Genomic DNA, 144,179 nt, shown 5'->3' with positions numbered 1-144,179 from the left:
ACATAGATTGGGCAGCGGATGCGTTGAAAAACTACAGCTGCTGCCCACGTTGTGCACAATTTTCACAACGTGCGTCGGTATGTCGCCGTTAATTAACGGCGCTGTGGTTTAAGTACCCTTAGCGGCCGCCGTTAAAAGGCGTATCGGCGGTCGCTAAGGGGTTAATGTACCATTGCAATGGTCTGAATATGGGGCACAGATTGTGATTTTCACCTTTTGTTTAGTCCTTTCAGAGCTCACGTCTATGATTCGGCTGTCCATATTGTACAGTCTTCCTTTAAATGTCCCTGTTTCTTACATATGAAGCATGTTCTTGTCTCTGTACTGTAGGGGCTTCTATTTATGACCTTTTACTGTCATTCTCTGAAGAGTCTGGCACAAGTTCCTTTCTTCTCTGATATTCATCTATTAGTCTGTTGTTTCCAAACTCTAGTGTCAGGTCTACCTCAGGTCTTGTCTCCATTGCATTAATTAGGGCAGTGTATGAATCTAGTAAATTACATAACATCATGGCTGCTACATGTCTGTGTTTCATTTCTTCACCCACTGACCTCAGCTTTGCACTCACTTCCAGCATTGCATTTATATGCTCTTGCATGTCCGTATTTTTGCTAAGTCTCATTTTATACAATTTCCTTAGCAGAAGTAGTGTGCTGTTTGAGCTGGATCTTTCCTGCAGCCTTTTCATCACCTCCCACATCCCTTTCACTATGCTTTCATATCTTCTGTGGCTTCGCTGGTCATCCCCCACCAGTAGGCTGATAATAGCCCTTGTCTGTAGTAATCACCTCCCACAAGTCATCTTCAGATAGTAACATCTCCATTTTAAACTTGTTATCATTATTCAGTTTGGCCACGGTAAATTTCAATTCTGAACTGCCAGCCATTTTCCCTTATGTATCTTATTTGGTTTTTGAAGAGATGAACCTTTCTGAAAGATTCCTTCACCAAGTCCTGCTGTCTTCTACGCCCCGGCCCATAACCTGTTATAGATTTGTTCGATTTCAGCAGAAGTAGCAGCAATCAGACATTTGTGGGAGAAACTAGAGTTTACTTGTAATATACATGAACTGTACAAATCATCAACAGAGAGGAAAAACGAGACTCATCCTAAGATGGCCGCTATACTAGAGAGTGACAGTTTAAACAAAAGAAATCGTTAGATTCACTACGTATTATTAAGCATCAACAGACACAACAGCGCCGCCTGCTGGCACTGCAATGTAACTCCTCCAATGTATGGTACGTCTGTAGCTTGCTGCATGTATTTAAACAAAATCAAGCTAATTATTCTAAAGTCGTGGTGGCTTCAATATCTTTTCTGCTGGATACGGAGGACTTATCTGGACTAGTTGTGATTAAGGCTATGTGCACGCGTTCAGGATTTTTCTCGTTTTTTCGGTCATTTTTCTGTGGAAAAAAACGCTAAAAAAGCTTACATTAAGTATCTCATCTTTTCAATGCATTACGCAATTTTTGTGCACATGCTGCCTTTTTTCCACGAAAAAAACGCATCACGGTAAAAAAACGTAGCATGTTCATTAATTTTGTGGATTTTTTGCGTTTTTGCCACTATATTATTGCATTGGGAAGCTGTGGAAAAAAACGCAAAAAATCCGCAAAAAACGTGGAAAAAAACACATGCGGTTTTCCAGCAGAAAAAGTCCGGTTTTGTTCAGAAAAATTTTGCAGACATTCCTGAACGTGTGCACATGGCCTAAATGAGAGTTCATCCAGGTTGTATATCACCACTCAGTTCACAAGGACTCAATACCTTAAACTACTGCTGTTGCGCCATCGGCTCCTCAACGCCTGCCATTATCACCCTCTTGCCTGGGACATTCTACTCTGGCATCTTCTTCAAATGTGCTTATTCCGGCTTGCTTTGATGGAGGTCCTTTTGAAATTTGTCCACAATTCTTTCTGACTGGTTGAGTAATAGCCAAAACATCTACTGAATTTTCACTCCATTTAAGAGCAGGATCCAGATTTCAGATTCTGCTAACCTCTATAATGATATCATTAAGTGGCCAATGAAAGAAAGATCCACTGCAAATGAGCAGTTAATTATATAAAGTTCTATATTTTGAAGATATTTTTTCATAATAAGTGTCAAGACCACTGATGTGAAATTTGCTGGTATACACCCTCAGCCATTAGCCTAGTCCATAGAGCACACATTCTGCACCTTCACCTGTTCTGTGGCTTCTGAGACATTATCCCAGGCTTACTATATGATCTTCCATTCTTTGAAGACCTTGTGTAATATTCGCAATTGCTTCCAAAAAGATATTACATCCTCCACATCTTACATTGTGGATTTCCAGAAGACTAAACAAGAGCTGGTAACATGACTGTTCAAGCTGTACAACCACACCACGTTTGAGAAGATGGTAAAATATAATCCCCCGAGTTATACTTCCTCATCTCTATTCTGCCATCTATAATTCTTCATGGACGCTTTCATAGAAATAAATCATCAATAACCTTTACTATCCCTCTGTGCAACTGCAGAGTTATAAAGGTGCAAGGTCACAGACACCCCCGGACCCTAAGGGAGTCTTTAGGACCAGTGACCACAAGTTGTACATCCTTTTTTAGGGTCCTCGAAGGGACTGCATCTTCTCTGTGTTTCATGAAACGACAGGTTTAATTAATTTTGATTCTTCATTCCTCATCTTTAGGTTCCCAGTTCCATACAAATAAATTGAAGTAAAAGACTGAGGGCAACATGTAGGCGTTGTATCCATATCTGTCAGGAAGAGGGTTGATATTCCAGGACTGAGATGTCTGAAAAATTATGTGACTCCGCAGAAATAGCAAATTATTATTATTGATATATTACATTTTCATAGAAGTAACAGGTTGTTAAGGTCTGATTGAAGTTACTGCAACTTTCACAGCTTCCAAACAAGAGAAACATACACATGCATGCCTAGACAAAATCGTTAAAAAGTCTTCAAAAATTCCTTTTTCATAATTGTTGGGGATCTGATTAACTACATATAAATAGTGACTTCCAGGGGTATAACTAGAAATTACTTGTTCGATGAATACAAAGAGTCAGCCTGGGTGATGGAGATACTTTAGGTCCTACAGTTGGTGAAATCTCCACAGCTCCAGAGGAAATGTCTCTTGAGCCTTGACAATAATACGTCCAAGCAGGTTGACACTTGTGTGATGTAAAGTGTCTTTACTTTTTATAGTAATTGTATCTTTTTTTATCTTTAGAGTGCATTAGTGCGCAAAATGGGTCTTGCCGCATGCTGGCATATTGATGGAGTGCACAATGATGGACATGGTCCACTGTGTTTTATAACACATGCTTGAAAAAGACCCTTGAGGTTGAAACGTTGCACTTTTGGCACAATAAAGGAAATATTTGCTTTCACCTGGATTGGATGCTGTCCTTCACTTCAACCTATGGTCCACTGTGTTTGTCCTATACTCAAAAGGTTGAAACCTGAATAGATGGATCTGTCCAAAAAAAAAAAAGAAAAGTCACCACTCTCTTCCAATTCGCAGCAAAAAACACAAATGGGGCTGATCACACTCCTATAAATAAACTGTAGAAGTAATGTAGAGTCTTGCACAGACTACAGACTTAGCTGAAGAGATTTGGATTCGGCAATAGTTCACTTCCAAGGTGTTACTAGATTCTCAAAACAGGTTATATTATCCTCTATTGTATAATCCTACACCCTTCCTCTAATAAATGATATCCCTACCTTTCCCTGTCTGCTAATCTCTGTTCTTTCTGTCTCCATAGATTTGGATGTTTAGAAAATCCTGATGAAGAGAGAGCATGTTGCCAAAAATGTTGGCAGTGTGCTCAAACCTAACACCACCTAAGACGAGGACCGTCCATCTCATAGTCATCACACGTCATCCTCACAGACATTAAGGCAGAACTGCAGAACAGATATCAGATAGTAGACCAGAATCTGAGATAATCCATGAAAACCTGCAGAAGCTCAATCCTGGCAATCCAATTAAACCAACGCAATGCTATTGCTTCTATTACCAAATGTCCATTTGTATTTGTGGTATCATAACAGTATATACAACATTTATAGAATCGTCAGCGTATAGGTCATGTCAGGAACTCTTCTAAACGCAGACAAAAAGGATGTTACATCAGGACAATCTTAGTCCTACAGCACTAGAGCACCTCCAACATTGGTTTAGAGTGGAAGAGAAGAGTTTATGTAAAAGGTCTCATATGGTACCAGTACATCAGTATTTTGTATTTAGAATTTGGTTTATTGGGATCAAATAATTTTGCAAAATGTGAAACAAGTTCTCTGCCTATATGACTCATATTTGGTCATGAAGGCCGGTTTTACAAAGCTATCAGGTGAAGGAAAGGAGCGGCATTGATGTTAGACCCTTTAACAAGCCTTGTCACATAACTTAGGATAAAAGCCAAACCAGAATCTCTATTTGCAGACATATGCTTCGAGTGTCCTTACCCCCAATTTTGGGCCTTTCATACTGCCAAATCAGATCTCTGAGTTTGTTAGTTAGTAGTTATGAGGTGTAACTCCCTAAGGGCAGTCTCACACGTTCAGATATTTCCGGTTCCGGAAAAGTCGGTACCGGAATTATCCGTATCCGTGTGCCGGTGCGTTTCTGTGGCACATCAGTGTGGCACACGTGCGGCACACGTGTGCCGCCCGTGTGCCCACTAGGTACCACATGCACTGTGCCAGAGACAGCGCTAAAGTATAGCGCTGTCCCCGGCATCGTGCTGAAGCCCCATTCATATCTTCCCTGCAGCAGCATTTGCTGTAGAGAAGATATGAATATTTGTGTGTAAAATCAATATCCAGGTCCCCACCCCCTCCCACCCCCTGTGCGCCCCCACCGCTGTGATTAAAATACTCACCTAGCTTCCGGATCCCTCGCAGCGCCCTGTCCTGGCCACACCTTGTACTGTATGAGCGGTCACGTGAGGCCGCTCATTTACAGTAATGAATATGCGGCTCCACCCCTTTGGGAGGTGGAGCCGCATATTCATGATTGTAATCGGCGGACCCACGTGACCGCATACAGGAGAAGATGCGACCAGGAGAGGAAGCAGCGCCGGCGAGGGAGCGAGCCGGGTGAGTATTTTCAGAACAGCCGGGGGGCGCACAGATTGGGCACATAGATATTTATTTTAAACACACTTATTCATATCTTCTCTACAGCAAACGCTGCTGCAGGGAAGATATGAATCGCGGCTTCAGCACCAGTGGGGGGGACAGCGCTTAATGTAGCGCTGTCTCCTGCACGGCACACGCGGTACGTGCTTTACACGGACCCATTGACTTTAATGGGTCCGTGTAATCCGTGCGCTCCCACGAACACTGACATGTCTCTGTGTTTGGCACACAGAGACACGGTCCGCAAAAAATCAATGACATCTGAACAGATGCATTGATTTTTATGTGTCTACGTGTGTCAGTGTCTCCGGTACGTGAAGAAACTGTCACCTCACGTACCAGAGCCACTGACATGTGAAACCGGCCTAAAACACATATCTGCAAATAGAGATTTTGGTTGGACTTTTCTACGTCATGTGGCAAGGCTCGTTAAAGAGTCAGTATTGACTTTTAGGATTGCTACTTGCAATAGGTGGTGTTAGAGTTCAAGTCTAGAAGTGTGGGTATTACCAATTTTAATTTCCATTTGCAAGCCCAAAGCAATTCTACATAAAGGGCTATTCGATCATATAGGCTTATATCAAGATTAACATGATGAGATCTAGCCTTTCTCATTGTTTTCTCATTATATTTGCGAGATTTCTAGTCTCACTAATCATGGAAAATTGTATTTGCGGCTTGCCTCTATTGCCCGGCTTACACTGCATGTTGAGTTCCATTATCTCACGTTTTGTGCATAGGTCTGGAAATAATTCCTAGAGCCGAGATCAAGAGGCAGGAATAATACAGCTGCATCTTAAAACACCAAGCATTTTAGCGGGTCTCATACAACAGAATTTAGTGGTTATAAATTTTACCTTCAGCTGCCGTCTACCCTTTTATGATATGAGGTTAAGGAAAAATTACACATTTTATGTATATATTTTTTAAAGAAATAGATCACCCAAGTTTCTATTTGTATGCTATTTTGCTTTTGTGTTTTCTTCACCTACTATGCACTAAAAAAAATAAAAAAGTTATTTGAACTAAAACACATTTTGTAGACGAATTCCACAGTATTCCAAAGTTCAATGTTTACAAATATGCTGATGTGTCCAAGAGTCTAAAACCCAATTGTATCTGTAAAGGGGTTTATCCCACAATATTAGTAGAAAGTCTTTGGCGTTCCGCACATCAGTGCAAAAAATGCAGCTCCAATGTCATTTTCACACCTTTCAGCCTCTTTACTTCTTCTGCAATTTTGGTCTCTTCCTTCTTCCTGTGGGCAGGCAGTGGGTCTCTCATGCCAACAGTTATCAACAGAATCTCCCAGGATTGCATCCAGTCAGCTTTCCCTAACTTCTAATCTCCTGTCTTCTGCCCCTGCAATAAGTAGCTAATTTCCCATCTATCTATCTATCTATCTATCTATCTATCTATTATCTATCTATCTATTATCTATCTATTTATCTATTATATATCTATTATCTATCATCTATCTATTATATATCTATTATCTATCTATCTACCTATTATATATCTACTATTATCTATTGATCTATCATCTATCTATTATATATCTACTATTATCTATTATTTTTCTATTATCTATCTATCTATCTATTACCTATCTATCTATTATCTATCTACAGTATCTATCTATTATCTATTATATATCTACTATTATCTATCATTTATCTATATATCCACTATCCATATTTATCTATTACCTATCTACTATCTATCACCTATCTATCTACTATCTAGCTATCCTCTATTATCTATCTATCTATCTATCTATCTATCTATCTATCTATCTATCTATCTATCTATCTATCTACTATCATTTATCTATCTACTATCTATCTACTATCTATCATCTATCTATACACTTTTTTCTCATCCTGCATTGAATTTCAGACAATACTTTTCATGAGACAACTTCTATTAAGGAATTATGCTTCCCATAGATCCCATAAATCTATCGTCGGCGTGAGACCGACAGAATGGTGGTCCCTTGTGTGAAAGGAACATGTATCTGTTGATCCTATAGACCCATAAAAGTAAATGGAGCTAATATTTTATTCACACAGAGGGCAATCATTTGGATAATAGATCGGAATTTAAGCAGTGAGACCTCCTATCATTTACTTATAACCTATCCTGTAGATGTGGGCAGTGTAGGTGACGCTGTTGTAGGACAATTGTGGTTGATGCTGTGTTTGGGGCACCATAGCTGGTTCTTTTATGGAGCACCTTGGCATTTCACAAGCTTTTTGTTACCTTACAATGAGGCAGTGCGGTTATTTGTCATTGTGACCACTGTGGTAGGTACTGTTATGGAGGCTGGTGCTGTAAATATTGGCATCAACGCTGGCGCTGTTATGAGGGCATTGAGGCTGGTGCTGTTATTGGGCATGGAGGATAGTGCGGTAATGAGGCATCAAGGATAGTGCGATGATAGGGCATCGAGGATGGTGCGGTTATGGGGCATCAAGGATGGTGCGGTTATGGGGCATCAAGGATGGTGCGGTAATGAGGCATCAAGGATGGTGCGGCAATGGGGCATCGAGGATGGTGCGGTTATGGGGCATCGAGGATGGTGCGGTTATGGGGCATCGAGGATGATGCGGTTATGGGGCATCGAGGATGGTGCGGTTATGGGGCATCAAGGATGGTGCGGTAATGAGGCATCGAGGATGGTGCGGTTATGGGGCATCGAGGATGGTGCGGTAATGAGGCATCAAGGATGGTGCGGTTATGGGGCATCGAGGATGATGCAGTTATGGGGCATCAAGGATGGTGCGGTAATGGGGCATCGAGGATGGTGCGGTTATGGGGCATCGAGGATGATGCAGTTATGGGGCATTGAGGATGGTGCGGTAATAGGGGCATGAAGGCTGGTGGAGATATTGGGGCCTGGAGGCTGGTGTTGTTATGTGTTTATTGAGGCCGCTGCTGTTATGGGGGTTTGCGTTGTTATGGGGGCACTGTGGTTGGTATTATAATAATGAGATAATTATAGGAAGTGAATTTGATAAAGGGGCATAAAGCAATGTACCCCTTTTACATATGCCCTTCCCTCCACCTTATCCCCCACCTTGGATGATATAGAAGACTTTAGAAGAACAGATGCCTCCGCACTAGATATCCATTTCCTCCATAAATGTATTTCAGCGCTTCCTGTACTATTGCAGGTCGTTCAGCCTTGAATGATTTCTTGTTTTTACACGATTTCACATCTATCCTGAGATGAAACTGAACACTGGTTAACACCCATATCTCCCGTTAATGAAGGAAATAATACGCTGCTTATAAAAGAGTCTCACGCCCACTCACTTATGCAAGCGCCAGGCTAATTTCTATGTAACAAAGCCTGGTTATTACCACATTGTTCATGCCAATCACTTATTGTTTGCTTGATAAAGTGCCTGTTCTTACGTTGATAGCTTTTTTTTTCACTAACCATCTAACATACACTTGATAAGGCGAGAGTGTGAATACTAAATACGACGGGAGCATTCCCCAGGCACATCGGTCTCCAAGCAAAATTAAGCTGACAAGAAAGTATGTACTTCAGATTCCAATTTACCCTGCATCGGTTTGTCAGGCGCCTCTTACTGTATCAGCGCGACTGGTAAAAAAAAAAGAAAAATGTTCCTCTTCTTTTAGGACTGGTCACGTGAAAGTACAGAAGCTTTGTGCATCTGTCTGAATAATGAAAAGCAGAATATGTTCTATTATTGAGCAGCGAATATGGAGATGTTACGTAACTCAACAGATATCCTGACATCGAGAAAAAATGGTGATTAAGGAAAGTGATATGTATGGTAAGAAAATCACCATTCATTTTACAAATTGTCCTCATCACATGGTAGAAGCAGATGTGTTCTGGCCACCGATGATGTCATATGTGATGTGATGTCATCAAGAAATGAACAGTCACAAGTTACATACACGTATTATAGCTAATGGCCAAGGGCACATTCTACCCTTGTCTATGTCTCCCAACTACCACTTACATACGAGCACTACCACTTACATTCGCTATGTTGCTTACCCCATGTGGAGGGCACTGCAGCTTAGATATCCATGGTTATGGCCACTGATATAGTGACAGCTGTTAGTGGTCATAACCATGGATACCTAAGCTACTGCAATGCCCTGCACATGGGGTAAGCAACATAGAGAATCAGAACAACTATACTAGAACAAGAATCCCATGTATATAATGTGAGAAAACGGATTCCTGGTGAAAATAACACCAAGAAAATCCGAACTCACTCTATCTGCTCAAAACAAATTATGTATGCCCGGAGGAAAAACTGAGCATCGATGAACAATAAATCAACTTTATTCAAAAGCTACACATAACATATAATAACATTTCAAATATATTCAGGTAATATGAACAAAGATGACTGTGAATGATAAGCTGAAAACATAACCCCATACCCTTATTCCCTCTCCCTATGATATAAACCCGGATGGGTGTATATCCTACCCCTGCCCACCCTCCCCCAATAGACTAAGGGAGGGAAAAGAGAGGAAAGTAACACACTGAACACGAATAAGACTCACAATGAAGCCACACGTGTGTCCACCCGAATAAACATGGACCCCCATGTGCCATGTAAAACAGTATCTAGGGAACCCATAGAGCACCAAAAATCATAAGGCTGACATGGGGATAATACCAAAATTATACCGGTCTAGGGGCAAATGGAGAAGGTTTCAGTGTCACTAACCTCACCGGTAAGCACCGATGTGCACACAGGTGCCATAGCTGCTGGCAGTACAACACACAAGTAAAAAGATCATAAATCGCCAGCGAAATAACAGGGGCTTACCATATACTAGGGCAGGGTGGAGGGGCAGTCGGGAGGTGGTCCCCTAAGTGGTCATAACCATGGATACCTAAGCTACTGCAATGCCCTGCACATGGGGTAAGCAACATAGAGAATCAGAACAACTATACTAGATTTCTAAATGGACGTATTTGCCTATATTATTATTATTACACCTATTACATATTGAGATAGGATCTTGGAGATAGGATTACCCCTTTAAGAGTGGGGCATTAAAATTAAAATCGACCTATCCTCAACTCCTGAGATCATCTTTCAGAGGAGAGGCCGGAGGTTGGCCTACACTGACCTAATCCTACTGATGTGGCAGGTTTAGTCTGATGTGTATGGGAGGACTAAAAGCAGTAAAATCACAGTATTCTTAAACTTTCCATTTTTAGACAGTAGGACGTTTACCATTCATATTACATCACTGAATATAACAAGGAATTATCACTGTAAATTTACCTTTTTTTATTTTAGAAAGCACGCTTTTACAATTTTCTACTTCTGAAATATGGGTGGGAAAGTGAACATTGTTAGATTATGTGAAAAGAGTTTTTCGAGGCATTTTTGGAGCAGAAACTGGTTGGAAACTCTGCGAATTTTCCTCCAAATCTCAAAATTCCTCAGAAACCTTAAGTTTCAGCTCTGAAAATTTTGCAAAAAGACTCTGTGTGCGCATAGCCTTAGGCAAATTTATGAATTGTGACTTTAAAAAAAAAAGTCATAACAAAGTTGTAATTCTTATTTCCAGTAGGAAGGTTACACAAAAGTTAGCAGGCAGTCACAACTAAGTGCTATATTTAAAGGTCTGTCAAATTTATTAAACATAGTGTGTGACATTTTGACAAATAAGATGTAAAAAACAGTTTTTGGGAAAACTGATTTTGAAAAAAATTGCAGACTTGATAACTCTTTCCCGAACATGGCCATATGGAGGCACAGGTCTGCGTGACACATCACAAGCTGGTGTTATGGCATACTGGAAGACTTGCCAACAGTCTTGATTTTGCCAGGATAGTCCTAGTCACAAATGGGGCAAGTCTTAGTAAAACAACAACCAAAAGTGGGCTTTTGCTGATCATTTTGGGGGTGTTCCCAGGTGGTGTGGTTGACAGAGCCTAATTCTCTAAAATCTTCTGTTGGTAAGTATATCCAGTTCTGGGCACCACATTTTAAAAAAGACATAGAAAAACTGGAGTAAGTTTAGAGAAAAGCTACAAGGATGGTGAGCAGACTGCAAAGTATGTCCTATGAGAAACGGTTAAAGGACCTGGGTATGTTTAGCTTGCAAAACAGAAACATGAGAGGAGACTTAATAGCTGTCTGGATGTCATAGTGTAGAGGGATCATCATTATTCTCATTTACACATGGAAACACGAGAAGCAATGGAATGAGTGGAACAGGCTGCCACAAAAAAAGGTGGTGAGTTCTCTTTCAATGGAAGTCTTCAAACAGAGGAGGGTCAGACATCTCTCTGAGATGGTTTAGTGACTCCTCTTCAGTTCCCTACAGCAAATTACTCCAGGTCCCTAATGAAGGTGTCTGTGGCCTGCACAGAGCAATGTTTCCAAGTTGACTTTTATTTTTAACATACTTTCTTCTTCTTCCGAACTTTTCCACTTGTTAAAATAAAGTTCTGCATTAGAAATAAATATATATATATATCTAATTGACTAAAAATATCTGGAGGTAGAGAAAAGTATAATGATTCTGGTAAGTTACATGTACAAGAACATTGGAAGATCTGGGCTGATATTTCCTTAAGCTAAACAGTGACAAGCTTCGTTGGTTCTCACTGGTCTTTGATTGCTGTCCTGCAATGATGATATCACATACATCCATTTGACCAATGCAGCCAATCACTGGCCTCAGAGATCTTGTACATCAAAGTGATCACTACAAGTTGCCAGGGAATCACAGGAGGACCACTGGAGCAGCAGGAATGGGGCGTTCACCGGGTTACTAATTGGTGTTTAAAGGGAACCTGTCACGTTCAGAAACGCTATTAATCTGCCGCTAAATAGCACTTAAATCCTGTTTAGCCGGCCTAATGGAGCAGGGGCTACAGGAAGAAAATAGTTTTATTCTCCCTGCACCTGCTTGCTTCCTGTCAGTCACTATGCTGTGAGTCCAAGTATGTAGAAAGCAGAGGTGGTGCTCGCCAGTCTAGAAAATCCATGCTTTATTGAAGAAAACAAATGGTTAAAACATCTTCAACGGTAGAATGGGAGATGGAGTATGCGACATGACCTGTAGAAGCGCAACTGCGCGAAACGGCCATCGTCACTCGCATACTCCATCTCCCGTTGAAGACGTTTTAACCGTTTGTGTTTCTTCAATAAAGCATGGATTTTCTAGACTGGTGATTGCCATCTCTGCTTTCGACATACTTGGACTTATATACTGTGTTTTCTCTTGGTGAGCACCCAACGTCTTAGGTTACATGCCTGCAGCAGTATCAAACACCGAGCTGGCAAACTAGGCTATTGTGGTTCTAGCGGTGTGGATCACGTTTTTTCTTTCATTGTGGGGGACTATATTGTGCGGGCGCTTAGATTGACAGTCTGCTCTGCAGCGTGTGTGTACAGAGCAGGCTGCCAATTAATGTTTCGGGGAGAGAGAACAGCGCACTCATTGCGTATTGAGCAGTGACTAACTACTCCGTGCGCAGCCCCAATCACTGGAACAAAAGTAAAACTTAATGGGGTTATTCGGTCTTAGGGTATAAGTCTGCAGTCTATGTGACTGCAGACTTATGAATCCTCCTGACCAGACATGTCTTGTTGGAATATGGCTGGAAGTATGCATATCCCATACTTGCGTTAACATGTTTGACCTATCCTGGAGAATCCTCAGAGCGTGCAGAGAGTAACTGCAAACTTGTAGCCTAAGGCCGCACAACCCTTTTAATGTTCTCCTTGTAGCCACTGCTCCAGTTAGCTGGCTAAACATGATTTACACACGATATATCTACAGATTAGCACTATATTTGCAGGTATTTAACATTTCTGCACATGACTGTTCCCTTTAATTATGATTTAAAGATATATTGAACAAGATATAAGTATATTACATCCCAGCTCTCAGCACAAGGTCCAGCCTCCAGGTGCACATGAGCTAAGCATGTCAAAGAGTTTGGCCCTGATTCATCAAGACCAATCATATTCATGCTGGAGATGATGAGGGAGCGTAGTTATTATTATTACTAGATGGTGGCCCGATTCTAACGTATCGGGTATTCTAGAATATGTAGGTAGTATATAGCACAGGCTACGTACTATATTGCACAGTGATGTAGTATGTAACACAACCGACGTAGTATATAACATAGCTATGTAGTATGTAACAGAGCTACGTAGTATGTAACACAGCGTACGTAGTATATAGCAAAGCTACGTAGTATATAACACAGCTACGTAGTATATAACATAGCCACGTAGTGTATTGCACAGGTATGTAGTATCTTGGTCAGCCACGTAGTATATAGCAGAGCCACGTAGTATATAACATAGCCACGCAGTATGTAACACAGCCCACATAGTATATAGCAATGTGGGCACTATATGCGTGGTTAAAAGACTTAAAATAAAAAATAAACATATACTCACCTTCCGAAGGCCCATTGAAGTCCTGGCGCCTGTGTGGGGTGCACGCGGCAGCTTCCGGTCCCAGGGTTGTTATGAGGGCAGGACCTGTGATGACGTCGCGGTCACATGATCGTAACGTCATGGCAGATCCTTCTCGCATAGCATCCTTGGCACCGGAACCTGCCGCTTGCCCTGCTGAGGACAGCGCGCGACGTCTGAAGGTGAGAATAACCTTTTTTTATTATTATTTGTAACATTAGATCTTTTGAACTATTGATGCTGCATATGCAGCATCAATAGTAAAAAGTTGGTCACACAGGGTTAATAGCTGCGTGAACGGAGTGCGTTACACCATGGCATAACGCGGTCCATTAACGCTGGCATTAACCCTGTGTGAGCGCTCAGCGCTGACTGCAGGGCAGTAAAGCAGCGGCCATTTCGCTGCCAGACTATGGCCGTCGCTGATTGGTCGTGACAATGGTCATGGGCCTTTTGCCACGACCAATCAGCGACTTGGATCTCCATGACAGACAGAGGCCGCGACTAGGGTTGAGCGACTTTTACTTTTTTAGGGTCGAGTCGGGTTTCGCGAAACCCGACTATCTCAAAAGTCGAGTCCAGTGAAATCGGCCGATTATAGCGAAAAGTCGGGGATCGACCGAAACACGAAACCCAATGCAAAGTCAATGGGAATTTTTTTTTTCTTCTCTCTCTCTCTCTCTCTATTTCTCTCTCTCTCTCTCTCCCCTCCGTCCCTGAACAGAAAAGCTGGTGTTACACATTGCAAATCGCTACAGCGCACAAGCGACAAGATGGCGATAGGCTTCCACGCCCCTAAGACCTATGTCATCACTCTGCCCACGCTCCTTCATTGGCTGAAAAAATGGCGCCAAGCGCGTCATACGAAACGCGACTTTGGCGCGAAAGTCGCGTACCGAATGGTCGACCCCACACAGGGATCGGGTCGGGTTTCATGAAACCCGACTTTGCCAAAAGTCGGCGACTTTTGAAAATGAACGATCCGTTTCGCTCAACCCTAGCCGCGACTAGGGTTGAGCGAAACGGATCATTCACGAAACCCGACTCGACCCTAAAAAAGTAAAAGTCGCTCAACCCTAGCCGCGACCAATGAATATCCATGACAGACAGACGGAAGTGACCCTTAGACAATTATATAGTAGATTATTATTATTAATTATTATAGCGCCATTTATTCCATGGCACTTTACATGTGAGGAGGGGTATACATAATTAAAACAGGTACAATAATCTTGAACAATACAAGTCACAACTGGTACAGGAGGAGAGAGGACCCTGCCCTCGAGGGCTCACAATCTACAAGGGATGGGTGAGGATACAGTAGGTGAGGGTAGAGCTGGTCATGCAGCGGTTTGGTCGATCGGTGGTTACTGCAGGTTGTAGGCTTGTCGGAAGAGGTGGGTCTTCAGGTTCTTTTTGAAGGTTTCGATGGTAGGTGAGAGTCTGATATGTTGTGGTAGAGAGTTCCAGAGTAGGGGTGATGCGCGATAGAAATCTTGTATGCGATTGTGGGAAGAGGAGATAAGAGGGGAGTAGAGAAGGAGATCTTGTGAAGATCGGAGGTTGCGTGCAGGAAAGTACCGGGAGACGAGGTCACAGATGTATGGAGGAGACAGGTTGTGGATGGCTTTGTATGTCATGGTTAGGGTTTCGTACTGGAGTCTCTGGGTAATGGGGAGTCAGTGAAGGGATTGACAAAGAGGAGAGGCCGGGGAATAGCGGGGGGACAGGTGGATTAGTCAGGCAGCTGAGTTTAGAATAGATTGGAGGGGTGCGAGAGTGTTCGAGGGGAGGCCACAGAGCAGGAGGTTACAGTAGAAGAGGCGGGGGATGATGAGGGCATGGACTAGGGTTTTTGCAGATTCTTGGTTTAGGAATGTACGGATCCGTTAAATATTTTTGAGTTGAAGGCAGCAGGAAGTGGAAAGGGCTTGGATATGTGGTTTGAAGGAGAGATCAGTGTCAAGGATTACCCCGAGACAGCGAGTAATGGATAGGTTTGTTGAGGGGGTCGCGTGAGATGGGGGAAAGACAATGAATTCTGTTTTGTCCATGTTAAGTTTTAGAAATCTAGCAGAGAAGAAGGATGAAAGCGGATAGACATTGAGGGATTCTGGTTAGTAGGGTTGATAGTTGGTAGTTAGTAGGATTGGTAGTAGTAGTTGAATCAGAAGCTCCCGATTCATTAAGAGGTGTACGCTTCTTAATGAATCAGGAGTTTATGACAAGTGGGTGCACCCCTCTATCTTACTCCAATCAGGGACTGGAGTAAGATTTCCGGCATAAGGAAAGCCACAGCTCAGCATGAATTAGACTAGCTTTAGCTTTCTGCTTTAGCTCAGCCAAAAACGGCATGAAAACAGCAAACGTAGTAATATTTTTGCTCAACCAGGTACTACAAGAAAAAATTTTGAGATTTTTCGGAAGTGATTTACAGCAGAATCACTTAGAGATAAAAGGCCCAATATATCAGTCTAACCACTGTAGACAGAAATCAGCTGATCACTGCAGATCTGGCTTTAGAAACTTCCAGGAAAATGAACTTGCGGCCCACCATAAATTACAGAAGTACATGCCGCTCCTTCCAAAAACTGCAACCCTTCAAATACATTAAAAAATTCTGCTCCTTGACGTCCCTATGTCCTACTGATAAAGAGACTCCTCTTTAAAGTCTGGTGGAATAATTACACAAATATTAAAAGTACTAAAACATCATTGGACAAACACCTCAGAAAGTTACTCTACCCAATCAATAACTCATCTGTGTCATTGTTATCATTAATAATGCTGGAACACCCCGGCCCTGCTAATTCAGCTACTTCAATAGGTCGTTGATACGTTCTTTCGTTCTTTGGTCGGCAAAATAAAATATTACATCTTGATTCCAACCATGACACTTTACAATGTATTTTTCTCCTGCTTCCTGTACAGTTAACGACAAATTGTTATAGTAAATCAGTAAATTAAAATAGACGTTGCCCTCCGGGAATGAAGATTTGCACATGATGCGATCTCTTCCGTAAGAATGGGCACAATTTTTAATTTCTACTATTTTGTCACACCGTGGACTGTAAGTGAAATTTTGATGGTTTTGTTTCATTTGACTTCAGCCCAGAGGTTAGAAGCACCTGCGAGGTGCAGAATCGGTGCATTCGTTGGTTTTATCTACCTGTCACAATACGGCTCTTCTCCGCTAATGAGTCACACCTGCTGTTACTAATTGCTTCAAGAACAGGAAAGGACATTTTTAGCATTTCAGTAAAATTAGCGGAAGGCAATGATTCTAGGTTGCCGCACACAGTGATGCACAAAACTCGGATACGATAGATGGATTCACAAACAACAGGTTGCTTATAATGAAGGTAAAAGTAGCATCATTACGTAGATTCCTAATAGTAACATGGTAGGAAACAAGCGGTTACAGGATCTTACAAGGTTATTATTTTTAGCTTCTTCCATTAGAAGGTAAAAGCATTCGAGATTCATAATGAGATCAGGCTGCTAATGTTTTCCCATCTGTGACACTGGCAGTGAATGCTAGAGAGATATACGGTACTCCCGGTAAAGAGGTGCCCAGGTAGGGTTCCAACCCGGAATTGAAGCAAAGGAAGAACTAGGCACTCAAAGGTTGTAGTGAATGGAACAATATTTATTGGCAATCCTATAGTTGTTTGTTAACGGTCCTAAGATCAGACATTCAGCAGAGAATGCAGTCAGATAATTTGCGGAAGGCCGGTGTCACACTTGCGAGTGCAATGCGAGAAACTTGCGCGAGTCCCTCGCCTCAATACCCGGCACTGCCGCCGGCACTCGGGACCAGAGCGTTCAGCTGCATAGAAATACATGCAGCGGCACACACCGGTCCCAAATGTCAGCGGCAGTGCCGGGTATTGAGGTGAGAGACTCGCGCAAGTTTCTCGCATTGCACTCGCAAGTGTGAGACCAGCCTAAGGGCTCGTGAAGACGGCCGTATTATTGGTCCGAGTGCCATTCAACAAAACATTGGATCACACTTGGACCAATGTTAGTCTATGGGGGAGGGGGCAGAGTCGGTCCGAGGAAAAAAAAAATGCAGAATGACCGAGTTTGATCCGATTCAAGTCAATTTGCCCGTGACTGCACTCGGATGACATCGGAGTGGAGTCCGATTTCCTTGCATTCAGAGAATGGACAAGATTGAGAATTTTTTATTTCTCCATCTTTTCCTCACGCAAGAAAATCGGATCACACTCTGTTAATTGCATAATTGGCCCAGTTCTCTCAGAAGAGAAAATCTACGGCCGTCTGCACCTGCCCTAATATCAGAGCTTATGTTGGGTGCTATGGAGGTGTACGATACGATGAAAGAGACGATTCACAGGTGCAAAAAATGAATCCGGACAGACATAATTATGGTATCGTTATAAATATCATATTCTCTGCTTTTTCTATAAGAAGCAAGAATGTTTTGCAGCAGTAGAAATTGACAGTGACATTATGCTGATCATGTTCTTCCATCTGTGACACTGGCAGAGAATGCTATATATGATATTAAAAAGGGGTTGTTCCACCATTATATTTAATTATGAAGAAAATTTTATTTTTCCCCCACTATGTACTAATACATAGGTTCACATCCGGAGCAGAAACCTGTTGTGCGCTTTAATCACATTTCTAATGTCAATAAAACAAAGACCTAAACAGAAAGATCTTGTCCAATCATTTGTGTTATTTTTATACAATATCTAATCCCAATGCAGCATTGCCTGTAAATGCCAAATTATTTTTTGCATTTAAGTTTTTTTTTTATAAGGCAGTGTTTTTTATTCCAGCTAGTAAATTTTGATATAGAAAATGTTTGATGGCAATTGGCAAGTTAATGATGCTTTCTTGGTCAAGATAAAGGTTCCCAAAACACCATAATTTTTCCAAAAAGGTTATGCATATTCTCAACAGTCATGTAACAAGTAAACATGTGTGATGGTCCGTAAATATCTGTGTCTAGCGAGGTGTACAGCACCAACCACAACCTGAGACAATATAACTGCAGTATACACCAATTTGCCACACCATTAATGTAACATTGATTATCGCATTACAGCAGTGCCTGTCACGGGTTGGGATTAGCAATTAGCATTGTTACTTGGGTCTCCCTGAGCACGCTCGGGTGATCTCCGAGTATTTGCTAGTGCTCGGAGATTTAGTTTTTATCGCCTCAGCTGCATGATTTACAACTTCTGGACAGCCACAAAACATGTGGGAATTCCCTAACAAACAGGCTTTCCTCACATGTATTCAGCCTGTCTAGCAGTCATAAATCATTCAGCTGAGGCGAGGAAAACGAATTCTCCGAGCACTAACAAATACTCGGAGATACACCGAGCGTGCTCGGGGAGACCCGCGCAACGAGTATACTCGCTCATCATTAGTTGAGGTCTATAAGCCAGCACTTCTTGGGGATGATTTGATAGAGACAGGAAAAATGGGCAAATATAAAGATCTATAAGGTATTTGGCAGAGGTCAAATTGTGATGTCTGAACGGCTAGGTCAGATTATCACCAAAACAGGTTTGTGGGGTTTTCTTGGTATTTGTTGGTTATTACTAGTGATGAGCGAGTATACTCTTTGCTCGGGTCTTCCCGAGCACGCTCGGGGGTCCTCCGAGTATTTGTAAGTGCTCGGAGATTTAGTTTTTGTTGACGCAGCTGCATGATTTACGGCTGCTAGCCAGCCTGAGTACATGTGGGGGTTGCCTGGTTGCTAGGGAATGACCACATGTGTTCAAGCTGTGTAGCAGATGTAAATCATGCAGCTAAGGCGACGAAAACTAAATCTCCAAGCACTTACAAATATTCGGAGATCACTCAAGCGTGCTTGGGAAAACCAAAGCCACGAGTACACTCGCTCATCCCTAGTTATTACTAGAGTTGAGTGAATTTTTAAAAATTCGGTTCCAATTATGATCGGTGGCGAATATTGTTTTTGCAATTCGTCGAACAAAGCCAAACGTGATTGGAGTCAAAGGGAGTATAAACGAACGAATATGTTCGGAATTGATTATCAAACATAAATTCGGCACGAATAGGGTAGCAATATGGCACGAATATGTCAAATTCATATTAAGCGAACGAATCGCAACATATTAGCTCAACTCTAACTATTACCCAACAAAAGTCCAAGGCAGAACTACAAGCAGGGTAATGGGCACCCAAGAGTTAAAGTGGACTTGTCATGTCCTAAAACACAGATGCATTGGTGAGCCGGCTTTCAGTTAGTGCTTCTCACTAACGATATGTACTAAGCGGGGACTGAAGCCGCGTCGGCAGCGCCTCTATGACTGAAAGCCCAAAGCTGCCAGGAGGAATAAAGTTCATAAAGTAGCCTGGCATTCAGTGCAGCAGCCACAAAGATTTAGAACTCTATTAACCTGCAGATTAACCCTATGTCTGTGGGCTTATAGCATTTTTTTTACATGACAAGTTCCCTTTAATACATATGGGAAGCAAAGGCTAGCTTGTCTGGTTCGTTCACACAGAATCAACAATAGAAAAATGTCAGAATATTGCAGCTTGCCTTAGGCTTTGTAGCTACAGACCAGTCAGAGAGCCCATGAAGACTCAGAGCCTCAAGCTAAAAGCATTTACCTAAGGGCACCTGAACATCAGAACTGGACCATAGGGCATCAGAAGGAGGTGGCCTTCTTTTACTTTATGTGGACCATCGAGTTCTTCACTTAAAGTAGAAAAGAGAGTGCACTATAAAAATAAGAGAAACCAGCAGATGCAGAATGAGGTTTGGGCAAAAGTTTTGAAACCTTAATGGAACTCATGTGGATGTTAATTTCACATATTATATATAGAAATGAAAGAAACACTGGCGCTCCACATAATTCCCATAAAGGGAGGGGGAAGGGGGGGCAAGAAGAAGAAATTAGTTAATGCGTGAGTTTCACCTGCGCTATCTACACAAAAAGGACAATGCAAAAGGGCCATAGCAATTGGTATGAGAGAAAAGTAATATATAGGTTCAAGGCACTTACTGGTTTTTTTTTTGCCATAGATGGTTACGTGTAGAACCTGTTTTGAGGTTGTAGTGGGATCTTAAAGAGATGAAAAAGCAAAAAAAAAAAAAAAAAAGCATAAATTTGCTTTTTCATCTCTTTAACCCTGCTGTTGTCTTCGGTCAAAAACGACCGACCTTGAACTTCAATATTCTTTAAAATATTCAAGATGTGGCTCTGAAACCCGTGGCCGACCGACCCATCCTCATTTAAGTCAATCAACCACAAGTTTCAGAACCGCATCTTGAACACCCCAAAAAATACCAAAGTTCAAAATAGGTCTCCCCAGACCGAAGACAACAGCAGGGTTAAGATCCCACTACAACCTCAAAACAGGTTCTACACGTAACCATCTATGGCAAAAAAAACAGTAAGTGCCTTGAACCTATATATTTCTTTTCTCTCATACCAATTGCTATAGCCCTTTTGCATTGTCCCTTTTGTGTAGATAGCGCAGGTATAACTCACGCATTAACTAATTTCACATATTACCTATCTAAACATTGTTGCGGGCCGTTTACAGTGCCTTGAAAAAGTATTCTTACCCTGTGAACTTTCCACATTTTTTTACTTTACACTCACAAGATTAAATGTATTTTATGTGACATTCCAACACAAAGTAGCAAGCATTGGTGAAGTGTTAAGGAAATGATACATGGTTACCCCTGTAATGCCTAAATACAATCCAGAGTGACCAATTGCCTCAAGAAGTCACATAATTAGTGAATCGAATCCATCGGTGTGTAATTTATTCTCAATGCAACTACAGCTGTTCTGTGAAGGCCTCAGAAGTTTGTTTGAAAGCATTAGGGATAAAGTAGCATCATGAAAACCAAGGAACACACCAGACAGGTCAGAGATAAAGTTGTGGAGAAAAGTAATGCAAGGTTAGGTTATAAATAAAATAGACCAAGCTCTGAACATCTCATGGAGCACTGATCAATCCATCATCCCAGAATGGAAAGAGTATGGCACAACTGCAAACCTACTTAGACATGGCGGTCCACCTAAACTGACATCCCAAGCAAGTGAGCACTAATTAGAAAAGCAGCGAAGAGGCCCATGGTCACTCTGGAGGAGCTGCAGAGATCAACAGCTTAGTTGGGAGAATCTGTTCACAGGACAACTATTATTCTTATACCCCCCCATATCCGACCTTTATGGGATAGGGGCAAGAAGAAAGATATTTTTGAAAGCAAGCCCTAATAAAATCCATTTCTAATTTGCAAAAAGCCATTTAGGGGGCACAGTGAGCAAGTGGAAGAAGGTGCTTTAGTCAGATGAGACTAAAGTAGAACTTTTTGGGCTAAATGTAAAACACTGTGTGGTGGAAAACTAACACTGCATATAACCCTGAAAACACCATCTCCACCGTCAAACATGGTGGTGGCAGCATCATACTATGGGGAGGCTTTTCTTCAGCAGAGACAGGGAAGCTGGTCAGAATTTATAGAAAGATGGATGGAGGTAAATACAGAGCAATCCCGGAGGAAAACCTGATAAAGGCTGCAAAAGAGTTGAGACTGGGACCTAGGTGTTACTTCCAGCAGGACATTGATCCTAAACATACTGCCGGAGCTACAATGGATGGATCAAAGCACATTCATATGTGTGGATAGCCCAGTTACAGTCCGGACCTAAATTCCATTGAGAATCTGTAGCAAGGCTTCAAAATTGCTCTTCATAAAGGTCTCCATCCAATCTCACTAAGCTAGAGCTAGTTTACAAAGAAGAAGGGGCAAAATGTCACCCCTAGCTGGTCAAAGCTAGTAGAGACATTTCTCAAAAGAATTTCTCCAGTAATTGCAGCAAAAGGTGGTCCTACATTGACTCAAGGGGTCTGAATACAAACGCTTATCACATTTTCAGATTTATATTTTTAAAATAATTAGAAAACCATGTATCATTTCCTTTTCAAGTCACCAAGAGTCGCTATTTTGTGTTAGTATATCACATAAAAGCCCAATAAAAAGCATTTAAGTTTGCAGGTGTAACGTGAAAAAATGTGGAAAAGTACAAGGGGTGTGATTCTCAGGGCACAGTATCCTCTGTCAGCAAGAAGTGCAGAATCTGATCCTGGCAATTTACAGGATCTGCTGCCAACGTTTTGGTGCCAGACGCCACGGGACGCTTTCAGAAGTCTGGTGGAGTCCATGCCTTGTTGGATCACAGGTGTTTTATAATGTTATGGCAGGTTGACGTGTGGAAGCTCAGACATTGTCAGGGCATTAGTTATGCCAGGTGAGCCGGTCTTTATTGGAAGCGACAATATCTCCATCTAGTGATTGCCTTCTTTCCATGTCTGTGTTTTGTCCTCTCCACTGTAAAGATGGAGTGATGACCCTGCACCTTCACTGGGTGCTGGCGCTGACCCATGAGTGGTGACGCTGTACAGAGGATGCGAGGCTTCTCCTCATTCGTCTCTTTTAGTAAATATTAATTATCCCCATGAAAATAAACTTACTAGAGAATCTATTCTTGCGCTATTTCTCAATTGTATCTCCTGGAAATGTACGAATAAAGTCAGAATTGGGACCTTAATAAATCCATTATCAATAGAGAGGCCTCCATCACACGTCCATGACTCCAGTACGTGTAGTTTCAGTTTTTCTCTCGGATATCACACGTACTCATTATAACCTACGGTGCTATACACAAATCCATGTTTTTATATGGACCGTGTGTCACTGTGAACCACACGGAGACATGTCCGTTTTTTTTCTGGCAGCACATATAACAAGGGCCGATACAAGTCTATGGCTATGTTCACATTAGGCGTTTTTTCAGCGTTTTTTGCTTCTGCAGCAAAATCTGATCTCTTAGCAGTAAAGAAGCTGCAGCAAAAATGCAGGTTTTGCTGTATTCTTGGTGCTGTTTTTGTGTGGTTTTTTTCCTGCGATTTTGTCTCTTGTGCGTGCTGATAATATGTACAAAGAAAGAAAATCACATTCTATTTAATCAGGATTTGGCACAAAAAAACACTGCAAAACCTAATGCCTACGTTTTTTGTTGGGGATTTTCAGCGTTTTTTCTCCACCCATTTCCTTCAACGGTTGAGAAACGCTGAAGAAATGCAAAGAAAACGCTGAAAAAAGTGACATGATTTACTGTGCAAAAAAGCATGCAAAGCACAAAATACTGATGACAACAAAAACAAGCTGTGTGCACGAGATTTCGGAAATCTCATAGGCTTTGCTGGTGCTGCAAAATGCAGCGGAAAATTTGCCTTAAAAAAATGAATGAAAAAACTGCTGAAAAACTGGCTAACGCGAGCATAGCCTAACGGTTCGTGAATAACACGTGCAGCTCATGGATGGTTTACAGTCCGTCTGCGGTCAGTGTTTAACATTGCAAGTATAGGAGAAGCTTTGTCATTTCATTCTGTCTTTATCCAGTCTGGAAAAATACGGATGACCACGAAAATCGTACACATTGATGACACACCGCTCCAAAACAGTAATGACGGCTTTTCACGTACGTGTTTTAGACACACGTGCGAAGAGGGCTAAGGTCGGGTGCAGACGGACGTTTTTGAGCACGCTGAAGTGACTTGGTTTGCACACAAACACGGTGGATAACACCATATCCGAGCATGTTCGCTCACCGCTAAGGGTACTTTCACACTAGCGTTTTTTGTAAATCCGTCACAATGCGTCGTTTTGCAGAAAAAACGCATCCTGCAAAAGTGCTTGCAGGATGCGTTTTTCTCCCATAGACTTCTATTGACGACGCATTTGCGATGGATTGGCACACTTCGCATCCGTCTTGCGATGAATGCGTCGTGCTTTGGCGGACCGTCGGGAAAAAAAACCCTACATGTAACGTTTTTTTCTCCCGACGGACCGCTTTTTCCGACCGCGCATGCGCGGCCGGAACTCCGCCCCCACCTCCCCGCACCTTATAATGGGGCAGCGGATGCGCCGGAAAAATGCCTCCGCTGCACCCATTGTGCAAAGCGTTAAACGCTAGCGTCGGAATCTCTCCCCGACGCATTGCGACGGGGAGATTCCGACGCTAGTGTGAAAGAAGCCTAATGGCGCTTTTAGCAGCACATTTTGCCGCAGCACATGGTGGGCAACCTAATTGTAGGGGGTCTTAGCGATGCACAGATACCCCCATTACTATAGCATACAGCGTGCAGACTCCCCAGGATCGGGAGCTCCATGTCACATTTAAGACAAATCTGCCTGTAACTAAATAGAGAGAAGAAGAGACAAAATATTTTTTGTTTATTTTTTGTTATTTCTTTGTTTTTTTATAGTTTTATTTTTTTTTTCATTCTTCGTTTTTTCAGTTTTATTGCCAAAAGAGAAGATTAAGCAAATAAATCACTTAAAACAATTACATTAAGCTGCTGCTTACTTGTGTTATCTGTAAATGTAAATCATATTAACAGTGTACTTTAGGTATATTAATATGAAATCATGGAATTATTCAGTAACAAAGAACAGTATACACCTACTATAGTCCCTTACATCTGCACTTGTAAGACAGCCATGGTGAATGTATATACAGCTTCGGCAGGCCGGGCGTGCTGGGAGATATAGTCCAGCACATGGAGCACCTTAGCTTCTGAATTACCGCTTATATTTCCACACAGATTTCTCGGTTCTGTTCGAGAACGGTTTTTTTTTACTGCGTTCTGCACTCTCTGGTCTTGTCCATGTCTTCTCCATCAGTGGGGATACGTTTTCTATCAATCTCTACCTGTGTGAACAAGAAAGTAAATGTAGTGCAAGTTCTGTATGATGGTGGCATTCTATCATGTGGCCCAATATAGACCTACACAACAAATATCATAGATCAACACAATTCCCCCATAGTCGGCCCAGTGCCCCGGGCGCCATTGCTGCTGGTTTGAGTCTATAACTAGTTATATTGAATCTGCAGAACAATCCCACAAACCAAGAAAAGGACTGGAAATATAACAAAATCTATCTACTTATCCATCTATCCAACTCACATACTGCATATCTCTATATTATCTATCTACTATATGTATCCATCTAATATCTATATATATCTCATATTTATATATTATATTAATTTATCTATCTCATATCTATTATCTATCAATTATCTATCTACTGTATCTATCTATCTATTATCTATCTATTATCTATATATCTATTATCTATCTATCTCATATCTATTATCTATCTATCATGTAATATCTATCTATTATCTATTATCTATCATCTATCTATCTATCATCTATCTCAGGATCATCCTGAAACTTGCAGTTCTGCGCTGTTACACCCTGTACCTCTAATATTGTATACCTCACAGTATGAGTTCCATACTTTGTGTGTGTACAATACTTTACATTGCTTTTTCTAGTCAATTATCCGTATTTTTGCAGAATCAGCATTTATAAAGAAATCTGCACTATGATACTGCTTACAGTAAGAAGAAAAAAAACAGTTGTATCTGTGGAGTTACGGTACTGCTTTCTTTCTTTCTGTCAGGTAAGTTACCGAAGGGTTAAGCATTAACATTTCATCACATTTTAGGTCGTCATTAAGCAACTTGAGCTGAATACTCCTAACACCAGCAGTTTTGCAGAATGATATCATCTCCCAAAAACTGATGACTCCATGAGTTTCCTGTGTTTCATTAGGGGGGCCGTGTTATCCTTATGCTCCCACTGTTACATTCTGTCTGACTGGTCATTCTCTACGTTGCTACCAGTCACGGGAGCGGCTATTAATAAAGCTATACCTTTACCTTACATGACTCTTGCCTACCTCGTATGAGTCTTCTCTTTAGAGTAATCTTTACTATATGATATCTATATCTTAAAGGTGCATTTACCCTGCAAGATTACAGTGAATGAGCGCTCCTGGGAACACTCGTTTCACGATAATCGTGCTGTCTAAACAGTATATCAATCACCCAGAGAATGCTCGTCGGGCAAAATGATCTTTTGTGCTGCACATGAGCACTGAACCATCTATTAAAGATCGTTCTGTGTGCACCATTATATGCAGTCTGCATGTGATAACGAGCTATTAAATGACCGCGGCTCGAATCGTGTAAACGAACCTTAAGCAACAAGTACAAGAACCACAGGGGAGAATAATGAGTATTCATTGAATATCATTACTCTGGTTTTACAGAAAATAGGGCCATTGGGCAAGTTAAGCATGGCATCTCCAATCAACACTTTAGATAGTCATACATTCCATCTCTGCCTCTTGTTCTGGAGTGGCCATCTCAGATCTCAAGCGCACAGTTCATGCTAGACAGCCCAGGAATTTACAGGAACTGGAGGCTGTTTGCCAAGAAGGGTGGGCAGCTTTACCTTCTGAGAAAATAAAGAACCTCCTCCACAACTACCACAAAAGACTTCAAGCCGTCATTGATGTTACAGGGAGCAATACACGGTTTTAAGAAATGGGATATGTAAACTTTTGATCAGGGTCATCTGGATGTTTTGGGTTGTCATTATGATTTAAAAAGAGAAAACACAGTAGTTTCACAATAAATGGCTTCATCCAACCACTATCCATGAGTGGAGAAAAAGGTTTGGTGTTATCATTCATATTCTCTGAAAAATGGACAAGAAAGCAAAAATTCTGCCGGGCTATGTAAACTTTTGAGCACAACTGGTGACCTACACAATTGTTCTAATTTGTTATATTATTGTAGATAGGTATTGTGTGTCAGACAAAGAATGTCTTGATCACTACATTGATTTAATATTTTAATATTTTATTTTGAATAAATTTGGAATCTATATGGAGCTGGAACGTCTTCACTTTTTCCACGGTGATAAAACGATGGATGCATGTTTGTAATATTGACTGTCCCAATTGATATTACACAATGTATTCATGTCTGAATAACCGTCTGCAGAGCGGCGGTTCGAGTTTTCCTGCATACATTAAAATTATAAGCACATTATGGATGACAGCTTTGTGAGGTTTGTACACATTTGCTGAACTGTATGTTTTCCTCTTGTTTTGAGCACAAAACCAGCTGACTTAGCCATTCCGTGTGGATGATAAAATGCGGATATTTATGCACGACATAAAGTAGATGGCTCATGCTTGCGACGCTATAGAGCAATGTCTGCTCCAGATAGACAAGTTTAGATATTGCTGTCACCGGATTCCAGATTGATAGGGAAAAACCTACAAGCAATAAAGTCCTGCCTGTCCCAATCTAATCAGAGTGTATATTGTTCCATCAGGTCATCTTATGTTCTCCAATAACAATCTATATGTAATGTAAACCATTCAAAGCAAATGTGGAAATCAATAATACCTGGATGTTGTAGCAAGTCTTCTGGGTGACGTTTTTATGGGGCTGGAGATCATTCTCGACTCCCATTGATTTTACCTCTGCCCCAGAGACACATGTAAACGGCATAATAAACTGCATGTTTGCCATCGGATTCCAGCTGCGAGGTATCTCCTGGTCGGAGCCCAGCTCAAGCTTACAGGATAAACTGTGTGGCTGATCAGGACCTTAAAAAAAGAGCAGTGGAGAACGTATTAGGCCAGCGGTTTAATAGCCTACGATGAGGATCTAAGCTGTGCCGTTGGCACATGGAATATACCAAAGTTGGGGCTAGTTCTGCATGGTGGACCATGGTCATTTAAAGGGTTGTCCAGCCTTAGGCTACAAGTCTGCAGACACTCTATATGGCTGCAGATTCATGAATCCTCACATCGCGAGCAGGACTAAGAACGGTTATGATCGAAATGCGTAGACCCATGTCCTTTTATTCTCTTTGTATGTTTTGATTTTTAGTTTTTTTCCCTTTTTTAACTATGTTGCTAATAAAATTATATTTCAATATACTTACCTCATTTCCTACAGATATTGGATTTTTCCATTTTGCTGCTATATCTACACCCAGAAGTCAATCTGGAGTCTCTGTACGCCGCACCTCAATTCAAGGCATTTTTCAACAGTTGGTGAGCCGATATACAACTTTTCTTTTTTTAGCTACAGTACAGCCCAAAAGTTTGGACACCTTCACATTTAAAGATTTTTCTGTATTTTCATGACTATGAAAATTGTACATTCACACTGAAAGCATCAAAACTATGAATTCATACATGTGGAATTATATACTTAACAAAAAAGTGTGAAACAACTGAAAATATGTCTTTTATTCTAGGTTCTTCAAAGTAGCCACCTTTTGCTTTGATGACTGCTTTGCACGCTCTTGGCATTCTCTTGATGAGCTTCAAGAGGTAGTCACCGGGAATGGTTTTCAATTCACAGGTTTGCCCTGTCAGGTTTAATAAGTGGGATTTATTGCCTTATAAATGGGGTAGGGACCATCAGTTGTGTTGTGCAGAAGTCTGGTGGATACACAGTTGATAGTCCTACTGAATAGACTGTTAGAATTTGTATTAGGGCAAGAAAAAGCAGCTAAGTAAAGAAAAACGAGTGTCCATCATTACTTTACGAAATTAAGGTCAGTCAGTCCGAAAAATTGGGAAAACTGTGAAAGTGTCCCCAAGTGCAGTTGCAAAAACCAACAAGCGCTACAAAGAAACTGGCTCGCATGAGGACCGCCCCAAGAAAGGAAGACCAAGAGTCACCTCTGCTTCTGAGGTAAGTTTATCCGAGTCAACAGCCTCAGAAATAGCAGGTTAACAACAGCTCAAATTAGAGACCAGGTCAATGCCACACAGAGTTCTAGCAGCAGACACATCTCTGCAACAACTGTTAAGAGGAGACTTTGTGCAGCAGGCCTTCATGGTAAAATAGCTGCTAGGAAACCACTGCTAAGGACAGACAACAAGCAGAAGAAACTTGTTTGGGCTAAAGAACACAATGAATGGACATTAGACCAGTGGAAATCTGTGCTTTGGTCTGATGAGTCCAAATTTGAGATCTTTGGTTCCAACCACCGTGTCTTTGTGCGACACAGAAAAGGTGAACGGATGGACTCTACATGCCTGGTTTCCACCGTGAAGCATGGAGGAGGAGGTGTGATGATGTGGGGGTGCTTTGCTGGTGACACTGTTGGGGATTTATTCAAAATTGAAGGCATACTGAACCAGCATGGCTACCACAGCATCTTGCAGGGGCATGCAATTCCATCCGGTTTGCGTTTAGTTGGACCATCATTTATTTTTCAACAGGACAATGACCCCAAATACACCTCCAGGCTGTGTAAGGGCTACTTGACCAAGAAGGAGAGTGATGGGATGCTACGCCAGATGACCTGGCCTCCACAGTAAAGAGCCCTGAATCCAATCGAGATGGTTTGGGGTGAGCTGGACCGCAGAGTGAGGGCAAAAAGGCCAACAAGTGCTAAGCATCTCTGGGAACTCCTTCAAGATTGTTGGAAGACGATTCCCTGTGACTACCTCTTGAAGCTCATCAAGAGAATGACAAGAGTGCGCAAAGCAGTCATCAAAGCAAAAGGTGGCTACTTTGAAGAACCTAGTATATAAGACATAATTTCAGTTGTTTCACACTATTTTGTTAAGTACATAATTCCACATGTGTTAATTCATAGTTTTGATGCCATCAGTGTGAATGTACAATTCTCTTAGTCATGAAAATACAGAAAAATCTTTAGATGAGAAGGTGTGTCCAAACTTTTGGTCTGTACTGTATGTGATTTGCATACATGTGGTCACATGCCGACTAGACATATGTAAATTACAAGTCTAGTCAGAATGTGGCTGGAAGTATGCAAATTGCATACTTGCAGTCACATGACTGCCCGCTCTCGACACCGCCACAGGGAAAACCTCACATAGCGCAGTGCACAGAGTGACTGAAGTCTGGTAGCCTAAAACCGGAAAACACCTTTAAAACTTCTTTATCATTTGCACTTTATTCTTTTCCTTTTCACTCTTTAAAGTCTGTTTTGTATCTGTTCACCTGTTTATTGTTTTATGTTAGTCATTATAGGCAGGATTTGGGGTTGCCAAATATTTTCAGCCGATTCACCTAAGACTTTTTGAAAAGACACAATTTTTTTTTTGTACAAATCTATTCAAATTCAATTTGGGAGTGGTTTATGACCCTCTGAAATTTTTTATGCAAATTTAGCAACTTTGTAACTGAACACGTGACTTTTTTCACTAAGAAAGGTTAAAGACAAAAATAAACAGCATTTTTAATTCAAGAATTAAGTGTAGTATTTTGAGAAATTTGTGCAAAAAAATTCAAGGAATACCACAAGACAAAAAAAGAGAAAAGTGGTTAAATTAAAAGGATAAATTGGGCCAGAAGTGCTGCACATAAAATACGATCTTGCATCTAATGTATCTAATCTACAGTTAGGTCCATATATATTTGGACTGAGACATTTTTCTAATTTTGGTTATAGACATTACCACAATGAATTATAAACAAAACAATTCAGATGCAATTGAAGTTCAGACTTTCAGCTTTCATTTGAGGGTATCCATATTAAAATTGGATGAAGGGTTTAGGAGTTTCAGCTCCTTAACATGTGCCACCTTGTTTTTAAAGGGACCAAAAGTAATTGGCCAGGTTCAATAATTTTAAATAAAATTTTCATTTTTAGTACTTGGTTGAAAACCCTTTGTTGGCAATGACTGCCTGAAGTCTTGAACTCATGGACCTCACCAGACGCTGTGTTTCCTCCTTTTTGATGCTCTGCCAGGCGTTCACTGCGGTGGTTTACAGTTTCTGTTTGTTTGTGGGTCTCTCTGTCTGAAGTTTAGTCTTTAACAAGTGAAATGCTGCTCAATTGGGTTGAGATCAGGTGACTGACTTGGCCATTCAAGAATACTCCGCTACTTTGCTTTAATAAACTCCTGGGTTGCTTTGGCTTTATGTTTTGGGTCATTGTCCATCTGTAGTATGAAACGACAACCAATCAGTTTGGCTGCATTTGGCTGGATCTGAGCACACAGTATCTCTCTGAATACCTCAGAATTCATTCGGCTGCTTCTGTCCTGTGTCATCAATAAACACAAGTGACCCAGTGCCACTGGCAGCCATGCATGCCCAAGCCATCACACTGCCTCCGCCGTGTTTTACAGATGATGTGGTATGCTTTGGATCATGAGCTGTACCACGCCTTCGCCATACTTTTCTCTTTCCATCATTCTGGTAGAGGCTGATCTTGGTTTCATCTGTCCAAAGAATGTTTTTCCAGAACTGTGCTGGCTTTTTTAGATGTTTTTTTTAGCAAAGTCCAGTCTAGCCTTTTTCTTCTTGATGCTTATGAGTGGCTTGCACCGTGCAGTGAACCCTCTGTAGTTACTTTCATGCAGTCTTCTATTTATGGTAGATTTGGATATTGATACGCCGACCTACTGGAGAGTGTTGTTCACTTGATTGGCTGTTGTGAAGTGGTTTCTGCGATTATTCTGCGATCATCCACCACTGTTGTCTTCCGTGGGCGCCCAGGTCTTTTTGCATTGATGAGTTCACCAGTGCTTTCTTTCTTTCTCAGGATGTACCAAACTGTAGATTTTGCCACTCCTAATATTGTAGCAATTTCTCGGATGTTTTTTTTCTGTTTTCGCAGCTTAAGGATGGCTTGTTTCACCTGCATGGAGAGCTCCTTTGACCGCATGTTTACTTCACAGCAAAACCTTCCAAATGCAAGCACCGCACCTCAAATCAACTCCAGGCCTTTTATCTGCTTAATTGAGAATGACATAACGAAGGGATTGCCCACACCTGTCCATGAAATAGCCTTGGAGTCAATTGTCCAATTACTTTTGGTCCCTTTAAAAACAGGGTGGCACATGTTAAGGAACTGAAACTCCTAAACCCTTCATCCAATTTTAATGTGGATACCCTCAAATGAAAGCTGAAAGTCTGAACTTCAACTGCATCTGAATTGTTTTGTTTAAAATTAATTGTGGTAATGTCTATAACCAAAATTAGAAAAATATTGTCTCTGTTCAAATATATATGGACCTAACTGTATGTACATCACAAATGCATACAAATATCGGGGCAGATTTTTTAAAAGAATCTAATTCTAAGACGGTGCAAACTCAAATAAAACAGTGATAAAATGCACCAAGTTTCTCAAAAAGTCTCATGCTGTTTGAAATATGCCTAATTTTAAGACTGTCTAACCAGAAATGCACAGTACAGTTTTGGTGCATTTTTTGGGTGCATATTAAGCCATACCCCTTTGCTTTTTATAGCCACTCCCCCTTTCAATGAGGCCGGGACCTAAGTCAAACAAAAAACAAACAAGAAACAAAAAGTGTCTTAAAAGACCATAACTATGGTGTAAGTAATAAAAGACTGTTTTTGGTGCAAAACATGCCAGAATGACATGTCCTAGAATATCCTTGCTGTTCTGCTAATCTTAGTTAGCTGGTCCCCCACACAGGTCCATTACTGGCCATCTACTTCGAGGACTGAGGACGCATAACACAGGACCTCAACAATGAAGAAAGAGCATATGCTTGTGGTTTACATGTTCCATAGTCTGTTGTACCACCTCTGTATATTAACAGTTTCCCATTTACTTCGGGAAACCATAATGGAGTGCAACACTGTACATTTACTATAATTTGATAATACTTATTATAACTGAGCTCTTTCGCACTCTTGATTTTCAGACATTGCTAAATGCTCAGATGGTCAGCCTCACCTTGCTAACTGAAGAGTTTCAATTGAAAGCATTTGCAATTAAAAATTAAAGTGGCAGTAGATGGCAATAGAGTTCTAGTCCTCTTCTTCTCTGAAGAGGCAATTGGCATATTTAATTTCGGAGAAAAGCATTGCATGGCCTATAGGTCTCCTTACACTGGCATGTCACGCCCCAGTAGGAGAGACTTTACCTGTTAGACTCCACAGACAAGTTAGGAATAACAACTTAAACTGTCATGGTGCCTCTCTGTTGTCCACGGAGGAGATTGGTCAACAACAAAAACCTGTTCACCTATGCCCATATAGAGAAGTATTATTTTGCTCCCTGAGGAGGATAAACTTGCATGAGACCTATTGTAAGATGACTAGTCATGCGGGTTACCACTCTTCCTCTTCTCAACTAACCCAACTCTAGTCCAATAGTGGTTCTTAACAAATAAAGCATAATATCAGCAATAGAATGAAATGGAAAATGTATATTTACTAGAATTTTTATCAGGGAGTCGATCAATCTTCCATACAACAGCTTTGTATGCGTTCTCATATTTTGCAGTCCCGATTGTAACTTGTATCACCGGCTCTGATTCTATTTCATATCCAGTACTAAGACAGGCTCTTCTATTCATCTTTGTCTTCAAGGACCTCTGTCTCTGTAGACTAACAGTCCAAAGTGCTTTTACCCATTGAGCAGGAACCGGGAAGTGGATAGTAATATTTTCGCAGTATTTTACCTGTGAAGGACCCACCATACTACTGGACATGTTTAAGAAAGCTTGGAGTTCCACATAGGCTCCTTGTACCAAAGCCAAGCTCTTAAGTGAAAATGGAAGCTCATTGACATCACAAGGAACCTTAAAGCGCATGAGTTCAAACCGGCAGGCATCTATCGGTGTGAATTTAATTATCCGAGACTTTTCAAATTCTTGTTGCTTGACACATTTGTGGAAATGATATTCCGAAATATGGATCAAGTTTTTCTCACTGTTCTTATCAAAATAGTTCCGCTTTTGTAGTTTAGCATCGTTTAATGTTAAAAAACACTCCATGCCACTATTAATAAAACTAAGACAATATAATTTGCAGACCACCGACTTGTCTCTTAGCTTCCCTTCCTTTGAAATTTGTCCCCAAAAATTGTCCACTATCTCTACTGACATTTCAGGCTCTTCGTAAGTCTTTTTCTGTTTCAAGACTGGAGAAAGCAGCAAGAGTTCTTCTTCCATTGTTAAAATAAAGTCCAAAAAATCAGAATACTCAGTGGTTCCTAATTTTAACATTTCCTCGATTTCTGCCTCGTGAACCACTTCTGGTTTTGGGTGGTATTTCCTTTTTTCCACGTAAGATATATTTTCTATCTTAACAGTATGTATTTTATCTGAAACTCCTAAGTTTTCGAGTTTTGGTTCTGAAAGTCTGCAGAATTGATGAAGCTGAAATTCTTTGAACGGTTTTTCAAGACCCTTTTCATAATACATTTGCAGAATACCACCAGCTACAACTTTCAGGTAAATAGGTCCCCACTGCCTGGAAGACATCATGTTCTTTTTTTCTGGTATCCTCAACATGAAAGGCCACCCATCTTTCCCTTGACTTCTAAAGAGACTTTGTGGAATAAATGATGGGCTTTCACTTTCAACGCAGCCTGGATGATGTTTCGACTTGTCAGGCGGGTCAATCTTTAAATGCTGAAGCCTTTCGCACACGTAACTGAAGGAACATTGGTTTAGACTTTTCTGGTTATTGCTAAATGTTTCTTTTTCTGAAATGTTATATTCTTGTTTGGCAGGTTTTTTTTCTTTCACGCAAGATTCGCTTGAAATGGATAGATCCTGTGAAAAACTTGTGGCATCATTGTTCCAAAATGGGCTTGAGAAGGCACAATCATTTTGAGAGAGATCTAAATGAAAAACTGAAAAATGTCCTACACTGTTATTACTTTTGCACGGTGACGCATTCTGATTTGGGTCATTCGTATCTGTAGGAGATGACACAGTTGACCTTTGATTTGTTGATTCTTCAAACAACATATAATGGTGGTTCTGGGGCTTCTCAGCTAAAGGGTACAAGTTAAAAGACCCTTGTTTAGGAGTGCACGGCATGGATGGGCTGTCCTTAATTGGAGTACAAAGAGGAGAATTGCTTGGAGGACCAGGACTCATGAAAAAGTCAATTACTGGAGATGTGTGAGGGGTGGTGGAGTTGGAAGAAGAAAGACTTGTCATCCGCTCATGAGATAGATTTAGTTTAAGTTCACTTGGTTTAGGACTGTGTGCATTGTCATGGGTAAATATTAGGGCTTTCCGAGGAGACTGGAACAGATTTTCATCATCAAAAGTTACCCAGTTATCAGGATTTGCTGCACACATTTTTCTCAAATATGAATGGTCTGAAAATAGAAAAAAGAAAATATAATTAGCAATCCTCATACCTTAATAATGTTCAATCATTCTGTGTATTTTCAGGCAATAACTTTTAGAGAGGACCTGTTACCTCTTACGACATGTTAATTTCACTAATAAAATCACATTCTTTATAAAAAATAATAATTTTGTAAATAAAAATTGTGCACCCTAAACAATTCTGAATAAACTGACAGCTGGGTGCTATAAATTAGGACTTTTAACAGGATTTTTTAAATTTAGCTGCTGTTCTCCTGATTCTGGAACACTTTTCTTTCTATGTCCATCTGTTCTGAAGTTAATAAAAATGCAACTCTTCCCTTCAACCAACTAGGCTTCTACCTTAGAACTTCTCTTTGGGAGTTTACTTTTTCGCCTCTATGACAGAACTTCTCTGGTACACACCCAGTTGGAATAAAGAGGACCTTTACCACATTTTTCACATTGAACTGGACCCAAGATGTAATAGTGACTGCAGAGCAGAATAAAAGTTGTTGTTTTTTTATTTCATGTTTCCATTGCAGAGATATTTGCTATCAAAATATTTGGCATCTAATAAGGTAACCTTTGTTTAATACAAGTGGGCGTTATCAGATATTTTTCACTGGGGGAGTGTGCTTCTTCTATCTGCAAGAGTTGCCCAATCATCAGCAGGCAGCAACACAGCAGAAAAAGAACACGCCCCACTACAGCTTAGAACAGACTTCTCAGTATATGAGATATAAGGATACAGCTCTGGTGTTCTGTTCTAACCTCATGCACGATTAAAAGTGCTGGGAAATTAGAGATGACTCACACCTTTTACATAAGGTCCCTGTGGGGGTAGGGACAACACACAAGAGTTTACCTGTGTCACATTACAAACCCTTCTATCACATCCCCCTTTCATAGCACTATCAGCTCTGCTGTACTGACCCTATTCCCATACTTAGATCTGGAGTTATGTCAGTAATCACACTATTCTCTGTTGTGTTCAAAAGTTGCTTTGAGCACAATAGACATAAGTGTGGCTCATCTCCAGACAGGCAGTGTGGGGGGAAGGGCAGTACATCAGAGCTGACAGTGCTATAAGAGGAGGAAAGCTGAAATAAGGGTTTGTAATGTAATACAGCTAAACTCAGGTGTGCTGCCTCTGTAGTCACCTAACTTTCCAAGACATAATAAAAAACAGCCAAAAAATTATTTTAAAAGCTTAGAGTCATGTTACAGGTGAATAACTCCTTTATGATGTTGAGCATAATAGTACAACTGCTAGTTAAATGCTGCTGTCAATCTCTGACAGCGGCATTTAACTCGGCATGTCACTAATCTTCCCCATCGGTGACCCTGTCACTTGATCGTGGGTTACCGATGGGTTGGCATGACATCCAGAAGGCTACAGCAGACCTCTATGGTTGTTATAGCCAGAATGCTATAAGCGCCGCACAGTGGTCGGCTCCCATAGCAAGTGAGTATTTCTGCTACACACAGGCAATCTGATCATCGCCTGAGTGTAGTGGAATTGATAAAAGTACTACAGCTTCTAGTCTCCCATTAAGACTATTGAAGCATGCAAAATGTAAAAAAAATGTTTTACAAATATAAAAAATAATATAAAAGTTCAAATCACCCCTCTTTCCACCCCATTCAAAATAAAATAAAAAATCAAATATACACATATTTGGTATCGCCGAATTCAGAATAATCTGATCTATAAAAAAATATAAAAAAAGAATTAACTAGATTGCTAAACGGCATAACGAGAAAAAAAGTCAAAACATCAGAATTACGTTTTTTGGTCACCACTACATTTAAATAAAATGCAATAACGGGTGATCAAAAGATTTTATCTACATCAAACTGGTATCAATAAAAAACGTCAGCTCGGCACGCAAAAATTAAGCCCTCACCCAACCAGAGATCACGAAAAATGGAGATGCTACAGGTCTCGGAACGTGGTGCCTTTTTTTTTTTTTAAAACAAATTTTGCATTTTTTTTCCACCACTCAGATAAAAAAGAACCTATACATGTTTGGAGTCCTTGAACTCGTAATGACGTGGAAAATCATAATGGCAGGTCAGTTTTAGCATTTAGTGAACATGGTTAAAAAAAAAAAACAACTGTAGAATCGCAATTTTTTTTGCAATTTCACTACATCTAGAATTTTTTCCCCGTTTTCCAGTACATGATGACTATATTGACTGAAAAATAAAAAAGTTATGGCTCTGGGAAAAAAGGGGAGCAAAAAACAGAAATTCAAAAACTTAAATATCCCTGGTCGTTAAGGGGTTAAAAATGAGAGAATGCACCGAACTTTGTTTAGGGCAGATTCGTTTGAATCGGACAGTGGATCCAATTTGGTCTGAATGGAATCTGCACCGATTGCCACTTATCACACCAGGTTAAAAATTAATAAAAAATTATACTCACCTGTCCTAGACCCACCCCTCCTGATCTAACACTTGCTTCAGGTCTTTGGTCTTCTCATCTTCGGTCTTCCACTGTTCTTCTCTTTTGGTCTTATATCCGGAATTTCCCAGTGATGACAAAGCTACACGATGTGGTCATGTAAGGCACAACACATGTCATATCGTGTGTGGAACCCCATATGACAAGGTTGTGATGCCTAGCTAGCATTGAAAGATCCCGGACAGAAGACCAATGAGACAGGAAGACCGAAGTTGAGAAGATTGAAGACCCATAGTGAGCAGAGCAACAGAAAGGGAGCTGCTGAAGCAGGACAGGTGACGAAGGTCAAAGGAAAGGTGAGCATAACTTTTTAATTTTAAACTCCTTTCTGATCCCATAAAGAATCCAGCAAAATAGGTTTTAGAACGCTCAAAATTTGAAATTTTTGGGGGAGATTTGTAATAAATACAAAAATATTAGTGATATATTTATTTTTGGGAGTTATGCTTCAACATTGCATTTTGTAAAAATCTTATATTACCATCAGCCCTGATTTCTCCTGCCTCGGGCCCCTACTTCAATCTTCCTTATTACAAGGTTTGCTGCTATGGCAAAATGACTATAGCTGCTAATTTCATGCTATACAATCTAGGGGAAAGTACTTTTGATTTTATTGTTAATGAGCAATACAATTTCCAGAAAGCCAACACAAATTCTGCGAACCGAGTTGTGTATAGAGAAAATTTCCTTCCCCAAAGATTTTCTGCATTCATTTATGAGCTCACATATAATTCTCATGTAATTATACGTTGTGCCTATAGTATTTAAAGGAATATTATATTTTCGCACTGTGATTGCTATAGAAAAAAAAAAACAGAATATATTTCAGCTGCTGAAATTCAAGGGAATAATTTCTAGCTCTGCTGGAGTGATGGTTTATGTGTAAACGGGGAAAAAAAAGGGGGAGATTCCATTTACAACAACCTGTTTATCAGTTTTTTTTTTGTGATGGAAAAGGAACAGACACGATATTGAAATGCGCCAGACGTGCCAATATCAGAAAGAGCCTATGCATAAATATTAACGCAGCTAATGCCTTTCCATTAATGGCCTGAAAGCTGATTTTCCTCGGAGTCATAATACAGAAAACCAAAGGGTGTCATTACTTTCACATACATAAAGTCATGATGCATGAACAGAAAAGCCTGACTTACTGATAGATAGGATTTTTTCACTACTGCAAAGCACATCTTTCTTCCTATCATTCCTGCATTTACTTTTATACATCACAATTCTCTACTGTGAATTATTTAGATGCAAGTTTCTTATAAATTAAACAGTAACAGAAAAAAGTGAAGGCGCCGGGTCCTGAGGTTCAGTAAACTAGTTCTTTTAAGATTATGTTCACACAGTGCATTTTTTACAATGTTTTTTTTCCTTCTACATCGAAAACACAGAGCGTTGTCAGGAAAATTGCTGTATACATGTTATGCTTTTTATGCATTTAATTGGCAAAAACATTAAAAAAAAAACAAAAAAAATACTTTGGGAGAGAGAGAGAGATCCATGCCAGAATCAAAGACAAAGCTTCTGGGCATGCTCAGTGTGTTAAAAACGGATTTGGTCGCCGGAAATGTCCTTTCACACATCAGTTCCATGTGTTTATTGCCGGAAACGTCCCTTCAGGCTTTTTCGACGGACACAAAAAACGTTGCAGGAGACGTTTTTTGTGTCCGGCAAAAAAGCCTGAAGGGACGGATCCGGCACAAAACGGATGAAACGCATGTCCTTCAGGCACAATCTGGCAGTAATACAACTCTATGGGGAAAAAACGGATCAGGCGTAAGAAAAAAACTGATCCAGATTGTGCCTGAAACTGCCGGATTGTGCCTGAAACCAAAAACCTGATGTGTGAAAGCAGCCTAAGATGTGAAAGGGAATGTTTCCTAATTAGAGGATTCAGAAATAGAAACAGTAGTTCTGATAGGACAGAGACAGACTGCCGTATTTCTCGCGCGAGAATCGCCACGCACTGGCCTGGCACCTCTCTTGACCTGAGAAAGACAGTATGATGGAATACTATGCAGCTGTCAAGCTCAGGTCAGGAGAGCCGACAGCCAGTACGAGGTTTACGATGCGATTCTCGCACGAGAAATACGGCAGTCTGTCTGTAGAGGAAGAAAGTGAGTCGCTTATTGGGGTGTGTGTAACAGGAAGATTACAGAGATAGCAAGCTGAAAAGTGACTGGAGAAGAAGTGTCAGATATAGCCAGACACAACCAGAAGATCCCCGACACTGACAAGTGAGCCTGACAGAAGGAAGCCAGATGTAGTGAGTGCGGCCTAAAACCAGAGGTAGAGGTGGAGGTTGAGGGGCCCTGGAAAGCTAGAGAGAAATGGGCTGAACAAGGCAACGTGTATGCCGGTCCTGGACGCATAGGAAAGAAGATTAGGCTACCAATTTGGTGCACGGGTTCTATTGCAGAAGTGGGCTTTAGATAGACAGAAGATGATATGGAGATGGAAAGTTTAAATCATATGTGTTGTGTATTTGAAGCCTGTTGTACAAGCTGTACAACGCCACTTGTAGCTCTTGCCTCTGTTATTTGCTGAAGATGTACCTAATGTATTGAATACCTGCTACCATGTCGACATAGTTTCCAACAAATTCACAAGTGAAGAATGTTTTATTTTCATAAAGTAGACTGAAATCTTTTTTGTGTACCGCATAGATCTGAGGTTTTTATTCCATCATATAGAATGCAACCTGAGTGGGAAACTTCTGAAAAAAATAGCATCACACTCAGAGAAACCCATGTCACTGGTGTCAACGGTCGCAGCACAACACCTTGGCCTATGAGATCCTCACCGGTTCATCTACTAAAGACAATGGTTGACATGTATCATAGTTAGAGAAATTTACTCTAGGAGTGAGCAGCGTGAAGCTGCTGAGGAACAAACTGGTGGACTGAAAGAATCAACCAGCAGTAAAAGCCCAGAGTAGAGGTAAATGCTAGACTTGTCTTCCGTGGATCCAGAGGGACTGTAAAAGTGCCCACTAACGTCTCGCGGAGAAGTTACAGGGATTATGGACAGATAGACTGTTGTGTATAAGAGTCAAGTGGCAAGTTATGTCATAAATGTCATATCAGCCTGATAATTGCGGTCTGCGTGTACTGAGGGCCGATTGCCCAGTGGATTATTAGGTTCCACAGTGTTAGACAACCCTCGTTTAACAGCCTGTTTATGCAGTCGATCTCTGTTTCAGATGCGCACTGAGTAATGTACACTAGATTGTTCCGTGAACAGAGGCTGACAACATCATCATCCTCGCTGCTGAGAAAAATCATCTTTTGGCAGCACAAAAGATAAATTTATCCAATGATTGGGCGTTTTGCTGTTTCGTCAGGAGATCGACAGCCTTTTTAGACTGCACGGTTATCAGAAACAGGAATACTGGTTCATAACCATAATGCAGGGCAAATGGGCCGTCAGGTGTGTTGATAATTATCCAAATTACCTCTTCAGGAAAACAAGGACTAGGACTCTAGTGCCACCTATAGGAAGTAGCAATCCTAGAAGTCAATGTTGACCCTTTAACGAGCCTTGTCACATGACTTAGGATAAAGCCAAAACCAGAATCTCAATTAGCAGACACTGTGTTTTGGGGTACTGCCCCTCATCAGTGGAAAGTGTGAGATCTGGTTTGGATGTGTGAGAGACGTCTGACCAGGATCCAAGGGGTAAAGTTTCTCCTTGCGGAGAGTGACATGTCAAGGATACCGAAATGAGGAGACTTTCAAGCCACAATGATCCACTGGGAAATATCTGAGAATTATCCAGACATTTTAGGCCAGCTAAACCATAAACCAAGTATTTGCCTTTGTTCTGCAAAAAGCGTATATGTGTTAACTACCCGGGGCATGGTGGCTACTATCAAACATAACCCGCACACATTATTACCACCTGTATGTAAAAGCGTGAAACGGGGATATACCCCCATCAGCCCATGGCACACACGTTGCCCTGCAGTCACACAAGACGGGGTCTATCTGATGACAGCAGTGTCAACTCCAGTCCACAAATCCTCCGTCATGTGATCAGGATATCATTAAAACATAGGAAGCAATATTATCAGCGCTTATCTCTGTAGGATATCAAGAACACTAAGGGGAATTATTACAAAGCAGTCAGCGGGACTTTAACCCCTTAACCCACAGAGTTTTTTCAGTTTTGCGTTTTCGTTTTCCGCTCCCCTCCTTCCCACGGCCATAACTTATTAATTTTTCCATCAATATGGCAATGTGAGGGCTCATTTTTTTGCGGGACGAGTTGTTCTTTTGAATGTTACCATTGGTTTTTGTACTAGAAAACGGGAAAAAAATTCCAAGTGCGGTGAAATTGCAAAAAAAAGTGCAATGCCACACTTGTTTTTTATTTGGCTTTTTTGCTAGGTTCACTAAATGCTAAAACTGACCTGCCATTATGATTCTCCAGGTCATTATGAGTTCATAGACACCAATCATTTCTAGTTTTTTTTTTATCAAAGTGGTGAAAAAAAATTCCAAACTTTGCTAAAAGAAAAAAAAATTGCGCAATTTTTCCGATACCCCATTTTTCTTGATCTGAGGTTGGGTGAGGGATTATTTTTGCGTGCCGAGCTGACGCTTTTAATGATACCACTTTTGTGCAGATACGTTCTTTTGTTTGCCCGTTATTGCATTTTAATTCAATGTCGCAGCAACCAAAATAAAACGTAATTCTGGCGTTTTGACTTTTAGTGATTAGGTTAATCCTTTTTTTTTATTGATAGATCGGGCGATTCTGAAAGCAGCGATATCAAATATGTGTAGGTTTGATTTTTTTTTTAATTGTTTTATTTTGAATGGGGCGAAAGGGGGGTGATTTAAACTTTTATATATATTTTTTTTTTTTTCATATTTTTAAGAACATTTTTTTTTACTTTTGACATGCTTCAGTAGCCTCCATGGGAGGCTAGAAGCAGGCACAACTTGATCGGCTCTGCTACGTAGAGGCGATGCTCAGATGTAGCAGAATTACTGCATTGCTATGAGCGCCGACCACCCAGTGGCACCCATAGCAATCCGGCGTCAACAACCATAGAGGTCTCAAGGACCTCTGGTTGTCATGCCGACGCACCGATGACCTCCGATCATGTGACGGGGTCACCGATGCACGCATTTCCAGCCGGTTGTCCGTAAGCGCTTGTTAAATGCCTCTGTCAGAGTTTGACAGCGGCATTTAACTAGTTAATAGGCATGGGTGGATCGTAATTCCACCAGCGCCTATTGCGGGCACGTCAGCTGTACAAAACAGCTGACATGTCCCGGCTTTGGTGCGGGCTCAACGCCGGAGCCCACATCAAAGCTGGGGTACTGCCATCGGACGTACTATTCCATCCGATGGCAGAAAGGGGTTAAAATACAATTTTTGCAGGGGGGTCTGAATGGAGGAAATTTTAGTGGGTGGGGCCCTTAAGGAACACTATTAGGCCGGCGTCACACTAACGAGTTTTACGGACGTATGAGAGGCGCAGAAAATACGGATTGCACACGGTACAATGACTCTCTATGGCCCAGCTCCTATCAGCCGTATTTTACTGATCCGTATTATACGGCTTTCTACGGCTGTAGAAAATCGCAGCATGCTGCGTTTGTCACCGTGTTGCGCAAAAAATACGCCAATGAAAGTCTATGGGGGCGAGAAAAATACGGATTATACACGGACCAGCAGTGTGACTTGCGAGAAATACGCCAGACATCTCCAGACATCGCCAGGTGCAAGGAATTGTGGCAAACCCTCAATCAGGAAGCTCAGACATGCTAATTAGCTCAAAAAGCCACACAGATATCCCGGAAGTCTGGTGCTCGCCTCCACGGAGTTCAAAACAGCATGGCAAGCATCATAAACGTTGAAATGCTCCTCATCCAGATGCAACAACTACAAAATGGCCATGTGGGAGGGTGCCACCTGTTGTAGAGGCCATAAATAGGGTTGCTGATGGTGATTTAAAGCAATTGCAGCCTCAAAAACCGTTACATGTCCATTTTGTCAGGTTGCGTGAAAAAAACGCATTATGGTTGGCATACGGATTACATACGCACCATTACATGCGCAAAATACGCGACCACACCTTGCCTACGGATTACATACGGATCACCATTTTTGGAATTTTGTGGCGTATTACGGCCGTAAAAAACGGACCGTATTTTCATACGCTGAGTGTGAAGCCGGCCTTAGGCCGGGATCACACACAGCGAGATACGGCCGAGTCTCGCAGGTTAAAACCAAGCTCTGGCACCGGCACTCCAGAGCGGAGCGTGCGGCCGCATAGCAATACATGGAGCCGCATGCTCCGCTCTGTAGTCCCGGTGCCAGAGCTTGTTTTTAACCTGCGAGACTCGGCCGTATCTCGCTGTGTGTGACTCCGGCCTCACTGTGTGAAGCATTAATAAGGAACTATTGCTATGTGGGGCATAATTACTGTCTGGGTCATTATTACTGATTATCATTGCTGAAAGAAGTAATTACAGCAGTCTGGGCCAGAGAAGGAAAACGGGAGCTACCAACGCCAATCAGAGAAGACCACATTAGAGAGCAAATCTTTTATATTAATGTATCTAAGTTCTGATGTGAACAAAATTTGTCATCCATGTAGTAGATCAGATTGTCATCCATTTTTTGGTCCATGTGTCCATTTTTCCATCAGTGTGGCATCTGTGTTTCTCATAGGCGATAAAAAAAGAAAACATTTCCAAGCTTCTTCTACTACTACTACTAATAATAAACGGTAAAAACAAAGAGCACTAGTATGACACACGGATGGCACCTGTTTGTTGTCTGTTTTTTTTACACAGACCTATTGATTTGAATGGGCGAGTTTGATCCACGTCAGATGAAAATTGGACATGTCTTTGTTTTGGCATTTTTTGAACACTCAATCCACAAGGAAAGAACAATGAGGTGTGAACAGCCCAATAGACTAAAATGGATACATGATCTATCTGTGAAATAAAACAATGGATAGAACACATGTGAATAGGAGACATCTGAATGGGGCCTAAGCCTGATATTCAAGACATAGTTGAATTTTTGCTGCATTTTTTACAAAACAGCTGAGCGGCTAGGACTTGTGTTTCCAACTTTGTTATTACATGACTTTTAAGACAATTAGAAGGGTTTATACCAAAAAGAAGTTATATCCTATCCATGGTATAGGGCAGTGATGGCAGACCTTTTAGAGACAAAGTGCCAAAACGGCAACCCAAAAACCCATTTATTTATCAGAAAGTGCCAATACGGCAATTTAACATCACATCACAGAAGACCTGCAAAATACTCCCCCTTAGGCCGGGATCACACATACGCGAGATACGGCCGAGTCTCACAGGTGAAATCCCTCCTCTGGCGCCGGCACTTGGGAGCGGAGCGTGCGGCTCCATGTGTTGCTGTGCGGCTGCATGCTCCGCTCCGGAGTGCCGGCGCCAGAGGAGAGATTTCACCTGCGAGACTCGGCCGTATCTCGCGTATGTGTGATCCCAGCCTTACACACACACTACCCCTCTGCAATATATTTATATATACACACACACACTCTGTCCCTTTGTAAAATATACTGTATACACATACACACACTACCACTCAGCAAAATACACACACACACACACACACACAGCCCTCTGCAAAATAAACACACACACAGCCCCTTTGCAAAATACACAGCCCCTCTGCAAAATATATACAAACACACACACACACACACACTATCTGAATAAAGCAGCCCCCCATCCCCACCTCTCTCAAAACTAAACTTAATACATTAAGGCTGTGTGCATACGTTGCGTTTTTTTCGCTATAAAAACGCATACATATGCATCCTATCATTTAGAATGCATTCTGCAATTTTTGTGCACATGATGCAATTTTTTCTGCGAAAAAAACATTGCGGTAAAAAACACAGCATGTTCATTAATTTTGCGTTTTTTTTCGTCGAGTTTTTCCTGCTATATAATGCATTGGGAAAGCTCCAGAAAAAAACGCATGCGGATTTCTTGCAGAAAATCTCCGGTTTTCTTCAGGAATTTTCTTCAAGAAATTCTTACGTGTGCACATACCCTTAATGTCCAGCTCCTGCTGCAGCTCTTACCAGTGCACGCCCGCACTGTCTTTACTCCTCTTCAGCCCCGGCAGCAAAGCTGCACGTTGGACCTGGGGCTGACAGCATCACTGGGGAGGCACATAGATCACCGGGGGGACATAGATCACTGGGGGGGTGGCACGAAGATCACTGGGGGGCAATAGCTGGAGGGGAAAGGGATCATAGGGGGCACAGAAATCACAAATATCACAGAGGGGTACATAGCAGAGGGCACAGGGATCACATAGATCACAGGGGTGCACAAAGCTGGGAGCCACAGAGATCACAGAGGGGCATATAGCTGTGGGGGCAGAGAGATCACAGGGGGGACAGAGATCACAGGGGGCACATAGCTGGGGCCAAAGATCACATGGGGATACATAGATCACAGAGGGGCATATAGCTGGGGGTGCAGAGAAATCACAGGGGGGCACAGAGATCACAGGGGGGCATATAGTTGGGGGGCACAGAGATTATATTGGGGCACATAGCTGGGGGGCACAGAGGTCACAGGGGGTCCATAGCTGAGGGGCACAGATCACCAGCGGAAAGGCACAGAGCTGCGGGCACAGAAACCACAGCACACAGGCACAGAGCTACCGGCATAGAGATCGCTTTGGACTCACTGGCAGCAGCTCCTCTTTTGGGAAAGGAGGACGGGAGCGCATTGGGTGCTAACCCCGTCCACCCCGATGATGTCATCATTCATGTGAATGCAGCATTCTGTAATGAACGCTGCGTACCAGGCACTTGGGGGTTAAAGGGCCGGCAGCTGGCAGGATACGGCTGCCACCCGAGCATTGTGGACTCCAGGGACCTGCCCGCGGACCGCATGAAAAGTTACCGCGGGTCGCATGCCACCCCACCCTGGTTTAAATGTATTAGCATCTAAAAGAAGGGAATCCAACCACTGCTCTCACTGAGTTACAAATTCCCCATCAGACTATGACTGACAGATCCTCAGTTAACTCATTCTGTAGCCAGCAATGGACCAGTGCTTCATTCAGAGGAGATAGTAAATAAATAGTCCAACATTTTTAATTAAGCCCAATTGCAAAAATGATGTTTAGCCCCAATTACTTGCATGAAAGAAAAATGAAAATGGTCCCCCAAGATGCTAAAACCCATTAATGACAACATATTATAATATTATAATGTATAACATCCTGGGCCCTTATATCTGATTTCTACATCACCCATGTGCTGAAACACACCAGTGCCAATCACACATCATTAACACTGAATACAGCTTCATCCGTCAAGATATAGATAAAGGTGAGGCATATAATTCAATTTGATGTCATCATCATGACAATGGGGGACAGGAGACGGGGTGCAGATGATGGATGACAATGCCTTGAATGAATAATGCCGTATTGTGCTGTACACCGCTATTACAAGTCTCTATGAATATACGCGTCATCTTCATTTGAAGCATAGACTGTTCAAAGGAAATAACATGTTGCCATGACAACAGACATATGAAATACAGATACTCAAGCCACCCAGCAATCATATAGCAATACACGAAGAGTACGGACGGTTACGGTATATACAAAATACGGTCATATATTTTATTAATGATCATAATGTCAATTCGATACATACATATTGTGTGACCAAACCATGTAAGACCCAAACCTTCACTTCTTCTCTGTGACTCTTGATGGAAAGGAAAAGCTGGATACTAGAAACAGCTTTACGGAAAAGAAGAGTGCTGCGTCAAGTTCTTCAGTGATAGACCACTGACTGGTGGGGCTTTTCTGTCTTAGCAATGTTAGGCGAGACTTAAGGGACAGAGTGACCATTTGTCTATTAATTCCACCATTAATGCTCGCACGCCATCTGGGAGGACCCCCAAATCAATCAATGCCACCCATTTTAGGTCAAGGTTTACATAAACTCCTTTTCGACTCAAGAAAGACAAAAATTTGGTTAGTTTGCCCAAAATCAGGACAATTCTGGTAAATTCAATACTAATGGTATGCAAAAGGGCTGAGAATGACTGTTCTGCTAACAATTTTACAAGACGGTCTAAACCTTTGATTTATGAGCTTTTAGCTCCTCCACTTGGAAGCGTGGATTTATACTCACTGCATTGGTTTATGTTTTAAGTGTCTCTGAAGAGTTTTGAGTCATGGTGTCTCTACATTTAAGGACTGGCTTCCCTCCATTCTGGGTCAGTTGCAGAGGGCGGGTACTCAGTAGGAGCTTGCCCTCTGCAACTGACACTATAGACTTGTAAAGTTGAAAAGGGCAAGTTGTGTAGCGCCCCAGGTTATGGAGGAGAGACTGCCTCTCTATGACTTTCCTAGGTGGATGATACTTGTCTTCTTACATAAGGAAAGGATGAAGTGACCACCAAAGAGTGAGGATGAGGAGTTTAGTGTGCTGTCTGAAGAAAAGACTGCTATGCCATTTCACCTGAGAGGCCTGTGAGTACTTGGACAGTGAGGAGTTACTACCCGCATTACGAGGCCTGTTGTATGATTGCATTAGTAACTCTACTGAAATTACGTGGGTCAGAAGTTTGGCCAGAAGTGGTTCTCAGAGAAAGGGCTCGTGCACCTAACCGATTATATCGGGGGGACACTATGCGTGGTTTTCAAGTATAGCATTTGTACATATGACATTCTATGGGGCTGTGCACATGTCTAATTTTTTCCTCGCTGAATGGTCCAAAGAAAAAAAATTGTTGACATGTCTGATTTTGATCCGAGGGTCAAATCAAAATTGGGACCGAGGAAAACACTGGACTACACTCGAATGACATGCGAGTGCAGTGCGATTTTCACAGACTTGCATAATGGAGAAGGTGGAGAAACTTCTTTTTTTTTTTCTCTCCACCTCTGAGAAAAACTGAACCCACTCTGATGAAAGTCTCATCAGAATCTGATCCAAAAAATAGAACCGTTTTTCTTGGATGGAGAGAAAACGATCATGTGAACTTATCGATAGAGTGATAGGATGACCATAAAGTGGTCAAACAAATGTTCAGCTTTTATTTGACTAAGGGCCTGAGCTTTGGAGGAGAACAGCAGAAACTCTAATTTGGTAACTACTGATTTAACATTTAGGCTAAGTATCTAATCTGAGTACAGTTCTTTATTACTGCTGTTAAAATAGATTTTGTCAGGTTAATGCTTTTGCCCCAACCCCAAGAGCGGAATGCCCACACTGGGCCTTCATGTACGCCATTCTGAGGTTGCGGCCTCCCATGAAAGTTTGGTGCACTTACATGCAACTATACATATGCAGCAAATGGAAAAAAAAGATGAGCGCCTTAGGCTACTTTCACACTTCCGTTTTTCTGAATCCGTCACAATGCGTCGGTGCGACGTATCAACGGATGCATAAAAAAATAGTGAAAAACGGATGCAACGCATCCAGTAATTCGACGGATCCGCTACACGGTTCCGTCGAAAAACTGGATCCGTTGCATCCGTTTTGTCCGTTTTTACCATCCGTTTCATCCGTTTTTACCATCCTTTTTTTGACAGATCCGTTTTCCATGCCTAAAAATGGGAGTCTCCCAAATGTGATTGGCTACTGGAAAAAAGGGAAACCAATATATTGACTGGCTGGCTGTCTTCAGGCTGGCAGGAGTCTTGCTGGCACATTTGGGGGTGACGCCCCAGGCCAGGTTTATATAGATTTGGGACCTGTCTGGCCAATTGGCTACAAATTCCTGATTCTGAGCATGCTCAGTGTAAAAAAATGGATTCCAGCGCTGGATTCCGTCATACGACGTGTCACGACGGATCCTGCGTCCATAGGCTTCCATTCTAGTCAACGACGTATGCCGCAGGATCCGTCGCGACACGTTTTACCGACGTAGACAAAAAATGTTACATTGAACTTTTTTTTTACAGACGACGGTCCGCCAAAACACGACGGATGCGACGTGTGGCCATCCGTCGCGATCCGTCACTAATATAAGTCTATGGGAAAAAAAACGGATCCTGCGGGCACATTTGCAGGATCCGTTTTTTTCCCCAAAACAACGCATTGCAACGGATCTGAAAAGACGGAAGTGTGAAAGAGGCCTTAGCTCCTTCTGTGACACAATTCGGCCAGTATGAGCATTTCCTGTGAAGTAAACAGTGACACGTGATGGCTGCAGCCGATCAGGGCACTGCTGAGGTCAGTGATTGACTGCAGTGATGACGAGAATAATTCAGTTCTGCCTATTGGTTCACCCTCAATAACAGTCCCAGATTCTCATGTGGCCCATTGGGAATATTAATTGCCCACTTCTGACCTAGCAGTACACTCTATGTTTTACGCGGGATCCCTCTTTATAGAATGGGGTAGAGTGAAAATATTACATTTTCAGGGTCTGGTTTTAGTAATGAGGATATAAAAAAAGTAATTCAAATGAAAAAGGAGTAAAAACTCTTATTTTGCTCATCATCCTTGTTGGATGAATGTAGCTCCTACATGATGTGGGTTCCAGTTAGTTTGGCTATAAAATGGGACCCCTGTGCAGTAAGAAATGTTTTGGGTTGTTCCAAAGGTTTATGAAAGCGTTAATCAGTATATATTTTATCCTCGCTATCTGTACAGAGTGATCTGTTTTCTCCCTCTCGAACGCCCTTCAGAAAGTTGCCCTTTTCGTCCACAGCATCTTATTGTTTATGCGGTAAGATGTTCTGAGTGAATGAACTCTGCTATAACAAATAGCGGCGCTTTCTCACAAAGCGCATTAGTATGCGCGATCTGCCGCGCTTTAATTGTAAGCCATCAGTGCAGTATAAGAATAAAGTAATAATAAGAAGAATAATTAAATCTAAATATAAAGACCTAAATGCACAGCAGATGTTGTGACTTTGAAAACTTTGCGAACAGCAACTAAAATTACAGCTCAATGATCTTAAAGCAACAATGCACTGAAAGGCCCGTGCCGGAAATCACACACAATTCTAAACAGAATTTTACACTAAGGGCAGCAAGGGTTAATACCCCGAGGGGCATGTCAGTAAAGGATGCATCGGTGTTTCCAATCCAGGAGGAACTTCAGGCCCCAGGGCCATTCACGGCCCTCGATGACCTTTTATCAGGCCCCCCGAGCAGATTCTCAGGGACCGCATTCTTGGGCAGGGAGATGTATTTTGATTACAACCAGCTCATTAATTTCATCTTGCTCTGTTGCACACACACACAGTGTTCACTACTGAACACTGAAGGGCATGCAATGAAAGATTACGTCCTGATACCAGTGCCAGAGTCAGGATGCACTTTGTGGGCGGAGTTTGTACGGCCTCCGAAGGATGGTATAAATATCCAAATGGCCAATGGCAGAAAAAACAGATTCCCAACCCTTGATCTAGATGGAGAAGCACAGAAGAGATACGCTCCGTGTTCTGTGCTTGGAACTGAAATAGATGCTGCCGCCTCTTCTTTCGAATCAACCATGGGTTTTTTAGGATCAAATTTGAATAATTTCTTAAATTCTTAATTCTGTAAATGTATTTTTCTAATACGGAGCATCTTTCTATCTGAGATTTCCAAATCTCCTCCAGCCACCACTAGAAGGAGCTTGCTGTATATTGTATTATCACTCTTATATTTCTATTTGTTCAATGCATTACCAGTATACAGTAAGCTCCCCCTAGTAGTGGCTAAGAGCAGAATTGTATCATTTAAAGGGAACCTGTCAACCCCCCCCCCCCCCCCTTCCAGGCGTTTGTAACTAAAAGAGCCACCTTGTGCTGCACTAATGTTGCATTCTGACAAGGTGGCTCTTTTAGTTCTTGCTCCTGGCACCGCTGCAACAATCGTTTTTGAAATTTGTCCCTCATACCTCGAAATCGCCACAGGGGCAGGTCTTTCCCCCCTAATCCAGACCCACCACAGCCGTCACTCATGGCCTCTGTGCGCCGGGCGCCGCCTTCTCTTCCTTCATTAGCGTCACCGGCGCCTGCGTTGTAAGTTCGAAGGGCAGCGCAACTGCGCATGCCCCCCCCAAAAAATAACAGCGCAGGCGACAGGGACGCTGATGAAGGAAGAGGAGGCGGTGCCCGGTGCGCAGAGGCCATGAGTAACGGCTGTGGTGGGTCTGGATTAGGGGGAAAAGACCTGCCCCTGTGGCGATTTCGAGGTATGAGGGACAAATTTCAAAAACGATTATTGCAGCAGGAACAAGAACTAAAAGAGCCACCTCATCAGAATGCAATATTAGTGCTGCACAAGATGGCTCTTTTAGTTAACAAACGCCTGGGGGGGGGGGGGGGTGACAGGTTCCCTTTAAAGGGATTGTCCTCTACTTATATATAAATGAGCTATCCATAGGACAGGTCATCAATAACAGATAGGTGAGTGTCTCCACAACATAGCACTACTGATCATCTGTTATTAGCTTCGACGGCAGACAGAAGGTAAACTGACTGTGTCCCGAGCAGTTTACACTGTGTATTTGCCATTTTGGGTAATACACCTCAACTCCTATTCACTTCAATGAGAGCTGAGTTGCAGTTCTGAAGAATGACCACTATGGGGCTGTGATACTGCACACTTTTTACATCCAGTTGCAGCAGGATAGGACCCCCACTGATCTGACAACATAGAATACATCATTAATATCACAGGATCAGGATCTTTGCTGGGGATTTGATGCTCATTAAAAATAATATAACATTTGGAAATAACCTTTAGATTTATTTAGATAAAAAAAATGTACAACATAAATGTATATAAAAGATATAACCTATGACTTTGTACCTGGCTACTGGTAAATATCTAGAGATGCAAATGCATCTAAAGAACTTAGTAGCCCAAGGGTGCAAGTGCTTTACAATTTATTTGTGTGCTATTTTCTTCTATTTCTCCAGCTTTCGCCAATTTGTTATTATTTAAAGGGAACCTGGAACCTCAGAAAATGCTATTTACCTGCAGATATAGGGATGCTCTGCATTTGAACGGCATTACAATGCTGCCCGGGCGCTTTATTAAAAATGCAGCTACTAGGAGAAAATTGACTTATTTACTCCAGGTAGCCGCCAACTTTCAGTCATGGCGGTGTGAACGGAGCTTCTAGTCACCGCTGACAGCGCCTCCCATTATGGTGTAAGTACTTTGATTGACAGCCAGCTGTTCAGAGTGAGCTGTCAATCAAAGTGATGGGGCGTGCTTACAGCCTCTGCTCATAGTATGGCGAGGGCAGTTACTGTGTACCACCATAGGTAAGGATTTCCAAACCGTGAAGTGGTTAAAAGACGTGACATTAGACAGAACATTTGCACAGCTGTGCCATTTTGACATTGCTGTGCATTATGTCCATTTTTTCTCTTTTCCTTAAATGATTAAAAAAGTATTTAAAGCGTTTTTTTTTTCAAAAGTTTTTTTCCCTTCAATGTTATTTGCAGCCTTTTGATTTGACAGTGTCTTGTTTGGAGCATTTTCCATCCAGAGATACTTTGAAGAAGTGGCATGCACTCTCTTTTTTCCCACTAGGCGCATTTCAAAAACTGTGCGATTTCTAGGGAGAACCCGCATTAAAAGACACCTCAAAAACTCTGTGTGCACATACCCTAAATGTGGCCCTATTATAATATTCAAATTATACTTGTGACCTAAAAGAAAAAAAATGTTTTTCTACTTCTGTAGAAGTTTCCGTTTTCCTTTGCTTCTTTTCTGTAGAATGCTTTTATCCCGGTGAATTATACACAGCACTCTACTGCCAGCTAGTGGCTGCAAAAGGAGCAAGAGTGCAGATTATTGCTTTATTCGTGGTGATGATGATGGAGTGGCTGCACATGTCATTGCACATTAGAAAGTCTTTGATGCAAGATGTGGCCAGCGATAGGGGAATAAGACCCCGCAGGTATACACCAGACTCATTGTTAGGACTCGCATCATGACCACAGATAAATGCAAAGGCAGAAAAAAAAGCCACCATGACTCTGCGCTACACTGAGGTGGGGAAACAACCCCGAAACAGGTCGTTTGTAGAGGAGCTCTAACTTTGCATTTATCCCTGGTCATCTTGCAAAGCTTCTTAAAGGGATAAACATTGACTTATAAAAATACACTGCTGAAAAAAAAAATTAATTGCAACAGAATGCAATTCCAAGTCAATTACACTTCTGTGACATCAACCTGTCCAGTTATGAAGCAACACTGATTGTGAATCAATTTCTCCTGCTGTTGTGCAAATGGAACAGACAACAGGTAGAAATAATAGGCAATTAGCAAGACAACCCCTATAAAGGAGTGGTTCTGCATCGGGTGACCACAGACCATTTCTCTGTTCTCATCCTTTTTGGCTGCTGTTTTGGTCACTTTTGCATTCTGTCATTGCTCTAACCCCAAGAGGTACTGTACAGTAGCATGAGGCATTGTGTACAACACATAGATGTTGCTCAGGTAGTGCAGCTCATCCAGGTTGGCACCTCAATGCAAGCTGTGGCAAGAAGGTTTGCTGTGTCTGTCAGCACAGTATCCAGAGCATGGAGCAGATACCAGGAGACAGGCCAGTACAGCAGGAGATGTGGGTGGGGCTGTAGGAGGGCAACAACTTGGCAGCAGGACCGCTAACTCCTCCTTTGTGCAAAGAGGAACAGGAAGAGTAGTGCCTGAGTCCTGCAAAGTAACCTCCAACAAGCCACTAACATCCATATGTTTGCTCAAACTGTCAGAAACAGACTTCATGAGGGTGATATGAGGGCCCAAAGTGGGTATTGTCCTTACAACACCGTGCAGGGCAATTGGCATTTGCCAGAGAAGACTGGCAGATTTTACATTGACGCTGTTTGCTCTTGACGGATGAGAGTAGGTTCATACTGAGCACATATGACACCCGTGACAGAGTCTGGAGATGCCATGCAGAAAGTTCTGCCTGCAACATCTTCCAGCATGACTGGTTTGGCAGTGGGTCAGTAATGGTGTGGGTATTTCTTTGGAAGGTTGCAAAGCCCTCCATATGCTCGCCAGAGGTACCCCGCCAGGTACCAGGATAACATCCTCAGACCTATTGTGAGACCATATGCAGGTGCATTGGACCCTGGCTTCCTTCTGATGCATGACAATGCCAGACCTCATGTGGCTGAAGTGTGTCAGCAGTTCCTACATGATAAAGGCATTGATGCTATGAACTGACCTGTCTGTTCCCCAGACCTAAATCCAATCGAACACATCTGTGACATCATGTCTCATTCCATCCTCCAACGTCACGTTGCACCACAGACTGTCCAGGAGTTGACTGATGCTTTAATCCAGGTGTGAGGTGAGATCCCTTAGGAGAACATCCGCTACCTCATCAGGAGCATGTCCAGGCCCAGGCATTGTAGGGAGGTCATAGAGGCACGAGGAGGCCACACACACTACTGAGCATCATTTCCTTGTCTTGCAGCATTTCCACTGAAGTTGGATCAGCCTCTAATTTGATTTTCCACTTTGACTTTGAATATCATTGCAAATCCAGACCTCCATGGGATATTAATTTTGATTTACATTGATCATTTTTATGTTTTATTGTTCTCAACGCATTCCACTATGTAATGAATTAAAATTTGCAACTGGAATATTTAATTCAGTGATATCTAGGATGTGGGATTTTAGTATTTTTTTGAGCAGTGCAGATGCCTCTCCTACTTGAGCAAACCAACAATTTACATTATACTTCTGCACAGCGTCGGACCGGGTTATATGGTAGCTATCACACGCCATAGGGCTCAGCATGAAAATGGCTTTGACCTCTGCAAAACAGTTAAAAAAATGTGAAACAGATGGCACAGGGGGCAGAACTAGAATTCAACACACCTCAAAAGCCAAAGCTGGAATACACATACACCCCAGACAGTACTAAAAGCCGAGGGTAGCAATGTTTTTGGAAATAACAGACATGTTTTTGTAACCTCACACAATCCCTTTAACTAATAAACTGCAGCTGTGTTTTCTGGCACAGGGGCATAACTACAGCAGAGAAGACCAACTTCTAAAAGGCCAAGCTGCATTGTTTAGTCTTGTTTAGTCCATTGACAAATCAAAATATTAACGGTCATAGCAAAAGGCATGTTTGACCAGATCTGGCGCTAATTTATGGGAATGCAGAAAATTTAATGATTGCAATAGTGCCCATAATTTATATTGAAAGCTATTTTGCATTGGTTAAAATTGAGGGCAATGTGGAACTGGGGCGCATTAGCGGGCGCAGCCGTCCTGTATAATGAGGAATGGGGTGGAGCGGCCACTTTATTCTGCTGATCAGTGGTTTCAGGATCTAACCCCTACTGAATCTATTGTTCACAGGGGTTGTCTGGAGAAAACAAGTTATCACCTATACCTAAGATAGGTAATGCATCCCTTGTAGATGGGGTCTGACCACTTGGAACTGCACTGATTGGCAGAACGGGGCACTTTTATCTCCGTTACAATGACCGACCGCTTCTGCATCCTCTTAACGACGTTGTTGGAAAAAGCCGAGTGTAGCGCTTTGCAGCCCCATAGGGAACTAAAGGAATGGTGATCGGGCGTGTGCACTGCTGCTCAAGTCTAACAGGGCTAAACTAAAAGTGCCCTGTCCTAATGATCGCCTGTAAAAGGACTATCCACTGCTCAGACTTCTTCAGAATCCCGTGCTGGGTATTGAGGCGAGCGACTTGCACTAGTTTCTGGCATTGCAGTTGCAAGTGTGACACCAGCCTAAAACTGATTATCCACATGGATCCCGTGACATAACAATGTCATGCAATCCACGGGATAGCCAGTTCTAACACTGCTGCAACGGCATCGGAGGTGAGTATAAGTGTTATTATTTTACAAAGGGGAGACACAGGGATATAGAAGAGGTTGTTTAAGTAGTAAAACCTTTTTAAGTACCACAAATTCTCTTCAATCCCTTTCAAACTGCAGAACAGAAATAATTGTTGGGATGGCAGGACGCATGTAGGAGGGACCAACGACGCGCGTTTAACGGATGCATCCGTTAAAGACATCGGGTCATCGGTCAATGAGCCTGTATGTATATACTCTTCTGATTATTATTATTATTATTATTATACATTTTTATGGGATTTGGATGTTTCGCCCCCAGCAGTTCACCCCTGGGTACATTTCGCCCCCAGCAGTTCGCCCTCGTTTGTCCTTGTGGTTCATGAATTCCCGTCCATCATCAATCCAAATGTCACAAAAGTACTGTACAAAGTGTTGCACTTTTGTATCATGTTAAATCATCTGTTTCCATCTGACGTCACAGGGAACTCCTAGACTGCGCTCCATGACCCAAGGAGCTGCAGCTGTGACAGGTAAGTATCAACCTGGGGGCCAAATGCTGGGGACGAAATGTGCGGGGGCGAAATGTACCCGGGGCGAACTGCTGGGGGCAAACTGCTGGGAGTGAACTGCTGGGGGCGAACTGCTGGGGGCGAAACATCCTATAACCCATTTTTATAGCGCCATTTATTCCATTGCGCTTTACACATGAAAAGGGGCAAAAATAGACAAGTACAATACTGTAGACATGAGCAAAACAAGGGACACACAAGTACAGAAGGAGAGAGGACCCTGCCCGTGAGGGCTCACAGTCGTACAGGGGATGGGTAAGGATACACTAGGAGAGGGTGGAGCTGGTTGTGCGGCGGTTCAGCAGACTAAGGATCACTGCAGGTTGTAGGCTTGTCGGAAGAGGTGGGTCTTCAGGTTATTTTTAAAGGTTCCCGTGGTATGCGAAAGTCTGATATGTTGGGGTAGAGAGTTCCAGAGTATGGGGGAAGCACGGGAGAAGTCTTGTATGCAGTTGTGGGAAGAAGAAATAAGAGGGGAGTAGAGAAAGAAATCTTGAGAGGATCGAAGGTTGCGTGTGGGTAAGTACCAGGAGACCATGTCACAGATGTATGGAGGAGTTAGGTTGTGGATGGCTTTGTATGTCATAGTTAGGGTTTTGAACTGGTGCCTCTGGACAATAGGAAGCCAGTGAAGGGCTTGGCAGAGAGGAGATGCCAGGAAAAAACAGGGAGACAGGTGGATTAGTCAGGCAGCAGAGTGTAGAATGGATTGAAGTGGTAACAGAGTGCTAGAGGGGAGGCCAGAAAGTAGGAGGTTGCAGTAGTCGAGGTGGGAGATAAGGGCGTGCACTAGCGTTTTTGTGGTTTCATGGTCAAGGAATGCATGGATCCGGGAAATATTTTTGAGTTTGAGCCGGCAGGAGGCAAGGGCTTGGATATGTGGCTTGAAAGAGAGGGCAGAGTCGAGGATCACCCCGAGGCACCGAGCGTGTGGGACTGGGGAAAGTGAGCAGCCATTGACATTGATGGATAGGTCTCGTGGCAGGGTAGAGAGAGATGGGGGATAGATGATGAATTCTGTTTTGTCCATGTTCAGTTTTAGAAAGCGAGCAGAAAAGAAAGATGAAATAGCAGACAGACATTGTGGGATTTTGGTCAGTAAGGAGGTGAGGTCGGGTCCAGATAGGTAGAACTGCGTGTCTTCGGACTAGAGACGATACTGTAAACTGTGGGATTCTATGAGCTGTCCCAGGCCCAGGTGTAGATGGAGAAAAACAGGGGCCCTAGAACTGATCCTTGGGGAACACCGACAGACAGGGGGCGAGGTGGTGTGGGAGAGGGAGACACTGAATGTTTGGTCTTTTAGATATGACGAGATCCAGGATAGGGCTAAGTCTGTGATGCAAAGAGATGAGAGAATCTGTAGCAGGAGGGAATGGTTGACAGGGTCGAAGGCAGAAGACAGGTCCAGGAGAAGGACAGAGTAGTGTTGCTTGCTCTTGGCGGTTAGTAGGTCGTTGGTGACTTTAGTTAGGGCAGTTTCAGTTGAGTGGTGCGGTCGGAAACCAGATTATAACTGGTCAAAGAGGGAGCAGGAGGAGAGGTAGGAGGACCGTTCAAGATGGACATGCTGTTTCAGTAGTTTTAAGGCATAAGGAAGAAGAGATATTGGGTGATAGCTAGACAGAGGATGGGTCAAGGAACGACTTTTTGCGGATGGGTTTGATCGAGGCATGTTTGAAGGATGAGGGGAAGACACCATTTGTAAATGAGAGGTTGAAAAGGTGTGTTGGGGATGGGATGAAGACTGTGGCGAGGTTGAGGATTAGGTGGGACCGGAACAGGTCAAATGTGCAAGTGGTGAGATGTGATTATATGTCTTGTCATTTCTATGCACTTGTGTGCTATATGTATATGTATTACATTGTTTCCAATGGGACTACTTGTAAAAGTGTTGGAATGGTTATCCAGACACATACTTACAGAATTTTGCATATGCACTTCGGTACAGAATTCTATATTTTGGGGTAATTATGACATTTCTTTCCCCCTTTTTGGGCTCACCCACCTTTCTTATCTGTATTTTGCCATGTTGGATATTTATTTTCCTATTCTTTGCTAGCTTTTAACTATATACCTCTTAAAGATTTATATAATTTGCACTTACCATACATTTCGTCCAAGCACTTTTCCCTGCTTTGTAGGTATAGAGTGAATACTGCATTTTTTTAAGCTGCACTTTTTGGCTATCTGCACACGTTCAGGATTTCTTGCAGAAAATTCCTGAGAAAAACCTGAAATTTTCTGCAAGAAGTCTGCATGCGTTTTTTGCGCATTTTTGGTGCGTTTTTACCGCGTTTTTGGTGCTTTTTTGATGCGTTTTTTCTGGACATTTCCCAATGCATTTTATAGTGGGAAATCCGCGGAAAAAAAACGCAAAATTAATGAACATGCTGCGTTTTTATGTAAAAAATATGCTGCTTTAAGGGCTCATTCAGGAGTCAATGTTTCATGTAGGAGTTCTATACATGTTTTTTAAGGTAGCAATTGATTGTATGATAGTTTATGGGGATGTTCACATGTCCGTGATTTATTTTGTGAACCGAGTGGTTTAGTGCAAAATTGCAAAAATACGTCTAATATCCGATGTGACTGTCGGATCAAAAATCGACAATGCAAGCTTATGAGTCTGTGAATATTGGACAGCACTCAGATGCCATCTGGCTGCTCTCTGTTTTTCTCAAACTTTAAGTTACAAGAAGGTAGAGAAACTTTTTTCACATACAAAAAAAAAACTACGGAAAATCAGAACAAACTCAAATGCCAATCTGAAGAAAATCACTGATGAAACTCGGTCCATCTCGTATGTCAAAAAACTGACGTCTGAATGAGCCTTAAACTGTCCAAGCAAAATGGATGTGATTTCAAAAAACTCCTGCCCAACTGTGTGTCTAAAGACGCTGTTGAGCTGCGCATATTTTGATCCTTTTTTGCCCTACATGCTTCTATGGAGAGACTGAAAAAAAAAATCGCAGTTACACTTTTAAGAGCAGAATCAAAGCTTTTCTATAATAAAAAAATTGTTTCTTTTTTTTAAATCTCCAAAAACACATTAAATTACGATGAAAAAGCATAACAAACCCTCCATATAGCAATAATCAGAGAAAAAATTTATTGTGTATCTTTTGCTGGTTCCTTCTCCTCTCACCTTCCCTTTACTGTTGGGGTTCCTCAAGGTTCAGTCCTAGGCCCCCTCCTCTTCTCGTTGTATACTGCCCCTATTGGACAATCAGTAGATTTGGTTTCCAGTACCATCTCTATGCTGATAACACCCAATTATACACTTCTGCTCCTGTTATCACGCCTGCCTTTTTAGAAAACACCAGGGATTGTCTTACCACTGTCTCTAACATCATGTCCTCCCTCTATCTGAAACTGAACCTGTCTAAAACTGAACTCATGTTTTCTCCCTCTACTAACCTACCTTTGCAAGACATTGCCATCTCTGTGTGCGGTTCCACCATTACTCCAAAGCAACATGCCCGCTGCCTTGGGGTCCTACTTGATTCTGACCTTTCATTCACCCCCTACATCCGATCACTGGCTCGCTCTTCTTATCTGCATCTCAAAAACATTTCTAGAATTCGCCCTTTTCTTACTTTCGACTCTGCAAAAACTCTTACTGTTTCACTTATTCATTCTCATCTGGACTATTGTAACTCTCTACTAATCGGCCTCGCTCTTACCAAACTCTCCCCGCTCCAATCTGTGCTGAACGCTGCAGCCAGGATCATATTCCTCACCAACCGTTACACCGATGCCTCTACCTTGTGCCAGTCATTACACTGGTCACCCATCCACTCAAGAATCCAGTACAAAACTATTACCCTCATCCACAAAGCACTCCATGGCTCAGCACCACCCTACATCTCCTCCCTGGTCTCAGTCTACCACCCTACCCGTGCCCTTCGCTCCGCTAATGACCTCAGGTTAGCATCCTCAATAATCAGAACCTCCCGCTCCCGTCCTCAAGACTTTACACATGCTGCGCCGATTCTTTGGAATGCACTACCCAGGTTAATATGATTAATCCCCAATCCCCACAGTTTTAAGCGTGCCCTAAAAACACATTTATTCAGACTGGCCTACCGCCTCAACGCATTAACCTAACTATCCCTGTGTGGCCCATTCAAAAAACTTCAACCATAATCAGGTTCCTCGCATTATGTTCTCATACACTTTATACAGTTAATAGCCCTCTGTGTCTGTACTGCTACATACTTAGGCTGATAACTGGTTCATGCAGCTTTACATGAACACCCGAGCCTTACACTATGGCCGGTCCCAACAACGAAAGCAATTGTTACCATCCACCTCTCGTGTCTCCCCTTTTCCTCATAGTTTGTAAGCTTGCGAGCAGCAGGGCCCTCATTCCTCGTGGTGTCTGTTTTGCTCTGTGTTTACTGCTATGCTGTAATGTCTATTGTCTGTACAAGTCCCCTCTATAATGTAAAGCGCTGCGGAATATGTTGGCACTATATAAATAAAATTATTATTATTGTGCATTATGGTGCGGACAACATGCAAGGAAGCGTTTATGCTACGTGTGAACACGACCTTACCCGGCTTTAGTCCACAATTAGGACAAATTAGGAAACAAAACATATTGAAACCCCTGGTTCCTAACCACATCCCAACCAGTCCGGATCACTACGATCCTGCAGATCCATACCCACGGTGTAACTCGTCAACTTTTCATCCATCTTTACTTTTTTTTTACCCGTTATATTTTTTTTGACATGCAGACTGCAGTACATCCAATTACCGAGGAGTAAGATTTCGCTCTGCCCTTGTTAACGCCACTGTGTTATAAAAACTGAGGATTTCAATTAAGACTTTCTCTACAGATTGGTAAACTTCATGTGACCCATTGCCGGAGCTGTAATTTTTATTATACATATTCATTAGTCCTTATGATTAATTTCCTCTGTTTGCACGGCTTCTAGATATATTCAGATCAGTTTAATAATTGAAATATTTCTGAATCGCCTTTATTTCCAGGTACCGTAATTGCATAAAAAAAAGATTTAAAAAAAGAGAGAAAAAAAAAGAGGTCTGATGTATATAGTTCATTAAAGGTACATTTCTGGTAGATTTACATCTGACGGTCCTGTCCTTCATCCGAAATCTTCTCCATGTTCCTGTTTCCCCATTTAATCACAAACATGTGTGATATTTGGTTTAGAAATGTGGCAGGAAATACCATTTACACAGCTTGAAAAAAATGAAAGACAAGATCTTGGCCAGAAAAGAATGTTTTCCCAGAATATATCCAGCTCCTATTTATAGGAATATAAACATGTGGGAAATGGGGAGTTTTAGGACCTTTTGACTTTTTTATTTGGTATTCACAGCTTCCTATTTATTTATTTTTTTAAGATCTGTTTGCAGTCGGAAAATGGGATTTATTTATTTATTTTTTACATAGAACCAACATAAAACCTTTTATTATAATGTTGTGCAGCACCATTGTTCTATGCTTATAAATGTGGGCAGCACAGTGGCTCAGTGGTTAAGGCTGGTTTCACATTTGCGTTTTTTGCCGCTGCGTTTTAGCGCAAAAAATAATGCATGCTTTTTTTTTCTATACTTAACATTAAAAACGCATGCTTTTTTTTTGCATGCGTTTTGCCTCGTTTTGACGACGCATGCGTCGTTTCTATGCCTTCGTTTTGTTGCGGAAATGCAACATGAAGTAATTTCTAGAGGCTTTTTTTGCTGCAAAAAAACGCATGCTTTTTTTGCGGCAAAAAAGTATTGCTGTCTATGTAAACGCATGCATTTTTAAGCACATGCGTTTGCTTGCGTTTTTAAACGCATGCGTTTCAATAGAAAAACACAAGAATACACACTGATAAGCCAACCCCCAATCCTAACCCTAAAGGGATCCTAACCCTAACCCTAAAGGGATCCTAACCCTAAAGGGATCCTAACCCTAAAGGGATCCTAACCCTAACGATCCTAACCCTAGGGATCCTAACCCTAACCCTAGGGATCCTAACCCTAACCCTAGGGATCCTAACCCTAACCCTAGGGATCCTAACCCTAACCCTAGCTATTTCTGTTTATAGTCGGTTTTCTAGTTGATTTTGATGATTGGCAGCTGTCACACACTTCTCATCATGCGTTTCAAAAACGCAAACGCAGGAAAAAACGCATGTAAACGCGTCAAAACGCCGCATTTTTTTACCACATGCAAAAACACATGCGTCTAAAAAACGCAGCGTTTGCACGCGTTTTTTTCACCACCTGCGTTTGCGTTTAAAACGCTGCGTTTTTAAACACAAATGTGAAACCAGCCTTACACTGCAGCGTTGGGGTCCTGGGTTCAAATCCCCCCAAGGACAACATCTGCAAGGAGTTTACGTGTTTGCGTGGGTTTGCTGCCAATGTACTGATAGGGAATCTAGATTGTGAGTCCCAATGGGGACAGTGCCGATAATGTCTGTAAAGCGCTGCGGAATAAATGGCGTTATATAAATGAGTAAAATAAAAAATATATAAACAAGTCACAGTTCTGGTTTTCTTACATAGAGCCCCAAAAAACATTGTGCAGTCATAGAAGTGAATGATAAATGTATAACTAGCCTCGAAGTTTACCGCATACTATAAATTATTATGGATATGGATGTATGAAAAAGAAAAGGTACAGCTCACCCCAAAGAGAAAAAAGCCTCACACAGCTCTATCGATGGAAAAGTAAAAAAAAAAAGTTATGGCTATCAGAATATCACAAAAACATATTTAATGTTTTTTTTACAGTACTAAAAACATAAAAAAACTATAGAAATGGATTATCACCATGATCATACTGACCTGAAGAATAAAGGTAAACGCACGGTGATCGCTCTAAAAACAAAACCCTAAATGCAATGATGGAATTGCTGTTCTTTTTCTCAATTCCAATTCTATTTCATTTTTCTTTAACATGGTAAATTAATTGATGCCACTAAAAACTGCAATTTGTCCAGAAAATAAACGAGCCCTAATATAAACTGTTATCCAAAAAATAAAAGTGTTATGGCTCTTGGAAAATAGGCATAAAAAATGAAAGCAACAAAAAAATACTGGCTGTGATTGGAAATGGTTAAAAAGGTCAAATGATAAAAATGTAACTGCTGCAAGCAACAGTTTGTTGGGCATTTATGTAGTAGACTATACACTACTTTGCATACTGTTTAAAGGGAACCTGTCACCTGAATTTGGCAGGACCGGTTTTCGGTCATATGGGCGGAGTTTTCGGGTGCTTGAGTCACCCTTTCTTTACCCGCTGGCTGCATGCTGGCCGCAATATTGGATTGAATTTCATTCTATGTCCTCTTGCCTTGCGCAGGCGTGTACTACGGAGGACATAGAATGAATCAAACACCCGAAAACTCCGCCCATATGACCGAAAACCCTTTAAATGAATAAGTTTTTGCTGTGTAATCTAAGAGCAGTATGATGAATGAATGGGCTGAGACCATTATTCCAGCGATGTGTCACTTACTAGGCTATGTATTGCTATTTTAATAAAATCAGTGTTTCATCAGCAGTAGATTATCACTATAGGACTAGGTGCTTTCTGCCTTTGCCCAGTCCACACACAGTGGTGTGGACGTGGTTACACAGGGCTCAGCGAGCAGAGAACTGGTAGATCTGCAAGAGAGAAAACAGAGATTGAATCAAAATTTCACAGGGCAGACCGGCAAATGACACACTGCTGGAATCAGGGTTTCTGTCTCTACATCATGCTGCTCTCAGATTAACAACCTGGTGAAAGGTTACCTTCAAGCCTCGTGCGTTCAGACATTTGTGAAACACTTGTGACAGTGATGTACACTATGGCAGCGGGTCACCCAACCCGAACTCAATAGCTTCATTTATGCTTATGTAAAGAGACTGAGGGCGGTTCCAATGTGCTGTCAGTTGTGGGGTGTATCACACTCAATTGTAGGCCGCTGTCTCCAGGCCTCCATCTTCCGGAGTTGCTGCACGTAACTCAGGAGACACCCAGTTTGATTCAACGAACAAAAGTTTACTAGACAGTTCAAGTTCAGACTGTAACACGCAATATTGGACTCAACACTTCTTATTCCTAGTTTTCTTAATACAGCACATTTTTAGCATTACTATCCATGCCATCAAGACTATTCCTACGTTTACTGTTTCCATCAGCCCCAGGGATTTCATGTCCAGTTCTGCAGTACACCGGGGATCCGCTATCTTCCCTTCATGCAGTTCCACATCCATCTTCCTCTGTATGCCAGAGGATAAGGCACTATTCGTAGTACCTCTACTGAGCCTTTTGCTCAAGATATTGCACGAATGTCCACAAAGGATTCCAGTAAGGCCTACCACTGCCCTGCACTATAGATTCTTGCTAACACTAGCAGCCCACTGCACTTGAACTTGGTTACTATACTTCTCTATCTCTCTATGTAACAGGAAGCAGTCCCTTTTTACTACACATGAATCTAGTACAGTCCACACCCTTACATTCCGCCCCTCATTAAACATGGTCATCCTCGACTATTCAGGAACCTGGAAGGCACAATGTACATAAAAACACATAAAATTAACGTTCGCTTCCAACAGAGGTATATAATGTCCGTTACTGGCTTGCAATGACCTCGGGACATAGAGTTTAAGTTCTTTGGGCCCATAGGTTAGTTAACATACTCCCTCCTACAAGTTACTTAGAATTTTACAATTTTTCACCGGTCAAGACCACTAAGCACCGAAGACTCTGAATCACTCTCTTGCACACACTTACGTTACTGAACGTCTATTTCCACTCAATTTTAGCCAGTCCTCCCAGTTAGGACCGTAGAACTGATGTCCATCTGAGTCCATGCTCCTTTCAAAGCAACAGCCCTTATGCCTAAAAATCGGTGGCCGATTAGTCAATGGGCACAATCCATTAGGTCCTGACCCAGCTGGAACATTGGGTCATCTGTTTCCTCCCCTCCCCCTTTTATGACCAACATTCCCTTCAATTGCACAATGCCACATATGGGTCAAGCTCACAGTACTTTGATCCAGCAGGAGAAGGCGCAAACGTGCACAAAACAAAACTGGGGAGGGGGAAACACAAACTTATTGGCTGCTCTGGCCAACACAAGGGATCCCAGTCACTATAGGGCCTTCTGACCAAGGAACGCAGGGAACAGTTCCTCTTCTATTCCTCAAATTCTACGACGAAAACTGAAGTTGGCCAGGGCTGACTTTCTACTTACGGACACCTTCTGGAATTCCTTGGCCATCCTTAGATCCAGGTTTTCTTGGCACCTGACTTCCCAACATACGTGGTTGATTACGGACCCTGGGATATAATGACTGCAGCCAGAGCACTTGCTGCCTCTGATAAGCTGGAAGATTTTGTGTTTGTAAAGTAAGACATGGTGCTGGAGGTGGTCTCCGCACTACTCCTGTGGGTTCCAGGTCCAAAAGTAAGGTGATCAGGAGTGTGGGATCCCTGGCTGCAGACACCTCTTGCTGTGATTTGGTGGCAACATGGCGACTCACCTCTCCTAGCTGGATCAAAGTCACTGCCACCGCATATCATTCCAACAGCCCATCTTCTTTTATAAAGTGGACATAGTCCCATATTGGTAGGGTGGGTCCATACCTTAGGAATCCGGTGTTCACATACAATCGGTGGCCGATCACGGCCTCCTGAATAAAACCGTACCCCTTCTGGGGGTTGATATACTGTATGTGACCACGTGTCATCCGATTAATGAACTTGTTGCCTTCAGGGCATCTTGCTGGGCCTGTATCCACTTATGCCCAACCTCTTCCGAAGTGGAATCACTTCCGGCTCACCTGCCCATGTCTTAAGTTTCTCTGCCCATTGGCTTCCTCTGCCTCGTGCGCCACCATCCGCCATCTTGGGCCTAGATGCAGTCGTAATCTTACATCTCAAAGAAACCTTCCCCACATCCATCAAGCTTTGTTGATGCATGATTTGATCCTGCTGACTACGCCAAATGTAAAGTGACCGAGGCGGTAGCCATGGTCGAGCTGCTACATGATATTGCCTTGGCACTTTACAGGAAAATCTTGTCCCAGTTTCAATGTGCTGTCAGGTATGGAAGGCCTCCACTGTCTCCAGGCCTCCATCTTCCAGAGCTGCCACACATACCTCAAGGAACACCCAGCTCGTTTCAACCAACAAAAGTTTACTGGATAGTTCAACTTCATCACATTGTAACACGCAGAATTGGGAACAACACTTCTTATTCCTTGTTTCCTTAAGACAGCACATTTTACAACCCCTGGCAAAAATTATGGAATCATCGGCCTTGGAGGATGTTAATTCAGTTGTTTAATTTTGTAGAAAAAAAACAGATCACAGACATGGCACAAAACTAAAGTCATTTAAAATGGCAACTTTCTGGCTTTAAGAAACACTAAAATAAATCAAGAACAAAAAATGTGGTAGTCAGTAATGGTTAATTTTTTTTACCAAGCATAGGGGAAAAATTATGGAATCACTCAATTCTGAGGAAAAAATTATGGAATCATGAAAAACAAGCAAACAAAAAAATACACAAAAACATCACTAGTATTTTGTTGTACCACCTCTGGCTTTTATAACAGCTTGCAGTCTCTGAGGCATGGACTTATTGTCAAACAGGACTCTTCATCAATCTGGCTCCAACTTTCTCTGATTGCTGTTGCCAGATCAGCTTTGCAGGTTGGAGCCTTGTCATGGACCATTTTCTTCAACTTCCACCAAAGATTTTCAATTGCATTGAGATCCGGACTATTTGCCGGCCATGACATTGACCTTATGTGTCTTTTTTCATGGAATGTTTTCACAGTTTTTGCTCAATGGCAGGATGCATTATCATCTTGAAAAATGATTTCATCATCCCCAAACATCCTTTCAATTGATGGGATAAGAAAAGTGTCCAAAATTTCAACATAAACTTGTGCATTTATTGAAGATATAATGACAGCCATCTCCTCAGTGCCTTCACCTGACATGCAGCCCCATATCATCAATGACTGTGGTAATTTGCATGTTCCCTTCAGGCAGTCATCTTTATAAATCTCATTGGAGCGGCACCAAACAAAAGTTCCAGCATCATCACCTTGCCCAACGCAGATTCGGGATTCATCACTGAATATGACTTTCATCCAGTCATCCACAGTCCACGATTGCTTTTCCTTAACCCATTGTAACCTTGTTTTTTCTGTTTAGGTGTTAATGATGGCTTTCGCTTAGCTTTTCTGTATGTAAATCCCATTTCCTTTAGGCAGTTTCTTACAGTTCGGTCACAGACGTTGACTCCAGTTATCACCCATTCTTTCCTCATCTGTTTTGGTGTGCATTTCCTGTTTTGGAGACATATTGCTTGAAGTTTCCGGTCTTGACGATTTGATGTCTTCCTTGGTCTACCAGTATGCTTGCCTTTAACAACCTTCCCATGTTGTTTGTATTTGGTCCAGATTTTAGACACAGCTGACTGTGAACAATCAACATCTTTTGCAACACTGTGTGATGATTCACCCTCTTTTAAGAGTTTGATAATCCTCTCCTTTGTTTCAATTGACATCTCTCCTGTTGGAGCCATGATTCATGTCAGTCCACTTGGTGCAACAGCTCTCCAAGGTGTGATCACTCCTTTTTAGATGCAGACTAACAAGCAGATCTAATTTGATACATGTGTTATTTTTGGGTATGAAAATTTACAGGGTGATTCCATAATTTTTTCCTCAGAATTGAGTGATTCCATAATTTTTTCCCTGTGCTTGGTTAAAAAAAGTAACCATTACTGACTACCACATTTTTTGTTCTTGATTTCTTTTAGTGTTTCTTAAATCCAGAAAGTTGCCATTTGAAATGACTTTAGTTTTGTGCCATGTCTGTGATCTGCTTTTTTCTACAAAATTATACAACTGAATAAACATCCTCCAAGGCCGGTGATTCCATAATTTTTGCCAGGGGTTGTAGCATTACTATCCATTCCTCCTGGACTATCCCTGTGTTTACGGTTTCTGTCAGCCCCAGTGATTTCCCATCCAGTTCCAAAGTACACCCAGGATCTGCTACCGTTCATTCCCTTGGTTCCACGTCGATCATCTCCTGTATGCCAGAGAATAAAAGCACTCTTCGTAGAAGCCTTGAACTCTGGACATTGCAGGAATATAGAAAAGCAAAATCTATATATTACATAGTAACATAGTTAGTAAGGCCGAAAAAAGACATTTGTCCATCCAGTTCAGCCTATATTCCATCATAATAAATCCCCAGATCTACGTCCTTCTACAGAACCTAATTGTATGATACAATATTGTTCTGCTCCAGGAAGACTATGTGACTGCAAGTCACATAGACAGTACCACTATAAATAGTCTCTAACAAAGCATAAGTGGAAAAAATATAAATATAAAACGTAACTTTTATTGGAACTAAAGAAGCCACACAAAAAACTAAACTAAATCAAACACCCAAGTGAATAAAAACAGGGGTAAAGTCTCGATAACATGGTATGGTGGCCACAGAGACTAATTATCCCCTCATAGGACTGAATGATTCCTCTATAGAGTGTTTAGAGAAATCAAAATAAAACTAGGAAATGACTAAAGGAGCTGGAGTGGAAAAACCACATACAACGCGCAGCGTCCAGCCTAGTTATATGAGCAGACAATAGAAAAAAGCCATCAGAATTAGCATATAGTATAAACAGTGGCTATATAAATAGTATAAAAACGGAACAATCTCACCAGTTCCACGGTGTAGGTACAGGAGCGCCGGATGGTCTCTAGTCGGAGGTTAATCCGGTAAATAGAGGGGACGACAGTCCCTATGTCAGTCCCTATGTGGCTATCTGATGTGCTCCCCTATGCCTCTGTTTTGTGTCCTTCTTATGGTATGACACAGTCAGTATTATCTCATCATGCCTAAGTCCTCATTACTTCCACCCAACTTCATCATGGGATCCTCATGATCAACAATTATCTTCATAGTATATACCGTAGTCACTCTCGGTATGGGTTTTTATATGGCTTTTCATCTCTCTGGTTAACTATGTCAAACATGTGGTATTTCAGTCCCCCTGTGTTCACTGGCATTTATTGTATTCCTGTTCACACGTTGTAGTGGGTAGTGTGTAGCTACGCTGTAAGCATACAGCCTAGTGTCGTATATTGCTCTGTTATTCTCACGGTTGATACTTGTATCAGTGACACTAGTGGCTTTCAGCGCGGCATCCCTATGTCTTGGGGCATACGCCGGCATCAGATGTCGTCCTTACGTTTTATGTCACCTGGTAATCCTCCTCTGATGTAGAACGCATTAGTGACGCCATTTGTGCTGGCTGCGGCGTCCCCGCTTTACTTTTGGGAACGCTGGCATCAGCTACTAGGTTTATTACCTAGTGTCTTTTGGCACCCGGCAACCTAAATTTCCGGAGTATTTGCGTTGAGCAGGAGGTATCGGGTGTCTCTTTAGCGTTCTATGGTTGCCCGGCAACCCTTACTTCCGGTACATTTGTACAGAACAGGAAGTACTAGAGGCGCCATTAGCGCTCGGCATGGCGTCCATGACAACGCCGGTTTCGGCGCTGGGTTTTTTCATTTAGCATCGCTCGGGTGCCCGGCAACCCTGACTTCCGGTGCGTGCGTACCAACAGGAAGGACTGTCGGCGCCATTTTCCTTACACGCGGTGCTTTTTGTTTTGGGACGCCCAGGCAAGTTCTATCGCCCGGTACAGTAAGTTTGATAACTTTTATAAATCAGGGCCTGTATCCGCATTACTAATTTACTTTAAATGCGGTTTGTCATGTGGACTCCTTACTTTTTACATTACAGTACACAGTTTATATACCACATGGGTTTGTTTTGGTTGTTTCATCACCATGGTTACTTCCAGCTGCCATATGACTCCCCAAAGGGAAGTGGTCATGCAAGATTGCATCTGCCACCTCCCCTTTTTGTTACTTAAACACAAGCCCTACGCCTTTACCACTCTCTGCAGGACAGCATTGAGGGTGGCAGGACTCTTTGTCCTCCCTTTTTAGCATATTGGCACTCTAGCTCCATGTACAAGCAAGTCCCCTGAAGAATTGGCTTGGATGAAACGCGTCGGGACGGACGATATAGGGAGAGTGCAGGGCATGTTTATACAGGGGTAGCTGTGGACTGCCCTTGTAAGGGCAGGAGCATTGGGGATAGCATATTGATAGCCCCATAGGGACTGACATAGGGACTGTCGTCCCCTCTATTTACCGGATTAACCTCCGACTAGAGACCATCCGGCGCTCCTGTACCTACACCGTGGAACTGGTGAGATTGTTCCGTTTTTATACTATTTATATAGCCACTGTTTATACTATATGCTAGTTCTGATGGCTTTTTTCTATTGTCTGCTCATATAACTAGGCTGGACGCTGCGCGTTGTATGTGGTTTTTCCACTCCAGCTCCTTTAGTCATTTCCTAGTTTTATTTTGATTTCTCTAAACACTCTATAGAGGAATCATTCAGTCCTATGAGGGGATAATTAGTCTCTGTGGCCGCCATACCATGTTATCGAGACTTTACCCCTGTTTTTATTCACTTGGGTGTTTGATTTAGTTTAGTTTTTTGTGTGGCTTTAGTTCCAATAAAAGTTACGTTTTATATTTACATTGCAGGAATATCAACAAGTACCGTAATATAATCAGTAAGGCCTCCCACTGCCCTGAACGATAGGTTCTTGCCGACACTAGCAGCCCACTGCACTTGACCTTGGTTACAATACTTCCCTATCTAATAGGAGGCAGTCCCTTTTTACTGGGGCTTGTCCCTTCCCACCATGGGTTATTCTCAATTTTAACTATGTCTGTCTCTATAGTATGTAGCTGGCAGATCTTCTATCATAAGCACTAAGTATTACAGTGCTGTACATCAAGCATACGACACTCACATTGCTTTATCAAAGTCTATCTTACCCTATAGTCACTACCTTATGTCCTAACCTATGTCTTACGCTATACTTATACATTATTATCTTACACTATAGAGAATCCCTGATGCACACTACTCACATTATACATACCCTTCACATTTCCTACAAAAAAATATATCACAGTACTAATAACTGTGGGACATAGTTTACACTTCACATGACACAATATATGTAAAAGACGTATAACACTTAATCACATAATGCAATAGGTATCCTCAAGGGCAATAACACGACAGTACAGTCCACACCCTTACACCTATGAGGCTATCTAGTTCGGATCAGAAAACTGAAGGCCGCTACGTACCCTGTGGTCCATACTTGGGCAGCACGGTGGCTCAGTGGTTAGCACTGCAGCCTTGCAGCGCTGGAGTCCTGGGTTCAAACCCCACCAAGGACAACATCTGCAAAGAGTTTGTATATTCTCCCCGTGTTTACGTGGGTTTCCTCCGGGCACTCCGGTTTCCTCCCACATTCCAAAGACATACTGATAGGGAATTTAGATTGTGAGCCCCATCGGGGACAGTGATGATAATGTGTGCAAAATGTAAAGCGCTGCGGAATATGTTAACGCTATATAAAGATTATTATTATACTTGGACCGCACTTCATGGATTTAAAAAAAACTGACCGTCACATCCAAACATAGTCTAAGTGTGAATAGGTGCTGAACCTAGAGTCACCAACTCATGTACAGTCAAATAAATAAGGCAGCACACTGCGGCGCTAAAACATGCAAACATGAAAATTGAACTGCATTACTGCACTAGAAATATGACAAAATGAGAGCGTTTAGCGCATAAATTGCCAATTCATGTGTACCTGGTAGCCACATTAGGGCAACTCTCGTATACCAGGTCCTACACTTTCCTTTCCTCGCTAAGAATAAACGTCTTCATCTGAATGGGTACCTGTGAAACCTCTTCTGTGACCTGAATGGGAACCTGTGAAACCTCTTCTGAGACCTCTTAGCCCTTCTGAGCCCTAATGTGGCTACCAGGTACACATGAAGTGGCCAATTTATGCACTATAAAGGCACGAATGATTGACCTCGTGGAGACCAAAACATCCAACACCGCGGAGACACCATCACGTGTTTCTCAACGCAGTGATCCAGAACACTGCCCCCAAATATGCAAATGCAAGTAGAGGAGCTGCGGAGACACCATCACGTGTTTCTCAACGCAGGCAGTGAATAGCCAGGCCTTTCACCGGGAAGGAACAACCAAGGGAAGGGCAGCATCCAATAAAGGAAAACATCCAATAAAGGAAAACCACCAATGCCAAGCATGGTATCCATCCACAGACAGCTGTTTCGGGGTTTTTGCCCCTCATCAGTGTGGAGTAGGAAACTGGCTATCAGGAGCAGTGCCTAGTAGAAAGTCTATAAAGGCACGGATGATTGACCTCGTGGAGACCAAAACATCCAACACCGCGGAGACACCATCACGTGTTTCTCAAAAAACCCCGAAACAGCTGTCTGTGGATGGATACCATGCTTGGCATAGGTGGTTTTCCTTTATTGGATGTTTTCCTTTATTGGATGCTGCCCTTCCCTTGGTTGTTCCTTCCCGGTGAAAGGCCTGGCTATTCACTGCCTGCGTTGAGAAACACGTGATGGTGTCTCTGCGGTGTTGGATGTTTTGGTCTCCACGAGGTCAATCATCCGTGCCTTTATAGACTTTCTACTAGGCTCCTCTACTTGCAATTTATGCACTAAACGCTCACATGTTTTCATATTTCTAGTGCAGTAATGCAGTTCAATTTTCATGTTTGCATGTTTTAGCGCCGCAGTGTGCTGCCTTATTTATTTGACCGCATTTCATGGATGTCTGAAGGATGCATTACTAATTAAATGGGTCCTCTCACAGTTAGCAGATAGAAATGTCTCTGCTGCAAGCCCTAGAAAGGAGCTAGGAAAAATGAAAAATTATAGCACCTCCAAAGGGGAAATTAAGCATTACATGGTATGTATTAGAATTAATGGATTGTCTCGGTAATGTAGGATAGGGCCGGTCCTCCAGATAAAGAGATGTTCTTTGTAGCTGCTCTCCATTCGAGTTATGTCAACTTTTCTGATTTTGGAGCATTTGTATTTCTATATTTGTTGAATGAATTAAGCTGCAGTGTTGTCCTTGGCTGTGTATGCAGAGACAGCGGGGGGTATAACAGAGTTAGTCTGTCTCTTATATTCAGTACAGCATCATATAAACAAAATTACTTTTCCTGGCCCAGTTCAAAACTATAATAATCTTTATTTTTTATATAGCGCTAACATATTCCGCAGCGCTTTACAATTTGCACACATTATCATCACTGTCCCCAATGGGGCTCACAATCTAGAATCCCTATCAGTATGTCTTTGGAATGTGGGAGGAAACCCACGCAAACACGGAGAGAACATACAAACTCTTTGCAGATGTTGTCCTGGGTGGGATTCGAACCCAGGACCCCAGCGCTGCAAGGCTGCAGTGCTATCCACTGAGCCACCGTGCTGCCTATGTACTTTCCACAGTTAAAAGTGGCAAAGAAGCCAAATACAACATTACAGGTCATCGTAGACTGTGCACTGAATCATTTGTCCACAGCTTAGAAAACTAACATGCTGTCACCATTCAGTTTCTGCCTGCAGTATAACAGCAACTGTATAATAAACACCTAGCATCTCACTGGAATATTGCAAAAGTTTTTTTGTAGCAAAACAAGATTTATTTTTTCCTGCTCACACAGAGGCACCAACACTTAATGGTCATAGTCTCTGGGAGAGGCAAAACACGCTTGGTGGTTTCCTTCACACTTGCCAGGTATATTTTCCTATGTTGGATGGGGGAGCCAGGGCTGTAGCCATGGCCGATAACAATTCTGTTATCACTCTCTGGCCTTCCCCCTCCATACAAACATGTGTATCTTTCTGAGTACCTCAGTGCTGTTCCTCAGCGCCATCTGAACTTGCCCGCTACGGGGATGTATTCCTCACAGACGGTTCCACAAAATAAGATTCACAGTCTGATTCCAACTTGTCATCAACTCTTTTACTTAGAACTTCATCCAGGTCATATTCAATACACGCACAGGAATTCTCATCAGGCAATTCTTCCACTTTCCCTTGCCTTCTCTCACGTATACTAAGCTTGCCCCCGTGGCGGACTGCATCCTTTCGTCTCTTAACGTACTCACTGTCCTGCACTCTTGCCTCCGGACATTAGACAAGCATATAAATGCAGAGTAATACGCTTTATGCGTAGCAGTACTCAATATAACTTAGACACAGTGATTATACATTAAATATGTAGCAGTATCACTTGACAAGTGGACTATCACATCCCCTACACTGTTATGATCAGGTGGCCTTGGAGCAGCATAAATTGACCTTCGCTGGAGCAGTGGTAACTTTACTGACCGCAAACCCTGATCCTATCACCGCAACTAGAAGTAGCCGTGGGGTGTGCCTAACCAGACCTAGACACCTCGACACAGCCTAAGGACTAAATATCCCTAAAGATGGAAATAGGAAAACTCTCTTGCCTCAGAGTAGATCCCCAAAGGATAGATAGCCCCCCACAAATAATGACTGTGAGTAGGAGAGGAAAAGACACACGTAGACAGAAAACAGGGATAAGCAAAGGAGGCCACTTCTACCTAGATAGGAAAGGATAGTACAGGATACTATGCGGTCAGCATAAAACACTACAAAATATCCACAGCAGAAAAATACAAAAACTCCACCACCTAACTAAAGATGTGGAGAGTATATCTGCGACTCCAGTGAGTCCAACTAGACTGAGAAAAACATCAGGCACAGTCTAGCAGGAACAAAATAGAAACAAGATAAGCACAGAAAATAAACACACAGCAGTGTGTCTAAAAAAAATGAAGCAAACACTTATCTTAGCTGAATTGGCAGCAAGCAGGAGAGGCCAGGCAGAGGACCAACACTTCCAAAGGAACATTGACTACTGGCAAGGACTAATGAGTCCTGCACAGCTAAATACCCCAGTCAGAATTGCAATTAGCAGAAACACCTGTCCAAGACTGCTGCTCAGGGATAACTGCATTACCATCAACAACCACTGGAGGGAGCTCAAGAGCAGAATTCACAACACTGCACCTACATACATGAACAGTTGCAGAACTTTAATTTTAACTCTACTTTGGATATGACAAATCTCTTTGTTAGGCCACAGAGAACAGGGCGCCACAGCATTCATTTCCCAGAAGGTCAGGTTGGGCTCCTTAACCGAACCAATTAGATATCAGGTAAGAAACCCCTGTCTAGGTATATTTTGTGGTGGCCTTCCCAACACTGCTTTTTTTTACTGCTACTGCAGTTTTTTTCTGACTTTCCATCACACTTTCGAGACCCAACGGCTAACATCAGTTGGTTTCTGACGATTAGACCTCTCTCTGTAGGTTACTCTACTTGCCCTGCACCTTACCTCAATTACCCACTAGACGAAAACACACACCTTTATGGATCCACCCAAGCCAGGATTGCCAACCGTCCTTAAAAGTCTGTTCAATAGGGCACTTTATTCCCTTGTCAGTAAAACAAATTGAGGTTTCTGTAATCTTTTGGAAACTAGAGGAGCTTGTTTAGATAGTTTATGACTCAAATTATCATCCTTTTACAAGTCACTGTGAAATCAGCTGATGTCTTCATAGGATAATTATGGGCTGTAGACATGAATCACATATAATCTTAAATGATTTATTATGGTTTTCCAATGTGTCTGTAAAAATATTGTCTGTCTGATTTTTTAATAAGCTGTCCAGCAAAAATAAAAAATCAAGTTGGCAACCCTGACTCAAACCATACGTGCAAACACTATACCACAACATTCACTGTTTTGAAGTGACCCCTCACGGTACTGATTGGGAGGATCCTGGCAGTTACACCTCTACCAGTCAAACATTGATGGCCTATGCTAAGGAAATGGCATTAATGTTACAGCCCCAGAAGAAACTCTTTCAAGGGTCTTTCTTACCATTCTGCTTATGACAGCAGCAGGTCAACGCTCACCGACAACAAGAAGTCCTCTTAATACATTATAAAGGTTTTTCTACAATGAGAAAAATGTCAGTGACAAAAATCACTGTAATGTCCGCAATGGAGAACAAGCTAAACTGTACCCTCTAATCTAATTTGTACTTATTTCTGATTCTTCTGCCAAACATGAGGAGCAAAGTTGGCAACAGTCCCAAAGTTGCCAGTCTGTCCATGAATTTGAAAAAAGAACCCTGAAAATTCGGCCTGTTCCAATCTCAAAAGAGGACAGAGGCTAAATCCAAAGATGACTTATGTCATCAAGTTTTGGTATTTCCTAGGGTGGTCCTGGATGTGGGGCTTACACTTTTTTTCCACAAAGATGTTGGAACCAAAAAGGTCAGTGATTTCCTTTTCAGATTTCCAAAACAATTTTTTTTTGTTAGTGCGATTTATTTTTTCATGTTCAAGGGGTTCCCTTAGGGAGGTGGATTCTCTAAGCCCAAGGTCCAGATGGCACAGGCACATGGGCCACGCACGGGCGTTGATGCTGCAGGTTGGCGAGTTGAGGGACTGGAAACCGTAGGTAGACAGGTGCAATGCTGGAAATGCTGGCAAGTAGGTGGCGTGTACGAAACCAGATGCAGGCGCAGGATGTCAGGAAACCGCAGGCAAGCATGTGCAGTGCAAGAAACCGCAGGCAGGTGAAGGACATCAGGAAACCGCAGGCAAGCATGTGCAGTGCAGGAAATTGCAGGCAGATTGAGGATGTCAGAACATCACAGGCAAGCAGGTGGAGTGCAGGAAACTGCAGGCAGGTAGCAGATAACACTCCAGAATAAAGGGAGTCAGTAGCCAATGAAGAAGCACACATGAAGAGGTCCTGAAAACCACAGGCGGCCATAGAGAAAAGGTCCAGAAGACCCGGGGACAGAACAAGTAGGCACTGGCTGCTAGTCTACAGGAAAAATCCTGCAGCCCACAGCCAGGCTTCCGTGCACACACAAACTGCAAGTCAGTCACAGAATCAATACAAAGGCACAGGTGTGTCTTAGAAGCCTTTAAATATGGCCAAGCAGTTCACATGGAAGCACGCCAGGCCACCTATAAAGCCCGACATGGAGAACAAGAAAGTTCACCGAACCAGGACAGATGGAGCAGAGCCCAGGCCAGGAACAGGTGTGTAACAAAATCGCCAACATATTCTGCAGCTCTCTACGGAGATGTCCATCATTCACTTCAGACTCTGTTCCTGTTGTGCATCAAAATCTAATTTCTAAATTAACCTTTCAGTAACGATTCAGGGTGTCAGAAGAAGCCAGAATACTTGGAGGAAACTCTATAAAATGATCCTATATTATTTCTTGGTAAGTAACATAAAACAATCTAAACACTTGTATAAATAAAATGAGTGTTAGTGTATGGTACATGTAATAAGTTCAGGACACATAGTGCTAGTTAATGTGAAAAGAGCTGTCGAGAGATAAATGTGGACCGGCTCTACTAATCCATTTAGAGCCCGTTTATTTTCCTAGATCAACGTAAAATGATTTTACCATTGTTGTGAGCTGCATTTCTCAAAATGGTGCCGTGTTAATTGGCTATAAAATGACTTTAGCTCTGCTAGGACTTTTCGTTGGAATCAGTAGGAGTGAAACAAGGAAAGTTTCCACAGTGTTTTGCAGGGTAATTAATGTATGACTGCCTTTGTTTCCCAAGACACAAGTACCAGCAAAGCCGAACATTCAGACAAATCCCACACAGTGCAAACATTTCTAAATTCACTTCTGTATACAAACTATGCAGCCAATTAACTGTGTCAGATCGAGTGGCTAATCTTTAACTCTACATGCAATATAATGAATGCAATAAGGGGATAAATACCATGACCAAAAGCATGTAAAACCCCCATTAATTTGCTATTTCAGCCATATAAATTGCTATTAAGTGCATAAAATCAGGCACACAGGCGTATAATCTCCATAGACAAACATTAGTACTATTCTACTGTGGTCTTACCATCATTGAAATGTATCATTGGTTGGGGTCTGACTGCTAGGACCCTCACCGAGCCAAGAATGGACTTCGGAAATACCCCTTTGGAATTGAAAAATACAGCTTTGGATTTTTCCCGCAATCCAAAAGAGACAGAAAGGTGCTGTGGCACTACACCGCTCCATTCTGGTCGAGAATTTCCTAGCTTCACCATCAAGATTGGTGACATTCCCAGCAGTCTGACCATTTTTAATGATGGGAATAACCCTTCAATGAACTTCCATGTGGAACGACCATAAGATAAAAACTTTCCAAAGATATTTAAGCCAAATATTTGCTCTTTTAGAGTTGATCTTGGGAACTGGATCAGCAATGAGCAGCAACAGCTCAACTGCCAAGGTAGCGCACAAATATAAACTTCAGCCCTGTTTCAGATCACCAAACAAATTTAAATATTAGACAAAAATAACACAAGTAAATACAAAATGCAGTTTTTAAATGAAGATCTTTATTATTAAGGGAAAGAGAAATCCAAACCTGCAGGGCCCTGTGTGAAAAAGTGATTGCATGACAAACCTAATAACTAGTTGGGCCATCCTTAAAAGCAACAACTGCAATCAAGCGTTTGCGATAACTGGCAATGAGTCTCTTACAATGCCCTGGAGCAATTTTGGCCCCTCATCCTTGCAGAATTGTTGTAATTCAGCCACATTGGAGGGTTTCCAAGCATGAACCCTTTTATCAGGTCATGCCACAGCATCCCAATCGAATTAAGATCAGGACTTTGACTAGGCCATCCCAAAGTATTAATTTTGCTTTTCTTAAGCCATTCAGAGGTGGACTTCTTGGTGTGTTATAAATAGTTGTCCTGCTCCATAACACAAATGCGCTTCATCTTGAGGTCATGAACAGATGGCAGACATTCTCCTTCAGGATTTTTTGGTAGACAGCAGAATTCATGGTTCCATTTACCACAGCAAGTCTTTCAGGTCCTGCAATAGCAAAACAGCCCTAGACCATCACACTACCACCACCATATTTTACTGTTGGTATGATGTTCCTTTTCTGAAATGCTGTGCCGCTTCTGATATAATGGGACATACACCTTACAAAAAGATCAACTTTTGCCTCGTTAGTTCACAAAGTATTCTCCCAAAATCTTAGGGATCAAAATGTTTTATGGAAAAATTGAGACGAGTGTTTAAGTTCTTATTGCTCTGCAGTGGTTTTCCTCTTGGGAATCTGCCATGTAGGCCATTTTTGCCCAGTCTCTTTCGTATGATGGAGTCATGAACACTGATCTAATGTCACGCTGTAACTGGATGTGGGATAGGGAAACGGACCCTACACTGTTCCTCGGGCTGGGGCCCTACCTATCCCTGTTTCCAAAGGTACCTCTGAAGGTGAGGAGGTTTTGGCCTGTGCCTTACTGTTTTCCTGCTATTTCCTCAGCTATCCCCACCTCCTCCCCCAAGAGGTCCGGGACAGAAACACTAGTGTATCAACACATAAGACAAACAGGGATAACAGAAAAAGCCACTAACATACAATCACCAAAGGCAGAGAGATATATAGGGTAGGGGAGGAACGTAAAAATCAATATGTAATAGTACAAAAAGAAAAGCAAAACATTCAAAAACAGCATACAACAATCTCCAGCAGCAACAAACGATCTACAACTCAACACAGAAACTCCAGGGAACCAGGAAGTAGAACTTTCACTGGTGAGGAAGAGAAGCCTGGCCAGTTTTTATAGAGAGAGGGAATGGAAAACCAGATCAGCAGCAGGTGAGATACGAAGCTGCATGTTTCTAACCAACATAGAAAAGGTCATTAACCTCTGCAACACCAAAGGAAAGAAAATCCATTTAATATGGGATATGAAATACATAGGCTAAATGGATAACCTGCGATTCACAATACATAATGACATTCTAACCCCCGATCTCTCAGGAGGACGTGACACCTTAAATGAGGCAAGTGAGGCCTGCAATTCTTTGGATGTTGGTGTGGGGTCTTTTGTGACCTCTTGTATGAACCATTGCTGCACTCTTGGGGTAATTTTGGTTGGTAATTTTTGGTTACTCAATTACTTGAGGTAATTTTGGTCAGCCAGCCACTCCTGGGAAGATTCACCACTGCTCCATATTTTCACCATTTGTGGATAATGGCTCTCACTGTGGTTTGTTGGAGCACCAAAGTGTGAGAAATTGCTTTATAACCTTTTCCAGACTGAAAAATCTCAATAAGTTTGTTTCTCATTTGTTCCAGAATTTCTTTGGATCACAGCATGATGTCTAGCTTTTGCGTAGCTTTTGGACTACTTCACTTTGTCAGGCAGGTCCGATTTAAGTGATTTCTTGATTGAGAACAGATGTGGCAGTAATCAGGCCTGGGTGTGGCAAGGGAATTTGAACTCACCTTCCCAAAGATGTGATAAACCCCAGTTAATTTATGCTTTAAAGGGGAGAGTCAATCACTTTTTCACACAGGGCTCTGTAGGTTTGGATTTCTTTCTCCCTTAAAGGGAACCTGTCACCTGAATTTGGCGGGACTGGTTTTGGGTCATATGGGCGGAGTTTTCGGGTGTTTGATTCACCCTTTCCTTACCCGCTGGCTGCATGCTGGCTGCAATATTGGATTGAAGTTCATTCTCTGTCCTCCATAGTACACGCCTGCACAAGGCAAGATTGCTTTTCGCAGGCGTGTACTATGGAGGACGGAGAATGAACTTCAATCCAATATTGCAGCCAGCATGCAGCCAGCGGGTAAGGAAAGGGTGAATCAAACACCTGAAAACTCCGCCCATATGACCCAAAACCAGTCCCGCCAAATTCAGGTGACAGAGTCCCTTTAATAATAAAGACCTGGTGCCCCCAACATTATTCCATCTTCGAGTGACCGATCAGCTGGCTGAGCTTGCACAGTATCTATAATCATAAAACATCCCCCCAACTTCCCACCCTAGTGAGACATCACAGGTTAGTTAAAAAAGAAGCAGGGGACACCTAGTAACTGATGAATAAAACCAAAATAGAAGCCTTTTTCAGTAGGTAATATATGACATGAGTAAATAAACATATAATTATATGTAAAATATAAGAACTTGCAGCAAATATGTAATTATCACAAATAGAAGAAAAAGTGACCAAGCTAGGAAGTAATACACAACAAGCAAAGCACATGTCAAAGTGAGCCACTTTGGCATAGTAAAATAGATGAATCAATGAAATACCCACAGTGACAATGTCCAAAGAGCAAGACAAGGAACCAGGTCCCACCGCACTCAACGCGAATTTCGCAGGAAATCGTTCATCCAGGGGTGAAACGCAGTGGTTCCTGCAAAAAGCGCGTCAGGTGCGGTGGGACCTGGTTCTTTGCCTTGCCATTGGTTTCTGGACATTGTTATTCAGTAACCATGGGCAATAATATGTAAATAACTTGACCTCTTCTGCTATACACGAGCATTGGGGGTTCAGTGCGAATGTTGAGTGATCCGACCTGGCACTTTTATTTCAAATCATTCCAAAATAATGGTTAGTTTCGAGACAAACCAAACTTTATGCATGGGGGATTGCGATGTTAACACGGTCACTTGCCAATAAAATGTAATTGTTTTATCTGGTGTAAATGCAAGCTGCAGCCTGGACATGATCCCCTTTTCTCTGTATGTCCGAGCAAGATTAGTGGAAAAGACCAACAAGCAGCAGAACAACAGTTAAGGTACCTTCACACTGAGCGACTTTAGAACGATAACGATAGCGATCCGTGACGTTGCAGCGTCCTGGATAGCGATATCGTTGTGTTTGACATGCAGCAGCGATCAGGATCCTGCTGTGAGATCGCTGGTCGGAGCTAGAAGGCCAGAACTTTATTTCGTCGCTGGATCACCCACTGACATCGCTGAATCGGCGTGTGTGACGCCGATTCAGCGATGTCTTCACTTGTAACCAGGGTAAACATCCGGTTACCATTGTAAATGTAAAAAAAAAAAACACTACATACTTACATTCCGGTGTCTGTCGCGTCCCTCGCCGTCAGCTTCCCTGCACTGTGTCAGCGCCGGCCGGCCGTAAAGCAGAGCACAGCGGTGATGTCACCGCTCTGCTTTACGGCCGGCGCTTACACAATGCAGGGAAGCTGAAGGCGGGGGACGCGACAGACACCGGAATGTAAGTATGTAGTCTTTTTTTTTTTTTACATTTACCATGGTAACCAGGGTAAACATCGGGTTACTAAGCGCGGCCCTGCGCTTAGTAACCCGATGTTTACCCTGGTTACCAGAGGACTTCGGCATCGTTGGTCGCTGGAGAGCTGTCTGTGTGACAGCTCTCCAGCGACCACAACGACGAAACAGCGACGCTGCAGCGATCGGCATCGTTGTCTATATCGCTGCAGCGTCGCTTAGTGTGACGGTACCTTAAGCGATTGAACAATTGTTACTAATTTGCCCACCATTGTTCTGCTGTGTGTTGTTGGTCTTTTGCCAATAATCTTGCTCGGAGATACAGAGAAAAAGGGACCATGTCCAGGCTGCAGCTCCGCTGTTTAAATAACTTGGCACGTAAGACTTTACAAAAGACTCTAAGTGCACTGGAACATTCTTATTTTTCATGGAAGATTTGTTTCATAAACTTTTGTACCAAGCTAGATATGTTTGAAATTAACACTACATGAAAATGTGACTTCATTTGTTCCCTATGAAAAACAAAATGTCCCCAAAAAAACAAACGTTCCAGAACAGATTTCTTTAAAAAGTTTCTCTAAAATCAACAATGATCGTATTATTTTATCTAACAAAAAAATCATATTTTGACCTCCACATTTATTTTAAATACCTTCTTTTCTTTGTGTGGAAAGCGGACAACTATGACTGATGGTGGGCTTTAAATAGTTGTCCGTCTCTTGCCAAATGACCAATACACAGATTAAATATTGCTAGGTGAGTTTTTTTATTGTACTTTTTGAGGGGATATCATTAATAACAGATTTAATTCACATCTGATTATATTTAGAAACTCCTAATGGAACGTGGCTCTTGAACCTAGTTATTTAGCAACCACAACAAACAAGCTGTCCGTCAGCACATTCCTCATTGTCTGGAAGAGAAATGGAAATGTGCGATTGTGGGAATGTTCCAACAATCTCTTGTTTAATACATTGCCAGCCAACTCACATGAGCTACGGAGATCGGATATCGGATTCTGACCTTGTATTCTGTCCTATATTACAATAGCTAATGTGTGTAAAAAAACAATGGATAGTAAATGACATGAAATATGCAGAACTGGCCACAGTACTAACGCTACAGGAGTCATGTCCTAAAACGAACACAAAGTGATGGGGAAAGTTTGAAGAAATCACTTGCATTCCTCAAACAAGCCCCTAGTTACAAGCTGTTCATCCCTTGCAACTTTATGACAATACGCTAACACCCGTTCCTTGTGACCATTATTTACATAACTTGGCACTTACTGCCCCCCACAAAATCAGCATACTTCTCTCCTTCTGCTGTATTCATAAATATGATGTTCCATCTAGATGAAGGTCAATTCCTATCACACACAGCCCCAACCTTACCAGCATATCCATACATTTGGACTGGTCACTGCCTGTTCTAAGATCAACTCATTCATGTCATGATGCTCATATCCTTCACCTACTGACTGCCTACATGTTGTGTTTTATCCGATCGCTTCTCTCCTCACTTACTGCCACATTCAGCCCAGTTTTTACTAAGATACTGGCATAATGAACAGGTCGCTTTCTCCCATGAAATCAGTATAAGCCTGTGCTGCTGTCATCATTCACATGCTGTTACAGGCTGTTTTTTACCTACCCTCTTCTGTCCTTCACGTGCTGCCATATACAGTCCTGTTGTCACGGGTTTACCACAACAGAGAGGAGCCAGTAGACTGCAGCATCTGATCTCTGCTACTCCTGCACTGGTTAGAAGCACTTCACCTTCATATTAAACGGTGTAAGTTACTTTTGGCAGTGCAGGGGTTAATTTGCTGTTGAGAGCTCCTGGAGCTAAGGCTCTCAGCTGTGCACTGTTAGTCACTCCCATCTACTATATGATTGTCTAAGGGGTACATCCGTCTGTCTGTCTGTCTGTCCCGGATATTCATTGGTCGCGGCAATCCAACTCGCTGATTGGTCGACTCGTGGCAAAACAGCCACGACCAATCAGCGACGGGCACAGTCCCGCGCCAAAATGGCCGCTCCTTCCTCCCCACAGTCAGTGCCTGGTGCCCGCTCCATTATCCCCTCCAGTCAACACTCACACAGGGTTAATGGCAGCACTAATAGACCGCGTTAAGTCGCGGTGTAAGGCACTCCATTAACGCTGCTATTAACCCTGTGTGACCAAATTTTTACTATGGATGCTGCCTATGCAGCATCAATAGTAAAAAAGATCTAATGTTAAAAATAATAAAAAAAAATAAAAATCATTATATACTCACCTTCCGCCACCTTTCCCGCTCCTCGCGACGCTCCGGTGACCGCTCCATGCAAGCGGCAGGTTCCGCTGCCAAGGATGGTATGCGAGAAGGACCTGCCATGACGTCACGGTCATGTGACCGCGACGTCATCACAGGTCCTACGAGAAAGACTTGCCATGACGTCACGGTCATGTGACCGTGAAGTCATCACAGGTCCTGTGCTCATACCAACCCTGGGACCGGAAGCTGCCGCGTGCACCGCACACAGGGCCAGGACTTCAACGGGCCTTCGGAAGGTGAGTATATGTTTATTTTTTATTTTAAGTCTGCATACTATGTGACTCTGTGCTGTATACTCCGTCGCTGGGCAATATACTACGTGGCTGGGCAATATACTACATGACTGGGCAATATACTATGTGGCTGGGCAATATACTACGGGGCTCTGTGCTGTATACTCCGTCGCTGTGCAATATACTACGTGGCTGGGCAATATACTACGTGGCTGGGCAATATACTACGTGGCTGGGCAATATACTACGTAACTGGCCAATATACTACGTGACTAGGCAATATACTATGTGGCTGGGCAATATACTACGTGGCTGGGCAATATACTACGTGGACATGCATATTCTAGAATACCCGATGCGTTAGTGACTGGGCAATATACTACGTGGCTGGGCAATATACTACGTGGCTGGGCAATATTCTACGTGGCTGGGCAATATACTACGTGGCTGGGCAATATACTACGTGGCTGGGCAATATACTACGTGACTGGGCAATATACTACGTGGCCGGGCAATATACTACGTGACTGGGCAATATACTACGTGGCTGGGCAATATACTACGTGGCTGGGCAATATACTACGTGGACATGCATATTCTAGAATACCCAATGCGTTAGAATCGGGCCACCATCTAGTCTCCTATATAATCTGGGCTCTGGCTAGCACTCACTCTCAAGAGTAGCTTTTGTTGTATGGCTGGAGGTTGTTGGTTATTATAGGAGGAGTTTAGTGGATTTATCTGTGACTGTTCCTTGGTTTGTGAGTGTGTGATAATTCCCTTTCCTCTCCTACTTTGGTTTAACCCCATCCTCAATTCCCTGATGCATTCCTCTGTTATATGTATGTGTGAGTATATTTGGTATCTTTAGTTCTGCCTGTTCGTATTATCTTGTTAGTCTGGTTGGTGTACTAAGGTACACTACTACTCCCCTCTTCCCTGAGTGGGGGAACGGTACAGACAGAGGGCGGATTCAGGAGCTAAGGTACGTGGCACTGGCCTCTTCACCATCAGAAGTAATCCAGGGAGCAGGGCGAGCTAGGGCGCCCCTAGCGTTAGGGACTGGGAAGGGGCCCCTGGTCCCAGGACACCCGACGACTGAGTAGTGACACCTGTTCTGACTAGGATATTAAGACAAGTAGACAGGTCACTTTCTCCTGCCATTACAGCATTAGCGAATACTGCAGCTGTCATCATTAACATACTCTTTACAGACTATCCTTTACCTGCCCTCTTCTGTCCTGCACGTGCTACCTTATAGAGTCCTCTTCTGACTATGATATTAAGACAAATGGACAGGTCACTTTCTCCTGCCATAACAGCATTAGTGAATACTGCTGCTGTCATCATTCCCATATTCATTATATCTTGTCCTTTACCTGCCCACTTATATCATCACTTATAGCAACATAAGTAGTTAGGTCACTTTCTCCTGCTAGATTAGAACTCCGGTATCTTGCTGCTTTTACCATTTCAATAATGACTTTTTTTTCAAGTTGTACTTTACCATCCCACTTCGATCTCTCTCATATCCAGCTTTGTTCTCACTAATATTTACACAAATGGATCATAGTAACATAGTTAGTAAGGCCGAAAAAAGACATTTGTCCATCCAGTTCAGCCTATATTCCATCATAATAAATCCCCAGATCTACGTCCTTCTACAGAACCTAATAATTGTATGATACAATATTGTTCTGCTCCAGGAAGACATCCAGGCCTCTCTTGAACCGCTCGACTGAATTCGCCATCACCACCTCCTCAGGCAAGCAATTCCAGATTCTCACCGCCCTAACAGTAAAGAATCCTCTTCTATGTTGGTGGAAAAACCTTCTATCCTCCAGATGCAAAGAATGCCCCCTTGTGCCCGTCACCTTCCTTGGTATAAACAGATCCTCAGCGAGATATTTGTATTGTCCCCTTATATACTTATACATGGTTATTAGATCGTCCCTCAGTCGTCTTTTTTCTAGACTAAATAATACTAATTTCGCTAATCTATCTGGGTATTGTAGTTCTCCCATCCCCTTTATTAATTTTGTTGCCCTCCTTTGTACTCTCTCTAGTTCCAGTATATTCTTCCTGAGCACCGGTGCCCAAAACTGGACACAGTACTCCATGTGCGGTCTAACTAGGGATTTGTACAGAGGCAGTATAATGCTCTCATCATGTGTATCCAGACCTCTTTTAATGCACCCCATGATCCTGTTTGCCTTGGCAGCTGCTGCCTGGCACTGGCTGCTCCAGGTAAGTTTATCATTAACTAGGATCCCCAAGTCCTTCTCCCTGTCAGATTTACCCAGTGGTTTCCCGTTCAGTGTGTAATGATGATATTGATTCCTTCTACCCATGTGTGTAACCTTACATTTATCATTGTTAAACCTCATCTGCCACCTTTCAGCCCAAGTTTCCAACTTATCCAGATCCATCTGTAGCAGAATACTATCTTCTCTTGTATTAACTGCTTTACATAGTTTTGTATCATCTGCAAATATCGATATTTTACTGTGTAAACCTTCTACCAGATCATTAATGAATATGTTGAAGAGAACAGGTCCCAATACTGACCCCTGCGGTACCCCACTGGTCACAGCGACCCAGTTAGAGACTATACCATTTATAACCACCCTCTGCTTTCTATCACTAAGCCAGTTACTAACCCATTTACACACATTTTCCCCCAGACCAAGCATTCTCATTTTGTGTATCAACCTCTTGTGCGGCACGGTATCAAACGCTTTGGAAAAATCGAGATATACCACGTCCAATGACTCACCGTTGTCCAGCCTATAGCTTACCTCTTCATAAAAACTGATTAGATTGGTTTGACAGGAGCGATTTCTCATAAACCCATGCTGATATGGAGTTAAACAGTTATTCTCATTGAGATAATCCAGAATAACATCCCTCAGAAACCCTTCAAATATTTTACCAACAATAGAGGTTAGACTTACTGGCCTATAATTTCCAGGTTCACTTTTAGAGCCCTTTTTGAATATTGGCACCACATTTGCTATGCACCAGTCCTGCGGAACAGACCCTGTCGCTATAGAGTCCAAAAAATAAGAAATAATGGTTTATCTATTACATTACTTAGTTCTCTTAGTACTCGTGGGTGTATGCCATCCGGACCCGGAGATTTATCTATTTTAATCTTATTTAGCCGGTTTCGCACCTCTTCTTGGGTTAGATTGGTGACCCTTAATATAGGGTTTTCATTGTTTCTTGGGATTTCACCTAGCATTTCATTTTCCACCGTGAATACCGTGGAGAAGAAGGTGTTTAGTATGTTAGCTTTTTCCTCGTCATCTACAACCATTCTTTCCTCACTATTTTTTAAGGGGCCTACATTTTCAGTTTTTATTCTTTTACTATTGATATAGTTGAAGAACAGTTTGGGATTAGTTTTACTCTCCTTAGCAATGTGCTTCTCTGTTTCCTTTTTGGCAGCTTTAATTAGTTTTTTAGATAAAGTATTTTTCTCCCTATAGTTTTTTAGAGCTTCAATGGTGCCATCCTGCTTTAGTAGTGCAAATGCTTTCTTTTTACTGTTAATTGCCTGTCTTACTTCTTTGTTTAGCCACATTGGGTTTTTCCTATTTCTAGTCCTTTTATTCCCACAAGGTATAAACCGCTTACACTGCCTATTTAGGATGTTCTTAAACATTTCCCATTTATTATCTGTATTCTTATTTCTGAGGATATTGTCCCAGTCTACCAGATTAAGGGCATCTCTAAGCTGGTCAAACTTTGCCTTCCTAAAGTTCAATGTTTTTGTGACTCCCTGACAAGTCCCCCTAGTGAAAGATAGGTGAAACTGTACAATATTGTGGTCGCTATTTCCTAGATGCCCGACCACCTGCAGATTTGTTATTCTGTCAGGTCTATAAGGCTGCTTTCACACATCAGGTTTCTGGTTTCAGGCACAATCCGGCAGTTTCAGGCACAATCTGGATCAGTTTTTTTCTGATGCCTGATCCGTTTTTTCCCCATAGAGTTGTATTACTGCCGTATTGTATTACTCTCTCTCTCTCTCTCTCTCTCTCCAGAAACCATGTCCAGGAACTCAAAAACTATGCGCAGTACATAGAGCCGGATCCAGCTAAAAAATGGATCCGGTGCATCAGTTTGCATCCGCTTTTTCACTATTTACACCGGATCCGTTTTTTTCAACCTGATGTGTGAAAGCAGCCTTAGATAGTATTAGGTCTAAAAATGCTGCTCCTCTGGTTGGATTCTGCACCAATTGTGATAATTGAGATAATTTTTCTTGGTTATTAGCAGAAACCTGTTGCCTTTATGGGTTTCACAGGTTTCTGTTTCCCAGTTAATATCCGGATAGTTAAAGTCCCCCATAACCAGGATCGGTCACTTTCTTTCACTTAATCACTAGTCTCAAATCCTGCTGCCGTCACCATCCACATACTATGATCTTTTTTTTTTAGAAATTGATCTTTACCGACACATTTTATCAATTTTTTTTTTTTGCTGCCACACAAAGCCTTCTTCTCCTGAACTTGATCACATATAAGAAGAGTCACTGCCCCCAACAAAATCAATTACATTTTTAGAGTAAAGGATATTTTATTAATTTTTAAAAACAAGTGAAATTGAAAATGTAAAGATAAAAACATCACACTGATCTGTAGCTCAACCCCTCTTAAATATACCTTTTTTTCTACATTAATTCCGGAGACGGATTGTAAATCCTAATTAAACTCTCTCCAGATTGAGCACATCAATAATTGAATATTAGATCCCCAAATCCCATCACAGCATCGCCAACACCCCATAATTTGTTAATACTAATCAACAAATATTAATTAACCGCCCCCAGCTCACTCCTGTTCTCCAATATCCTAAGGGGCACTAATTCCATTACAGCATCGAGATTTTACTAATTAACAGACATCGAACAACTGCTGGGGCGGACATGCCATAACCCGCCATGACATCATTTCTTTACTAATTAGAATAGTTTTAATTGCTCTCTGCGCATCATAATGAAAGTAATAAAAACTAATTTGTTTGCATGTTGCTAAGATATCTGATCCTTCCATACAGGGACTTACATGTAGTAACCAGTTATGTCTCTTGTATTATTATTTATTATTATGCTTTGCTCCTATAGCGATATCTTATTCCGCAGCGTCTCTAATTACAGCATATACAAAGGCGTTCTAACATAGATTCATGCAGAATGTATAAGAAAAGGAAATGGCACGTTCGGCCACCTGCTAAGTTACAGATGTATTCTCCCTGAAGGCATCGCTACTACGGGAAAAGATGGAAAAATATACCGTATCAGGTGTCAGGATATAATAGCATTTTTTATTAGCTAGATTATCATAAAAAATATATAAAAACAAACATGTGTAAAAGTGGAAAAACTCACGGACAAAAAGGAGAAGGCGGCTTGTCTGGTTGTGTAAAACACAATATATACGGTATAAGGCACAGGAATATTAAAGCGGTACGTTTGGTTACATGTAATGGATTGTGCATTAGCTAAAAGCATAAAACAGCATAAAGAATGAATAAAATACCAAAACACAAGGTCACAAGTGCATATGCCAATAAATGAGAAGTACCGTCCCTGCAGACCTGATGTCAATTTTCCACATATACTGCGTTCCATACAAGCTGACCCCAACCCTCTAATTCCTGTCTATGAGTTTGCAAACCTTGTATGGGTTTTGATTTCATAGATTTTTTTATACAGTATAATTAAACTACTCTTTTATCTTGATGTAACGTACAGTATAATGTACGGTATAGTTGGCAGCAGCGCTTAGCTCTGATACACTCTTAGCTCTGCAGTCCTAGGTTCATATCATACATCTGCAAGGAGTTTGTATGTTCTCCCCGTGTTTGTGTGGGTTTCCTCCCACACTCCAACAAAAACATACTGATAGTGTGTTTAGATTGTAAGTCACGATGGGGACAGTGATGATCGTGTCTGCAAAGTGTAGTGGAAATCAATGGCGCAAGATCAGAGCCCCTTCACACGTCCGTTATTTCACACAGACCGTGTGCCCATGTGACAAACCCGTAGACATGTTCGTTTGTTCCAGAAGCACGGATGTCAATACGTTCCATACACGTGCACATGGATGACATAAAAGTGACATCACTGTGCTGCCTATGTGACACGTACCGAAATAGAAGGCAGAATAGAAATTACAGATGTTTAGTTGTTAAAGATGTGCAAAGATAGAGATAGATGATAGATAGTGTCACGACACAGCTGTCGGTTGACCTGGGACCAGGGTCTCCTTTCTAGGCCCTACCATTAGGGGGCGCCCTAGCTCGCCATGTTCCCCGGGATACTTCAAATGGTGGAGACACCGGGGCCTCCGCCCTTGCCTTATCTCATACAACAGCCCTCTTTTTGTTCTCTTCCCCCACCCAGGGAGAAGGGGGCGCTACTGTGCATCGCAGAACACAAACCCAACAAACAGGACGACAAAGGCAAGGGATAACTGAAAACTTCACACACCAAATATTCACTCACAAATAACAGAGGAATCCACCAGGGTGTGCAGGAAGGGGAAGAAACCAAAATAGGGACGGATAAGGAATTACCAAGCGTACAAACCAAACAACAGTCACTTAGAACTCCTCCAGCAATCCTTCTCACACCAACTTCTCTCCCTCCTTTAGCCAAGCACATACACAAAGCTACTGTAACTCTCACGAGGATTAGTATTAGAGCCCAGATTTTCCAACATGGCCGATTAACCCCCGTTCTGCTAGAAATAAACACGTTTAATAAGCCGGTGAATTGCTTCTTCTCAGCGCCGAAGTAGAAGCAACCGGATGCTGTGGTCATCTGGCTCCGCTCCATCGCGGTATCCCCGTGACAGATAGATAATAGATATAGAAAGATAGATATGGTTATTGGGCCCCTAGCAGCCTAAAAATACCAGCCGGCATGCCGCCCCAGAATTGGCACATCCATTAGATGCACCAAATGCTGGCGCTTTGCCCGGCTCTTCCTGATTGCCCTGGTGCGGCAGCAATATGGGTAATGGTATTTGGGGTTGATGACAGCTATGACTTGTCAAAAATCACAGCTGGCATCAAGTCTTGGGGTTAGTAACGGACAGGTGTCTATCAGACACCTCCATTATTAACCCAGTAATAAAAAAAACACATACACACACAAAAAAACTTTATTTGAATAAAGACTCCTCCACACTATCCCTCGTTCACAAATTTATTAACAAAAATGTTCCCGCACAGCTCTGATGTAGTCCACGTTCCCCAAACTCAGCTCTGGCGTCTGTGAATAGCAGTGAAGTTACGGCTATTTACAGTTGCCGGCTACTGACAACAACGCTCATCAGAGCCATCGGGTCACAGATGCCGGAGCCAGATTCTGGCAAAATGGACTACATCGGAGTTGCGTGGGAACATTTTTGATAATAATTAGGTGAACGGGTGACTGACTCTTGTGTTTATTTCTCTCTTTTTATGTTTTTCAGTTTTCCATTACTGGACTAGATCGGATTCGGTGGATTACTTCGGATCTCCATGGGAAAATTTTTCAAATAAATTGATGAATGACGATAGTGTAGGGGAGACTTTATTCAAATAAAGTATATTTATTGTGTGTGTCTGTGGCTTTTCTTTTAGTACTGAGCTAGTAATGAGGTTCCTGATAGACACCTCTCAATTACTAACTCTAGAGCTTGATGCCAGCTGTGATTTCTGACTAATAACAGCTGACATCAACCCCAATACCATTATCACTTTAGCCACTGCACCAGGGCAATCAGGAAGGGGCGCATCTAATGTGATGTGCCACGTCTGGGGTGGCTGTGGGCTGCTACCGTATTTTTAGGCTGGGAAAGGCCCAATAACCAGTGATCTTCCCAGCCTGATAAGATCAGCTCTCAGCTGTCTGCTTTACATTTGCTGGTTATAAAAAAGAGTGGAGAGTCTTTTTGCTTTATTTATTTGTTAAATATATGTACAGTAAGCTACACATGGACGGCTCTAAATATATATCTCACGGACACCTATCTATCTCTATCTTTGCACATTTCTAACCCCTAAACATCTGTTATTTCTATTCTGCATTCTGTTCCAGCATGCGCCACACTGATTGGGCGCACAGACAGCACACGGCTGCCACACACAGACAATGACAGCACCAGTGCTGTTTGTTCCACTGCCAGAAATATCAGGATGTGGAGCTTAAACAAGTAAAATGAATAAATCTCTCATAAATTTGGATACGGTACCATATCTTGCGAGAGACCCTCTTTTCTTGGTTTTCTAGGAGAGAATACTGTCCCATGTTCCGGCACACAGTGTGCTCTGATATATGAGATTTATGATAATTGTGGATAAGTAGATCTGTGCGTATCAGTCCTTTAAAGACCAATAAGATCCACACCAAACCCGAAAACGGGGCACTGAAATGCATCGTTAGCATTCTCTACCTATGGCGTCTCACAGACAATGAATGCAGTGATGTGAAGAAGCACGTAGGGTTCCTGAAGGCATCGCATGATGCCCCATATGACACCATATAGCGGATTTTCCTCCCCTCGGAGGAGTTCTTCTACAAGTGAAAATCGCCATAAAACCGAATACCCGAGAAAAAATTTTTTTTCCCTCCTGGATTCATTGTAAAATCACACAAGGAGGTACAATACAGGTCAATATAATTCACATGTCCATCCTTTTTTTTCAATTTACAGCATATGGATGCAACAAAGTTGGTATCTCGGTGTTATCCATGACATCACTGATTTATTGACTATGTGAGGTTGGTCTGTCTCACGTCAGTAGTTCGTCAGTATTTGTAAGCCAAAACTAGTCAAACTAGGTGTGAATTAAGCTAAGGGCTCCTGCAGATGGCCGTATAGTCTCTCATCCGAGAGAATTGGGCCTATTATGCAAATGACACTCTGATCAGAGTGTGAACACAATATGATACGAGTCTCTCGGATGAGAAGATGGAGGACAACATTTCTTCATTTTGCAAGTGCAAGGAAATTGGACTGCACGCCGATGTCATCCGAGTGCAGTCCGATGCTTTCCATTGACTTGCATGGCCAAGTGCGATCCTAATCAGAAGCAATTCATTCACGCAGCAATTTCCTTTCCTATATCCAAGGAAAAAGTCGGACATGTGCACGGTCCCATACCATAACATTCGTTCAAGTGCGATCCGATGTTTGTTGGATCAAATTCCGACCAAAAATACACTAGTCTGCACCTGTCCTAAAAGATTCAAGATTGACACTAACCTGGTCAGTACTCCATGGGAGCCAGGGAGTGCAATGTTCTTGGTTGGCAGCCGAATGTTGGAATTATGGTCACCTCTTGCAATTACTATGCACCCCCAAAGTCATGACATCACGGAGCGATGCACGTCTTGACTCACGCTGGTCTAGCAATCTCAGGAGGCACCCAAGATGCCGGCATTCAACAGCCGGCAGAAGACGTGCACCCTACCCTGTTTTGTCTGCCTCAGAGTTCCAAAGAGGATGCCATTACAGCCATTTTTCACAAATATACTGTATACCCAGAATCACCCAAATTCAGAACTACGGAACGTTCGCAGAAAACTAAAAACGTGCCATTATTACTCCACCTTCCAATCCAAAGTGCTATAAACACAACGACCCATCACGTATACCCTGTATATATTTTCATTTATACTTTTTTTTGCTAATTTTTCCAAAATTTTAGCAAAATATAAATAAACAAAGGACTTTTACATCCAGCAATAAAACTATCAAGGACAATTTCCTAAACAAACTGTACAAGTGGATTATAAAGCCATCTGTTTAGCAAGTTGGCTTAAAAACAAACAAAAAAAAAGCGTTTTTCAAAATAATTTACATTCCGATCTCCGATCACATCATGATTGTAGTCTTTGGTTGTGACCGAGAGAGGAAACAGATGTAGCAGAGTGGTCGCTTCTTGCATAGTTCTATGGAAACACCGACTCTGCTCTGTCAGTATTTTTACAGCATGTAAGTATGTTTCATGCATGAAGAAAAAGAGTCGACCGAAATCCTTCACTTTAACAATTTAACAAATCCAAACAATCTGAACATCTGCTATAAACAAGGCTCCGTAACCCCCCAACAACAACAAAAAAATGCTTTCGAACTTACACAAGCATTTCATTTGCATGCACTCTCTTCCAGTAAAAATGTTCAGCCCCGTGGATACAAGAGTTCTCCAGCTGCGACCATGAATCACATAAACAGCGCTGCTTCAGAAAATGGCAAAAGGAACAGGAGTTTTATCAGCAAGCTAAATCAGGCAGAAAGGCTGTACCAGTGGGAAGGTCATGTTAGGCCTTGGGGCCATAAAGCACTGCCAGGCTTTGTGGTAGCCAGTATGCATGGATTAATACATCCTTCTCGTTTGCGAGCCATCGACGCTCCCAGTAGACACACACTTCATTAAATCTCTCACTTCCCCGATCCTTCATATTTATCGTGTTTTCAATACACACAATATGATCCCCACAAAAATTAGATCACTCCGGAGGTGTTCTCAGGTTCTTCTTCACGGCCTGAATTACTGTTACACATTTTTATTCCCCCCTCCCTTTCCCAGATAAACTGACGACACCAAGGCGGAATTAGAAATTACATTTCTATTGACTTTAAATGAAGCTTCAGCCCCCAACTTATAAAAATAAGATCATGTTTACCGCTACAGTATTTTACATAGGCATGTCAATTTTTCACCTAATAGTAATCGCTTTTAATGGAAGTGAATAGAAATTGGTATACGGCAGTGGTCCCCAACCCTTATTACATTGGAAGTCACTTTTAGCTCTGAGAAAGGGTCGTTAGCCACATCCGGACCCCCCTGAGAAGTGACGTGCAGCTCCCCGACCACTTGAGTAGTGATAGGGAATGTGCTCACATTCAGCATTTACAGAAAATAAAAATCTGCTGCATATACTGATGTGTCGGCAGGAAAAAACGCAGCATAAAATACATGAGTTTTTGGATGTTTCTTTTTGTACATGTCTTTGATGCGTTTTTGAAATGTGTTTTTCAGGTGTTCTTCTCACTCATTAGTACGGATGAAATCTGCGGCAAAAACGCTAAAAGAATTGACACGGTGCACCTTTAAATCTGCAAGGGAAAAAATAAGCAACAAGTGCAAGAGACTTCAGGAATCTCATTCACTTTGCTGGTACTAAGGGTATGTTCCCACGGTCAGGAAACGCGGCGGGTTGGACGCTGCGTACATCCGCAGCCTACAACCCACAACGGCCAGATTATGCTACAGCATAGTGGATGGGATTTGAAGAAATCCCATGTCCACTATGTGCGAATCGGCACCCGCGGCTTCCCTGCAGAGACGGACATGCGCCGCGTCTTTCCAGACAGCAGCATGTTAATTTATCTTGCGGAGACGCTCCGTGTCCGCAAGATAAACATCACCCGTACAATGTATAGGGTGCAGTGATTCCGCACGGTTCAATGAACACATGAAGAATCACCTCCGTTCAAAAGCCTGCAGCTTTGGACGGTGCGGACATGTGCTGCGTCCAAAGCGCTGCCCAATATTGACCGTGAGAACATACCCTCAGAAATCCTTCAGATTTTGTGAGAAATACACGCAAAAAAAAACCACGACAAAACCGCAATGTGTGCACAGATCCGAATTCATAGCTCTCATTACCCGTGTGATAACCAAAACTGTCACTACCACCTCCAAAGCAGCTCACGGTACATTGTGCTTTGTGCTAACCTATTGGACTGCTAAGGGCCCATATAGTGTTCTAGCACAGGGGCCCTTTTGTGTCTGTGTCCACCAGTGCATCACAGGCCTTTATGCCTCATATGGTGCAAGCCACAGGTTGGGGACCGATGGTGTGCAGTCTAAATAAGCAATGAACTGCGTATCTGTCAATGGATTACCCAATATAAGTTGCATACGTTATGAAATAGATTTCTTAGACCTGATGTGGCTGATGTACTTACTTTGAAAATCCATGTCAGAATGGCTGTATAATCCTTTGTGAAATGTTAAACTCATTCTTGAGCCACTTAGCCTCATTAACTGTTCCTTACCTCCCTTCTTCTGAAAACTACAGTTTGTGTTGTTTCCTATGGTTACGGAAGTAGAATTATCGGCATTTCAGAAGTTTTTACACTTTTATTGACAAATGTACCAAGTTTATGTAAAGACTCAATAGTTACAGTGTTGTCCCTTATTTTTCAGGACTTCTGCCCTTTGCCCTGGCAGCTGGATATCAATTTCTGGGCTAAATCCTGACTAATGGCCGCCCATTGTTGTCTAATCAGTGCTTGGTGTTTGGAGATTATTAGTGATGAGTGAATATACTAGTTACTCGAGATTTCCCGAGCACGGTCGGGTGTCCTCCGAGTATTTTTTAGTGCTGGGAGATTTCTCGAGGGTCCTCCAAGTATTTTTTAGTGCTCGGAGATTTAGTTTTCATCGCCGCAGCTGAATGATTTACATCTGTTAGCGAGCATAAGAACATGTGGGGATTCCCTAGTAACCAGGCAACCCCCACATGTACTTATGCTGGCTAACAGATGTAAATCATTCAGCTGCGGCGATGAAAACTAAATTTCCGAGCACTAAAAAATACTCGGAGGACACCCGAGCGTGCTCGAGAAATCTCCAGTAACGAGTATACTCGCTCATCACTAGAGATTATCACAATTTCCAGGTTTTTGTGTTTGTCCTCCCATTTTTGAGGATTGACCACAGGTTTTCAAAGGGACTGAGATCTGGGGAGTTTCCCGACCATAAGAGCCATATGGGTGCTTGGTTTTTATGGGAATAAATTACGTTTTGTGTCCGTTTTACATTGACAGGCCACCGTACCCGGCGTACCCGAAGGTCATTCTTCCAGTTGCAAAGACAACTATCCGCACACTGTGATCCTTCTGTGGGATGCTTATAGCGTTAAAGACACAGCCCCTTCTCTCGTGGAACCCCTTAAATGCTGCGGTCGCTATAGACTGTGTCATCTAGAGCAGGGGTCCCCAACTCCAGTCCTCAAGGCCCACCAACATGTCATGTTTTCAGGATTTCCTTAGTCTTGCCCAGGTAATAATTGCATCACATGTGCAATGCAAAGGAAATCCTGAAAACATGACCTGTTGGTGGGCCTTGAGGACTGGAGTTGGGGACCTCTGATCTAGAGGGTTAAACAGCCAGACTTGATGCTGGCACTGACCATGGATGTTACTGCAGGAAATCAGCTGATAGTTAAAGGGGTATTTCCATCTCCAAGACCCTATCCCAGTATGTTGTAAGTGCAATAATATTATTATTAGCAAATACCTCCAATTAGAAATGTAGTATAGTTCTTCTGATTCGCTATGTTGCTTACTCCATGTCCAGGGCATTGGAGGAGCTTAGGTATTGTGAACGTGACAGATGCTACTGTGCAGCAGAGGCTGACGGCGCCTAAATAAAATGAATCCGTGAATATTATACATCATATAATGCTACAGAGCAGGCGCTGCCGCCGCCGCCGGCATGATGAATGTTTTTTTTTTGTTTTTTTCAAACGATATTATAGTCCGTATGTAAAATAGGGGGCAGGTCAGTGAGGGATCCCACTTAACCCAACAAGAAGCGCAGCGCCGCCTTATTATTTCTAATGACACCCGTGGCCTGCTGGGGTAAGTGATGGAATCAGTGACTTTGTGCTCCATCACAACTCTTAACAGTATGGGTGCCTTAAGAACACCGATTCTGTTAACAACGTAGCAGACAAGGCAGCCCATGACCAGACAGGCCCTTCTGGCATTTACCAGAATTGCCAGATGGCCAGTCCGGCCAAGTAATTTCAGAGAGACCATAGCATTGACCAGACACCTGGTGCAACAATGATTCGATTAAGTATAAGGTCTCGTGCAGACGACTGTATAACTCGGACGAGTGCTACCAGTTGTTTTGACAGGTAGCACTTGTCCCCCATATTATTCAATATGGCCGTTTACATGTCCGATTTTTTTCCTCGAACCATTTTGGTCCACATAAAAAGACGCAGCATGCTAGAGTTGCCTCTGAATTGGATGGCACTCACCCATTCATGCCTATAAGTCCATGTAAAATATTGGCCTGCACTCGAATGTCATCCGAGTGCAGTCCAATTTTCACGGACACACTGCATGTAGAAGATGGAGAATCTTTTTTTTTTTCTTTACATTTGACAACATCGGATCACACTCGGATCAGATTCTGATTAGCATGATCACACCGATTTTCTTGGATAATATAAAGGCAGTGTGACCCCGGCCTAAGACTGATTCATTTATTCAAATTGTTACACAGCCGCGACTCATCTCTGCAAAGTTTTCTACCTAGATATCTTAAAGAAACTGTATGAGCTGTATCTCCTTACAATTTTAAAGGTGAATGATACTTTTTCACGAGTTTTTCTATTATTTTTACTTTCTGCACACTTGGGTACGCCAGTCTCTGTAGACTCAGTGCAGGATTCTGTGGATGTTGACATAAAATGATCCGTGAGCATGAAATCTGCCTATAGAGGAAATGTTAATGACTGTGAATAACCCTGTGTGTTCTCACGGAGGACAGGAAAAACTCATTTGCTCCTTCTATTCCAACCGCCCAGATGAGTAAACCTTAGTTTCCTGGCTTCACAAACTGACAGCAATTCCCAGCCTGCAAAGCTCTTCACAGCTTGCTGGTAGCGAGAGGGAACTGTCTGGTACATGACAAGACCTCATTTTCTAAATTATTTTTACGTGGAAAAAAATGTTCCAAGCAGATAATGGTGATGGCGAGACATTACAGTCTGCATTGTTGTGCAGTCTAACACTCCTCCATAAAGGAGCTGGTGAACCCCGCCAAAACCATAATGGTGCGTATCCTCATTAGCGCTCGTTCTCCAGTACACTATGTATAATAATCCCATCATTTCCAGCGACATCAGAGCAGCTCACAATACACTGGTGCAAGATATCTATACCAAATACCACATACCAACAAAACGAGTTATTAACACCAACCATACCACACTGTATTTAGAGAGATATGTTCAGGCTCATACTGTATATAGGAGGCTATATGGGGGCACATACTGTATATAGGTTATGTGGGGGCTCATTCTGTATATATGAGGCTATATGAAGGCTCATTCTGTACATAGGAGGCTATATGGGGGCTCATTCTGTATATAGGAGGCTATATGGGGGCTCATTCTGTATATAGGAGGCTATATGGGGGCTCATTCTGTATATAGGAGGCTATATGGGGGCTCATTCTGTATATAGGAGGCTATATGGGGGCTCATTCTGTATATAGGAGGCTATATGGGGCTCATTCTGTATATAGGAGGCTATATGGGGGCTCATTCTGTATATAGGAGGCTATATGGGGGCTCATTCTGTATATAGGAGGCTATATGGGGGCTCATTCTGTATATAGGAGGCTATATGGGGGCTCATTCTGTATATGGGAGGCTACATGGGGCACATACTGTATATAGGGGGTTATGTGGGGGCTCATACTGTATATAGGAGGCTATATGGGGGCACATACTGTATATACGGGGTTATGTGGGGGCTCATACTGTATATAGGAGGCTATATGGGGGCACATACTGTATATAGGAGGTTATGTAGGGACACATACTGTATATAGGGGGTTATGTGGGGGATCATACTGTATATAGGAGGCTATATGGGGGCACATACTGTATATATGAGGCTATATGAGGGCTCATTCTGTATATAGGAGGCTATATGGGGGCACATACTGTATATAGGGGGTTATATGGGGGCTCATACTGTATATAGGAGGCTATATAGGGCTTATACTATATAAAGGGAGCTATGTGAGGGCTCATACTATATATAGAGTTATGTGGGGCTCATAATGTATACAAGAGGCTATATGGAGGCTCACAGTTAGGGCCAGAAATATTTGGACAGTGACACAAGTTTTGTTATTTTAGCTGTTTACAAAAACATGTTCAGAAATACAATTATATATATAATATGTGCTGAAAGTGCACACTCCCAGCTGCAATATGATAGTTTCCACATCCAAATCGGAGAAAGGGTTTAGGAATCATAGCTCTGTAATGCATAGCGTCCTCTTTTTCAAGGGACCAAAAGTAATTGGACAATGGACTCTAAGGGCTGCAATTAACTCTGAAGGCGTCTCCCTCGTTAATCTGTAATCAATGAAGTAGTTAAAAGGTCAGGGGTGGATTCCAGGTGTGTGGTTTTGCATTTGGAAGCTGTTGCTGTGAGCAGACAACATGCGGTCAAAGGAACTCTCAATTGAGGTGAAGCAGAACATCCTGAGGCTGAAAAAAAAGAAAAAATCCATCAGAGAGATAGCAGACATGCTTGGAGTAGCAAAATCAACAGTTGGGTACATTCTGAGAAAAAAGGAATTGACTGGTGAGCTTGGGAACTCAAAAAGGCCTGGGCGTCCACGGATGACAACAGTGGTGGATGATCGCCGCATACTTAATTTGGTGAAGAAGAACCCGTTCACAACATCAACTGAAGTCCAGAACACTCTCAGTGAAGTAGGTGTATCTGTCTCTAAGTCAACAGTAAAGAGAAAACTCCATGACAGTAAATACAAAGGGTTCACATCTAGATGCAAACCATTCATCAATACCAAAAATAGACAGGCCAGAGTTAAATTTGCAGAAAAACACCTCAAGAAGCCAGCTCAGTTCTGGAAAAGTATTCTATGGACAGATGAGACAAAGATCAACCTGTACCAGAATGATGGGAAGAAAAAAGTTTGGAGAAGAAAGGGAACGGCACATGATCCAAGGCACACCACATCCTCTGTAAAACATGGTGGAGGCAACGTGATGGCATGGGCATGCATGGCTTTCAATGGCACTGGGTCACTTGTGTTTATTGATGACATAAGAGCAGACAAGAGTAGCCGGATGAATTCTGAAGTGTACCGGGATATACTTTCAGCCCAGATTCAGCCAAATGCTGCAAAGTTGATTGGACGGCGCTTCATAGTACAGATGGACAATGACCCCAAGCATACAGCCAAAGCTACCCAGGAGTTCATGAGTGCCAAAAAGTGGAACATTCTGCAATGGCCAAGTCAATCTCCAGATCTAAACCCAATTGAGCATGCATTTCACTTGCTCAAATCCAGACTTAAGACGGAAAGACCCACAAACAAGCAAGACCTGAAGGCTGCGGCTGTAAAGGCCTGGCAAAGCATTAAGAAGGAGGAAACCCAGCGTTTGGTGATGTCCATGGGTTCCAGACTTAAGGCAGTGATTGCCTCCAAAGGATTTGCAACAAAATATTGAAAATAAAAATATTTTGTTTGGGTTATGTTTATTTGTCCAATTACTTTTGACCTCCTAAAATGTGGAGTGTTTGTAAAGAAATGTGTACAATTCCTACATTTTCTATCAGATATTTTTGTTCAACCCTTCAAATTAAACGTTACAATCTGCACTTGAATTCTGTTGTAGAGGTTTCATTTCAAATCCAATGTGGTGGCATGCAGAGCCCAACTCGCGAAAATTGTGTCACTGTCCAAATATTTCTGGCCCTAACTGTAGGTTATATGGGGCTTATACTGTATATAGGGAGCTATGTGCGGGCTCATACTGTATATAGGAGGCTATATGGGGGTTTATATTCTATATAGGAGGCTATGTGCAGGCTTATACTTTATATATTTTGGCTACGTGAGGGTTCATATTGTATATATGGAGGCTATGTGCGGGCTCATATTGTATATAGGGAGAACAATCATTCATCAGATAAAAACTTAAAAACGAACAAACGTTTTTGCCGACCAAAATTGACTGTGTGATTTTTTTTCGTCCGAAAGATGTTTTGCTCAGAGAAAGATCCTTCATCCATGGACAACCTCTGGTTGAAAGGATATATCTAGACAGATTGGTCATTTACTTAGTGACAATAAGCGGTAATATGGAGTAAAATTAAAAAGGCCGTGTCTGCATTATAATCATTTGTTAAATGACCGTTCATTAAATAATTGTTCAGCCAGTGATATACATTAATCTAATGTGTATGGGGGGATTTTAGGCTCATGGTCTATATGTGTGGCTGTGATCTGATGATCATCTTTTTCACACTTATGATTTAATAATATGTACTTTACAGTCATAGATCCTCTAAGGCATCACAAATGTCTCCGATTTTTCCGCGTACCACTTAATCCAAGGAAAAAGTAGGACATATGCCATGCCCTATAAAATATAACAGGTAAGAGTGCTATCTATGAAAACCTGTGAGCATGTGCAGTAGGAACCTACCTTGCTGTAACCTGGAGACACTTCTATTGTTATTCAGAAAGACCGGGCACACAGAAGTTTGAGCCACCTCTTCCTACCTCAGCCCTTCTGGTATCTCCAGTAGTATTAGTGGAGCGCATCTTCCTACTTATGAAGGAGGGCAAAGCTTCCCACTGCACATGCTCACAGACTCCTGTCCTACTGCACATGCTCCTGTCCTACTGCACATTCCCACAGGCTCCTGTCTTACTGCACTTGCTCACAGGCTCCTGTTCTACTGCACATGCTCACAGGCTCCTTTCCTACTGAATATGCTGACATGCCTCTGTCCTACTGAAAATGCTCACAGGCTCCTGTCCTACTGCACGTGATCGCAGGCCTTGTCGTACTGCACATGCGCAAAGGCTCCTGTCCTACTGTACATGCTCGCAGGCTTCTGTCCTACTGCACATGATCGCAGGCTCCTGTCCTACTGCACATGCTCACAGGCTCCTGTCTTACTGTACATGCTCACAAGCTCCTGTCCTACTGCATATGCTCACAGGCTGTTTTACTGCACATGCTCACAGGCTCCTGTCTTACTGTACATGCTCACAGGCTCCTGTCCTACTGCATATGCTCACAGGCTGTCTTACTGCACATGCTCACAGGCTCCTGTCTTACTGTACATGCTCACAAGCTCCTGTCCTACTGCATATGCTCACAGGCTGTCTTACTACACATGCTCGCAGGCTCCTGTCTTACTGTACATGCTCACAGGCTCCTGTCCTACTGCACATGCTCACAGGCTCCTGTCCTACTGCACATGCTCACAGGCTGTCTTACTGCACATGCTCGCAGGCTCCTGTCTTACTGTACATGCTCACAGGCTCCTGTCCTACTGCACATGCTCACAGGCTCCTGTCCTACTGCACATGGTCGCAGACTCCTGTCCTACTGTACATGCTCACAGGCTGTCTTACTGCACATGCTCGCAGACTCCTGTCTTACTGTAAATGCTCACAGGCTCCTGTCCTACTGCACATGCTCACAGGCTCCTGTCCTACTGCACATGCTCACAGGCTCCTGTCCTACTGTACATGCTCACAAGCTCCTGTCCTACTGCATATGCTCACAGGCTGTCCTACTGCAGATGCTCGCAGGCTCCTGTCCTATTGCGCACGCTCACAGACTCCTGTCCCAACATTCTAGGACAGGTTTCTCTCAGTGAAACAAGGTGGCGGACATTTTATTTCTATATTGATTACCTCTCTAAACAAAACAATTGTGATTTGCAAATTAAACATATTTAGGAATTTATTTATGCTGACATTTCCTTTAATAATATTTTTTTTTATTCCATTAGAACCCCTTTTAGGATTTATTTTCTTGTTGTCCCATACCACAACAAGAGTGAGGTGCGTCTCAGACAATCACAGACTCCCTGTAGACACTGCAGATACAGTGTAGTTACAGATCGCAGCTTTGCCATAATAGAGCTGAGCCAAAAAGCAGCCAAGGAATAAGATCAGAGGAGAATAAATAGCAGGTAATCATCCCCGGTAAAGAACTGAATTTATCATAATCTGTCAGGTCTGGACAGATGCCTTAAGAGAATATGGAGTAATTCCTGGCGTACTATGACTGACATGTGACCTTGAGAGCGGATACGGAGTTGACCTGCTAAGGCAGCAGAAGGAATAGTTTGCTTCCGTCCAGGGAACTTCTCATAAAAGAGTTTAATTAACTAGGCTAATTGGAAACTACAAAACAACTGAACATAAAATAACATATTATGTGAAAAACATATTAAACTAATTTGTTTAAAGGGTGTAAAGATTTCCTCTCCTCTACTGTCTGGGGAACGTTCAGATTGCTGCTGACCTCATATACTAATAAGAGCACTGTAGAATAATTCAGCAGACATTGATCTAAGGCTAGGTTCAGATTGTGTTAGTGCAATCCGTTTAGCGCCTAGCGCTAGCGGATTGCGCTAACGCAATGTGTTGTAAAGGGGTCGCGTTAAAGAGCGGGGAACGGACCGCGGGCGCGCCTCGGACACTGCAAGCAGCGTCCACGGCGTGCCACAAAACACCGGCACATCGCTAGCACGTGCCGAAAATGGCACGCGCTAGTGATGCACGTCCCCATTGCTGTTAATGGGCGCGCTAACGGACGCGTTGCACGGCGTTAATTTCGCCGTGCAACGCTGTCCGTTAGCGCGGTCCCATTAACGCAATGGGAACCTAGCCTAATACAACACTGGGGCAGAAAATGCAGAGGACCCTTCTACAACGAGGAGGTAAATGCTCTCCATCCACAGACCTAAATCTACGGTATAAATATACATGATGTGATCGGAGAGAACACAGGACTCCTAGACAATTCCTCAACAAGCAGGTGGGTGACAGAAAATTATTGCTGCAACTTTGCTGCATAATCAATAAATATAGACTTATAGGGATCTTCCAGAGGACTTTGATGCCTCAGGAGGACCTAGACTAATGTTGGATGAATTGGCCAACATCGTGGTTTTTGGACGCCACTCTAACGTGCCTTGGAGAATTGATTGTCGGGGGTGTAAAGGATGCGGCATGTCTGATTTTGAACTGTCGATCCATTTGCTCTCCAAAAATAAGCAGACATGTTTGGTGGCAGCCCTCTCATTGAGAAGGCAGGAACACACTCGGTCGACTGAACCCTCCTTTGTATGGGACAGCCGGCCATTCTGCAGCCAACAGCCATTAATTGTGTATGGCAGACTTTATTCTATGTAGCATTTTTACATGTCAAATATATCGATCAGTTATACCCACCGAGAAACGATGAGTGTACTTCTGTCCAATGTCAGGGAGGCTTGAATTACAATTAATTTTGCAATGACCTACTGTATAGGTGTCACGGATTTACCGCAACAAAGAGGAGCCAGAAGACCGCAGCATCTGATTTCTCTTACTCCTGCACTGATTAGAAGCACTTAACCTTCATATTAAACGGTGCAGGTTTCTTTTAGCAATGCAGGGTTTAATTTGCTCAGTTGAAAGCTCCAAGAAGCTTTTCTGCATTCAAGCTCTCAGATGTTCACTATTAGCCACTCCTATCTCCTATATAATGTGGACCCTGGCTAGCACTCAATGTCAGAGCTAGCTTCATGCTGCATGGCTAGGAGATGGTGGTTTGTGGTTTGTGTTTGTAAAGGCGTTTGGATATATCTGAGACTGTTGCTAGGTTTTGGTACCTGTTGTGAATTCTGTGGCTGAGTTCACTTCTGTGGTCACAAGTGGTATTGCAGTCTCTGGGCTTCCTCCCTCAGGTGTTTTGGTGAGCTCGTTGGCTGCCTTGCTATTTAGCTCCACCTGAGTCTGTCTTCCTTGCTCCTTGTCAATGTTCCAGTGTTGGATCTGAGCTACTGCATCTTTCCTTGGGCCTGCTGCTCTGCTAGATAAGTGCTTCTAGTTTGTTTTCTGTTTTTTCTGTCCAGCTTGCTATTATCTTTTGCTGGAAGCTCTGAGAAGCAAAGGGGTGCACCGCCGCGCTGTTAGTTCGGCACGGTGGGTCTTTTTGCCCCTTTGCGTGGTTTTCGTTTTAGGGTTTTTTGTAGACTGCATAGTTCTCTTTGCTATCCTCGCTCTGTCTAGAATATCGGGCCTCACTTTGCTGAATCTATTTCATTCCTACGTTTGTCTTTTCATCTTGCTAACAGTCATTATATGTGGGGGGCTGCCTATTCCTTTGGGGTATTTCTCTGAGGTAAGTCAGGCTTGTATTTCTATCTTCAGGCTAGTCAGCTCCTCAGGCAGTGCTGAGTTGCATAGGTAGTGATAGGCGCAATCCACTGCTGCTTATAGTTGTGTGAGGATAGATCAGGTACTGCAGTCTACAGAGATTCCACGTCTCAGAGCTCGTCCTATTGTTTTTGGTTATTGCCAGATCTCTGTATGTGCGTGGATTACTGCACGCTGTGTTGCCTGATTGCCAGCCATAACAGTACAAGGAGCCACACCAATGATTCCCAATAGAGGGAAAAAAGAAATCCTGACATCATTTTTTTTTCTTAGCTCTGTCTTCAGTCTTTTTTTTCCCCTAGACATTAGAGTGTTTCAGGACACAGCTGTGGACATGGATATTCAGGCTCTGTGCTCCTCAATGGATAATCTCGTTGTAAATGTACAAAAGATTCAAGATACTATTGATCAGAAATCGATGCTAGAACCAAGAATTCCGATTCCTGATTTGTTTTTTGGTGACAGAACTAAGTTCCTGAGCTTCAGAAATAATTGTAAGCTATTTTTGGCCTTGAAACCTCATTCTTCTGGTAATCCTATTCAACAGGTTTTGATTATTATTTCTTTTTTGCGCGGCGACCCACAGGACTGGGCATTTTCTCTTGCACCAGGAGATTCTGCATTGAGTAATGTTGATGCATTTTTCCAGGCGCTGGGATTGCTTTACGATGAGCCTAATTCAGTGGATCAGGCTGAGAAAAATCTGCTGGCTTTATGCCAGGGTCAGGATGATGTAGAAGTATATTGTCAGAAATTTAGAAAGTGGTCAGTACTCACTCTGTGGAATGAATCTGCACTAGCGGCTTTGTTCAGAAAGGGTCTCTCTGAAGCTCTTAAGGATGTAATGGTGGGATTTCCTATGCCTGCTGGTTTGAATGAGTCTATGTCCTTGGCCATTCAGATCGGTCGTCGCTTGCGCGAGCGTAAATCTGTGCACCATCTGGCGGTATTGTCTGAGAGTAAACCTGAGCCTATGCAGTGCGACAGGACTATGACTAAAGTAGAACGGCAAGAACACAGACGTCTGAACAGACTGTGTTTTTATTGTGGTGATTCTACTCATGCTATTTCTAATTGTCCTAAACGCACTAGGCGGTTCGATAGCTCTGCCGTTATTGGTACTGTACAGTCCAAATTCCTTTTGTCCATTACCTTAATGTGCTCTTTGTCATCGTATTCTGTCATGGCGTTTGTGGATTCAGGCGCTGCCCTGAATCTGATGGATTTGGATTATGCTAAACGTTGTGGATTTTTCTTGGAGCCTTTGCGGTGTCCTATTCCGTTGAGAGGAATTGATGCTACACCTTTGGCCAAGAATAAGCCTCAGTACTGGGCCCAGCTGACCATGTGCATGGCTCCTGCACATCAGGAAGTTATTCGCTTTCTGGTACTGCATAATTTGCATGATGTGGTCGTGTTGGGGTTGCCATGGCTACAAACCCATAATCCAGTATTGGATTGGAACTCTATGTCGGTAACCAGCTGGGGTTGTCAGGGAGTACATGGTGATGTTCCATTTTTGTCTATTTCGTCATCCATTCCTTCTGACATCCCAGAGTTCTTGTCGGACTTTCAGGATGTATTTGAAGAGTCCAAGTCTGATGCCCTACCTCCGCATAGGAATTGTGATTGTGCTATCGATTTGATTCCTGGTAGTAAATTCCCTAAGGGTCGTTTGTTTAATTTGTCCGTACCTGAACACACCGCTATGCGCAGTTATGTGAAGGAGTCCCTGGAGAAGGGACATATTCGCCCATCGTCGTCACCATTGGGAGCAGGGTTCTTTTTTGTAGCCAAGAAGGATGGTTCGCTAAGACCGTGTATTGATTACCGCCTTCTTAATAAGATCACTGTTAAGTTTCAGTATCCCTTGCCATTGATTTCTGACTTGTTTGCTCGGATTAAGGGGGCTAGTTGGTTTACTAAGATTGATCTTCGTGGTGCGTATAATCTGGTGAGAATCAGGCAGGGAGATGAATGGAAAACGGCATTTAATACGCCCGAGGGTCATTTTGAGTATCTGGTGATGCCGTTCGGACTTGCCAATGCTCCATCTGTTTTTCAGTCTTTTATGCATGACATTTTCCGTGAGTATCTGGATAAATTCTTGATTGTTTACTTGGATGACATTTTGATCTTCTCAGATGATTGGGAGTCTCATGTGAAGCAAGTCAGAATGGTTTTCCAGGTACTGCGTGCTAATTCCTTGTTCGTGAAGGGATCAAAGTGTCTCTTCGGTGTGCAGAAAGTTTCATTTTTGGGGTTCATCTTTTCCCCTTCTACTATCGAGATGGATCCGGTTAAGGTTCAGGCCATCCAGGATTGGACTCAGCCGACATCTCTAAAAAGTCTGCAGAAATTCCTGGGCTTTGCTAATTTTTATCGTCGCTTCATCTGTAATTTTTCTAGCATTGCCAGACCATTGACCGATTTGACCAAGAAGGGTGCTGATTTGGTTAATTGGTCTTCTGCTGCCGTGGAAGCTTTTCAGGAGTTGAAGCATCGTTTTTGTTCTGCCCCTGTGTTGTGTCAACCTGATGTTTCTCTTCTGTTCCAGGTCGAGGTTGATGCTTCTGAGATTGGTGCAGGGGCGGTTTTGTCACAGAGAGGTTCTGGTTGCTCAGTGTTCAAACCATGTGCTTTCTTTTCCAGGAAATTTTCTGCTGCTGAGCGTAATTATGATGTGGGCAACCGAGAGTTGCTGGCCATGAAGTGGGCATTCGAGGAGTGGCGTCATTGGCTTGAGGGTGCTAAGCATCGCGTGGTGGTTTTGACTGATCATAAGAACCTTACTTATCTTGAGTCTGCCAAGCGCTTGAATACTAGACAGGCCCGTTGGTCGTTATTTTTTGCTCGTTTTGATTTTGTGATTTCATACCTTCCGGGCTCTAAAAATGTGAAGGCGGATGCTCTGTCTAGGAGTTTTGTGCCCGACTCTCCGGGGTTATCTGAGCCGGCGAGTATCCTCAAGGAAGGAGTCATTGTGTCTGCCATCTCCCCTGATTTGCGGAGAGTGTTGCAGAAATTTCAGGCTAATAAACCTGATCGTTGTCCGGCCGAGAAACTGTTCGTCCCTGATAGGTGGACTAGTAAAGTTATCTCTGAACTTCATTGTTCGGTGCTGGCCGGTCATCCAGGAATCTTTGGTACCAGGGAGTTGGTTGCTAGATCCTTCTGGTGGCCATCTCTGTCACGGGATGTGCGTGCTTTTGTGCAGTCCTGTGGAATTTGTGCTAGGGCTAAGCCCTGCTGTTCACGTGCCAGTGGGTTGCTTTTGCCCTTGCCGGTCCCGAAGAGGCCTTGGACACATATTTCGATGGATTTCATTTCTGAGAAAAACAAAGAAAACTAATCTATCCAATAAACTTTATTAAACAAAATAAGGATAAAAGACTGACACAACACCCAGACCCCTCTAAATGGGGGTGGGTCAATTAAAAAACCTGGCCCAAAAAGATTGTAAAGGGCAAAGGGTGGGAGGGACAACGGGGCCGATAGCAAAAACCCTACACGTCCCTACAAATATTCCCTGCCTGTCTGCGGAGGTTGGCACCCTCTTGGACGCAATATGGCGCCCCCGCTCACCGTCGACTCACCCTTAAGGCCCTATAAGTCCCTCTACATGTATAAAGATACTATACCACAAACAACACCCAATACATGGCCTAACCAAACTCGGGACCAAAAAAAAAGAAAAAACACCAGGTAGTGATTCACCAGTAAAGACAAACGGTCTGACCGTACCAATCCCTAATGCTAAAGTATAACGCCTGAAACTAAGGCTAATACACCCTAAGGAGTCCCTAACCGAGTCTCCCTACCTGTCAGCGGAGGTTGGCACCCTCTTGAACGCAAATGGCGCCCCCGCTCCTCGGCGGCTGCCCCTATTAACCCTGGCTGAATCCCTAAAAGAAGATATATCGGGATACTAAATACGGGTGGTGCCTTAGGGGCTATACTAGTGACCCAGATAAATAGGTCCCTATAGCTCGGTCAGACCCTAAAGATAAAGCAAATAGCAACAATACTTAAACCAATGCTTGCACGGCAATAGGAAAGATGTATATAACAGCTTAACGAATACAACTATATTATGATCACAGTTGGTGAAGTACTCGTATGCAAATACAATGGTTGCGGGGGAAAAAAAAAAAAAACAAAAAAAAAAAACACACAACTGGTGAAAAACAGGACCTGCAACCAGGCACAACATGTATCTCTGATGTGATCTATTCACACAGTATCTCTTTTTCCCATATGCCTCCTGAGGAACCACATCATGGGGGGGAAACGCGTAGAGGCGAGACCTGAACACAGATAAGTGTTTCAGGCCTTTTAAGTTTATATGTTTTTCACCAGTTGTGTGTTGTTTTTTTTTTTTTTTTTTTTTTTTTTTTCCCCGCAACCATTGTATTTGCATACGAGTACTTTACCAACTGTGATCATAATATAGTTGTATTCGTTAAGCTGTTATATACATCTTTCCTATTGCCGTGCAAGCATTGGTTTAAGTATTGTTGCTATTTGCTTTATCTTTAGGGTCTGACCGAGCTATAGGGACCTATTTATCTGGGTCACTAGTATAGCCCCTAAGGCACCACCCGTATTTAGTATCCCGATATATCTTCTTTTAGGGATTCAGCCAGGGTTAATAGGGGCAGCCGCCGAGGAGCGGGGGCGCCATTTGCGTTCAAGAGGGTGCCAACCTCCGCTGACAGGTAGGGAGACTCGGTTAGGGACTCCTTAGGGTGTATTAGCCTTAGTTTCAGGCGTTATACTTTAGCATTAGGGATTGGTACGGTCAGACCGTTTGTCTTTACTGGTGAATCACTACCTGGTGTTTTTTCTTTTTTTTTGGTCCCGAGTTTGGTTAGGCCATGTATTGGGTGTTGTTTGTGGTATAGTATCTTTATACATGTAGAGGGACTTATAGGGCCTTAAGGGTGAGTCGACGGTGAGCGGGGGCGCCATATTGCGTCCAAGAGGGTGCCAACCTCCGCAGACAGGCAGGGAATATTTGTAGGGACGTGTAGGGTTTTTGCTATCGGCCCCGTTGTCCCTCCCACCCTTTGCCCTTTACAATCTTTTTGGACCAGGTTTTTTAATTGACCCACCCCCATTTAGAGGGGTCTGGGTGTTGTGTCAGTCTTTTATCCTTATTTTGTTTAATAAAGTTTATTGGATAGATTAGTTTTCTTTGTTTTTCTTGGTTTAATACTAATTTTGGATTATCAGATATTATACTTTCTACGGATTTCATTTCTGACCTTCCCGTTTCTCAAAAAATGTCGGTCATTTGGGTGGTCTGTGATCGCTTTTCTAAAATGGTCCATCTGGTGCCCTTGGTTAAATTGCCTTCCTCCTCTGATTTGGTGCCTTTGTTCTTCCAGCATGTGGTTCGTTTACATGGCATTCCTGAGAATATTGTTTCTGATAGAGGTTCCCAGTTTGTCTCGAGGTTCTGGCGAGCCTTTTGTGGTAGGATGGGCATTGACCTATCTTTCTCCTCGGCCTTCCATCCTCAGACTAATGGCCAGACCGAACGAACCAATCAGACCTTGGAAACATATCTGAGATGTTTTGTTTCCGCTGACCAGGATGATTGGGTGTCATTTTTGCCGTTGGCTGAGTTCGCCCTTAATAATCGGGCCAGCTCGGCTACCTTGGTCTCTCCATTTTTCTGCAATTCTGGGTTCCATCCTCGTTTCTCTTCAGGACAGGTTGAGTCTTCGGACTGTCCTGGTGTGGATTCTGTGGTGGACAGGTTGCAGCAGATCTGGACTCAGGTGGTGGACAATTTGACCTTGTCCCAGGAGAAGGCTCAGCTTTTCGCTAATCGCAGACGCCGTGTGGGACCCCGACTTCGTGTTGGGGATCTGGTTTGGTTATCTTCTCGTCATATTCCTATGAAGGTTTCCTCTCCTAAATTTAAAACTCGTTTTATTGGTCCGTATAGGATTTCTGAGATTCTCAATCCGGTGTCTTTTCGTCTGACCCTCCCAGACTCCTTTTCCATACATAATGTATTCCATAGGTCGTTGTTGAGGAGATACGTGGCACCTATGGTTCCATCTGTGGAGCCTCCTGCCCCTGTTTTGGTGGAGGGGGAATTGGAGTATATTGTGGAGAAGATTTTGGATTCTCGTGTCTCTAGACGGAAACTCCAGTATCTGGTCAAATGGAAGGGTTATGCTCAGGAAGATAATTCCTGGGTTTTTGCCTCTGATGTCCATGCCCCAGATCTTGTTCGTGCCTTTCATGTGGCTCATCCTGGTCGGCCTGGGGGTTCTGGTGAGGGTTCGGTGACCCCCTCCTCAAGGGGGGGTACTGTTGTGAATTCTGTGGCTGAGTTCACTTCTGTGGTCACAAGTGGTATTGCAGTCTCTGGGCTTCCTCCCTCAGGTGTTTTGGTGAGCTCGTTGGCTGCCTTGCTATTTAGCTCCACCTGAGTCTGTCTTCCTTGCTCCTTGTCAATGTTCCAGTGTTGGATCTGAGCTACTGCATCTTTCCTTGGGCCTGCTGCTCTGCTAGATAAGTGCTTCTAGTTTGTTTTCTGTTTTTACTGTCCAGCTTGCTATTATCTTTTGCTGGAAGCTCTGAGAAGCAAAGGGGTGCACCGCCGCGCTGTTAGTTCGGCACGGTGGGTCTTTTTGCCCCTTTGCGTGGTTTTCGTTTTAGGGTTTTTTGTAGACTGCATAGTTCTCTTTGCTATCCTCGCTCTGTCTAGAATATCGGGCCTCACTTTGCTGAATCTATTTCATTCCTACGTTTGTCTTTTCATCTTGCTAACAGTCATTATATGTGGGGGGCTGCCTATTCCTTTGGGGTATTTCTCTGAGGTAAGTCAGGCTTGTATTTCTATCTTCAGGCTAGTCAGCTCCTCAGGCAGTGCCGAGTTGCATAGGTAGTGATAGGCGCAATCCACTGCTGCTTATAGTTGTGTGAGGATAGATCAGGTACTGCAGTCTACAGAGATTCCACGTCTCAGAGCTCGTCCTATTGTTTTTGGTTATTGCCAGATCTCTGTATGTGCGCGGATTACTGCACGCTGTGTTGCCTGATTGCCAGCCATAACAGGTACCAGGAAAAAAGATCGGTCGCAGGAGCGCTGAAGGAAACTCAAACAACATGTAATGTTTAACCACAACACGTTTCGATGGGAACACCGTCTTCCTCAGGTGGGAGTTTATTAATAGGAAGGCAGTATTTAAATGGTAGACAGACAATCACAGCGCTGTTCACAGATTACAAATTTAAAGGAACACTCGCATAACAAAGCAAACACAAATAAAATTGATCACAGATCGTACAATTAAAAACAAAGTAACATTAAAATAATAAAATATAATTAAAAAAATCATATATATATATATATGAAAACCTGTAAAAATATAAAAGATTATATAAAATTGTGAACCAACACCCATATAAACTAGAGAATGCGTCATTCAATGATTACTGCTCTTATCTAGCTATTTTCTTTGTCATTAGGTTCAATCCCTCGGGGGTTAATGTGCCAAGTTTAAAAATCCAAAAACTCTCTCTATTCACAAGACTATTAAAACGATCCGCCACAGTGTCAGGTACCGGTATGTGGTCAATAATAATTAACCTTAGCGTTTTTAAATCCTTATGGTGCGCCGTTAGGAAATGTATTGAGAGACTATGCAGAAGGTAGCCATTACGAATGTTTTGGCGATGTTTATTGAGCCTAGCGTGCATTGTTTGCATTGTTTGTATGGTTCGGCCTACATATTGTAGGTCGCACCCACATTCCAACAGATAAACCACATATGTAGATTGATAATTTACATGGAAATTAATCTTATAAGAGGTACATGTGACATTAGATTTAAAATCAGTTACTCCATTTTGAATAGAAGTGCAGCAGAGACATTTTGGAGCTCTACATGAAAAGCACCCAGGGTTTAGAGTTACTGGAAAAGAAGAGGAAGGACACGGTCTTAGGGTAGTATTACTTGGTGCAATAAGATTCCGCAGTGTACGATTCCTGCGAAATATCGTTCTAGGAAGTAACGGCGCACCATAAGGATTTAAAAACGCTAAGCTAAATTATTATTGACCACATACCTGACACTGTGGTGGATCATTTTAATAGACTTGTGAATAGAGAGAGTTTTGGGATTTTTAAACTTGGCACATTAACCCCTGAGGGATTGAACCTAATGATTGAGAAAATAGCTAAGATAAGAGTAGTAATCATTGAATGACGCATTCTATAGTTTATATGGGTGTTGGTTCACAATTTTATATAATCTACTATATAATTGTCTAAGGGTCACTTCCGTCTGCCTTCTGTCTGTCTGGCTCGGATATTCATTGGTTGCGGCCTCTGTCTGTCATGGAAATGCAAGTCGCTGATTGGTCTCGCCAGCTGCCTGTCATGGCTGCTGCGACCAATCAGCGACGGCCACAGTCTGATTATTCCCTCCCTACTCCCCTGCAGTCAGTGCCCGGCGCCCGCTCCATACTCCCCGCAGTCAGTGCCCGGCGCCCGCTCCATATTCCAAGCAGTCAGTGCCCGGCGCCCGCTCCATACTCCCCGCAGTCAGTGCCCGGCGCCCGCTCCATACTCCCCGCAGTCAGTGCCCGGCGCCCGCTCCATACTCCAAGCAGTCAGTGCCCGGCGCCCGCTCCATACTCTCCGCAGTCAGTGCCCGGCGCCCACTCCATATTCCAAGCAGTCAGTGCCCGGCGCCCGCTCCATACTCCCCGCAGTCAGTGCCCGGCGCCCGCTCCATACTCCCCGCAGTCAGTGCCCGGCGCCCGCTCCATACTCCAAGCAGTCAGTGCCCGGCGCCCGCTCCATACTCTCCGCAGTCAGTGCCCGGCGCCCGCTCCATACTCCCCTCCAGTCATCACTCACACAGGGTTAATGCCCGCTATTAACCCTGTGTGACCAAGTTTTTACTATTGATGATGCCTATGCAGCATCAATAGTAAAATGATCTAATGTTAAAATAATAAAAAAAAAAAAAACCTGCTATTCTCACCTTCCGTAGTCCGACGATGCGCTCGCGTCTGCCGCCAGCATCTGGTCCCAGAGATGCATTGCAAAATTACCCAGAAGACTTAGCGGTCTCGCGAGACCGCTAAGTGATCTGGGTAATTTTGCAATGCATCCTAGGAACGCAAGATGGCAGCAGCCACGCGCGCATCCCCAGAGGTTTGCTGGATCTACGCTGACTCCCGCCGGTGCGTGAGTATATAACTATTTTTTATTTTAATTCTTTTTTTAACATGGATATGGTGCCCACAGTGCTAAATACTACATGGGCTATGTTAGATACCACGTAGCTGCTATATACTACCTGGCCAGTGTTAGATACTATGTGGCCAGTGTTATATACTGCGTGGGCTGCGTCGTTATATACTACATGGCTGCTATATACTACATGGCTGTGTTCTATACTGCGTGCTATATACTACGTGGCCACTGTTAGATACTACGTGGGCTGTGTTATATATTACGTGGACAGTGTTACATACTACGTGAGCTGTGTTATATACTGCGTGGCTGCTATATACTGTGTGGCTGCTATATACTGTGTGGGCTGTTATATACTACGTGGGCTGTGTTATTTACTGCGTGGCCTATATTAACGCATCGGGTATTCTACAATATGTATGTATATAGCAGCCACATGGTATATACCACAGGCCACGTAGTACTCCTATATACTACATGGCCTGTGCTATATACTATGTGGCTGCTATATACATACATACATACATATTCTAGAATACCCGATGTGTTAGAATCGGGCCACCATCTAGTCTTATATATTTTTATAGGTTTTCATATATATATATATATATATATATGATTTTTTTATTATGTTATTATTTTAATGTTATTTTGTTTTTAATTGTACGATCTGCGATCAATTTTATTTGTGTTTGCTTTGTTATGCGAGTGTTCCTTTAAATTTGTAATCTTTAAATTTGTAATCATTCCGGAACTAAGGCAAGGTACGTGGCCCCGGCATCTTCACCATCAGAAGTAATCAGGGGAACAGGGTGAGCTAGGGCGCCCCTAGCGTTAAGGACAGGGAAGCAGCCCCTGATCCTGGAATACCAGACAACAGAGTCGTGACAATAGGTATGCTCAGACAAACTAAGCTTTCTTATACAGCAAGTCACTGCAAAATTAATGTATACAGCAGTGCATCAGCACATATCCAGCAAAAGGTATCCATGAATTCTGTCACTCTGCTACTCGTGGAGGGCAACAACATACTTTTTTCTTGCAATTTCTGCTGTAATTCATCACCAATTTGTTTATTGGGGTTGAGGCAGGGGTGTAGTGTGGGGCTATTCCTGGAGCATAGTAGCCCCAAGTGCCCCAGTCTATGAGGTTGCAAAACTTTGCCCTTCCCTCTGCCCTTTCCCTCCAACGCGGTGATGTGATGGGCCTCTGCAAGTGTGCAGTGAATGTCCACCTGGAGCTGCTTATGCAAAGCGTACAAGGTGAGATGATTTTATCATCGGCTGCTGTGCTCTGCTTGACAAGAGACCAAAATGATAAAGCTTTATATAAAAAGTGAACTTTGTCATCTTGGTCGCAGCTTATGCAGAGAGCAGCAGCTAATGACAAACTCATCTCCAGGGTGGCACTCTGCATAAGCAACGGCTGAGGTGCAGTCGACATGATTCAATACTATCTTCATTCAATAGTAAGAGTTGATTTTTACACTTTTTCTAATCCTAACTAGGGTTAGGGATTTATTCAGGGTTAGGGTTATGGACTGGGTTAGGGTTAAGCTTAAGGCTAGGCTTAGACAAAGGTTTATGGGCTAGGGTAATAAAATTCTTACCTAAAAATGGAATTAAAAAAGCAAAAACAAAACAACATAGATCAAGTTATTTTTTTTTTTTTACATTTTAGTAGGCAGAAAAAAAACAAAGAGGTCAAAGCGCAAACTATAATAACATAATTTTCCTCAAACTTGCAATACATGTGCTTGGGAGAAATGAGTTGCAATACTGGGTTTGTGGCTTTATCCCCCGAGAGCACTCCATCAACCATGACTAAAGAAATTACTCATGCAATGGGACACATACTCTTCCAACAATGTTGGAAGCATAAAATTGTCAAAAATGTCTTGAATGCTAAACATTAAGATTTCACTTCACTAGAAGGAAAAAAAAAACAAAAAATATATCATTATCTCTCGTCAATCAAACTTTGCATTTGGCACAATGCAATCAGGAGGGTGGCATTCTCCTGGCATTCGCCAAACTCAGACTCATCCGTCAAATGCCAGTTAGAGAGGTGTGATCTGTGACTCTACTGAGTAAATTTCCACTGCTCCACAATCCAGTGATGGCGGCTTTACATCACTCCATCCTGCATGAGGTATTGTGCTATAAGATGTAAAGATTGAATGCAGATCAATCATGGAAACTCATGCCATGAAGCTCCTGACAAGTTTTCAGCTGATGTTAATACCAGAGGAGGTTTGGACCTTGCAGTTGTGGAGTTGGCGGAATGTTGGTGACATTTCTGCTGTCTCAACACTCGGCCCGCCTCGCTCTGTAACTTTCTGTGGTCTCCCCTTCGTGGCCGAGGTGGTGCTGAGCCTTCCACTTTTCAATAGAACCACTCACAGGTGATGGGGGAATATTAGGGAAGAAATGTCAGGACCTGACTTGTTAAGCAGGTGACTTCTATTACAGGACTGCGTTGATATCAGTGAGTTCTTCACCACCAGCCATTCTGCCTCACATCTTAGTAAAGGAAGATGACATGGCGGGAGGTCAGATGTTACTGGTGGCAGTGAGACTGAGAAACCCAAATTCAATGATTAAGAGATGTCCGGATAATTCTGTCCTTATCAGTGAGATCTATGTCAATCAACCCATGAAATAGACCCTAGTTGTAACTCATTGGTACAAAGTAAGGTTCAAATGTGGCTTTGTCCTGCTGGACCCTTGAAGCCATGTTCTAAGAGGACCCCATTATCATGTCAGGGTCTGGGCACTGGAGGATTGTCTGTTTTTCTGGTGGACCAGTCAGACCCTGTGAGCGACTTCTATCGCAATGATTTGTGGGGGCTGCAAAATTAAAACTCCTCCACATAAAGCCATGTTTATACATTCATCTCGTATTGTGGGGCTGACAGGAAATGTGAAGAGCAGGGATTGAAGACAGCTGCCTTCCTGTAACAATGACTGCTCCTGTATTGTAAGTAGGGCTTGTTGAGCGATAGCATATAGAAAGTGAAGACATCCTGACAACAGCGCAGCAATAATAGTGCCAATGACTATCAACGCCTTCATATGAACAAAATTACTTCCCTTTATAAAAAATACATCATCTATCCCACTGGCAAAAAAAAAAAAAAAAGAGACAGTTGAAGTCCCGGATGAGAATGACTCTGAGCCCATAATGTCGTTATTGTGTCTCTCAAAAGACATTGCAGATACAAGATGAGTTCTGGGGAAAGTTTATGTTCAAGCAACAGCGTCTTTATGAAGAAAAAAATTCTGCAGTAATGTTTGACTATATCTTGTAGGGTGAGCCATAAAACTGCAACTGAATAAAGGGGGTCCAAGTGGAATTCACAAAAATTAATCATGATTGAAAAAATAAAATGTGACCCCTGAAAAAGGGGCCTGGAGCTGCTCTCGGGAGGTCTCGCTAGTTTTTCAATGAAGGGGGTCCCGAACCAGGAACCTGCAGTTTATAACATTAGCATGCAATAATAGGGTATATAGGCAGGGATGGTCGTGGTTGGGGACATTGTTACAAGAGGGGAACAACAATGGGGACATTTCTATAAGATGGGGCAAGGATGGGGATATTTCTATAAGCTAGGACAAGGACAGGGACACTACTATAAGATGGGACCAGGATGGGGACATTGTTACAAGAAGGGAATAACGATGCGGACATTTCTATAACAAAAAATTATGATGAAAAAGTCATGTAGAAAAATAATGGTATCACTGAAACGAATACCCCTGATTTAGAAGGAGTCTGTCAATACAAATTGAGTCTTCAAACCAAGCACACCAGCTCAGTACACCCATGGCGTGGACGAGCAGTGCAGTGCACCTTGACGTAAAGCTGGACCTGTTAACTATAAGAGAGACAGATATGAAAACAAGTATGGTAGGTGGGAAGGTGCACTGAACTGTTTTGTCATACCAAGGGTGCACCGAGCGCCTGTGCTTGTTTTGAACAGACATTTTGTGCTGTCAGACTCCTATTGTGATGACCTGTTATTCTCAGATCGAAAAGGAGAAGAATTCTAGTGTCAGGATTAGTGATCAGAGAACGTGCTCGGATAAAGTGTTATCCACCATGCTTGGGTGCTAAGAGTGTCTTCGGCGTGCTACAAAAAATATGTTCGAGTCCCCACGGCTGCACGTCTCACTGCTGTTTGACAACCGCAACGCAAGCAGGGATTTGCTGTTTGTTAGACAATCCCCGCATGTGTTGTGGCTGTCTAACAGCCGTGAGACCTGCAGCCGCGAGGACTCGAACATATTATTCGAGCACTCTGAAGACACTCGGTTAGCACCCGAGCATGGTGGATAACACCTTATCCCAGCACGTTCGCTCATCACTATTCAGGATCTTCAGTAAAATCAAAAACTTTTTAGGTAAGTATAAAGAACATATTAAAAGTCACAACCCCTGCAATGATTAAAGACTCCGGTCTGAAACGTGTTTGCTAAAATATCCCCTCATAGGGGTTGTGACTTTTAATTTATTCTTTATTCTTACCCAATAAGCTTGTGATTTTGCTGAAGATCCTGAAGCTGGAATCCTTCTCTTTTTCGATTGATAAGCCTGCGGCGCTACCAGTCTCCGTAACTTGGATCTTCACATAGGTGAGCTATGATCTTTTTAATTTTGACTATTCTCAGATGGTAGGTGACAGGAGGAAAGAAGGTTCAGGCTTATTAGCTTTCCATATGCCTGATCCTTTTGTTCTCATGTAGAATGTGCAAGCCCCCATTTAGAGCAAATAGCGTGGGGGGCGTCATGGGATTGCGGCACCAGCTCCCCCAAGTTTTATATTGGCCAATTGGATTAGAGTTCAGTTTTGGTACCTTGCATTAGTTCTCTCAATGTTTAAGGTATATTCATATCTCCCCCCTCTTTGATTTGTTATCTTAATGGTACTTACATGTTGGTTGATTGTTTCTTCTAGTCCTCAGGTGACAGGCAGGAATGAGCAACAGGAGTCTAATTGGTTAACAGATTTCGGCGCCAAGGAGAAGAACTTCTTAAGCACTGCATTCCTGTCAGAAGAAGTTACAGCAGCCGGGATCTTAATCACAGCTGCCCGCTCGGCCGCCCTTCCTAAGTTAATGTCGTCGCGGTTTTTATTAGATGGTGCTCGCCCAGCTTTCTGGGTCCATGGAGTAATGAATTTTATTGTTATTTATTGGTTTAATATATTTAATATTTGGTTAAACATTATTTATTGGTTGAATATATTTAATTTTGAGCAACCATTAATGAATACCAAGGCCATTTATCTTCACACCATGTGTTTCGTGTCATTTATTTGGTAAGTGGAGAAGGTGTTAGAGTCAGGGGAGTTTTGGTGCCTGCTATCCCATAAGCTTTTCCTCCTCTCATGAAGAACACATGCCACGTGCGATAGGGCTGTCAGCTGACAAATATCTAAGGTCCATTGTCATCTTAAAGTCACCACTCTGAGAATAAGGAGCGGTGGCTGTAACCGCATCCCTGGCCCTGACTGACAGCCGGCCCTAATGCAAAGCCAATATCAGTCAGGGCCGGGAGGCGGTTACAGCTGCAGCTCTCTATACAGAGAGGTGACTGAACCAGCACCAGCACCGCCTCCGTGACTGAAACCAAATGCTGCTGGGGAGAATAAAGTTAAGTTTTCTCCCCGCACCTTTTGGCTAAGTGCAGGCACCGGGTAGGTTAGTAACGCTATGAACCTGAAGATTAACTCAATATCTGCAGGCTAATAGTGTTTTTCCTAGTGACAGGATCCCATTAAGTGATCTGGGCTTTAAAGGGGTGTTCTCAAGTTTGAACATTATCCCCGTTCCACGAGATAGGGGATAACTTTCCAATAGCAACGGTTCCAACCGCCAAGCCTCGGTTGAATGGATCGAAGGTCGATCATGCGCACTAATGCTCCATTCATTCTAATGGGAGTGCCGAAGATCAGCCGGCGCTCCCATTAAGATTGAATACTCCTGCTCCATTCAGCCAGGGATCTTCTATGGGATCAGAGAGGGCCAACGTGGTCAGACACTGTGGAGAGGGGATAATGATAGTTTTTCAGAATTAGATCTGAAAGTTAACAGCATGTTGGCTCAGCGGTTGGAGATGATACCTTGCAGTGCTGAGGTCCTGGTCTGAATCTGACCAATATCAGCATTTCTATGTTTTTTCATCATGTTCGCATGGATTACTTCCCATATCCTTAAAACATACTGAAAGGTAACTTGGCGTCCAATGAAGGTGACCCTAGGGTGCGTCTGCGTGCATCTAAGATAGGAAAACTAGACTATGAGCTCCATTAGGGACAGTAAGTGATGACTGATCCATTGCTGAGTAATACTTTGTCTCTCTACAGGCAACAAAAAAATATTAATAGGTGAGCAGTTTAGTGTATATAGTAGTATATAATCTCTGTACCGGAGCTTGAAGGCCATGCAGTGGTGGCACCCTATGTGGCACTATTCATCAACCAGCACTGCTTATGCAGCACCTTGGGACCATTAATAAGGGTTTGTCCAGCAGTGGACAACCTCCACCTTCCCTTTTTTCTCTTATGGTCCTTTTTTATCTTATGGTATTAGCCAAATTCAACAAAATGGCATACGCAATTCATGAATTTGGCGCAAAGTCAATAATTGGCTTTTCTGTTATGTAGAAATGGTTTTGCACTTGGGTGGCAAAAGTCACAAAAATTGCACAAAAATGCACAAATAAAATAACGCATTAGATGTAAAAAAAAAAAAGGGAAAAAAAGTTGCAAAGCTAGATAGAAAAACAGGGGCAAAGGCAATGATGAATCGGGGCCTATGTGTAATTATGTAGATATTTGTAATTCCATGACATTTTCACAATAATGCTTTTATACTGATAGAATTTCCAGCCACAAATGAGACGTCCCATTAGATTTTCCTTGGTGTAAGAAAATATGTTTTTATAACCATTACTATATTTTAATCTACCTCCCACTATTATCCTGTACATTATTCTTTCATCTACCACTCACTGGTTACTGCCACTGGGCAGTAAATTGATTAATCTACCACCCACCAGTCACTGCATATCCCTTCCTAGGTTATAGCAGGTTTATCTGTCCCCCACCAGTTGTCAATAATTTACTGGTCTGGATAATCAGCTTTCCTGATAAACCTAAAGCCGTACTTTATATTAGACTATTCTGTCACTTATTGGTGACCATACAGAAATATACCGTATACAGTATATGCATCAGTCAAAACCTGCCTAATATTGTGTTCATCCTCCTGGTGCCACCACACCAACTCTGGCCATCAGGGCATGGACCCCAGAAGAACTCTGGAGGTGTCCTGAAGTATCTGGTACCAAGACATTATCAGCAGATCTATATGTCCTGTAACTTGTCAGGTGCGGCCTCCATGGAGCGTACTTATTTTTCCCACAGATAATCATCATATCTGAGAAGTTTGGGGACAAGACATTTGATTTCATTTTCTTGTTCCTGAAATCATTCCTAAACATCCTGCTGAAAGAGGCCACTGACATTAGCGAATATCACTGCTATGCAGGAAGAGGACCTGGTCTCTACAATGTTTAGGTTGTTAGTACTTATCAAAGTATCACTGTGAGATTCACATCTCTCCCTACATGCTCAAAAGGGTTCACAACATTTTGACAAAGCTACAATTCCAGGAATACCCTGAAGGTCTACAGTTGTACTTTACTCTAAAAATAATAACCTCTAATACTGTGAACTCCCCACACTGCACCTTCATACCTAACATATTCACACAGCTACATCTCCTATCACATAGGTATCCATCCACCTATCCCGTTACACTTGAATCGGTCCACTCAAATTTCCTGTCACACAATTATCCATTCACCTACATCTCCCGTCACTCAATTATCCATCCACCTTCATCTCCCGTTACACAAGTATTTATCCACCTACATCTCCTGTCACACAAGTATCTGTCCACCTACATCTCCCATCACACAAGTATCCGTCCACCTACATCTCCCGTCACATAAGTATCAGTCCACCTACATCTCCCGTCACGCAAGTATCCATCCACCTCCATCTCCCGTCACCCAAGTATCCATCCACCTCCATCTCCTGTCACACAAGTATCCGTCCACCTCCATCTCCCGTCACCCAAGTATCCATTCATCTCCATCTCCCGTCACAGAAGTATCTGTCCACCTACATCTCCCGTCACACAAGTATCCGTCCACCTACATCTCCCGTCACATAAGTATCCGTCCACCTACATCTCCCGTCACGCAAGTATCCATCCACCTCCATCTCCCGTCACCCAAGTATCCATTCACCTCCATCTTCCGTCACACAAGTATCCATCCACCTCCATGTCCCGTCACCCAAGTATCCGTCCACCTACATCTCCCGTCACATAAGTATCCGTCCACCTACATCTCCCGTCACATAAGTATCCGTCCACCTACATCTCCCGTCACGCAAGTATTCATCCACCTCCATCTCCCGTCACCCAAGTATCCATTCACCTCCATCTTCCGTCACACAAGTATCCATCCACCTCCATCTCCCGTCACCCAAGTATCCATTCATCTCCATCTCCCGTCACACAAGTATCCGTCCACCTCCATCTCCCGTCACCCAAGTATCCATTCATCTCCATCTCCCGTCACACAAGTATCCGTCCACCTACATCTCCCGTCACATAAGTATCCGTCCACCTACATCTCCCGTCACGCAAGTATCCATCCACCTCCATCTCCCGTCACACAAGTATCCGTCCACCTCCATCTCCCGTCACCCAAGTATCTATTCACCTCCATCTCCTGTCACACAAGTATCCATCCACCTCCATCTCCCGTCACCCAAGTATCCATTCACCTCCATCTCCCGTCACACAAGTATCTGTCCACCTACATCTCCCATCACAAATATCCGTCCACCTACATCTCCCGTCACATAAGTATCCGTCCACCTACATCTCCCATCACACAAATATCCGTCCACCTACATCTCCCGTCACGCAAGTATCCATCCACCTCCATCTCCCGACACCCAAGTATCCATCCACCTCCATCTCACATCACACAAGTATCCATCCACCCCCATCTCCAATCAAATATGTATCCACCCACCTCCATGTCCACCTCAATCTAACGTCACACAAGTATTTATCCACCTCCCGTCACACAAGTATCCATCCACCTCCCATCACACAAGTATCCATCCACCTCCATCTCCCGTCACACAAGTATCCATCCAACTCCATTTCCAATCAAACATGTATCCATCCGCCCACCTCCATCTCCCATCACACAGGTATCCATCCACCCCCATCTCCAATCAAACATGTATCCATCCACCTCCATCTCCAATCAAATATGTATCCACCCACCTCCATGTCCACCTCAATCTAACGTCACACAAGTATTTATCCACCTCCCGTCACACAAGTATCCATCCACCTCCCATCACACAAGTATCCATCCACCTCCATCTCCCGTCACACAAGTATCCATCCAACTCCATTTCCAATCAAACATGTATCCATCCGCCCACCTCCATCTCCCATCACACAGGTATCCATCCACCCCCATCTCCAATCAAACATGTATCCATCCACCTCCATCTCCCGTCACACAAGTATCCATCCACCTCCATCTGCCATCACACAAGTATCCATCCACCTCTATCTCCCGTCACACAAATATCCATCCACCTCCATCCCATGTCACGGAAGTGTCCATCCACCTCCATTCCACGTCACACAAGTGTCCATCCACCTACATCTCCCGTCACAAAAGTATCCGTCCACCTACATCTCCCGTCACACAAGTGTCAATCCACTTACCTCCACTGTCACACAGGTATCTGTCCACCTCCATCTCCCATCACACAGGTATCTGTCCATCCAACTATCTTGTTACACAGGTATCTGTCCACTTACCTCTCCTGGCACTGGTGTCTGTGCAATTGTCCTCCTGTCACACACTTCCGCCTGTATTTTGTGTCATGCGAACCTATTCGGCTTTTTACACTTGATTTCACATCTTGTTTGTATCCCTCTGCTGTGGCACCTGAAGGACTTTTCAGGACATCGCATGAAATCCGCCAATTAAATGGAGCAATAGCACTGATCCATGCACACCAGAGATGCACCAGTGCTATTGCCTAAGATATTAATTGGGTGGGGTCTCATAAGTCAATCTCTGATCCATTTACATTTATCTACAATGCAGTAAATTACTAATTTACCTGAAGGGGAATCTGTCAGTAGGATCAACCCTCCTAAGCCATCTATATGGGCATGCAGGACATTGAAAGTTGAATAAAATGATACCTTAATATCTACGATCCAATGTCTTATTCCAGAAAATTCACGTTTTTCTTAATATGGAAATGAGCTGCTAAGATCTACGGGCCGGACATAGATCTCTCTGAGAATCTGCTTCCAGAACTTATTGTAAATTAAAGGGGCATTGTAGGTGTGAGACATGTAATAACTGAGTATGCTCTCCTGATGTTAATGTAGAGCCCCCTTTCATTCAAAATAATCTCTGGAGGCAGATTCAAAGAGAAGATCTATGTCCGGCCCATAGATCTTAACAGCTCATTTACATATTAAGAAAAACGTGGATTTCTCTTGAATAAGACACTGGATTGCAGATATCAAGGTACCATTTTATCAAACTTTCTATGACCTGTATGCCCATATAGCAGGGTTGATCCTACTGACAACAAAAGTTGTAAACTTTGCACTATATATGTACTTCCCCAAATCACAATCATCTAGCTTTCCTGCACTCTCCTGCTCCAGTATCTCAGATTACTGAGCAGAATTTCCATTTAGAACTCCGATAAGCTGAGAAATGAGCATAAGTGGGTGCTATAGTTATGGCCACACTGGTTGTCACCGCTACCTTCCTATTACTGATAAGTGATGGGATAAATTGGGTCATTTATTATGGGATCTCACGATCTTTACTTCCAGGAAGAGTTTGCTTACTTGCTTGCACTTCTTGCGTACTTGTCTAGACAGCAGCTTGTCAGTGTGGATACAATAGTCACATAGAAAGCAACCAGCCCAGCATGATACAGATAATCCGTGAGAACAAGTGTGCACTGGGTGTAAGTAAATAATAATAAATAATCAGATCCGCAGCAATCCACAAGATCAGTTCTGTTGTCTGCACAGAATTTTGATTTGCACAACAAAAAATGTACTTGAAAAATTAGTTTAATTTTACACTATTTATGTATTTTATGTAAAAATCACTTATTTTTTTTTACCACCAAATGGAAGCATCAGTAGCCTTTGGTCACAACTGCTTGGAGGCTCCTCTGAAAATTCTGGCATAGATGTTGTAAAAAAATATTGGCAGTAAAATGAAAGACACAGTGACAGACCCTATCTCTAATCTGTTGTAGAATAGGTTATTGCTATATAAATAAAGAATATTATTATAACGATTATTATAGTCACTGGTGTCCATTGGGTGTAATTGCTGTTCATGTGATTGATCTCTCCTTGAATTCCGTTGTTCTATTCTTATGATGGAATAGAAAAAAACAAAACAACACAGATGTGGAGCTCAATGCCATCTTAAAGGAGTAGCTGTGATACTGAGTCATTGCTCACGGATAAGCCGTGAAGTCAGAAGGACCGAGGACAGATATAAGAAGGGCTCGTAGTACAGAGGGGTAAAACAAAGGCGAAGTCAAGTAACAGTGTGGGGTCCAATGTCAGCAGGATACGTCAAAATAAGGGGATAAGAGAAACGGATAGTCAGGGACCAAGGCCGGGGTCAGGTACCTTAGGTCAGAAAGTATCAACAGCAAAAGGGATAACACACAAACAGTCCCAACAAATTCAAGGCCCGGCAACAAGATAAAAAAAAATCAGACACAGAGAATAGAACACACATCACTCAGCAAAGCTACAGCTGACAATGGTCTGCTCATAGCTAGCCAACTAAACAGCTAGCAAAATATCAAGAACGGGAGACACCTGAAGGAACGCCCGCAGGCTAGGCCAGACTGAGCAGCAGGGCTCTCAATCAAAATGCTGACAGGCAATTGTGACGCCCAGGAGACCGGGGTACCCAGCACCGGACCAATGGAGTCTGTCTCTTGAGGGGGATGTCACGGGTGGCTTGACCCGGTGCTGTGGCCTCAGGCAATGCACAGTGTAAGGGGTATCATGAGGGGACAGGCACTTACTTGATCAGCAGCAGATTCTCCCAGCGGTGACGATCCCGATCCTGGATAGATGGCTATTGTCCAAATGAAAGACTGAGGCACTGAAACGTTTAACCAGTTTACTTTAACATAAAAGGATTTACAACCAGTCCTGTCACCGAAGTCTGTATGGGAACTCTGAGTTACTTTGACCCTGCCGGGGTCTTCGCCTCTTATTGTGCGCAATTTCTGTGTGGCCCTGCTGCTGTATGTGAACTGGCTGCCGGCCCAATCTGTTCCCTCCGGGTCCTGGTTCGACGGGCAACCCGAGTCCTTTTATCGGTTTACCCCCTCTGGGAGTACCGCTGAACTCTGTGTCTGTTGCTGCGTCCGGCCCTAGTGAAGCTGCTATCACCTCACGTTTTTCCGGTTGCTGTATTATATATAATGAATACAGCCACGGATCCGGTATCCGTCTTTGCGCCTGTTCTGGGTAGTGATTAATGCTACCCGGTTCTCACAATGTCCTTTTTCTCTATCCCTCTTCTCCTCAGGCCGGTGATTTAGGCCTGGTAACAGTCACAGGGCTGTTAGAGATTCAACTGTATGACCTCTCATTTTCAGCTCCTTAGCCCAACTGCCATTTCTTCTCTCAGACCAGAATGGATCAAGGGGAGTCTCTGGAGCTCCCCCTTCTGGCCGGAGGTGGTAGTGCAGTCTTGCTATTTTAGTATTTGTACTTACTGTCAGTAACTATTTTTGTGGCAAATACCCCTAGGGGTGCCACATTCCCCCTTAGTTAAGAACAGTACTCCGGGACTGTGGGACAATAACATTTTGAAATAACAATTAATATGTACAGAGTCTTAAAAATGAAAAGTTACAAAAACCACTCAAGGAAACAAAAATAGAGTTCTGTAAAAAAGTCACTTCAAATAGCGTCCATTAATACAGTTCTATCCTTGAAGGTATTAGGAAAGGCACTGTACTTAGTGTCCAGGAATTTAGTTCCATTTTTCCAACGGAGTTATCAATATAAAGTCTAAAGAAAGTTCAAAAAGAGCAAAAAGCAAAGTTCAAAAAGCAGTCTTTCCGGAGCTTTGATTTAGTGCCTCCGGGCTGATAAAAAGTTCAAGAATATGCAATAAGTTCATACAGACAAATCTCTGTAGGCACTGGGCTTAAACGTTGCAGACTGATAACAATGACTATACTACATTTTCTGTTTAACTATATACGGCATAACATATATACAATTCACATTATGAGCTTTATAGTTGGTAATCTGCATACCTGGCCGGTAATTGACCCTGGGTACTACGCTGTGATCTACGTAATAGCGGTGTCTCTTCATGTGGTGTACTACTGTCTACTGCGGATGTAGTATCTGCCCGCTCTGCTAAAGATAATTCCACGACTATGGAGTTGGCAAGTCCACCGTGAATGGGATTACTCTGACCAGGAATCTGTTCTTCCTGGCCTGGAACCTCCTGTAGTACGGGGTCAGCCTCTTCCTGTCTTGGGACTTCTGGTATTGGGTTCGGTGTTGGGTAAAAGGCCACCATGGGAACCACTACTGCACCATGGTATGTTAGTAGGGTTTTGGGAAAGTCTCCTATACAGGTGTGATACACTTCCTCTTCTTTTTCCTTTACTGGTTGAACCTGTATGGGTTGAATAACTTCTGGTTCTGGCTGGACAACGTCTGGCTCTTTCAATGCTTCCGGACACAATTTAAGATTGTCTCTTGACACTAGTACAGATGTTAAGCCTCCGTTTTTGCTAATGAGACACATTTTAGGATTATCCACTCTTGTTGGTAAAACTGTGTAGGGTACGGCTTCCCACTGATTGTCCAGTTTATTGGTTCGACGATTTCTCTTGAGCACTTGGTCACCCGGTCTTAATGGGGTCGCTAGAGCATTCTGGTTGAAAGTTCGCTCTTGTCTTTCTCTAGTTTGCTGAAGGCTTCTTTCCACACTCTCTTGCACTTGGCGATACTGCTTTTGCCGTATGATATCCCAATTGGAGTCTTGAACTTCTGCGTCTGGTTTCAGAATTCCCATTTCTAGATCGATTGGTAATTGGCCGGGTCTTGCACGCATAAGGTAAGCTGGGGTGCAGTTGGTGGAGCTCACCGGGACATGATTATACAGATCCACCAAGTCAGGCAATTTCTCTGGCCATTGATTCCTTTCTGTCTCAGGTAAAGTCTTTAGTAGGTCTATTACAATATGGTTCATCTTCTCGCATAAGCCGTTTGTTTGTGGATGATAGGCCGTCGTCCGGATCTTTTTGCAACCATACATATTACAGAATTCTCTGAAGATCTCTGATTCAAAGGCTGTACCTTGGTCGGTGAGAACCTGTTCCGGATATCCATGGGGTCTACAAAAGTACGTTTGGAACGCTTTGGCTGCTGTTTTTGCTGTCAGATCTTTTACGGGTACTACTACCAAGAAACGTGAATAATGGTCCACGATGGTCAAGGCATAGACATAGCCGGACCGGCTTGGTGTCAACTTCACGTGGTCCATGGCTACAAGTTCAAGTGGTTGTTTGGTGATTATGGGCTGCAGTGGTGCTCTTTGGTTCTTTTGATCGTTTCTTCTGAGGTTGCACGGGCCACAATTTCTGCACCACTGTTCGATTGATTTTCTCATCCCGACCCAATAAAATCTTTCTCTTAGAAGTACTTCTAACTTTTTCCAACCGAAGTGACCAGCACCATTATGGTAAGCTTCGAGGACCATCTTCACATCTTGTTTAGGCACAATAATCTGCCAAACCAATTCATGTGTTTTCGGATTGGTGTATCTTCTACAGAGCTTCCCTTGATACAGGAACATTTTGCCTCTCTCTTTCCAGAGTTGATGCGTCTCTTCTGGGGCATCCTCATCGGGATATGCACTTTGCTCAGTCAACAGTTCCTTCACCAACTTCACAGCCGGATTGCTGTCTTGGGTGTCAGCCCATCTATGGTGTGCTAACGGATTAAAATTCACCTCTTGTTGTTTCTGATAGGTACTTGACTGATGATGTTTTGCCTTGGGACGATGGAAGGCTGGTAGTTCAATTTCTTCAAGCTCCCCCGTTTCCTCTTCTACATCTCTCAAGTGTGGCATCCGGGACAGGGCATCGGCATTTCCATTCTTGCGACCTGCTCGATACTTGATTATGAAGTTGTAATTAGATAACCGGGCTATCCATCGCTGTTCTAACGCACCTAATTTGGCTGTGTCCAGGTGGGTCGACGGATTGTTGTCAGTATAGACAATAAATTCTGCAGCGGCCAGATAGTGTTTGAAACGCTCCGTCACAGCCCAAACTACTGCCAGTAGTTCCAATTTGAAGGAGCTGTAATTTTCTGAATTTCTTTCAGTAGGCCGGAGCTTTCTACTTGCAAAGGCGATGACTTTCTCCCGACCTTCTTGCTTTTGTGACAGCACCGCTCCTAGTCCCACATTACTGGCATCGGTGTAGAGGATGAAAGGTTGATGGTAATCTGGGTATGCCAGAACCTCTTCTCCAGTTAGTGCCTTCTTTAGTTGTTCAAAGGAGTCTTCCCTTTCGTCGTTCCACTGAAAAGGAGGGTTTCGGTTTGAAGGTTTCTTCGTCTGCCCTACCAAGGTGTCTTGCAAGGGTGCTGCCAACTTGGTAAATCCTTTTATAAATCTGCGATAGTAACCCACCAATCCCAGGAATTGTCTCACTTCTTTTGCGCTGGTAGGTCTTGGCCAATCCCTTATGGCGCTTATTTTCTCGGGATCTGGTGCTACTCCCTCCGAACTCACGATGTGTCCCAGGTACTGTACCTTTGGCTTGAGAAGGTGACATTTGGATGGCTTGACTTTCATGCCATACCTGGATAAGGCTTCGAACACTTCTGCCAGGTCTATTAAGTGTTGTTCGTAAGTCTTTGAGTAGACGATCACATCATCTAGGTACAGGAGGACGGTCTCGAAGTTCTTGTGTCCGAGGCAGCATTCCATCAGCCGCTGGAAGGTACCGGATGCGTTGCAGAGTCCGAACGGCATGCGATTAAATTCACATAGACCCATTGGTGTGGTGAATGCCGTCTTTTCCTTATCTCTCTCAGCCACAGGGACTTGCCAATACCCGCTTGTTAAGTCTAAGGTGGAAAAATAATTAGCAGATTTCAAAGCAGTTAAGGACTCTTCTATCCTAGGCAAGGGGTAGGCGTCTTTATGGGTGATGTTATTAATCTTCCGGTAGTCTACGCACATTCTCATGGTTCCGTCCTTTTTTTTGACAATCACTAGAGGGGCCGCCCAGGGGCTACAGCTGTCTCTTATTACCCCGGCCTGTTTCATTTCCCTCAGCATATCTTTTGCACATTGATAGTGAGCGGGCGGTATGGGTCTATATCTTTCTTTTATTGGGGGATGGTCACCTGTGGGGATTGTGTGTTCTACCCCTTCTATCCGTCCGAAGTCCAATGGGTGTTTACTGAAGACTTGTTCATATTCCGTCATTAGCCTATACACCCCTTGTTTTTGATGGGTAGGTGTTGAATTTATGCCCACGTGTAGCTGTTGGCACCAATCCTCCATTTCTCCATCTGAGCCATTGCCTTCCACCTGACAGGTTGGTTCTAAGGGCTCAATGGTTGTGATGGCATTGTTGTCAACAGTATATAGCTTTGCCATTGTAGCATACCTTGGCAAAGTGACCTCTTCCTCTCCACAGTTCAAAAGTCGTACCGGCACTCGTCCCCGGTGTACCTCGACTATCCCTCGTGCTGTGAGTATAGTGGGCCTGCTGTCGGTGTACACTGGTTCTATTAAGGCTTGATAATCTCGTCCCTTAGTACCAATGGCTGCTCTACACCATACCAGCATTTCTGTTTTTGGTGGGATTACAATAGATGTTGGATCACTTACCCTCACACTGCCGATTTCTCCACCTGCAACTTCTACCTGTTGCCTTAACATCAATACTTTTATTTCCCTCCGGAGAACTCTCTGCTGGCAGGATTGGGCAGTTTCAGCAATTTGCTGTAAGACAGAAATGACTTCGGAAAAGCAGTTCTCTAACACATTAATTCCTATCAATACAGTTGGTTCACAGTTCCGCCGGTCAACATCAACAACAATTATACCCTGTTTCTTCAATTCTACTTTACCAATCTTTATGGTCATCTCCCTGAATCCTAGTTTCGGTACCAACTTACCATTACTGGCCCATATATCTAGTTCAACATCAGAGGGCCCTTTATCAATATCTGCATCAGCCCAGTACCTCTTATAAAGGATATACGGTATAGATGAAATCTGGGAACCTGTGTCCAGCAAAGCGTTGAGGGGAATTCCGTCCAGCACGATAGGGATAATGGGTCGTCCTCCGATGTACCTGTCGTGCCAGGGTGTTGGGCCTTGAAAGTTCATTCCTGCGAAGCGGCCCGCATTCCCAGGGGATTCCCGTTTAAATCACAATCTCGTGCAAAGTGGCCCGGCTGCTGGCAACGGCGGCAAATGGGCTGTCCATCCGGTTGGTAGCGGTCGCGGGGTCGTCCTCTCCATGTCGGGTATCTCCGGGGTCTCATCCATGGAACATCCTCTCTACAGTTTGCCAACTCCATCTTGTGTCCTCTCATCTCCTGCATGGTTTTAGCCATTGAAGCAACAATATCAGCTAAAGAGTCAAGCTTTTGTTGAAGAGCCTCATTAGTACTGGGCCCCAGGGGCTTAGCAATGGCCCCAGACATAGCTGATGTCACTGGCACTCCCTGTTGTTGAGGTGCCTCTGCCATGGGTTGCGCAGGATCCTGATCCCGAGGTGCCTCTGCCAGCTGGAGACGTATAGCGCTCTCCTTTAATTGGGCAAATGTCAATTCAGGGTTCTTAAAAACAAGCATGCTCACATGCCCCCGGTGAGAAGGGGTGTAGAGTCCCTCAATAAATTGATCTCTTAGCAGTTTATCCGCTCCGGTGTTAAAAATGGGTTCAGCCAGTGTAAGTGATTTAAGGGCTTCCTGCAGGTTTAAGGCAAAGTCTCTCACGCCCTCATTAGCTTTTTGTTTGCAATTAAAGAATCGTATTTTAGCTTTGCTGCTGGCCGTGGTTTCAAATGTAGCTTTTAATCCAGCAAATATGCGTTCAACAGTGCCTTTTAGATCAGCTGCCCATGCTGTGACTTCTCGCTTAGCATGGCCACTTAACTGCATCATCAGGAGACTAACACGCTGAACTTCACCCACAGGGAACATGTCAAAATGGGCCAGCATCTTTTCTCTGAAATCGTCAAGGGTATTAGGCTCACCTTCATACATTGGAAGCCATGGGCCACCCGGGGTATATGGCATCAGCACCGGCATGATGGGCGCCACTCCTTGCACCGCTGCGCTGCCGGACTCTCTATTGACACTCTGTCTTTTAGCTGCATTAGCGTTGCCGGGTGCTGCGGCGTCTCCGTGCTGCGACATACTGTGCCCCCTTAGTTAATCCGGACCCTTCCGGTCCTCCGCTTCCGTCGGGATAGTGTAGATTCGTTCCGCTGTGCAGCAGGATCGATTTTCCCCTTGCTCTGATGTCAGAGCGCTCAGCTTGGTTCCGCCCACAATGACACGCCCCCTGCTGCTCCTGACGGCCGCGCGCTCTGTAATGGCGGATTCTGAAGTTTTTCAGTTAGACTGGGGCTCAGGTGATGGCGTAGCTCAATTAACAGTCTCGTGCCTAACGGTTATGAAGTGATTACCTCAGGGGATGGCGGCCATCTTTACTCCATTATAACCAATGGGGAAAAGTCACTTTCAATAGTTTTCAATGGGGAATGGATTTTTCTTTAATAAAGTCAATTTTCAAGATTTTTCATCCCAGTTTTCACAGTTTTGGGCTCCAATCACGGCACACAATACCCGGTATACGGGCTGGCTGCATCCTGTTCGTGACGCCAATTGTGACGCCCAGGAGACTGGGGTACCCAGCACCGGACCAATGGAGTCTGTCTCTTGAGGGGGATGTCACGGGTGGCTTGACCCGGTGCTGTGGCCTCAGGCAATGCACAGTGTAAGGGGTATCGTGAGGGGACAGGCACTTACTTGATCAGCAGCAGGTTCTCCCAGCGGTGACGATCCCGATCCTGGATAGATGGCTATTGTCCAAATGAAAGACTGAGGCACTGAAACGTTTAACCAGTTTACTTTAACATAAAAGGATTTACAACCAGTCCTGTCACCGGAGTCTGTATGGGAACTCTGAGTTACTTTGACCCTGCCGGGGTCTTCGCCTCTTATTGTGCGCAATTTCTGTGTGGCCCTGCTGCTGTATGTGAACTGGCTGCCGGCCCAATCTGTCCCCTCCGGGTCCTGGTTCGACGGGCAACCCGAGTCCTTTTATCGGTTTACCCCCTCTGGGAGTACCGCTGAACTCTGTGTCTGTTGCTGCATTCGACCCTAGTGAAGCTGATATCACCTCACGTTTTTCCGGTTGCTGTATTATATATAATGAATACAGCCACGGATCCGGTATCCGTCTTTGCGCCTGTTCTGGGTAGTGATTAATGCTACTCGGTTCTCACAATGTCCTTTTTCTCTATCCCTCTTCTCCTCAGGCCGGTGATTTAGGCCTGGTAACAGTCACAGGGCTGTTAGAAATTCAATTGTATGACCTCTCACTTTCAGCTCCTTAGCCCAACTGCCATTTCTTCTCTCAGACCAGAATGGATCAAGGGGAGTCTCTGGAGCTCCCCCTTCTGGCCGGAGGTGGTAGTGCAGTCTTGCTATTTTAGTATTTGTACTTACTGTCAGTAACTATTTTTGTGGCAAATACCCCTAGGAGTGCCACACAAGCACACCGTACCCCCAGACTGGCTGCCAGTCCAGCACACTCCAGATCATTTAGGGTGGCTGAGCTGCCACTCACGGCGTCCCTAGGCCACAGTGAGAGATGAAACCGTGATAGTAATCTAAGTAGCCTAATTAAGACAACGCCAATGAATATGTGTTACTGGGGGACATGGACATTATAGAAGTGCAAGGTCAGACAAGGAGCAACTCCTTCTAGTAATAAAAATATGCACAAAACAGGACGTTATGATTCCAGCTTTTTCTGACTATACAACCTGCAAAACCAAAATTAGAGCTGACTACGCCTTTAGTTTATTTTCCAAGGAAAATGAGAATTGTGTCCAAGGTGCTTCTTGGAAGAAAAGATAAGTCCAAAGACAACATGTTGTGGGTCCATCACGGGGTCGTCTAGTGTGCCGCAGCCCAACGAAAGCAAATACGAATCTGACTGCATTGAAAAATAAAGCTCACATGGTCACCATTTTTAAAGGGAACTTATTGCATGATTCGTGGTGTCCTAACCATAGGCAGCATGAATCAGAGATCGGCTCCCTCATTACAAACATGCTGTGGCAGACAACGGGAGAGACCGTCAATCATGCAGAAAGGGATTGCGGAGCGTCCGGGGGTGGCATACCTCCATGACTTATCTTCCGAGCCACCTTGTCCCCGGCCCCCTTTTCACTTATGTACGCTGTAATGTTAATCATAGATTTTGGTAACGAGGGAGCCTGTCTCTGATTCATGCTGCATATGGTCCGGGTAACATGAATTATGTGATGGGTTCACTTTAAAGTCCCCATCTAAAAATCCCCATATAAATCCACATACATCATCTCTTCCTAAACGGCATCACCGACACGGTCATAGGCAAAAGTCCACTAGCTTGTAAAATCATACTTCAACCGAAACAAAAAGACAAAAATTGAGGCAGCTTTTTTGCCATTTTCTTTATCAATAATCTAATAAATATACAAATTGTTTATAGAATTCATCCCATCTGGAAACACTGGGGCAGATTTACCATTTTGTTATTTTTTTGTCATGTTTGTATGGTCATTTGTTAGTTTTTTTTTATATATTCTTTTTTACCCCCAAAAAAGAATGAATATGTGCGACACACTTGACAGTTTTGTTTTTTTTTTCAGTAAGAAACTTTACAAATGTTGACATTTTAATATAATAAACTCTGCTTTTTGCTGCATTTTTTGGGAAGGGGGGCAAATAATAGCACCTCTGATCTTATTTATTATGGCAAAAAATGTCTAATTCTAAGGCCGGGTTCTGACAGTCGTACAAAATCTCGGACGTGACTTGGTCCGTGTGCCCATCCGGGTATCAGACAACTGCAGGAGCTGCCTAATCTAAACCACGGGCAGGTAAGTTCAAGACTGTACGCTGAGGATAGAAGTAGTAAAACTACGTAGTAAAAACGTATCCAAAAAGCTTCTAGGAATATCAAAGTCTTTCTATTATTCTTCACCTCTTTGGGATTTACTAACATAGTAGCCAACATATCAGCTATTGACAAATGCAAGGAAATGTTTAGCAGCACCTGGGAAGTTGTAGAGTTTATTTGTGACACTGCAACATTTACTTACTGTTGCAAAAAAAACAAAAAAACTTCATCAATTTAGGACTGCACTGCTATTGTCCAACACTGACCTTTCAGGTTTGTTCATGCTGTTTTTTGTTTTGTTTTTTTTAATGGAATATTTGCTTATATTGTTAAATAATAATAGCAACAGCATAAAAGGTATCTATTTTGTAGTCGTTCCAATAGACATAGGGTCAAATTTATTAATGTATTTACGCCTGACAAGTGTAAAAAAAAAAGGTAAAAAAATTCCTTCACCCCTTTCTGGGCAGGGTGTCTGAATCATGGAGAACACGTCTGATTTGTCAATGATTTTCAATACTTTGCTGATGTTCAGGAGCCATCTGGAGAGAAGTGGCGTAAAGTGACCAAGATTGAAACAACATTTTTTCATCACTTTACCTTTTTTTTTCAAAATTTGGAAATTTTATTCCACCGCTCTTGGTATATTTTGAGCCAAGAAATAAAGTAAGATAGGGCACATCTGTACTTATGAAAAAACTGTTATTTATTATATTATATATTATTCTATTATTGTACTGTATTATATTATAAATTATTCTATTATTATGCTATATATTATTATATTATTTTACTACATATTATTCTATTATTCTACTATATATTATTCTATTATTCTACAATATAATATTATATATTCTAATATTATATATGTAGACTATGCATATTTATAGCTCAAATTAAATATCAGTCACTGCTAAGAATAAAATAACTGTACAGAATCATAAAAATTAATAATTAATGCAATCTGTTTCCTGAGTTCTGCATTATCTCTGTGTGGCTATTTATATAGATGCAGCAGAGCTGGATTTGTTTTTTAGATCCCCGGGCTGAACTCTGCATCCGTTGATGTAACTACTTATTGCAGTCCTATGTAGGATGAGGGAAGATACACTGTTATCATGTTATCACACAATGACGTTTCCGCTCTGCTACATTTTTCCATCAGGAATGGTTGTGTAATTTATTTCATTATGTGTTAGAGCACTATGATAACTGTGCGGAGTTTAGACAATGCAGCAAGTTTACCTGCAGTCCTATGTAAAGCACATAATGTTTTGCCCAGCATTGAGCTGTATTGCAGGTAACGTAGCAGAGCTGAGTTTGTCTGATTCTGAGTAGTGAGCAGTTGTTCCCCTGCAGTCCTATGTAATGTCACTAATAGTACAGTAGGATGATGCCGAGCACAGCCTCAGCTCTGCTACATGTGGAGGAGGGGAGGCCACAGACAAGGAGCCTGAGCCCAGACCTGTTACATGGAGGGGACATTGGACTCACTTGTTGTCGGGGGTCTGGATTGCCGGAAGCAGAGGCCGGGCTGTGATCCGGGGGGGGCCGGCTCACTTCATCAGCAGCGGTCGGGGGTCCTGCTGCTCTGAGCCCTCAGGGACCGGGTGATGCTGCGGCGGCGGCGGCTGCGATGTGGAGGGGGAGGCTGCATCTGACAGAGGAAGTTCTGCTCTGCAACAACAAGAGAGAGGGAAAAAAAACTTTGCTGCCTGGAGAAGTTGAGGGCAGGAAGAGGAGACTTTCCAGGAGCCGTGTGATGTCAGCCGGGTCTGCTGCACCAGGCCCAGGATCAGGTTCCCTCTCCGAAGGAAAGAGTTAAAGGGAGTCTCTATGAGACCTCCTCCCCGAGGGCAGCACTCTCTGTCTGCTGTACTCTCTGTCTGTCTGTCTGCACTCTCTGTCTGTCTGCACTCTGTCAGCTGCACTCTCTGTCTGTCTGTCTGCACTCTCTGTCTGTCTGCACTCTCTGTCTGCTGCACTCTGCTGCACTCTGTCAGCTGCACTCTCTGTCTGTCTGCACTCTCTGTCTGTCTGCACTCTCTGTCTGTCTGCTGCACTCTGTCTGTCTGCTGCACTCTCTGTCTGTCTGCACTCTCTGTCTGTCTGCACTCTCTGTCTGCTGCACTCTGTCTGCTGCACTCTGTCAGCTGCACTCTCTGTCTGTCTGCACTCTCTGTCTGCTGCACTCTCTGTCTGTCTGCACTCTCTGTCTGCAGCACTCTCTGTCTGTCTGCACTCTCTGTCTGCTGCACTCTGTCTGCTGCACTCTCTGTCTGTCTGCACTCTCTGTCTGTCTGCACTCTGTCTGTCTGCACTCTGTCTGCTGCACTCTCTGTCTGTCTGCACTCTCTGTCTGCACTCTGTCTGTCTGCACTCTGTCTGCTGCACTCTCTCTGTCTGCACTCTGTCTGTCTGCACTCTGTCTGCTGCACTCTGTCTGTCTGCACTCTGTCTGCACTCTGCTGCACTCTCTGTCTGTCTGCACTCTCTGTCTGTCTGCACTCTGTCTGTCTGCACACTCTGTCTGTCTGCACTCTGTCTGTCTGCACTCTCTGTCTGCACTCTGTCTGTGCACTCTCTGTCTGTCTGCACTCTCTGTCTGTCTGCACTCTGTCTGTCTGCACTCTGTCTGTCTGCACTCTCTGTCTGTCTGCACTCTGTCTGTCTGCACTCTGTCTGTTCTGTCTGCACTCTGTCTGTCTGCACTCTCTGTCTGTCTGCACTCTGTCTGCACTCTGTCTGTCTGCACTCTCTGTCTGCTGCACTCTCTGTCTGTCTGCACTCTGTCTGTCTGCACTCTCTGTCTGTCTGCACTCTGTCTGCACTCTGTCTGTGCACTCTCTGTCTGTCTGCACTCTCTGTCTGTCTGCACTCTGTCTGTCTGCACTCTCTGTCTGTCTGCACTCTGTCTGTCTGCACTCTCTGTCTGTCTGCACTCTGTCTGTCTGCACTCTGTCTGTTCTGTCTGCACTCTGTCTGTCTGCACTCTCTGTCTGTCTGCACTCTGTCTGTTCTGTCTGCACTCTGTCTGTCTGCACTCTCTGTCTGTCTGCACTCTGTCTGTTCTGTCTGCACTCTGTCTGTCTGCACTCTCTGTCTGTCTGCACTCTGTCTGTCTGCACTCTGTCTGTCTGCACTCTGTCTGTCTGCACTCTCTGTCTGTCTGCACTCTCTGTCTGCTGCACTCTCTGTCTGTCTGCACTCTGTCTGCACTCTGTCTGTGCACTCTCTGTCTGTCTGCACTCTCTGTCTGTCTGCACTCTGTCTGTCTGCACTCTCTGTCTGTCTGCACTCTGTCTGTCTGCACTCTCTGTCTGTCTGCACTCTGTCTGCACTCTGTCTGTCTGCACTCTCTGTCTGTCTGCACTCTGTCTGTCTGCACTCTCTGTCTGTCTGCACTCTGTCTGCACTCTGTCTGTCTGCACTCTCTGTCTGTCTGCACTCTGTCTGTCTGCACTCTGTCTGTCTGCACTCTCTGTCTGTCTGCACTCTGTCTGTCTGCACTCTCTGTCTGTCTGCACTCTGTCTGCTGCACTCTGTCTGTCTGCACTCTGTCTGCTGCACTCTGTCTGTCTGCACTCTGTCTGCACTCTGTCTGTCTGCACTCTCTGTCTGTCTGCACTCTGTCTGTCTGCACTCTCTGTCTGTCTGCACTCTGTCTGCTGCACTCTGTCTGTCTGCACTCTGTCTGCTGCACTCTGTCTGTCTGCACTCTGTCTGCACTCTGTCTGCTGCACTCTCTGTCTGCTGCACTCTGTCTGTCTGCACTCTGTCTGTCTGCACTCTCTGTCTGTCTGCACTCTCTGTCTGTCTGCACTCTGTCTGTCTGCACTCTCTGTCTGTCTGCACTCTGTCTGTCTGCACTCTCTGTCTGTCTGCACTCTGTCTGCACTCTGTCTGTCTGCACTCTCTGTCTGCTGCACTCTCTGTCTGCTGCACTCTGTCTGTCTGCACTCTGTCTGCTGCACTCTCTGTCTGTCTGCACTCTCTGTCTGTCTGCACTCTGTCTGCTGCACTCTCTGTCTGCTGCACTCTGTCTGTCTGCACTCTGTCTGCACTCTCTGTCTGTCTGCACTCTGTCTGCTGCACTCTCTGTCTGCTGCACTCTGTCTGCTGCACTCTCTGTCTGCTGCACTCTCTGTCTGCTGCACTCTCTGTCTGCATCACTCTCTCACTGATATAGATGATTAACACTGACATTTCCAAACTGTACAATGAGTCTGAGCTGCAGCACAACAGGGTCTGCAGTGCCGACCCCTCCCCAGCTCCAACTGGGGGTAAAGAGAAGGCTATAGAATATCGGTAGCCAGATACAGAGAGAAGGATAAACATACAGCGCCTTGTGAGAGTATTTGGCTCCCTGGAACTTTTCAACCTTTTACCACATATCCTGCTTCAAACATGAAGATACCAAATGTACATTTTTGATGAAGAATCAACAACAAGTGGAACACAATTCTGAAGTTGAACGAAATTTATTGGTTATTTTTTGTTGAAATTCAAAAACTGTAAAGTGGGGTGTGCAATATTATTCGCCCTTTAACTTAATATTTTGTTGCGCCACCTTTTCTGCGATTACAGCTGCAGTCGCTTGGGGTCTGTCTCTATTAGTTTTGTACATCGAGAGACTGAAGTTTAGAGGGACGGCCGGGTCTTGGTAGATTTTTTCCAAGAAAATGTACAGATTTTTTTAGTGACCTATATAGGTTTGAAGTGACTCTGGGGGGTCCGGGTCCCATATATTGGAAACCCCCCAAAAGTGATACCATTTTAAAAACAGCACCCCCCCCCCCCCCAAGACCACCCCCCCCCCCCCCTCCAATACTGAAAACTGCTGTCAGGTAGTTTATTAACCTTTCAGGTGCTTTTCAGGAATTAATGCAAAAGTGACAGGAAAGAAAAAGTGTATTTTTACCACCTAAATGCCGCTAACTTCTGAACAGGTCACTGTAGCCGGCAGACTCTAAGGCCACTATTTGGTCATGAATTGTCATCGCAAACATCAGGACCACACAATCATCATCTCAGGGTGCCGATGGGGTTTAATAGCGAGCCCCCACACTCTGTTAACCATTTATGTGATGTAGTTACTATTGAAAGCAGCATCTAAGGGGTTAAACAGATTGATGCCAACACTGATCGTGGCTGATGTAGCAAGTTGTCAGCTATAGTGTATAGCCGACACCTGCTGGGTTGTCACCTGTATGGGGAGGCTATCCTCTTATATCTCAGGTCAGTAAAAAGACGTATTGGCGGTCATTAACCCCTTAATCCCATATGACGTACTATCCCGTCGAGGTGACCTGGGACTTAATTCCAAGTGACGGGATAGTAAGTCATATGCGATCGGCCGCACTTACGGAGGGAGCGCGGCCGGGTGCAGCTGACTATTGCAGCTGACATCCGGCACTATGTGCCAGGAGCTGTCACGGACAGCCCCTAGCACA

At 43.1% G+C, this 144,179-nt stretch overlaps 1 protein-coding gene across 1 annotated transcript; it reads right to left on the bottom strand.

The window, feature by feature from the left end:
- Positions 1–24,851: 24,851 nt before the first annotated feature.
- Positions 24,852–140,601, bottom strand: STON1 (stonin 1). Its single transcript, XM_069768653.1, has 4 exons — positions 140,221–140,601; positions 33,701–35,602; positions 27,916–28,118; positions 24,852–25,353 (listed from the first exon to the last, which is right to left on the bottom strand). The coding sequence occupies exons 2-4, from the start codon at positions 35,580–35,582 to the stop codon at positions 25,279–25,281; spliced, it is 2,160 nt and encodes a 719-aa protein (XP_069624754.1). The 5' UTR covers positions 35,583–35,602; positions 140,221–140,601; the 3' UTR covers positions 24,852–25,278.
- Between the last annotated feature and the right edge of the window lie 3,578 nt (positions 140,602–144,179).

Source organism: Ranitomeya imitator, chromosome 5 (assembly GCF_032444005.1).
Source record: "Ranitomeya imitator isolate aRanImi1 chromosome 5, aRanImi1.pri, whole genome shotgun sequence".
Lineage (NCBI taxonomy): Eukaryota > Metazoa > Chordata > Amphibia > Anura > Dendrobatidae > Ranitomeya > Ranitomeya imitator.
This window is presented reverse-complemented; position numbering and strand designations above follow the sequence as displayed.

Coding starts and splice junctions, on each gene's coding strand:
- STON1 (XM_069768653.1), bottom strand. CDS start 35,582: ATGTGTGCAGCAAATCCTGATAACTGGGTAACTTTTGATGATGAAAAT. Junction 28,119..33,700: donor ACTCCCTGATAAAAATTCTA/GTAAATATACAT, acceptor TCTTTTTTTAAG/GTCCTGATCAGCCACACAGT. Junction 25,354..27,915: donor AGACTTGCTACAACATCCAG/GTATTATTGATT, acceptor TTGTTCACACAG/GTAGAGATTGATAGAAAACG.